This window comes from Scaptodrosophila lebanonensis, unplaced genomic scaffold (genome assembly GCF_003285725.1).
Source record: "Scaptodrosophila lebanonensis strain 11010-0011.00,11010-0021.00 unplaced genomic scaffold, SlebRS2 tig00000053-arrow-pilon, whole genome shotgun sequence".
NCBI classification, from domain to species: domain Eukaryota; kingdom Metazoa; phylum Arthropoda; class Insecta; order Diptera; family Drosophilidae; genus Scaptodrosophila; species Scaptodrosophila lebanonensis.
Window position 1 is genome coordinate 2045517 of NW_022060548.1, and position 144179 is coordinate 2189695.

At 35.9% G+C, this 144179-nt stretch overlaps 4 protein-coding genes across 5 annotated transcripts; 2 read left to right on the forward strand and 2 right to left on the reverse strand.

The window, feature by feature from the left end:
• Positions 1–10706: 10706 nt before the first annotated feature.
• LOC115623487 lies at positions 10707–13925 on the reverse strand. Of its 2 annotated transcripts, XM_030517858.1 has the most exons (6): positions 13776–13925; positions 12904–13076; positions 11541–12811; positions 11360–11365; positions 11112–11270; positions 10707–11048 (listed from the first exon to the last, which is right to left on the reverse strand). In XM_030517858.1, the coding sequence occupies exons 2-6, from the start codon at positions 13060–13062 to the stop codon at positions 10967–10969; spliced, it is 1677 nt and encodes a 558-aa protein (XP_030373718.1). In that variant the 5' UTR covers positions 13063–13076; positions 13776–13925; the 3' UTR covers positions 10707–10966. The 2 variants fall into 2 exon arrangements, with proteins under 2 accessions (XP_030373718.1, XP_030373719.1); XM_030517859.1 differs by lacking the exon at positions 11360–11365 and having other exon boundaries at positions 13776–13924.
• A 2249-nt stretch (positions 13926–16174) lies between these two features.
• On the forward strand, positions 16175–16844 carry LOC115624189 (antennal-specific protein OS-C). Its single transcript, XM_030518787.1, has 2 exons — positions 16175–16278; positions 16365–16844. The coding sequence occupies exons 1-2, from the start codon at positions 16192–16194 to the stop codon at positions 16737–16739; spliced, it is 462 nt and encodes a 153-aa protein (XP_030374647.1). The 5' UTR covers positions 16175–16191; the 3' UTR covers positions 16740–16844.
• Positions 16845–33895: 17051 nt separating this feature from the next.
• LOC115623778 (nuclear RNA export factor 1-like) lies at positions 33896–38600 on the forward strand. Its single transcript, XM_030518317.1, has 3 exons — positions 33896–34983; positions 35197–35420; positions 38527–38600. The coding sequence occupies exons 1-3, from the start codon at positions 33896–33898 to the stop codon at positions 38598–38600; spliced, it is 1386 nt and encodes a 461-aa protein (XP_030374177.1).
• Positions 38601–42995: 4395 nt separating this feature from the next.
• Positions 42996–74390, reverse strand: LOC115624039 (protein Mpv17). The gene is made up of 4 exons (XM_030518617.1): positions 74259–74390; positions 46880–47107; positions 45839–46046; positions 42996–43292 (listed from the first exon to the last, which is right to left on the reverse strand). The coding sequence occupies exons 2-4, from the start codon at positions 47029–47031 to the stop codon at positions 43071–43073; spliced, it is 582 nt and encodes a 193-aa protein (XP_030374477.1). The 5' UTR covers positions 47032–47107; positions 74259–74390; the 3' UTR covers positions 42996–43070.
• Between the last annotated feature and the right edge of the window lie 69789 nt (positions 74391–144179).

The window sequence follows — 144179 nt, forward strand, 5'->3', positions numbered from 1 at the left end:
GTGGAGTGGGTGTTGCCGCCTCTATGGAGGCCGCAAACAATTGTCGGGCACTGTATCTCAAACAATTTCTCGCCTCTACTGCTCGCAAGTGGCAAACCACATGCGGTGGCAGCTCGCATTTAAACAAATTGACGTTTAGCTGTCAACATTGTCACCTCCTAAGGGCAACAACAAAAGTTGCACGCCTGTGTTTTTGTAATTCGAGCGGTAAACCGCAGACTGAACAGACATCGGTGATATTTAATAATTAGGTATGTGTGTGTGTATTTTGTTGTTTATATGCAGTGGTGGTACGGTAGTTAATAAAAAATTGTTTCTGGACTCAAGTCTAGAAGTTAGATCGGACATTAGAATAGACAGAATATGAATAATATATTTGGAAACAAACTGTTTATTTAAAACTATGTTGTGCATTAAAAATGTCAATTAAAAGTTTGCAAATACTGTAAAAACTCTCTTGTGTCTGCTTAAATGGATACTTAAATACTTAACATACCAAAAGTTTGCTCTAGAAAAACTGTGTTCGATTAAAAGAGTTGTCCATTAAGAGGTTTTCACTGTACACAAATATTGTGTATATGTTAAGGCTTTACATTACAAACAACTAGCAGTTACTGGTATGTTTTTTGATGATGGTAACAAAAGGAAGTGTGCTATTTTCATTCATAGTTCATTGAGTAATGAATTCCATGGTTCTACTGGAGGTTCCACAACCTTTTTGAATCAGTTTAAAATTCTGCCAACATTCATGAAACTGTTTCATCTTCGCATCTATAGAGTTTGCCATGTGAGAAAACTGGATTTTCAAAATTTATACATACGTGGCTTGGCATACCTCAACGAGCTAACAGGAATCCCAAAAGGCGCTACCACCATCGCATAAGCTTAATTTCAAATTACTTGCAGTCTTAAAATTTAAATTTAAGAGTGGTCACTTATATAAAAATGTCGAACTGTTCTGTTATGGCCAACCGATTCGCAATATAATAATAATAACAAAAATATAATAATAAGAGAAATTGTATGCACATTTCAAAAGATTGTCCTTGCTAATTGATGGTAATGGCGAAAGAAATGCGAACTAAAGACTTTTAAATTCAAAGATCACATCAAATGGAGTCATTGGAAAGCGAGGAATCCAAACGTCTTCTCAATTATTTTTTTACATTTTACATGTCTTGTACAGAGTATAAGAACCTGGCTACGACCCTGTATTTATTTATAATAATGGGTAGCTTGGCATCTCGCAAAGAGTCGCATAAATTCACGCTTTGATGGCGCTCAATTGATTCCGTGGAAGCTCAAGTTATCTAAGAAATGCGAAGCTATAAGCCAGCTAGCATGCAAGAGTTATTATAGCCGTCATCTTTATTCATACTTTTTATAGTTAAATGATATATTTTGCACTTGGCCACACATTTCAATGCATTTAAAACAATTATTCTTCGTCATTTCACTTTCACTTTGTTGAATTGAAATTCCCATTTAGCGTTTTTCAATGCATACTTAAACATTGCTTATGTTTGGTTAAGTTTTTGTCAATTTATAAAAGAGGACTACTTTATTTATAACAACAAAGCAACAAAAATCCGATTTATGTCCCTTACTTCCCCATTAGAAATTGAAATACTTCAGTGTATTGTAATACTTACATTCGAGAAAAATTATTAAAATGAAAACATTAAACATATTTATTTCTACAAATTGACGGGCAAAATCACTGAGAATATGATCGCAATTTGCAAATTGCAAAAACTTTGCATATAACTATAATTAAGTGTATGTATGTATATTACAGTTCTCTAGTACGACCAGTGCTAGAATACTGCTCATGTGTTTGGTGTCCTCAGTATAAACTGCATCAGGATCGCATTGAGTCAGTCCAGAAACAATTTCTTCTTTTTGCTCTTCGTGGTCTTAACTGGGATCCTAATCTGCGATTACCTTCCTACTCCAGTAGGCTTCTCCTTATTAACCTGCCCTCTTTGGCTCACCGTATGATAGTTCTTGGTGTTCTGTTCCTCCACAAATTGATTGTTGGAGATGTTGATTCCTCTATGCTTTTAGGTCGTATTAATTTTTCTGTTCCTTCCAGGCCAACAAGGAATTTTCTGCCTCTTCTACTTAACAGATGCAGTAGTGATTACGCCATGCACAACCCTTTTCGAGTATTATGCTCTAATTATAATTCTTTTTACTTTTTAATCTCAAGTGAGCTCTCTCTCCCCTCACTAAAAGCTTCTATTTTCAGCTACCTCCGGCAGAATCACTGATCACCACTGCTGTGAGTAGGGGCATAGCTTGCCGGACTGGCTAATAAATTTTCCCCCAACGGGTCAGTGATTCTTCACCTTTAGCTTTTAATTATATTTTATCTCTTATTATTTAAGTTTCTTTTATCTTCTATTGCTATTTTTTCATCTCCATTTCTTTTTTTGTTAGGTCTAATAACTTATCTGACTACCCTCTGCTGTGAATCGGGGCATAGCTGGCCGTTTGGCAAATAAAATTCCCCCACCGTGTCGGATTCGTTATTAGATATTTGTGTCATTTTTATAGGCTTTTTATTCCTATAGCTTTATTTTAGTTTAACTTCTCTTTTGAATTGATTTTTTGTTTTCTTTTTCTTTTGCATCGACTGCATTGTTTGTCGATGAAATAAATAAATAAATAAATAAAAATAAATAAATAAAAATTATTTTGTGCGATTGTGTATTGCCTTTTAAGGTAAGCGTTAAAAGGAATTTTCTAATTCCAATTGCTAGAACTGCCCCAGCCTCTTTGATGAAATTTTAAAGCGTGTGACATTAATCACATATTAATTATTTTTAAGCACAATTACACTAAAGGATTTGGCAAAATTGTTGTTGTGAAGCAAATTATTAATTTAATAAATATGTACAGCTAGTTTCAGTATGTTCCCACTTACATATTTTTTTTTTTTTTTTAAATGTATATAAATTATTAAACTAGTTTTCTACTACCAATCAATATGGCAGCTTAAGCTAGTTGAAAATTAGGGAATACAAAAGTTGTGTATAGTAAGCATCTATAGGACGCACTTACATCTATGTGTATACAATATTTACAATGTTTTACATTAAAAATGAAATTATATTTTATGATATATATTATATAATTTATACAAGGGATCTTGTGGGGAAATCCTTTGGATGGACTTCTCATCATGACATTTCAAAAAAAAAAAAAAAAAAATGTTCGCAACATTGGAAATTAAACAAAATTGAATTTAAATGCAGCATACTTTTGGGGTTGCCAAAGCTACTGTTAAATAAATAAATAATTTTAGAAGTAAATAAGTAAATATATAAGTAATTAAAAAATAAAATAAATATATATCTTTAAAAAAGCTTCGGAATATAATAATTTAATATCACGTATAATTGTTCATAAAAAAAGAAGTAGAATATTTATTATTCTTTCATATTCAATGAAAAAATTGTTGAAAAACCTCCAGGCTCGATAGCTTAAATGTATTCAACATTCTAAAATCACAACAATGTTCGATAATAAATGGATCATTTTTTAAATATTTAATACCTATCTTAGAATCACATATGAAGTGCAGTTTGTCTTCGATTCTCAATCGTTCATTCTACACGACTTGTTATTCATTTTTAAATAAGTTGTATGCGAACAAAGTAGAATATACTGTTTAATGTGTTAAATGTTGTGACTAGTTGTTATTAATTAGCTACACGCGTTACTGAGTTGCTATAGGCGCAGTGTTACATTTAATCAACGTGTCATAATACATAATTAAGATACGTGAATTATGAACGCTCAGGTATTTAAATTAAGCGCCACTTTACATAAGTGACTTGACTTTTATAGCCGTAATTACGCTGATAAGGCATATATAGTCAAAATTTAATTGCTACTTATACTAGGAACTTAAACGCGTCGCTAAAGTGATTAGCAGTTTTATTCAGCTTAAATGCGTTTTATACATAGTTTAAGAACAAGTCAATTATAATCAAAAGTCTATATTTCTATACCCTGTACTAGAGTTGGACACGGGCCGTGTCCACGACACGTGGTCGTGCGCGTTGGTGTTGAGCTAAAAAGGCACGACAAAACACGCACGAGCAAGTACGAATATAACACGAACAAAAATGAACATCTAAAGTAATAAAAAAAATTGTCAACGCCACTTTTCTTAATTTTTGGACACCAATAATGCAATAAAATTTTTCTGGGCAGCTTAAGAATAGATTTTGAAATATTTAGCAATATATGTAGTGCTGTTGATCCAGGAATTTGTGTGGTAAAGTACTGGAAAAAAGACAAAAAAAAAATTTTCGAATTGCTAAGGCAAATATCAAGATAATGGCATGTCTACGTTTTTCTTTTTTTTAAAAACTAAGGGACAAATAAAACTAAGGGAATTACTATAGACCTACATAAGTGCGCGGATGCTTTCGTTTTAAACTTAAACTAACCTAACAAATAGATAATGCTTTACACTAAAAGGATAATTCTTCCCAATGCGTCCCGGTTTCTGTAAGTGCTTGTTTTGAGTCAAAAAAGCGCCGTAAAACACGCACGAGCAAATACGAAAAACAGGAACATGCTGAAATAAATGAAGGCATAAAATGGTAATTTAATATTTGAATCACAAAATCAAGCACCTCTCAAAAAATGTATACTGGACAGGTCAAGAATAGACACTGTAATAAATGACTATAAGTAGTGCCATTGATTCAGGAATTTGTGTGTTAACGTACTGGAAAGAAGCAACAATTTGTACATGGGTGAGGCAAATATCAAGACAAATACTCAATATCCTTGTCATCTCTGCAAAGTAGTAAGCTAGTTTTTTCAACTTTAGCTCAAATATAGATAAGATAATCTTTCTAAATAAAAATGTGTAATGCTTTATATGGGTATATATTTAACTTTTACAGTTAATGGTTATAACAGGTTCCTGTTGGACCGTGTTCAGAAAAATTATGGTCTAAAAAGTCTAAGCCCTGAGCCTATTAACTGCTGGTCAATAACAGAGAAATTGCTTTCCTTTTCTTCCTCATCAGCTTCGGCTTCTGCGGATATCATTAAATGGAATGCCCAGTGTGGCGGCGTGTCTGCCCAATGGTCTGGACAGTGGTCTATAAGTATTCCCAGCGCTGTGCAAAATTCGCTTCTCTTCAGTACTCTTAACAGCCGGCCTTGCTCGAACAGGTTTGTTCTTTTAAAATCGCGCATGGGATGTTAATCAAATATTTAGAATGTGATCGAACTGATTATGGCTTTTCAATTTAACGCTCGGCTAAGCGAAGTGCCCTTAACTGTTGCAAGTGTAGGTTGGTAAGGAAAAGAACATCTTTCAAAAGCCGGCCCAAAGGCTTTGAAATTCCACAGCAGGTTGTAAAATGCTGCAACAATTGTGTCTGCCTGTCTGTCTGTCTGCCTGTCTTCTGTCTGTCGATTGTGGTTTTTGGGTTTTTGGCTAAGCCTGTTTTCGTTTGCCACCATGGCGTGGCGTGGCGTGGCGAACCAGAAATATGAGAAGTTTGAGATTTAATTCGATCTAATCGTGGTTAATGACAAATGGAGTGCCAAAAAACGTGTTTCAAGACAGCCCCAGACCCGGGCAGGTTGGTAATTTAAAACAAAGGAGTTGTAGTACAAAGCGTGCGGCCAAAACCATTTTTTGGACAGAGTGTCCGAAGAAGGCCAAGGCAAGGACAGAGGCAGCAACAAGCAAAGGAGAGGTAATCTGCATATAAAACGCAGCAAAGGACACAAAACCTTTTAACTTGCCACAATTGGCATATGGAGGGGCGTTGTGTGTGTGTGTGGGGAAGGATTGTGAGTGTAATTTGCGCTTGCATGCAAATTGAAAAACAGTCAGAGCCGGGAAGTGAGTTGAAGACCCAAAGCCAATGCTGTTGCCCAACAGACCATGGAAAGTGAATGGCCAGAGAAGGGAGGGCGGAGTGTGGAAAGGATGAACGATTGGTGGATGGTGATGAAGCGATGTGCTCCATGCTGCAATTTAAAACAAATTGGCACAGTTTGTGAGGTGCTATTGTAGTTGTTATTGCTGTTGTTGTCCTTTTTGTCACTCAATTAGATGCAACTCATTTAGCGAGGCATTTGTGCGCAAAATGTTAATCAAAGCCTGATGGCTTTTGGGCGCAGTTTAGGCCAACTAATGAGATGGCTCTTCTGTTTTCGCACAACCAACAATCTGGCACACATATGGGTGAGTGTGTGTGTGTTTGTGAGTTTCGTCACTTTGGTGCTGCAATCTCAATTAATATGCAAAATTTATGCATGGGAAAAATCAAAACAAACAACGCGACAAAGACGAAAAGCATAACACAAAAATGAAATATGCCAGCGTCAAAAAAATCAATACAAATTAGCCAGACGCTGTTGTTGTTATTGGTGTTGTTGTTGTTGGGGCATCTATTGAGCGACAGATAAAACACAAGCTGCACAAAAAATTGTCATGTGTTCAAAACTAATTATGCATATGGGGCCAATAGGAGATTTCTTTATTTCTGCTTTAAGCCACATTTCACATTGCAAGCTTTTTGGCCCAATAGACCAGCCCTCCCTCGCCCCCCTCCCACCCCCTGCACCCCTGATGGAATGTTACAATTAAATTACTTAGTACAAATGCATTCGTTGCGGGTTGTAGCTGTCATGAAGGGTTCTTCTATATACATACTACTATATGTTTCAAAAACAACTGTTCAACAGTAGCTGCCAGTAATATTTGGATAAGGGCTGAAAAGCTTGTTGATTAATTGATTTGACATATTTTACATCTAAATATTTATAAAAAAAAAAAACTACTGAAGAACAAAATACCCAGAACTAAGAATATATAAATACTCAAATCGAAAAACTACATATAAGCAGTGATCGTCGGAAACTAACAGAGATATTGTTGTCGCGAACAGACCTGCTTCTTTTGATTTCATATATAAATATTTAAAATAAAGTGTAGTGCACTCCATATTTTAAATGAGCGTGTGAATATTTGTAAAAACTACCTGGTCTTACGAGCCGAACTAAAAAAAAGGATAGTTCGTTTAGCAAATGCATTTAGCAACCGAATCATATTCTACTTAGCGTACTCATGTGTTCCATTTGATTTGTACACTTTTTTAAATGATTAAACCAAGAACGGATTTAGCTTATTCAAAGATTAATCTATTCAATTCAAAATTTGTCTGAGGAATTCCAGCATTATGAGAAACAGAGCTATTCATGGGAAATTTTAATAATATTTTAAAATAAAACGTCTTTATATATGCTTTTTATAAAATGGGTTAACACAATTGTCCCAATTTCGAGTCAAAATGCCAAGTAATGTGAAAAAGATGCAGTTCAAAATCTGTAAGCTGTAGAAGTGCTGCTTTCAAAGAATGCCAATCATGGTGATATCACAAAAAATGATTATATATATTCATTGTAGTTGACTTTTAGAGTTGCATTATAAAAAGACTTATTGTATAAGTAATTAAGCTTATAAGTAGGGATTAATGTAGGTATAATTTATTCCTTAATAGAGAATTTTGAGATTGAGATCCATATTGGTCTTTTAAAGTAGATTTCGGTCTTCACGTTTTTAAGTACGATTCGAGGCGAAGTTAAGACTGTCTTTCAGTTTAATAACAGCAAAAATTGAGAAGAGCATGCAAACTTAATATGTAAATCGTTTTGGAACTGAATTAAATTACTCAATTATTTATGAACTCTTCTCTTTAAAACAAAACAAATTTAAAATTCCTTAAGTAAAGCAAATACGTTTATTACCATTTGCTTTTTCAAATAAAGACCAACTTTTAAAAGTTAAAACAGAATTAAAGGATTTCTAGTTTAAGATCTTAAAGTAGAGCAATAAATGCTGTATTTTAAATTGCGAGAACTGCATGAACTGCTTAAATATTACATTATTATTACAGTGACTTCAACCAATTTATAAAATGTTTCAAAAAAAGATATTAAAATTATTTATGAATGCCCTTTCTGGAATATAATTAGTAAATTTTTATGCTTCCGCCAGGATGTTTAAATTGTTGATTAAATTGATGTACTTTTATAGTATAGTGTAAGGACTTGGCGGCCAAACATGTTACAGTTGCTGCATTTGATGACTTGCTGATGAAAAAGTTGTGCCAGCTAGCAAATAATTGCAATGCGCTGCATGTTGTGGCTCAAAGGACATGGCTAAGGACAGCGGGTGGCCCAAAGTTGGCAACTTAGGCAGGCTGCCAAAAACAAAATGCTTATCCAGCGACAGGACAAGGGATGTTCACGAGCACTATGATGATGATGACTGCGATGACCTGCGCAACAATAGTTTGCATCTCACAGATACATGGCTAAGTAGAAAAAGGCGCGTAGTTGCCATTGTTGTTGAACTCGTTGTTGTTGTTGTTGTGGCTGGTCCGCCGCAATCAACTGCACTACATGTTGCGGTTTCTTCAACAACTCGTGTGTGCCGAGCTTGTACCTAATCACATTAGCACGTGCACATCCTTTGGCCTCCACACACACGAACCACAACCTCTATGCTCGTATGCACTCAAAAAAATTAGTGTTTACATTTTATGAATTCAAGCGGTTGAAGAAATTAGCTGCTTATGTCATCGTAATAGCTGGCTTTAACTTAGTAAATCAGTTTAAAGCCATTGTAAGCACTAAGTCGTAACGGTTTTATCTTTTTATTTAAGCTTTAAATACAAAATGTAGTTACGATCATTTACCTCCTATATATGCTTTATAGATATAATAATAGTCGATTAAATATGCGCTTGAAATACACTTCAAATACAGTTTCTTCCAAAGGATAAATGATAAAATGATAAATGAAATGTATATGTCGAGTTTAGTATGTCTAGCTCTTAAAGTAAAAAAGATATTTAGGTTCATACAGACAGACAAACGAAGGAATATATATTGTATGTATATTGCTTGGGGTCTTTCTATATAAATACTGATGGCCATTTCCTTTTAAATGTCTGTTTATTTATAATAAATCTCACCAATTAGATAACAAAGTTAACTTTGGAGCTAATATTTAATATTGAACTACATTTTCGCTGAGTGTAGCTACTGTTCCCCAGACTGCCGTTACCAGCTACATAAGAACATGCAGAAGGAGTAGAGCAACAACAACTGGTAGCTTGAAACTTGCCACAGCCACAGCCACATTCACTGTCAAAACTAAAAACATTTTGGACGCTTTGTTTTGTCGAATTGTGCGCGCCTCAGTTTCGAGCCATTTTGTTTGTCGATTTTGATTATTTGTCTGGCGCTGCCTGCCTTTGACTGTTCAGAATTTTCATTTGCTTCAATTGTTTTAGCTGGTCATGTGTGTGTGTTTGGCTCTGTGGCTGCTTTTGCATTTGAGTTGTTGGCCCAACAACCAAGGCAAGCAAATAGTTTTGTATTTCAAAGTTGAACACTTCATGAGCGCTGGCTGCGTAAGTTTTGCATTTCGTTTTTCTTGTGTGCGGTTTTTATTTTTTGTGAAGCGCAAACTTTTGTCCCAAAGGCAAACAATTTTATTGCGGTCCATGTGTGCTTATTTGGTGAGAGTTACCTTTTCTGGGCTGCATAATTCCATATGTGGAGCGATTTGCCAATTCTGCGCATTCAAATCACGCGCACAACGTACAATTGGTTTGGTGTCATGGCTAAATGGCAACTGTTTTCCAACACTGGCAATAAATTGTACTGCCACTAGTATCGAGTACCGTTTGCCGCTAAAAACCATTCAAAATAAGAAAGCTTGCATTCGCACTAAACTAATATAAAACGGAAATAGGCATCTATTAAAAAGTTGGCAGGCGTTGGAAATTTATGTATAATATAGATATGTCTTGTAAGTTAGCTCAGCAACAAACTTTTCTAGAAAAGTTGTAGAAAAAAAAAGCCAAAATGATATGGAAGAAGTATTTTTGAAAGAATTACATATGTTCCTTAAACATTTACTGGCAAATGATTTGGTTATTTTGTTGAGTTGGGTTCTCAATTTAAAGTACCTTCTATGGCGAACTAAAACATCAAAACCTAACTATGTATATACAAACTCCATTTCAGTAAACCTAACCTTACTTAGACTCTACACTTACATGTGAAGCCTACCCTATTGCCCTTTCCTTCTCCAGTAACGATACGCTATGACGACAGTCTGTACTAGAAATGATTGTTCTTGATATGTAAAACCAAATTGTAGATCATTGTATTCTAAAATGGGTAAGTGATTTTTCAAAATAATTGTGGCGTTGAGATATTATAATGGCTTCTATATGGATCTCTCCAGACAAGTACTATAGTCCACAGTGAAAAGTAAGCAATATGCCCAAAAAACACTACGAATCCGTTTTAAAAGATAACTTTTTGGAGGCAATTCCAGAACTGCGCGGGAATAAATGACTTAGTTTGCAACGACCTTTTCGAATAATTTCAAACTATAATTGATATGGTACGATTTCGAATAAAAAATCGTTTGGTTCCTAAAGACAATGAATAGAAATCACGTTTTATGATAGAAGATTTGTCAGTAGACACAATAAAGAATATTATATTATATTATAAAAGAAAGGAATGAATAAATAACGCTCTTAGCTCACCAAATTTCGTACAACTGTTTAATTTGATACTGCCACTTGCAGACCCAGTTTCTGGATGCCACAGCCAACAAATAGAACACAACATTGTTTAAATGCAAGCAATTTTTATATATTTTAAGCAAATGGTCTGCAAACGGAAGTGTTTTTCGAAATAATATTTTCAACAACTTCTTGAGTTTTTTTTCGTATTGTTCCACAAACCTTGTAACATGCGGCATAAAATGTCAGTGTTACATATAATTTATAATGATCGGTATATAATATTTTTTGAACAGCATTACAAACGCGTTTAGTTATATTATTGTTGTGTATTGTCATGTGCGTCTGGCAGCTAAAGGGCCTTGCGCTTATTCAGCCTTGACAGGCACATAAGTTAAGATAACCGTGGAATACGGCTCCAGTTCCAATTCGGCAATGCCAAATTTGGCTCTGAAAGTAGAATATATACGTTTAAAGAGAAATGTTGATCATATGAAGACATGCTTGGCTTACTTGACTTGCACTTTGGTGGCGTTATTGTTGAGATAATCATCACTAACATGCAGGACAGTCATTTTATCCGGCAGATCGTGAACATCGACGAAATTGCCCTTCACAGGCTGATCGGTGGGATTGAGGAGCACAAAGTAGCCGGGATTGCCAGACTTTATTCTATAGGGAAAAAAATTTGGCGAAACAATTCAGTAGAATTAAAAAATCTGGTGAATATTTGGAAGAATTCGAGGTTTGTTAGAGTTTACCTTTGCCTTATAAGAGCAAGCATGAGTTAAAGGAGTGGAAAAGTAGTAAGTATAATGAAGCTTTAAATGTAGCCAACATTGTTGTCAGAACATTAAATGTCTTGTGTTTATTAATAATTAATTAATTAATTCTGACAACAAATATGGCATGAAGGGTCCTAGCTATAGGCTTGCAGCTTACCTGGAATAGGCCACCAACGGATCAGCGCTATACATCTTGATTTCGCCATGCATATACGAAGGAGACTTGCGCAACAGTTCGATGTTGGTGTAAGTCTGTGCCGACACTTCATTATACATGAAAGAGTTCGCCGGTACCACTGGTACGCCCGGCAGCAAGGACATGAAGAGCGCAATTGCCGAATGATGTATTTTGGGCTTTGCTTCCACAACTCCGAAGTCCCATTGCAACCAGCCTTTGCCCATTTCCAATGTTTGGTTCAGAGACAGTTGCACATTCTCATTAGGCAATGGAGAGCTTAATGTGTGCACGAATCGGCCATATATGGGCAAATCAATGCCTAGAGGGCCGGCATTGCTTATTTCATAGGCACTGGGTCGAATAATGTCCTCGGCCACTGATAGGAAGGCATCGGCGGAGGCGTTCTTCACAATACTGAGGTAGTCGTAGAGCACATCGCCCAGACCTTCTTGGAAGGCGGTGCGCTTGTGATTGTAGAAACCGTAGCTGCTCACATCGGAGTTCAAGTCCTTCGGGAAGGTAGAAACATCTTCATCGGCCAGATTTGGAGTTAGCATAAAGAATTTAGTGTTCTTGAGACGGAATCCATGCACGCCTAGTCCAATAAGATGTTGCAGTACATCTCCAAACTCCTGACGCACCAGCGAGTTATTCATTTTCAGATCATAGAAGCCATCATCGAATTGCGACAGCACATAGCTATCGCCAACTTTCTCCCAGGCCGTGCGATTGCCGCCCACTTTGAGCCAATTCGTTGGCTCGGCGGCTCCAGCACCGTTGACCCAAACGAAGGCATCGCGTTTGGTCACATCGGTGAGTGCCTCCTTAACCAAACGTGAATCTTTGCTCATGATGTTGGGTGTCAAATCCAAAATGACACGCACATCACTGTTCTTGTAATGATCCACCAGTTCCTTGATTTGTGCCTCCACATTACGCTCCTTGACCTGATAGGTGAGTGCGGCCGGCAATTCATAAATGGCACCAGCTGCTTGCAATTTCTCCACAACATTTATATCTTTGGGCGAGGCGTCATCCAAGCTACCGAACTTGGCGTGCACGCCACGCTTATACCAGGGCAGCGGTTGCGGAGCAGCGCACTTGGGTGCGCCCACAATAATGAGTATAGCGCCCACCAGCATGCCCACCCAAATGGCCCAGAAACAAACGAAGAATATCCAACGCAAGCGCACCCAGAACGGATCGTTGGCGTACTTCATGAGCTCCTCCTTGGACATGCCAGTAAAGGCCTGCAAAATAAATTTGTTTGAGATTTGGGTAAAGAAAAAATGTGCACGTTGCACGATTTCAAGGCCTCATTTAGTGGTTTGTTATTACATACCTGCTTGCCATTAGGATTTCCAATATCTATCTTGGCGTCACCATTCTGCTGATCACCTTTGATGAACTTAACCTCATCCCGACGCTCGGCCAATTTCTCATCCGCGCCGAGCATTTGCTCATCGGCGCCATCGGCGGCTACTTTTTCATCCTGCACCATGTTGCTGAGTGCGACTGTAGGGAAAGAAATAAAATACTTTCTTAGAATGTACAGTCAGTGGGAAATCATAAATTGAATCAATTTAGCTTTAATTAAGCGACAGCTGAGAACGCACGTAAGCTGATTCTCGACTTTTGTCAAAGCTACAGCAATAAAGCTCCGTATTCAGAGTCTCATGTGATTTAAAGCGGTGCAATTTTGAGGTTATCTGTATGTGTGTGTGTCTTCTTATCATTGGCATAATCAAATAATCCTCATTTTTCTTATAACTGACCTTAAGAGCAATGGCTGCATAGTCCTACATTTATTCTTGGTACAAACGCCCAACATACACACATACATACAGTTACATACATACATATGTACATACACAGAGTCAAACAATGGAACTTTACATTTGTCTGACGTCACAGAGTGCGTTCATTGTCGAAAATTTGCACTGTGCTATAAAAAATGCCTGGATTTAACGCATCTTTGCGTTATCTCTACGCAGATTGTTTAGTTCTATGAACTGATAAGGAACACAACCACATATGCACACATAAATTGCTTTTTCCCATTGTTCACAAAATCGCACACTCACACATATACATACATACATATGTAAATGCTGTGTAATGATTGCTGTTTGTTACGTCAGCTAATAAATGGGGGCTCATATGCCACATTTTGTTGTATTTTTAGTAGTACTTCTATGATTTAGTTTAAATTACCTGTGGATTCCTTTGCGCTGCCTGCTAGCAATTTATCTTCAGTTATAATTTTATAAACTTCTCTACACGCTGCCTTTTCAATCTCTTTTACTGCCACTTCTGTCACTGACGCCTCTTTTTTCTCAACTGGCACAGTCGTGATGTTGGTGGTGGCAGTGAAACGTTTAAGGCGCGCAAATAATTTCATCGTGCACGAAAGCGTAAGGTTGTCGTGAGCGGCGCGTGAGAGCTGTCACACAGTGATGAGACCGAGAGAAGGTTTTAAGGAAATTTCTAGGGAAATTTATGTGGCGCGGCAATTTTGAAATGCAAAGAAAGTACAATTTTGTTTAGTATGATTGCAAAATAATAAAGTTAGTGAAATTAAAAGCGATTATAAAGATACTTAAAAGAATAATCAAATATAACAATTTTATTTATTTTATTATTCACAAAATAATTGTATATTGGTTATATAGAATCGAAACTATTTAATTTGTTGAACTTTGTTAATATGTAGTTTGAGGGAATTTCATTCAAACGTAAATGCAGCCCCCCAAACGAATCACATAATTATATTTCAATATTTTATTTCAAAACAATAAAATTCCCTCAGCGGGCAATTATATTAGTGAGATTTATTATTCTTCATGTGTTTTGTAAAACTGTTCTTATATCATCAGCTTGTCTTGTTGACCCAAATAAATAAATTGCTTAAACTATCAATGTCACTTTCACTGAAGGCTAAAAGCCAATAATAATTTCACACTTTGGTTTGCTATAAAAATGTACGTTTTGTTTCTTTTTGTAATATTTCTTTATGCCAGCAAAACAATATAAACAATCGTTGACAGTGCTTAAGAACTTTATTTTATTGATTTAAAATTCACTTTGCAATCTGGTTTTCGTTAATGTTGACATGCATTCATGCAAATAGTTTCATTTTTAAATCAGTTTATGTAAGCAATAACATGAATGATTTATTTAATCAAAAAATCAATGGACTACCACATTTAATTATCACCCTTCAATTTGCACTTGCTTATAGGGGGTATATGGATATGGATAGATCGTCTCGCCTGCCAATTTCTGCGTCTCTCTTCGGTCACTGACCAGACAGACTGAAACTGCAACTTTGTGTATAGAAGCGCTAAAGGTGCGTACTGCTGCCACTCCACAACCAATCTCGAATAACGTTGGCGTCATAGCCACATTTGGTTTAATAATACACCATGAACATACACACATACATACATATACATACATATGTATGTGCAAAAGTACATATGTATTGTCGGTCTCAGCGCATAACGCTTAAGTTGCAATTTACGCGAATTGGCAGTCAGAGGCAGGCCTCAACAACTACCTGTCTGCCAGCAATATTGGGTACCTGTGCGACCTGAAGTTGCACGTTGTTTGTTTAGTTTTTTTATTTTTCGAGCTGGGCATTGAACGCTTTATGCTTGTTGCAAAAAAAAGAAAACAGAGCAGCCGAGAAAACTGCAGTAGTCGACGCATTCCATGTCCAAATCTGCAACATTACTCGATTCGGTCAATTGGAAGATTTTGGTATGTAAGAATAAGAACTGAACAGATCGAAATGTTAATGTATGGCTAGATGTTGTAAATGGAATGTTGAAACTGAATTGTTAATCAAATTTTGAATGCAATTCAAATTATTTAAAGTTCAATTTAAAATAAAAAAAGTGCTTTGAATTTAATTGGTTTGCATAATCCGACCACCCCTTTCAGTTTTAAGTTTCTAAAGAAAAGTAAAGTTTAATTTATTATTTTCAAAATATAACTGCCAACATACAGAGCCATACAGAGGACTGGTGAGTGATGGTCTTAACAGCTGAGCCTCAACAGCGAGTCTTAACAGCTGCTCGCTTTGCTTGCCATTAACTCAACTTATTCCCCACACTACAAAAAGCCCACCACAGCCAAGAGGTGAATATCTGAATATGAATTTTGTGAGCTGCGTAAGAAATCATGAGAGGTGTCTTATTTTGAAAAATGTCTTTGTGCTTTAACAACAAGTATTTTTTATTGATTTTAATATAATTTTAAATAAAATTGGTTAAAATGCTACTTTTTTAACTAATCTCGCTTTACCACACTCAAGCCAACTTATACTTTACTTTTAATGCGATGTACGATTCCGTTAGTCCTTAACTATTCAGCGTTTTAAGAAAGTACATTATGGGTTCTCTTGTGAAAAGCTTTCCAAACGTAATACTCAAATGTAGGGCCAGCCTCGATCGGCGGCGGTAGGAACCAATTAGATAAAACTAAATTGTTCAAATTGTGTTCAAATTGGTTATAATTTACTTAACATGCAATGCCCATTGCAATAATGGGTTAAGCTCGTGGCAATAAATGCGAGTTCGAGCCATGTAGTGCGACTAGTGTATTAGAAGATCAGCCCACAGAAGCAATGGCTTTTTGTATTGAACGTCAACTGATGCTGTGTGGCATTATAATGCTGCTATATCTGACAAAGTCCAGTTTGGCCAGACCGCAGGTGAGTTAAAGACCACCACAAATAATGAATGTTAGCTCGGACAAAAGAAGAAAAAGTTGATCTCGCGAGTGCCTCTGTTTTGGCAGATCCTCGCAGTGAACTTGGAAGAGGGCTATGACAATGGCGACACTGGTAATGGGGAGAACAAAAGTGAGGAAGATGATTCGTCCTCTGAGGAAACGGTTGAGGACTCAGACGAGCCACCATCCCGTCGACGTCGATCTGCAGAAACAAGCACATCAAGTCGAGCTGGAATACCAGGACTGCCAGATCCGTCAACAATTATAAAAATTGCGGAGCTCTTTCAAAGCGTTGGCGAAAAAATTGTTCCCATTATTCTCGAAGCTGTTCTCCCAGCCAACGATTTAGCGGGCGAGCGAATTTCCCGAGATCTCATGATCCTCAAGAACTACAAGCAAAATCTACAATCTACAATCTCGAATGAGTTGCAAGCCAATTGAGTTTAAAACAGTCTTTAAAAGCGGTCCCTCAGAGGGTACATTTTTTAATTCTGTATAAATGTATGTGCATATACATATCAAATAAATACATACATGCTCCAGAAATCATTATAGTGCGGGCACTCCCGCTTCATATTCTTGAATAATAAGTTCAACAGCATACCTACAGTTTCGATGACACTGACACCACACCATAGGTTCGAAGATATTATAATAGAAATCACTGGATCTGCGGAGCCTCCTTGGCATAGTTGTTCTATACGCGTTAGAAGGCTCTCTCGTATGCCCTTAATGATGTACGCAGCTAAGTAATTCTCTTCAAATATATCTCTGCATTTATTGAAGAAATCTTGGCCTGGTTTTGCCAATGCGGAACTTTTAGCACCCTTCACCTGTGGCACCAATACTAGACACAGACAGCAACAAATTGCAATTGTAGAACGCTAAAAAAAAATGAAAACCATTTAAAGTTACTATTTAAGTTGTTTTAAAGCCGATTCTAAAAACTCTTACCATCTCTGACGTTGAACAAACACGTTTTGAATCTAAAATTCGTACCACTCGCTGCTTTAACCGAGTCATTTGATAAACAAGAATGTAATGCCTATTAGTTACGCAACCATTGCATCTGAGAATACGTTGGGAGCTTGACAAGCCAATAGTCTTTAATATGCGATAAATATATTGGAAAATTTCTGAAACACTTACTTATATGACGTTATAGATGTATATAGTTTCTTGGCTAAGAGCACGAAGCTTTACTTTTGTTTAGATGGCCATGTCGCTGATGGCATACATTTTCAGATGAAAAATAATAGACAAAATAATTTCTAAAATATCCTTAACTTATATGGTTTTTTGAAATTACAAGTATATATAACATTGCCTCATCTTGATTTTGTGGCAAATATGTTAGGGTATTTTAAAATTCACTTTTTAGGGAAAGCGAGAGTCACAAGTTTCATAAAGTGTCAAAGGACTCACCTGACCTACACACACACACACACACACACTCATACAAACGCCCATACGGCTGGACAATATCGAGGACATAGGGGCGTTAGCTCTTTATCAGACAGCTATCAAAATACAATTTGTACGACCTTGTACAAATGGCTTTGGCAACGTGCAAGAGAGCTGTGTTATTTAATCATAAATTATTAAGTCATAACAATTGGCTTGTACATATAATTTAAGTTTATTAAGTAATTAAAGCACGGAAAAGAGCCTTGTTTTATTTAATCGTAATAATTACTTTACATATTGGTGCTTAAAGTGGTTTTGGTAAGGAGTCTATTATTTTTTCATTTATAAGTTATTTCAAATTAAAGTTTCTCTTTACACAATTTTAGTGATTTCCGTTATAAGCAACTGATTTCTTTAACATTCTTCCCGAACATTTTCTTTTCCAGCGCTTTACCGAAAATTTTCAATTGAAGCAAATATTTGTTGCATACTTCTAGGCTGCGTCAATAATTTGTTTGCTGATGAATTACAAAAAGTTCAAAAATGCATTAAGTTATCTTTTTAGCTGCAAGTTTTAACTTTCGGTTGGTATTAAAAAAATAAACTTAAATAAATGTTGATGTTAAAAATAAAATTTTAAATTTTATAGATTTTTTTAAAAGGACTTTTGTCTTAAAATCGTGAGAAACATTTCAATGGATTATTTGTATTTTCTTTTCAAATAAAAAGAAGCATGAAAGTCATGTCAAAATGTTAAAAATCAGTATTGATGGATGCAACTATATGATATGAATTGTCATAATATCAACTTGTAAAAAAATCGTTGAGTTTATAAAATGATATGCTTTGATGTGTCAGGTAAATAAATTTACTTTTACCCTAAAACCTTGTCGTTTTTCGCGGGTTTTATTTTCGTTTTTTTCTTTGATTTTCGCATTTTAAATGGAATTCCCGCCTGGTCGTTTAAATCGCATAATTTAATGTGATGACTAGCTTATATTGAAGTATTGGTATATAGCTAACAAACAAAGTCTTACCTTTTTGAAAAAGTTCCTTTGTTTTATGAGTATAAAGGTTTGTAAACATAAAATAAATAGTCCGATAAGGCAGATAAAACGTATTTCGCTTTCAGATTGTAATGTTTTCAGAATTTTCATTTTTACAGTCCAGATGAATACAATTATTTATTTGCTGAGAATGGAACCATTTTAATCAACACTTTTCTCTGGTTTAAAATGTAAATTTTATGCTGTTTGATTAACTAATGAAAAGAAATCTTTAAAAATATTATTATTTTCCAAGTAAATGAAAAGAGTTTAATGCTTTTATTAATTTCTATTATACTTAATGCCATTTAATAGATGAAATAACAGCATCTTTCTTCATTAACATTTCAATCGGAGTGAGCGACTTTTCACATTCCAGTTACATATTTGAAGAGTTTTTAAAATACTTGTATGATATAAAATATAGCAAGCATAAATATGCAGTTGGTTCATCTGCTTTGTGGAAAGTAGCAAATAATAATCACAACAACAATAGCAACAACAAGAGCGTCTAAGTGAATTGTCGTGTTGACAATGCGAGGGTCGCACCGTAAAGTAAAAGTTAATAGGCTCGTGCAGCACTCAAGTATTTAAACATTGGCCCGTTTGTAATCTGAGCTGCATGCCACGGCATTATGCAGCCATGAGTGGCGAGTATGTGTACGTGTGTGAACATCCTTCTTTGTGAGACAGACAGACAAACAGACAGACAGGCAGACAGACAGACAGGCAGACAGACTGTCTGTAAGCAACTTAAAGTTACTTTTGCTGTTCGTGCGATGCTTGTTATGCTCTTTTGTTGTTGTTGCTAACACAGACAGTCTTTTATTTATTGTATAAACAATTTCATGAGTTTTTTGTTTATTTGCTTTCTTCCACATTTTGTTGCGCCCCTCCACATGTTGCCTGAAGTATGAAGTTCGACATAATTGATGCCTTGGCCCTGCACTTGGGCCCCCCGCCCGAGAACTCGTTGGCAAATGGAAATGGCTCCGCAAATATGCAAGAAGAGAAACTTCAGTTTTTGCGCTAATTTGTGTTTAACACATTATGCAAAACTTTGCAGTAGGCTCTACTCTTTTTCTTTCTTTTTATTTTCACGCTTATTGGACCCTTGCATTGAACAGGCCTGAGGAGGAAAAAAAAAACAAGAAAAAAAGTGAAACACAAACAACTTACATCTTCAGTTTGTGTAAATAAAGTGAGGAGAGTACAACAAAAAAAAAAAAAAAAAAATGATGAACAAGTGAGAACAAGTGAGGAGGGCAACAAAAACGCACTAAAGACTGAACGAGCGCCAATGCTCGAGTGTTTTCTTTATAAACAGAAAACTTAATGATGTTGATTTAGTACAACAGGCCGAGCCAAGCCAGGCCAGGCCAGGCCAGCACAGGCCAGGCCAGTTCAGCAAAGATCCCAACGCACTGATCCAGCAGCAGTCAAGCAAGCAGCTCGCTTCCTTCCACAATCGCACTCACAGATACACACACACACACACACACATGCATAATCATAATGTGGCACAATATGCATGTTTGTTTGTTTGTTCGCCTGCTGCGCTGAACACTTTTTCAGATTTGCCCGCACCCGCACAGTGGTCACAAATTGCAAGTTACCTGCACAACTATTCTCTGCTCAGCTGCATTAAATGCTTAAAATGGTGTTAGCCTTGATGCAGAAAGCATATTATAGGGAGAGATATTCAAATTGGAGTCATCAAGTGCTTAGCATCGTTATAAATAAATTGAATGATAAGAGCTTGTAATTAATTTATAAATATATTATTCTAATTCAGAAATTGCAGAGAAAAGTTTTTATTAATAGTTTCGAAACCACAATATTGCTTTGTGGTTCGGGTTCATTCATTAAGCAATTACTTGGAAACTTATATGTTGTTTTCATACAAGTATATCAAATATTGAAATAACAATAGTGTTTAGTTTTTGGTGTTCACCCGAAGTTTTTTTAAATTATTTGTTTTTGATAAATAATTTCGTTTTCCATATCGGAAATATAGTCGAATTTTACATGTGAATGCATTTTTAGTAAAAATAAACTTTCTTAAATTAAGTTTCAGAGCGTCTCTTTGAGCATGTGCTTGTGTCTGCTTCTTCTTTACAATCAATCTCTTAATTTGTATCGACTTATTCTATCTCTTATATCGACTAGTCTTATTTTCGATAACTTACTGATTACATTTTATACACAACAAAATTAAAACAATTTAAGTTATTCCTAATCTCAATAGGAATTACGTTTTCAAAACAGCAAAATATATTCAGAAAATAAAACCTACAAATGTAAAGGACTGTTACTTTTGAGGTACACATTCATATCCATATACAAGTAAATAAATGATTTCTATAGATTGGTTGATTTGTTAAAAAGTGCCCTTAAAGTCACAGTCTTTTCGATAGCGATAAGAGAAGAGCAGCCCATCTAGCATTACAAAAATTAAAAGGAATATAATAGATAACGGGACTCCAGGCACTTACGAAGGCCGATCAGTTTTGTGTCCATTTTAATTTTATTTCAATTTTATAAACTGGCTATATAAATAAAAGCTTCAAATATTATTTTGGAGTTTTAAAACTTGAACTTAAACACAGAAACTAACTGGCTTACCTCAATTACTTAACAATCCCGTATTTGTTTTATTTAGTTAATTGTACCTATGTTTTTTTTATAATTTAGAAATATGTATTCTTAAATGTACACTTCTTTCCTAATACGTTCTTTTCTTAATTCTATTGATCTTGAAACCTTTTATCTGAATTTTGTAATTATGTAAATAGAATAGAATAAATTGAATTTGTTGCACCCTTTATTAGATTAAATAGCAACATGTTGGCATTCAGAAAGATGAACAATTTCAAATTTATTTTACTATAGTTTGGAATGACTTGATTGAGAGTTGCAACCACTGTGCCTCGGTTGGGGACGGCTCGTCAACATGATTTGCAATTTACACAAATTCATTCAGCGCTGGCGTTGATGGCAACGACAACTTAGGCCAACTTCGCTGGCCCGCATGCCTGCTTCATTAACACGTCTTTAATGCCGGGGCAGAGCTACGCATGTTTTACAATGTCTTGTGAATTTACCAACCAGAGTTGTGAACCATGTGTGCGAGATGGATGGGGTGCCTGGGGAGTACTTGTAGTTTAGGCCAAAACATTCCATTTATTGCAATATACAAGTATGTGGGATTTTTATGTAAAGTGCAGCTTAAGCTTATACACATATTTATTGAAATCAATTATAGTTTAATTCGAAAGCTGAACTTTTACGGAATAACCTCAAGTTGTTGATTGGTTAATTAAGTCCATTTATGCCAGCGACTTCCACATTATAAATATAATATAAATAAAATTCAAGCGATATTTAAACCAATTTATGTACAAACAGTGTAAACAGTTCTAATCAAATCTGCTGACAAGTTCCACGAATGTCATTTATTTATTATTTATTCTTCAGACTTGTGTGGATGTTGATTTGTTTTATTATTTTCTAAAGATTTATTCATTCATAACGTATTTCTTAATTATCATTGCTATTCATTTCTAAAAGTAAATTAAGTTTCAAATTTGATTTTTAAGCAAAACGGTTTTGAAAATTATGTTTTTGCTCATATATTTCAATTATCTGTAGTGCAGTTTATTTAAAAATCGTTTTTTTATATAAGATTAGGTCCAAAATACCAAATATATGGTAAAAATTAAAACATTTATAAGCTTTTTAATCAATACATTTATTTATCATTATTTTCAATTTTAAATTTTAGATACAAAATGTATTTGAAGGAAATATTTTATACTAACAAAAAAATAGGAGAACTAGATTAAATGTTTGATCGAAGTAGAGGCTTACCTATGTTTACCTAATTTCTCTAACAGCTGTAGTTTTCTCTAGCTAAATCGATCAAGATTACATTTATTTAACTTTTTTAATGGCTTTTTACTCTTTTTGTGAAGTTTTCTATTGATTTTGTTTTACATCGACATATTTGTTTATTGATGAAATAAATACAAAAAGGAAAAATTTAATGTATGTATATTTGTTTTAGATTTCATTTACATTTAATTTATATTTCATTTGCATTTGATTTACTTTTCATTTGCATTTAATTTATATTTCATTTGCATTTGATTTACATTTGATTTACGTTTTATTTCATTCATATATATTTGACAGTTATTTACACTTTTTTATAAATTAAATGTAAAATTTAAATTTGCTTCACTTTTCTTTTACATTTTGTTTACATTTAGTTTACATTGCATTTACATTTAAGCGCTCCTTATCAGTCATTAATTTTAACTCATCAGTGTGAATATCCGATTTATAACTCAAATTGCATAACTATGATGATTCAGACATTTTTAAAACTTGGGAAAGAAACAATTAGTTCTTATTTATTTGGCAATATTATCTTATTAATCTGATTTTTTTTAATATTCTGTGCCAAGCCAATAAATGTTATTATGAAATTGAATTTAAAAGAGCCATTCCTTCTCCTTCTTTGTAAAGTACTTCAGACAAACACATAATCACAGCCAGGCAACCAACCAATGAGAAGTTTTGGTCGAGCTCGATAGCCTGCATTGAAAAGTAAAATTTTAACAAAAAAATAAACCGACTTCAGGTGTAGTGCATTGAATGTCTCGAATTGATTTTGAAGTAACAGCATCTTGTTCAGGAATAGAATTTTTTGGTATTTGGACTAAATGGGGTATGTTTAAGCGATTTTTGAAATGGGACCATTCGGGAACCACCAGCTTACAAATGGTAAAGGAATCATCAAAAGCGGTTCACCCAGTCGAGTGTTTTTTGAAGTCGGCTAAAAACCAATCTCAAGGCATCTCAACTCCTCGAACAACCCTAGCTGTTTATATCTTGGCCTGTCTGCCAAGCACTTGGCGCTGTACAATTAGTCGAACCGCACTAAAATATGATTATAGCATCAAAGTCTGTAAGTGTTCAGATAAGAAAAAAATAAAAATAAGTATGAAAAGAATTGCTCTGTAGCTTAAGATTTGTTGTACTTCTTGTTGTTGTGCAAAGACAAATAGCGCTAATTAAGCATTGGCATTCTTAAAGATATGCGTACAAAAACAACAATAGCGACATAAACTGGGCGCTCTTTGAGAAAATTGCAATATTATGCAGACTGTTGGTTGGATGTTATTCTCATTGTTATTGTTATTATAGTTGTTGTTGTTGTCGGTGGTCTCATTTGGTTGCAGCTGCCAGAGAAGATGGAAATTGTGGAATGCAGAATTTTTGGCGTAAGATCCTTGCCAAATGAATGAGCATGAACCCATTCAAAATGCCTTCGACACGAAGCACACGGGGTGGAACGAAGCGGACCAAGTTGAAAAACAACTTGGGCCAAAGTCGTCCTTGCTGCCTGGCTCGTCCTTCACCCAGTCACCAGTCAGTGTTCTCAGCGTCAGCGAGTTGGAAGTAATTTGTGCTTGAATGGCATACAACCGCATGCCAACGCCTGACAAAAGGCTCTCTGTAAATAGATGTATATATGTATATGTATATATGAGTATGTATATATAGAACTTATGTGTATATGCTCTCCGACAGAATCTTAAGAATTGCACTTTAAAAGAAAAGTTTCTTGTGTTTGTCGCATTTGGCCGCAGGATACGGGCTCAGGAACTTTTCGCTTTACGCTTTTCGCTACCTTAGCCTGCAACTGACATTAGTCGTGCAATAAGTAGACAGACCCAGTGGCACATGTTGGCTATATACTATGCAAGTATATACCTATACTGGTACTATATAGTTGCTGCATGTCTGTGTGGGAGTCGACCAGCACGTTTGCGGGCCATGGCATGTCAGACTGCATTTTACTTAAAAACTTTTGTGCCAGGCTGCTGTTCCGCTCCTGCTGCTGGTGATGTGACTGCTTTGCATGCACGACATGTTGACAAAAGACGCCGCGGATGCACAGTGGTGCCAATATGCATAAAAACTTTTAGTTATATAGAGAACATATTCAAAAAAAAAATATATAGTTAGCAGAAGACAAAAAAATATAATAAAAATAAGTATATTTAGGAACTATTTAAAGTATTTAAGATATTCACAAAGCACTAATTGATTGCTTAACTGCTTAAAGATGAAATTCTCAAAGTGCAAGTCTGGTTTTTCATCAAGCTTTGTTACGCTTTTTTAATCTAAGTTGGCACAGAACCAAAAGTTTAACATTTAACATTTAAAATATTTTAAATAGTTACAAAGCGATCATTAGTTGCTTAACTGCTTAAAGATGAAAATCCCAAAATGCAAGTCTGGTTTTTCATCAAGTTTTGTTACGCTTTTTTAACCTAATTTCGCATTGAACAAAAAGTTTAGCATTTAGAAACAGCATACACTAGTTGCTTAACTGCTTATAGATGAAATTCCCAAAATGCAAGTTTTTCATCAAGTTTTGTTAAGCTTTTCTAGTCTAAGTTGGCACAGAACAAAAAGTTTTACATTTAGAAACAACATAAAATATTTTAAATAGTTATAAAGCGCAAATTAGTTGCTTAACTGCTTAAAGATGAAATTCCCAAAATGCAAGTCTGGTTTTTCATCAAGTTTTGTTAAGCTTTTTTAGTCTAATTTGGCTCATAAAAACAGTTTAATAAAATAAACAATAATTCTCCATTAAGAAACAACTTTAAACATTTAGAATATTCACAAAGCGCTGATAAGTTGCTTAACTGCTTAAATATGAAGTTCTCAAAACGTTTTTTTTTATCGAGTTTTGTGGAGCTTTTGAATAATAACTCTTAATTCATGATATAGCTACTGATAACTTTTGATAAAACTCTAAGTCTCGATGATGACATTAATGGCCCATAACTAGCAATCAAAAGTCTTAGTAAACATTTGAGTCAAATTTGTGTTAATATTTATTTCTTTGATTTTGTCTTAAATCAAATTATTGCAAGCGAATCGGAACCAAACTTTATAATATGTTTAAAATTATCTACAGATGCATAATTTCAGATTAACAGACATTAACATTAAATTCCGTTGACGAACAATTATCACAGACATAATGATCTTAGCAGGCGATGCTTGAACAAAGAACTGCCAGTGTTATACAATCACAAAACGAGTTCAACACAATAAACGTGATAGACAATGTAATTTCTTTGTTTTAAGTTGAATGAGTTGACTATATTTTGTAATAATTTAACACTATTTGAAAACAAGATGTGTCCATTGACTGTATTTTGTCTTGTTTTTTTAAGGGCATGTTGTTTTTATTGCGGGGCTATATCGAAGCTTTACAGCACTATTAATGGCTTAAATACATATGTATTAACAAAAATAACGATAATAAAGTTGGAGTTCATGACAATATTCAGGGTATAGTGAAGCTTAACAGATAACTAATAGAAGTCTGATAGTTGTATAAAAAATAACAGCCTTTAAAAGAATATCAGTAATAGCGAAAGAGTTAACTTAATCCCCAAGAAGATGCATAATATATAGATGAGTTTAGAATTGAAATAGCCATTTTTTAAGGATGTGTGCAAATTATTTGCCTGTCTGAACGTAGTTTAGTTTTGCCCCCAATTTCAATTGAAGTTTCACATCACACCACTGTTAGAGACCGGATGGAAGTGGCGGCCCAAAGACGTGGACGAATTTATGCTAATCAAGTTAGATGTTGGCGCGATGTAGTGGTGTAGTGGTGTTGTTGTTGTTGTTGCCCAATTTCGGTTGTAGTTGTAGTTGTTTCCGGCGTCGCTATGCATTATGCTAAGGGATTGCTGCAAATTATAATGATGCCCAGGTGCATGGCTGTGCGAATAATGAAGTACTGCGAGCGCAAGTGTGCTAAGTACATTTTTTGCTTGACTAATTTTAGTTCGTAATTGTTGGGATTAGTTGCCAGGCAGCTAGACGAATTCTCTACCCTAGCCAAGCAATGCCAGAGCGCCTGAGAAATCTGCAAGGACACGCACACGCACACTTCATGCACCAATTAAGTCAATTTCGATAGAATAACAAAATTGCGCGCGCTGAGCATTTTTCAAATTTGTGTGAAGGGGAGAGATTGAGATTGTTGTTGTTGATCTTCTGCAGGGTGGCACTAAAATTGACATCATTTGCCGTTAAAGACCAATGCGTGTGTGCGTGTGTGCGAGGGGTGCGATAACAATTACGCGCGTACGTGACGCCCACCCGAACCAAAGCCAAATCGCAGACACCCTCGATTCACACACGCATACAAACAGACGGACAGACAGACAGACAGGCAGGCACACACACATCAGTTCCGTTCTCAAGTCAAGAGCCAGCAGGCGGCATTATAAGCACATTAAATTCTAAAGGCGAACCGAAGCATATCTGAACTGTTGACGCAAGTGGTTTTTATGCGAAGCACACACAAATATAACGCATATCCCAACTAGAGGTGGTCCTGGGCCGTGTTTTTATCGTGCTCCATCTCCGTTCTGTATTCGTTGAAATAATAATGCATATACACGTAGAGTATGTAGTGCATACAAAATATTATTAATGGTTTATACAAAATTATTGCATTTATGGCTAAGATCATTTCTCAGTTTTTAGTGCACATGGCTTTGAAAGCGTGGTTTTGAACATACAATAATCTTTTTAGCTCGAATAACATTTCTATTTCCCTTAACACGTACTATAAATGGTCTTGAAATACCGGGAATTCCTTGAAGCACTAAATACTCACTTAATACATATGTATTCCCATATGTTGGATATTAATTAATTAATAGTAATTCATCCATTTACTCTAAAACATAATCAGGCAAGAGTTAATATTGAATTACTGGGAAAATATGTGTAGAAAAATAATCCTATACGATTATTTAATAAAATCAACAAGCTCTTAATTCTTCCAATCAAGAGATTTTAGCTCAGAGTTGATATTTTTCGCTGCCACATCGGTGAGAAATCGGAAATAGTATGAATCCATACGTATTCATCACCCCACTCTTTCAAAACGAAAGACTTTGTCTTAAAATAATGTGTTGTGTGCAATTTTGGATTGCATTTGAATATTTCAAATACATATGTATTTAACCCTTTCTTCTAGAGTTATACATACTTGTATATTGTAATGGATAACCCCGAGGTTGCTAATAAATATATTATTCGATTAGAAATTCGTGTTAAAATCGTGTTAAAAAATGAATTGAATATTTAATTCATTTTCTTAAGAATTCGTTTCTTATCGCTCACAGTTATAATTTTATTTAGCCCTTGGTATTATCCCCACCTTATGGTACCCTGGTTCAGCCACCTAAGTAAGCAATATTGAAAAATTGTGAAAAGAAATTGTGTAAAAGAAATTTAACATCTAAAATTATATTATTTTCAGCATAAGTAATGCTGTGCAACAGCTTCTCTGTAATTTTTTAATATTTGTTTGAATGGCGACAAATCAGTTTCTGAAATAAAGAAATATATATTCTCTGAAACTTATTTAAAAGTATCAACAATGAAGCTCAATTTCCAGATCGAAATAAAGAAAAAAGGAATACTTTTAAACGTTAGGTATTGTTTGCTAACAACTCAAGAAGAATATATTGAATGCAAATCATTGATTAGTTTTAACAGTTTGTTAATGCATTTGATGGTTATATTTTACAAATCATATAATAATTATATGATATAAATATAAAAGTTAGGTTTTTTTTTTTTTTGCTAAGAACTCAAGAAGAATAAAATAGTAATATAATTTAATAATTAACTGATATGGAAAATGCAAATCATTCATCAGTTTTAACTGTTTGTTAATCCATTTAATGGTTTTATTTTACAAATATTGAAAAAAATGCATTTTAACAAGCAATTCATAATACCATTGATTTAAAAATTACTTCAATTAATCTATTAATCGACTAACTTATTAGTTTTTAAGCACAAATCTCTAAATCACATTTAATAATATTCTTGAATTTTGTTTAAACATTTTCTATTTTGTGCATTAAAAACATGTTTTGCTATCAAAAAGGTCGGCTGTTTTACTTTTATGCAAAGCCACAACTAATTATGGAATTCTCATAAATATTTACCAACTTTTCCGTGTTGCGTCATTTCGTGGCATCTCTAGTGGGAACATATACAGACATGTACTATGTCTGTGTGTTGTCTTTATTATTGAATATCATCAAGCGCCCCAACTTCTAATCTAATAAGCGCACGTGAATGTTTTTTTATATATGCGCTTTTTTTTCTGGAACTCTCTTTTTTACTGACATTTGCATGACCGGAAAGTTTAAATGACATTGACAAGAACTTTTTGTTATTTTTTTTTGTTTTTCTGTGGGGTTGTTGGGGGCAGAGGCGATCTGTTTTATGAACTCCATTGTGGCATGAAAAACTTGTTTGCATTACTTGCTGGTTAGAATGGATGGCGCATTATGAAAACCTCATCATTAAGATAGGGGCTGAGGGGTGAGGGGGTGCGGGCAAGACAACATTTTGCTGCGTTTAGTGGTTTAATTTTTATGTTAGCAAAAATTTTATGACATTTTTGTTGGCGGGACTTTTGCTTCAACGACTTCATGGAACGTTCGTGCTCCCATATGGGACGGATTCATGGCTTGTGTCTTGACGATGGGCTGTTGCGAGTGGGACAGGGAGTGGGAGTGGGAGAGGGTGTGGGGCACACTTTTAATGTGTGCTGCATGGACGGTGTCTGCTCTTTTAAGTGCGCCCAGCGCAATGTGTTTTTTGTGTTGCTTCAAGTCTGGGTTTTATATTACGTTTTATGATCCCATCTTTTGAGTGCTGCTACTGTCGATTTTAAAGCAACTGTTGCTGTTTTATTATATTTTCAGCTCTTTGTTTTAACTTCCCCTGTTCTCTTTTATATTTGAACATTTTTTTATGTTATGTTTAGAGCTATGAAGATTATGTAATTTAACTGTAGATAAGAATCATGTTTAGTTTGGGCGATGGTTTAGGAATATATAAGAATGTGAAACTGCTACATACATAACATACATATCTACAGATGAAGAAATATTTTTTCTTAGTCTGCCTCTGTCTCTAAACCTGTAAGCCTGTTTTCTTTACAGTATAAAGTAGATATCACTTTTTTAATAGAGTTCGCAGCTAAAATTCGTTTTAGTTTCTTCTCACATTTTGCCAATCCATTTGTACAACGACTCTGACTACCTCTACTTACAGCTTCTCCTGCATTTCCGCTGACATGTCCTGCGGCCAACATAATCGTGCAAACACTCGTACTGCCATAATTTCACATGCACAGACAAAAGAGCCCAGCACTTTCGGAGCCAGTCACTGAGTCAGAGAGTCGCAGAGTCTTTTAGTCCAGTCCCAGCCCCGACTGCCTTCATTTTGTCCATATGTTACACACATTATGCTTACTTAACAATTAGAGACGCTCTGCTCTTGTAATTCCAGTAAATTGCTTTGTTCTGTTCCCCTTTATTATTTTTTCTTTTCTTGTTTTTTCTACTTTAGTGCTTTTGTCTTTTGTGGCCGTTACTTGGGGGGACGACAAAATTGTTTTTACCAAGCAAGTGGCTTTAGCATTTTATGTTATTGAGGTCTTTTGAAGGGGCTGCACAGCTTACAACAGACTGTTCACACTATTTCATACATCCAAGTGCACTGCTTAAGAAAATAATAATGCAGTCTAGATATAAAGAGTAACAATTTTTAGAAAAAAGTATTGAATTCAGAAGACCTCTTTTTTTATATTTATTTTTAATATTTTACAACAATTTTCAATGAAAAAAATAATCTATTGGCCATTATATTTAGATACTTGTAGATATAAAGCAGCAGATGCCAAATGGGAGTCCTCCGAGGCAGAATACAATATTTCTTCTTTTATTTCTCATAGCCTAACCATGATCATGGGACGCCTATTATTCTATTTTGGATTTGGTATCTTTTGACAAGCATTTGACAAATTTGGCATCCAGGTGTACTTCAAATTCAGATTAATCACAAGTATATAGAGTAGGTGAGTTCTCAATACAGTATTCTATTATTGATTCATAAATATAATTTCAATATAAATATATCTAAGTTGCAACATGTCACTTATTGCACTTATTGCCATATTGATGCATCTACTGCTCTTTAAAGAACATCTTACTATGGACAACAAATAATTAAAGTTATTAAGGATAGAAGTTAACATAAGGTCGAATTCGAATGAGTGTTCATATACTTTATGGGGTCGAATATGTTATATATCTTTTTTTAAAAAACATAATATGGTATACTCTTTCTACACGTCAGGTATAGGGTATGAAAATAAAGTTGTATTTCGTGAAGTTTGAAGTTTTCTTAAAGCTGCTTTTACTACGAATTGTCATCATTTCGTTTATAATGTTTGTCCACTGAAGATATGCATTTACATTTACTATTCTTCAATTGAATTATACAGAATATCTTATGACATAAGCAAATGCTATTCACGAGAAGTGGCTTGTGTTTTCTTTAGTTCCAAACATAGCATTAAAAGGTCTACTTGTGATTGCAGGTGGACTGTCGAAGACCACAGAATGCGTTGCTATCGTTATCGTTCACTGAACAGCTGCCCAATCACTCATGGGCTAACTGATCGATACATCTCTAGACATACGAGTGCTTTTCTTTAATTGAATTATACAGAATATCATATCACATAAGCAAATGCTATTCACGAGAAGCGGCTTGTGTTTTCTTTAGTTCCAAACATAGCGTTAAAAGGTCTACTTGTGATTGCAGGTGGACTGTCGAAGACCACAGAATGCGTTGCTATCGTTATCGTTCACTGAACAGCTGACCAATCACTCATGGGCTAACTGATCGATACATGTCTGGACATACAAGTGCTTTGATGTGTGCTCATGTGTGTGTGTATGTGTGTGTGTCTTTGTTATTGTTATTGTAATTCATGCACAGTCAGGTCGCTATAGAGATACAGATAGAATGTGGAAACGTGCGCCATGGCTCAGTTGGCGTGTGGTATTTCATACTTATACCTCAGATTCAGATTGCATGCCCATATGCCCATTTTTCCCGTCGCCGTTGTCGTTACACTCGTATGTATGTCGTGTCCCCAGTCCCCAGTCCCATGTTTCGTGCTGCGCTGAGCTGCGATTGATATTAATGATTACTGCAATGGCATTAAATTATTTTTTCTTCTTTTTTTCCACACATAAATTTCTTTATGCATGATAACTCAGCGGGAAAAAATGCTCATGTTTCTGTGTGTGTGTGTGTGTGTGTGTGTGTGTGTGTATGTCATAGGTATAGGAAAACGATGGCTGATTATATGGCATGAGTGGAGGCGTTGCTTTCTACCCCGGACCCTGACCCGGACCCAGACTGTTGCCGTTCCCATTTCTCTCTCTCTTTCTCTCTAGAACCTTTGTGCAATGAAATCAAAGACCCTTTTACCCATTTACTGATAACGGGCGCAACAACAGCTATAACGAACGAGCGAACGAACGAAGCATTTGTTTAATGGATTAAAAATAATATAGAATAAAGACGAAGATAAAAATCATCATAGCACGGTTTGTGGCAAATGGAGAAATTGGGCGAATGTGCCTAGCTGCGCGTCATAAATTAATTTTTATAAAATTCTGCAGAGCCGATGTTGATGACCTGAATCTTATAAATAATGTGAGCAGGGCCGGCTTTGTGATGAACCGACAGGCAGACAAACAGACAGGCAGACGGACAGACAGACAGCCAGCTGAACAGGGTGGGTAGCTTTTCCTTCATACTAAGGTATGGGGGGAGCCGAAAGTTGAAAGCATTTCCTTTTGTGGGGGGTTGGAAAGGCTTCATGTTCATAATCATAAGAGCAGTGGGTTGGGTGAGAGCTTTTTCTAAAAAATTAGTTGCAAAAATAATGATTAGGCACTTTTCCCTTTTGTTGGAATAATTTGACAGGCCTTGTCTAGGGGTAGTTGGCTAATTAGCCATTCATTGTGGTCAAGGGTAGCTGAAAAGGTACCAGATCACTCAAGGCATATGACTGGACATGAAATTAGTGGCGGGAGAAAGGAGAGCTGACGCTGAAATGTTGTTAAGCAACTTTATGTGCAAGTAAAAGTATATTCTCGAAATTATATAGAAAGACCCTGGGAGCAGAATGAAATGGTCTGCAGTAGAGAATCGATTCAGAAATGATTTAGTCAACATTTAACTTGTTTCCTTAAAATCAATTTGTTTTTAGGGAATCAATTGGTCGTAGAGAGTCAAATGCATACTTGAAAAATACACCATTATTGAAAACTGGTGCTGAAAATGTATGAAAAATACTTCTTTTTAAATTAATGATTAATCGATTTTATTTTAGAGAAAACCGCGATAAAATCGACAAAGAACGATGTAGTCTACATCGAGGTTATTCCAACTTCTGTTCTTTCGGATGGAAACTAATTGGAACTCATTTGTGATAGCAGAGTGGCAGGGAAACAAATTTAAGGAACGAAATATCTTTCATTTCATTTATTCACAAAAATTGGCTCATAAATTGGTGTGTACCTATAATTAGTTAATAATAAAGAGTACGGGTTATAAAACCTTATCAACTTAATTATATATAAAGGGAGTTTTTACAGTTTATGAGTAAGCGGTCAGTTTCTAAAAAGCAGGGGAAAAATTTAATCAAAAACCCATGAATAGTTTATAGAATGATATCTCTTAGAAAAATATCTCAAATTTGTACTTGCAAATAGGGAATCGCTTATATGCTATACAAGTAATATTTCATTCTTTCTTACACCAAGATCATCTGACTACAATTCGTATTGATATATATTAGTCTCCATATTATTCTTACAAAAATTTAATAGAAAAGTGATTAGTGTCTTATTGAGCAAATTTTCTTTTTCTTTCAATTGTGAACTGTCGTCTTCTGTTATAGGTTTCGGCGATAAACAAAAACTCCTTGACTGGATAGTAATTCAGCAAAATTCCTATAACATTCGTGTTTAAAGCTGTTGTTAACAGTCCTATTTTGTAATTACTTGTTGCTCATCAGGACTTAAATTTAAAATGTACGCCAACTTGAATATTTCTCTCAGTTGCCTTTGGTGTATCTGTCGGGCGTCAGAGTGCCAAGCCGTTGGAAAAAGTTAGTCCTGTTCTAAAAGCAGAGCAATAATGCTTAAAACTAATCGCGGTGCAAAGGAGTCATCGGATAAGTCGACGCGACGAACGTCGTTTACTCCGCCTCTAGATGATGGAGTGTTGAGCGGATCGCTGGAGAAATCCCGAACGCGTCCTGCCGAGTTTTGTTGCAGAAACCGATGGATAAAAGTCAGTAAATTCGGGTGGTACCGCGTCCTGGTGCGCAGCAACAGTTACCAAACCTCACAAATGCTGCAGGAGCTGCGTCGGGCGGTAGCCCCGCTATCCTTTATGCCCTACTATCTGCACCGAGGCGGTGAAAGAGATGCGCCCGAGGACAGACACGCCAACTTCACCTTCTATGTGAATAGCTATACCGTGGCCTGTGAGTTATTGAATTGCTCGGGGCGTTGGCTGTTACCCAATGGCAAGGAGTTGTTTCTGCGTGTGAATTCAAGGGCACCTCTGGTGCGCCTCAATGCCGACTACAGGGCGCGCATGCGCATAGCCATAAAGAGGCGCTTCGATCCGACGAATGGGGTTTTAAATATGTGTGGCTTCCATACGGACTCCCAATGGGTTCACGAATTCTGCTCTCTTTCGCAATACAAGATTTTGAAGGCGGCCATCGGCATAATGGGCGAGCTGAGGCCTGAAGTCTCTGGCTTGCTTCTGGATAGCAACTATTTGAAAAGCTTACATCCTTTTCGAGGTGTGGAGCGAGAATTGCCACGTCTTAGTTCCATCTCCCTAAAGGACAACGAATTGTCAGAATTGCATTTCTTGTTGGTCTTTAAGAAATTGAACCTGACACACATTAAGTTGCAACGCAATCCCTGGACTGTGACAGATCGGCAGGAGTTTAAGCGTCGGCTCTTAGAAGTGCTGCCGCAACTAACCCATCTGAATGATCGACCCATACGGCAGACATTCAGGCTGGGAGTGGATAGGTGTAGATTGCTGAAATCAAAAGAATTCTATATGGTGAACATGTCTGCGTTCGAGGATATGCGCACATATATCTATACATATCTCACCGCCTTCGATTCAGCCTCCAGACGCAGTCAACTGGCTCCATTCTATCATGAACACGCTATGGTTTCGGTTACGGTGTCTGACAAGTAAGTATTGAGAAAATAAGGATAGAAGATGAATTAAGGTTTAAGAACACTCAAAAATGCGACAAGAAACTACTATCAGACAATTTATTATTCATTTCATTAAATACTTCGCAACTAACGATTACAGTTTTCGATAAAACCGATTCATGAATTGCGACGCTGGGAGAAGACTTATGACTTTTCTTGCTTATATTTTATTGCTATTCCACACAGCATGATGCCCTACAAGGCCTACGATCACAATATACTCAACGAATGCCCACATCGTCGGATGCTATGTAAACGTTATGCCATCCTTGATATGTTTGCAGACTGGCCGCGAACTGAACATTTGCGTGATGAGAACTTTACTTTTGATCTGACTGTACAGTCGGAAAAGATGTTGTGCTTCAGCATTACTGGATATTTTAATGATCATGGCATGGAACTGGAACGCCGTATGGCTCCGCCATTCATGTTCCATTTCATGCGTTGCTTTGTCATCACGCCAAATAGAAACGGACGGTTTTGCATTAGAAATGAGATTATACATCTGAACAGACTTGGTACATCCCAGCAATGTATAGGCAACAAAGATATAAATGGTAGCTTTTTATAGAAACAAGTATTCGCAACGCAAATTGTGATTAATAACTCTGTGAAGAATAAAATACACTTACGATTATGTAGCTCAACATTTCTATTGTATTTTAAATAGTGAGAACTTGGCTTGGAATAATGCCAAGCAATCATTGGGAAGTTCGTCAAACTGAACTTTATTATATTTATAGGCAGACTAAATTTTCTCATACGCATCAATATCTAAGTATCTAATGCTAATGGTAACTAAATGCATCAGATCACATTAATTCAAGGGGGTTTTCTTTTTAAAAAGGTTCATTGGTTCTCCTCCAAAAATTAAGAAAACATTTATTTTTTACATGATTTCTAATTACTTCTACTATATAGAATAGTCAATTGGCTTTCACAAAAAAAGAGTACTCTTAGTTTTTACCAAAAATCTTTTTTTTAACCCTGGTATTGGCCAAAACAAAAATATTTAACGATTGAAAGAAATACCAAATTTAACAAATAAAACAAAATTTAAGATTTAAAAACAAGGGAGAACGCTACAGTCGAGCAAGCCCGACAGTGTAATACCCTGTACCCATGTAAACTTCCGTCACTGAGTTATATGCGCCCATAGCAGCAGCAAAAAGAGGAAGAAGAAGAGCGAACTTGTTGCTGCAGTTTGGGGAGGTTGTACTGGCGAGAATTTGTTTTGCTAATAACTTTTCTTAGAATTGACCGAATTGAATAAAATTTTATACAACAGTAGACAATTATATATTAATTATGTGTGCAAGTTTGGTTTAGGTAGCATTTGAAATGTGGACGGTATTGACGAAATTCTGTAGCGGGGGAAGGGGGGAAAAATTCCAAAAAATAAAATAAACTCGTCCTTACTCGGACCTAGGAGAATCTGGATGCCAACTTTGGTTATTCTAGCTTTTATAGTTTCTGAGATCCTCGCGTTCATCCAGACGGACAGACGGACAGACGGACGGACAGACGGACGGACATGTCTAGATCGATTTCTCTCGTCATGCTGATCAAGAATATATATACTTTATGGGGTCGGAGATGCTTCCTTCTGTATGTTACATACTTTGCACAAACCTAATATACCCTTTTTACCCTACGGGTACAGGGTATAAAAACGGTTATTATCAGTAATGTTAGCAGCTTATTCTTATATCTGTTACTGACGTTTTCTGAGCGTTCTTGTTTATGAGAATTTACTGCGATTGCATTTTATAAACGTTATGCTTAAAGAGCTGCGACTACTACTATGTTCTCAGATTCTTTACCATCTAGTCCAAAGTTGGGGCGATATCAGCCGTTTATTTTTGGTTTTTATAGAGAGTTGTTAAAATGTATACGAGTAACTAAGATTAGAGCTGGAAACGTTCGATTTTAATAAATATGTTGCATGTGGCGTCTGCCTCCGGTCCCCTTTTCCAATAAAGGCCGGCAATGTGTCCGCGGGGAAATTGAAAATTCCACTGATTATGCTGATTACATTTTATTTTAATTTCTGTGCCTGAGTCGCACACACCCTTGCCTGCCGTAGCATTTAAATTGTCGTTAGGGTGAATTCATCGAGTCGAGACGAACTGAGCGGCCGTGCCACGCTTTATTATCTGCTTGATTTTGTTTGGGTCTGGATATGGGTCTGGGATCGGGTTCGGGTTCGGCTTCGGGGCGAGTTCGGGGCGAGTTCCCCCTGTTTTTTCTGTCTGTTTGCCCAGAAACTGTTAGCTACGACGTCGACTGCATTTCATTGAGCGTAATTCCGTCGCTAATGATTTTTGGCACACGTAGTGGTACTTTTGAAATTAATGTGCTATAAAACAACAACAACACAGCCAGCCAAGCAACCAAGCAACCAACCAACCAAGCAAGCAGGCAGTGGCATTCAGAAAGAAAGCTAAATGGCTCTCTGTGGCATTTGTTGCGATAGGAAATTGCCTTGCCAGGCCAGGCCAGAGCAGACGACGGGCTCTCGTGCTCATTGCCGCCTCCTCAACCGCAGGCCAGAGGGCGCACAGTTGAAAATTTAATGAAACTTTTTCCTTAGCTTTGACTTACAACAGCAACAACAACAACAACAACCTATACGAACGAATCGCTTTTCACAGCTTGATTTCGGCCGGCTTCCGGGCATGAGCCCATTCCCGGACCTTCCATTGTTTGCATTTGTCATGCGGAAGTGCGCCACGTTTTTCTTATTCGCTGATAAGAGAGCGCAACATGCGTTTGCGGTTCGGGGTTTCCATGGTGTGGTGCTGCAGTGGTGCGGTGGTTCGCTGTTTTGGGTTGCTCTGCATAAATTGTCATATTAATTTATATTCGTCGTAACGTTGTGTACTTACTGTTGGCCCATGATGATGGTGTTGCGGTTTATTTCGATCTCCACATCGCTGCCGTTGTCTGTCTTAGTTTAGTTTCGAAATATGTATGTAATTCTAACGCAAACCATCATTACTTATGCATTCAGCTCACAGAATGGGAACGAGTGTGGTTACGCGTTTGGGGCACAAATATTTTCAATTTGGCAGACATTTGCATTCGCAGGCCCAGCACCCAAAATCAATTACCCAGTACACACGAGGGTTAATTAATTAGTACCCGTGTTTGAAATAATAACGTACTTTTCATTACAATTTCATTAATACATATTTATTATAGATTTAACATTTCAAAAATAAAAGATTTGTCAAACGCTTCCAAATACGTTTCTTCATTAGCCAGCCATGCTTTCAAGTTGAAGGGAACAGGAAAAGGTTTTGGATGGCAGGTCGCGTAAATTAATTGTAGCGCCTCGATGTGACGCTTTGTTCTTGTGATGGAATCTGGAATCTTTGCAGAAAGTCTAATTCCAAGTATAATTCCTGTGGAAAACAGTGGCTTTACTCTTTCTGGCTGCTGAAAAAGAATTTACCAGAAAAAATGCATTGTTTTGGATATCTTTTAGTCTTTGGCATATAATAATATATTCAGGTTTTATCAACGCTGTCAACTTAAATCGCTTAAATCGGTTCAACCACACCACACTGACAATGACGGTTGTTTAAGCGACACTTACGGCCTCCGTGATCAGCTTGAATCATGTCATGGACCTTTTCACGGATGTCCTCAGTAGTCCACACATGTGATTGGCGTCCTGACCACTCTTTAATGAATACAGTTGTACGATTAATAATTATCTCACCGTTGTCTTATATGGTGAAGGGTCTCTATAGACAGTTTTCAATTTTACTTCACGCAATTAAAACAATTCTCGGCAAAGTCTCCTGTCGTCAAAGACAGCTATTTGTTGGTCGACCCCCGTACATATGTACTATATACTTATAATAAATATGTATGTATTTGAATGTCACAAAATAGAGAGCAAATAGGGTCAATGGTTCGATCGCTTTTGGCGTTAGAAATAGCAATTGCAATACTTAGAGCAAAGAAGAGCATTGAACAATGACACAATTCGCAAAATAAATTAAATGTAGCTTTTATTTATTCAATTGTATTTATTTAGAACAAGTCCACAAACATAGCATATTAATTTTAAAGGAATATCATAAAAAATATATAATTCTAGATGCACATTCAAACTTCCATTCAACTACAAAAAGAAACCCATCATCGCGATGAATCGGGCAGGAGCTCTGGTATTGCCAATTCATTTCTTTGGAAATTGAAATTTTAAAAAAATATATTTTCCATGCAAATATCTTGTTCTTTAAAATTGTTTCTTCAAAACGCATAGGAAAATAAGTTCCTCGGGCCATCTAGTTTGAAAATACAAATTCAAATTTGGATATGTAATTATTAACAATTTACAAAATTTGTATTACTGTTTTGCACTTAAATTTGAACCTCACTAATTTAAATGGAGGAGGTGGCTTAGTAAATGTTTCTTATACTTTATATGTGTAAAGGTATTTGGGAATGACAGTTTCAGCGCGCGAAAGGGGAATTTACTCTCAAATATCTTCTATTTTCGAAGAGAGTAAGTCACGCTCAAGGTGTGTGTATAAGTGTATTTATTTTACATACAGAAGGCATGCAGTATTAATTGAATTGAACTTGACGCCGGGTGTTGTTGCAGTTGCCGAAAATTATTAAAAATAGTTTAATGTATACCTGCATTTGTAAATGTACAAACATACACACACGCATATCTAAAGGTTGTTGCAATGTAAAATGTGCATAATATTTGCTTAATAATGTGAAATTTCTGCGTGTTACAAAAGTAAATATCTACATACATACATAAGTACATACATACATACATGTGTGTATGGATGTATGCCACAATTGGTTTTTTTTTTTGTTTTTTTTTTAAGTGATTGTGAATGTGTTCTATTTGGTGTCTAGTGGTAAAAATTGCGAAAATAAAGAGGATCAAAACTGATGTAAGTACATAGATAATTACATATGCATGTATATTTTGAACACCATTAAATTTCTTTTTACGCATTAATTGCTGCTTCACTGCGTCGATATAACTGTTCATCTCTCTCTTTTTCTCTTTCTGCAAAATTGTCACAGTTGTGCTTGATGAGCAAATTATTCTTATTGTGAAAAAGAAAGAGACACAAAATATAATATGAGGAACACGAAATTTGCTTTGCTTGCTTTACTATGCCGCGTGTTTTGTAGAGATCCGTTTTGTTTGTATAAGAGTTTTCCAACATGCATAAATGTTGTATAAGTGAAGTGAGTTGTATGTATAAGGGTTTATTATTATTAGTCAGTTTTTGCAGATTGATAGAATTTGTGAATTTAAAGGAAAAACTTTGTGAAAATGTGGTTGGCAAAGAAAAAACATGTGTCTTATAAATACTTTAAATTATTAAAAATACATATGTTAAATTTACGCTTTTCTTTAGCTTGGCCCGGCTTTCTATGATCATGAAATGAACTTTTAAAACCAGGATTGTGTGTCACTCCATAGGGAAATGTACCCTTTTCGAAGTGCTTAATTTCTTTTAAATTATAGTTTCCAACCAAAATTACATTTATATTTCTAATCTAGAGAAATACATTTTTAGTTTTCTATTTCCTTAAGAGATGAAGATTACGTTTGCTTTACTTAAAATGATATCAAAAGTATTCACAGTTATCAGTCGAAAGCAATCAGATTGTTTTTCAATTTAAAACGTAACCACATAATTAAAACGTGACAGTATCATTGATTCGCATCCGAGTCGACGAAATGGTTTTTTATTTTTATAAATATACATAAGCTTGGCATGGATAGCGCTTCTCATAGATTGGCATTAAGGTATCATAAAAACACTTGGGGCTTTCTAAATTACTCTGATTCTTTTATGTCAGAAATTAATTTAAATGTTTGAATTGATTACCCCATTTATCGTAATTTATTGTAGCGCTACATAAATTTGTTTATTATGCGAAAATTTATGGGTAAACCGCGCTGATAACGACCCGCATTTAAGATTGAAAATACAAAAAAAAAAAAATCAATGGCACCATCATTAAATTTATGCCCAATGCAATGATCTGCCGCCCATTTCCCAAAGCACCACCACCAACATCATCAACCTATTCCTAACCATTCCCACGAGTGCCATAAAACACAACACAATATATTTTTTTGTATTTCTTGTTATTGCTGTTGTTGTTTCTGTTGTTCTAATGTGGCAACACAGAACACGCCGTCAATTAGTTACTTTAATTTCATGATAAAAACACCCAATGGCTCCGCATGTCGACATTGTAGGTATGCATGTTGCCCTGTACTCTATACTTATTAACGGACTGCGCAGTGCAAACAATTAAATTTTATACCACTGCCAGCAACAATAGCAACAACAACAACAACAATAGTGAGGCGAAAGAGCACCAAAATTACGAGCAACATGAAATTTTCTACATACACTTGAACTAAACTAAAAATTATCACAACTCATTTATCAGCAACAATTAATGGGTGTTATTTTTTTTATTGCCTATGCCAGCGCCAGTGCCATAGTCAACAGTAACACCAACAACGACCAACAACAAAAACAATAGTAAACACAACAACAACCACACGAACAACCCACCTAAAATGACATGTCATTAAGAGAGTCGTCGACGTCGTCATCATCATTGAGTACGAAGTGCACCCCGAAAACAATTCGGGAGATATGGACAGACTATCTATATGGTATATACATATACATATGTACATGCGTACATATATACATAGCTATTGGGCGCACATATGGCCTCAGGGCGTGCATAATTAAATCAATGGATGCATGGGCATAAATAAATTGGCAATACCCCCGGGTATTGCGCCCCCAATATATTTAGTCTTCAGCTAATAATGACTTCGATAGAATTTTGGTGAGCGCGAAATTCAATCACTGACATTTTCACGATTTGGTGATTTTATGAAAATTAAAACGTATCCAATTCTACAGTGAAATATAACGGGTGTGCCAGATTTTTGTGAATAATTTTCATAACAATTTTGCATTTAATGGAAATGATATAAAATTCACTCTTTGATTAAAAGAATATGTATATATGATTAAATTATTGTATGAATATGGGGAAATCACAACTTGTATGCACTTTTATAATTAATTTTCCTTCCACTGCACTAAGGGCACAATTGAAAATAACCGGAACGGAAATAACATTTGGAATTTCGATTCCGACATATGCAACCAAAATTGAAAACAAACAGAATTGCACATCATTCAAAAACTAGATGTGTAGAAGAAGACATTCTACATATCAATATTTTATAATTTATTTTAATAACACAATGTTTTTTTGTGCCAATCATATATTCAGGTATTGATTACCTCGCATACTATAACGAATTTAAAAATGTTTGTCCTTAACACTGGGATACTTTAAGTTTGATATTAATCGCATCACTTGGAAAGGAAAACTTTAAATTCCGATTTTTAACCAGCAATGTTAAAATACTGTTCTTGAAAAAATGCTTCATGAATTCGATTTAAAGTTGAAGCTATTTATATATACAAGTATACGTAGTGGAAATTAAATGTAAAGGTGCGTACAAGCAGATTTCTCTTAAAATATATAATGTTGACCGAACAAGTTATAGAAAATTGTGGTTTGCAAAGGTCTAGAAGAAGGCTTACTAACAATCGGATATGAATAGTGAAATTATAGTTGAACAGCAACTGTCATAGCTCTTGCTGTTTATTTGACTACTTTCTAAAAGTAAAAAAAGTAGTTGTTTATAATTTTTGAGAACACTACTTACCTACACATTTAATAAATATATTTTCTCAAATTAGCGTTCCAGAGAAGCTAATAAAATTCTATGAATCTTCATATGGTTTAAATTTTCGATATGTATATGGTGCCGAAACAAAATATTATTTTGACTTTATTTAATTTAAAAGAAACAACCTATTGAAATCAAAAGTAATGAAATGATTTATACACTCTTCAAGGAGCTACCGATAAGAAAAATTAAATACATTTTAATTAAAATTTATTAATTAACTATACAGAGGGATTTGTTCAGGTACAGAGTATGTATATGCGTGAGATTACATTTCAAGAAAGTGAATATCGACTGCGTGGTGATCGACATCGACGTTCGGATGGAGCTGCAAGAATTTCACATATGCCAGAAACGTTGTCCAGCACATGCTGAAGAATGAGGTAAAGACCACCTGATTACGGGCCGGGACGAAGGCAAAGTTCACCGTTTGCACGCAGGGCCAATAAATAACGCCAACTTTATAGGCATCGAAGAATTTATTGCTAACCTGTGGGGAGACAAAAAGAAACGTTGAATGAAATACAAAAAGCACAGAAAGGAAAAAAAAACAGCCGAGAACTGTGAAAATTACTTGGTGCAAGAAGTGGGCGTGGCTCAAGTCTCCAGTGCATGAGTGTGTGTGTTTGTGTGTGTGCATGCGACATGATTTAAATGCCAGGCGTCGCTCGACTGGGCCAGGAAAATGCCAGCGCGGAAAATTGTAATTAAGTGAGACTGAGCTGACTGCGAGCCTTTAAAATTTTATTTATTGCGAGCGCCGTCGCGTCGTTGCCGATGCCGATGCCGCTGCCATTGCCATCGAGTGTGTGAAAATTGTTATGCTCACCATTTTGCAGCTGCCACGCCTTGCAACATTTGTAAATGTTGTTAATTAAAAGGCGAGCACGCTCAACACCATTGTGGGCATGGAAAATTTTCACATTTCGGCCATGTTGCCGCAATACTTAAATAATACCCGTACTCTCCTCTACTACTTGTACATATGGCACACACTCGTAGTCGTGCATAGTCATGTGTGATATGGAGCGGCATGGCCTCTGGATACTTTAAAATCAACAGCAAAGTTGGGGGTTAGACTTTGTTTTTATTGCTAATTAAGTTTTAATTGGCTTTTACACACACATGTGCATGCGTTATGAGTGTTATTTTTCTGTTTTTTAAATCTAGGGCTGAAGCTATGGCTATTAAACAATAAATGTTGTTGTCATGAATGGAAAATAAATGTACGGGTTTTTTTTATGTCATTACTTTTATGGCAGTCAACCATCAGTATATAATAACAACCTATGACTTTAAACCGTTTGAGTGATAAGCAACACGATATTGAAGTCAATTTTGAGTTAATTTATAGATATAAATATACTGAATATGTAATATGTATATGAAAAAAGCCAACAGGCACCTTTTATTTTATTGTAAATTTAGATAATTAAATCCTTAACAATGTAAAGCAAATTTAAACAAGAGTTTAATTGGCATTAACTGAAATATATATGTATATGTTACATGAACACATATGTTTCGATAAATTATCCAATTAAGAACTACAAGTATTGCAATGCGCTGTAGCGCAGTGTTGATCAATCCCGCCTTTTCAGAACAAATTCTGACTTAACAGCAGAGCCTTAACAGGCGTGAAAGAGTTTAACAGACAATTATTATTAACATTTATGTAACGATTAACATTCCCAGGGACATTTTAAATGTCATACTGATTTATTTTAACAATGTTAGGCTTTTGAGCGGCGTGAAAGTTTCATTTGACATAAGTATTACGTATGTGTTATATTAATTAAATGATTTGTGTTTGTAGTGAGGGAATGTTAATTACTAGCGTGCTATTTGAATTGAATAAATTCTAGCGCGATCAATTCTATTTGCAGTCTGTCAAAATGTTCTCTCTTTATTAGTTTGTAAATTTAAATCCCTTTCAAAAGAAGCCCACATTCTTAAAGCTTCACAACTTCTGCCAACTTCTGTTGCGACAATTTATTTCTATCGAACTAAATATTCCATTAAGGCATTCCATTTTCCCACATAACTCTCTAAGGCATGCCTGTTATCTAAAATTCTTGCCAATTAAGTGCAGCCATAGATCTTAGAGTGCATTCAGGCCAACGTGAAATACGCACCGTTCTAGCATAAATCGATGGTGAAGCATTTACATACATACATATGTATACAAAGATGAATGGTTTCTAATAATATAGAAGTGAGACGACGCGTCGTCTCAGACGCGCATTTCTCAGACTATGGCCGCATAGGTAACAAATCAACGTTGACAACTTTTAGAGTGCACACACACACACACACACACGCACACACACACACACACACACACATACATACACATGCACACTGGTGATATTTATGCATGCATTACGTTAACTTACATTACAGCCACAAAGATGCAGATACAGATACTGCTCTTGATACACGAGATGCACGAGCATAAATAAGTATAAAGAGGGGCAGATGTGATGGTGACTGGTGACTGGCGACTGTCGTGAGAAAATGTGTTTCCGAAAACCCACACAGAAGACAACGACGACGACGACGACAACGATATGTGAAATATGAAACCAAAATAACTTGAAAACCACATGCAATGCGATAACAAATTGAGAACTGACCAAGAAACACCATTTTTTCAGATGCGCTAAAAAGCGACAGCAACAAAAATAATAATAATAAATAAGAAGAACAAAAAGGCAACCAACCACAAAGATGAAAGATGAAAGGAGATTTAGACGGCAACGAATAAAATCAAAGAAAAAAACGGCAAAGTCGGAGACGGACACAGAAATGAATCAACTTGAATGACTTAATGTGCGCGGCAATTGGGGCAACTGCAACAAAAGCAACAGCAACAACAACAATTACAGCAACAGCAGCAACAAATGGCGACGACAACGACATAATCGGCAAGCAGTCGACATCGTCAATGGACTTTGGAGTCTGCGTCTCAGTCTACGGGTTTATGTGTCTCTTAACTTTTTTTTGTTGTTGCTTTTTTTTGTTTTGTCGCCTTACCTCCTTCTTGGCCATCTCATATGTGTTGCCCTCCATCAGCGTCATAAAGAAGAGAAAGGAACTTATGGCCATTGGGTCGTATGCGGTCTGCTCGGTAATAGCTTTGCAAAGCGATGACTTAATATCGGTGCGTGGCCACATAATGCCGGCCAGTCTTATCCAAACATAAATCGTGGGGCCCATAAAGAAAAAGCCAAATAAACTGAATCTGTAAGAAGTGCCAATTACACATTGCAGTGAAAATTAACAACTACTTAGCCAATGTCAAGACACAGTGGTAACTGCTTAAGATAAACAGCAATGAGTTCCCATCAATTATTGGTGTACTACTGTTATTTAAATATGTATAAAAAGGGTTTATTTTTTTCAAATTCTTCGCAAATTTATACGCTGATTTCTAAATGAAACCAAAATTATTGCCATTACTTTAATTACACCTAATTCTGTTTTTACACGATAGATTGGTTCCATAAACAAACATAAAAATCGTGTAAGAAAAGGCCGTGTAAAAACAGAATTAGGTGTATTAATCACACCTGTGTTCTCTAAAGCTATTTTAGATGTAAAGATAGACTCACTAATACCTGACTCATAGCTCTAACTTAATTAAAGACAATTGCACTCAGCTGTCAAAACATATCCATACTGTAAAATGTTTTAAATTTTGGATTTATACGAATAAGATTCTTGAAATTTCACGCTAGCTTTGTTCTTGATTTCTGGAACGGATTTCTCTACACACTATTAGATTCTCATTTGTTTTGTATTATATTCATGATTTTAAAAGGATTTGCAAATTTATTTCAAGTTTCTTTAATCTCTTCGTCGTATCGCTTAGCTATCACCCACTTAATGGGTATGTATTTTGTTCAACGGCCCTAATGTTTAGGAAGTATTACAAAAAATTTTCTACAGCAATGTTTAATCTTAAAAAAACAACAAATATTGTAACTGATGCAATATTTCATGCTGTTGATCTTATGATTACTCTTCTGTAAAAGTATATAGATACTTTTCATATATATTTATCGCTCTACTCACTTGACGCACTTCATCCAGTCGTATGTTTGGAATGTACGTTTCTCGATCAGCGTCTGCTCGATGAGGGAACCGCAGGGCCAGAGGGTGCCATATGATATCATGCCTCGAATGATTTTATATTTGTTTGTAAAGTTTACAAAATTGCGCCACATTTTCGCAGTTGAGATTTGTTGATTTTGTTTTATTGTTAACAATATATCTTGAGGTTATCGTTTATGGTTGATACGGCTTTGGAGCAGAAAGAGAAATTGTTTCAAGTCAAAAAGTTGTTTAGTTAGCTTATTTGGATTGCTTTAGTCATCTATATAACTACACGATGATGCTGTGAGTCATGTGCGTAGCATTGTGATAAGTATATACTTAAAAATAGGTAGTTGCGTGTCTTTAGCAAATTTCACAATTTTCAGATATTTGCATAAGGCTGGAAAGTGCTAAAAAAAAGTCATGAACATAACTCGTGGGAAGGTGATCATGGCTCTAACGTTTGTTTATTAAGAATATGGAAATTGTTTTGCAATGATTTGACAAGCTTAGAATTTTTTGAAAATATGTCTTCTTTAACAAAAATGTGTAATACGTTTTGTGCAATATTCTGAATATTAAGAAATATGCTTGTTTCCTCGAAGTAATTGATGACATCATTTGTTAGTTTTGTGAAAAATATTTCAATTTGTTGTTGTTTAAATTTGTGGCTGTTCAGCAAGAAAAATAAATTTATGGTTTGGATTAAGTTGGAAAATTTTTAAAAATTTGTAAAGATCATGCTTGAATCTAGAAAGGTATAAACGGAATTAAAAACAATCTATATGCTGGAAGTATTTCAAAATTTTTACAAATATATTACGTGTTTTAAAAATACGTCATTTCTATATTTTTAAATCCAATGCATTTTTCTTAAAGAAACTTTTTTTTTAAAACTATGTACAAAACAGGGAGTAGTGACAGCTAAAGATTGCGTATAAATGGCATATAAATATATATATATGGTATATAAATATTTCGTATTTAACAAAACATGACCTAAAGGCCAGTAAGGCAGAGTTGAATTAATAAAGATCGGTTTTGTATTATCATGATTGTCTTAGCGCTATACAAGCCCACATATGTACATAGTTGGGACCATTTTTTTGTAAGTTTAAGTTTGGGTTTGGGACTTGGAGTTGTTATCTGATTCGCTTTTTATGTAATTGATTTGCTTCTTTAGTCATTCTGCTGCGAGTTTCATTGCTTTCGAATCATTTATCTATGCAATGCAAAGTAGTTGCGCAACATAGTAGAGACTTTGTCCCGCCATTAGCTTATTTAAATTTCAAATTAAACTGCCAACAAGCAACATCAACAAAAAAAAGAAAATAAAAAAGGAAAAATGGAAAGAAATGCAAATGAATGCTGAGGAAACATTTTGTTTTATGCTGATAAGCAAAAGACAACAAAGGCAACAACAATAAAACCTAACAACGCATGTTTGGACAATCGTTCAATTCTATACGGATATACTACGAGTATATACGCATTGGGTGGACAGGCCATATAACACAGAAACACTAAACTTACATACATATGTACATACAAACAGACTGACACGCACCTTGCACTACATGCTGCGGGTTGAGAGGAAACTTGGGATCGTGACCATGGCCGGGCCGGGCCGGGCCGGGACTGGGCTGGGCAGGACAGGGCAGCATGTACATGTTAATTACTTGTGAAAATATGCAACAGACGGTCAGAAACAACAAAAGCGCAAATAGCGTGCCTGCCATTTGCCATGAGCTACAGTTTTTCACACTAACTGAAATTACCAGGCACTGGGAAGGCGTACAAGGACGGACAGAACAGCAGGCAGGAAGGCAGGCGGGCAGCCTATTGTGTACATGTGTGTGTGTGCTAGAGATGGTAGCAATAGGACAATTGAAAGTCACGCGAATTTGTCTAAAGGATATGCAATGAATCGCAACAGAAAGTGTTTGGCAGTTTTCAAACGTTCCTACAAAATCAAGAAACTAATGTTTCAATTTTTGTTCCAAAAGTGTGTAACATTTTTTAATGATTAATTTTTAATGCCCATCTTGTCAAACATCAACTAGAGACAAACAAATCTTCTAAAGTTTCCAAAGAACATCTATTCAAATATTCCAGAATACGCTATTTGGTTTGAGAAAAACATATCGATATAACAATAATATCTATGTGAACATTTTTCTGTTTTTTTTTTTAAAAAGAATAAACATTTTGTTACCTAAATAAAAGTGTAAAAAAAATCGTTGCATTTTAATATGAAGAGCCTCTCTAGCGTGTCTTGTGTCTTTATTATCATTTAAGTAATTCAGGAGTACAATCACGCACCCATCCCTATTGTGAACCTGCTGCTGCCTTTGTGCCTGGCCAAGTATTGGGCTGTGGCTACGCGTGTGTGCGGGCATACTAATTACAACAGCAATGGCAGGAACACCGAACAACCGAAACAACAACAGCTACAACAACAACTGCAATAAGTGGTGGACTACAGTTTTGGGAATGGGGGTGTGGTATACAGCAAGTGGATGTGGATGTGGCTGTGGCTCTATAATCGCCTCAACTGCCGCTGACTTGGCCGCTGCTTGTTCGCCGCTCATTAAGCGGCAGCCAAAAACTTCAAATCACACGTCACCTCCACTTCTGTTCTGTTCCAACTATTTCTTCTGCTTCTGTGTTCTTTCTCTTCCGTTTGGCATGGCCCTTCCCCCGTTGCCCGCCCCCCTCCTGGCTTATTATTACAATGTACAATTCATTTCTGTTGGTTTTTCGGTTTTGGTTTCAGTTCGAGCTGCCGTGTTTCGGTATCTTTTGCTCAAAGCCTAATTACTTTTTATGACAGTCGAGTGAATATGATAAATCTTTTTGCCCTCCTCTGTTCAAATTGCCGTTGCTGCTGGCAGCTACAGAACATTATTTCAACATTTGTTCCGTGTGTTTTCCGAAACGCTCAGAATATACGAGTACTTGCAATTAAATTTATGTGTATTTCAGTAGCGGTAGCGGTACTGGAAGTGGAAGTGGCAGCGCGCTCTACTCTGGCTGACATGCTTCGAATGGCATCTTACGAGCATAATACTTGACATGTGTTGCGTTTCATCCACAATTATTATTTTTTCTTTTTTACGATTAGGACTGTCGCCGCCGTCGCTTTCATAATGAGCCAAAAGTGTCAGCTGTGCAAGTGTCTGAAATATGGCATTTATTTGCAATGGGTATTCAGAGTGCGACAATTTTGAGTTCACACACGATAATGTGCAGCATTACGACACTGTTTCTTGATGCATATGGTGGCCATGAATGGTTGACTCTAAATTGAACTGCTCATACTACTATTATAATTGTATTACTATATGTTTGTTACATACATAGATACATAGATATTTAAAGCAGATGACAAAACGTGACAAAAGATTACAATGTCGTGTTTCTCGTATGTGTATCCCCTATCCTACTAACAATATTTTGGACAGTCTTTCAACCGTTCTAGCTGATGCTGATGATCCTCATCGGCTCCTCTTGTCGGCACTGAGCCCACCATGAGGTGACTCGTGTGGTTTTCAGAATACTTCACGACAAGATCTACCTACTAGCTATATCCTAACTGCTGTTATCTTTCTAGTCTGCAGTCTCCGTTGTTAGCAAGGGTCCTGTTTGTTTTACTGTGGTTTCTCGTTTGCTTCGCTGTCGTTTGTTCCTTAATAATAGGCCCATAAATAAACCAAAAGTAGCTTCAGGTATAAGTCGAAAAGTCAGCACACAAGTCAGCCCTGAGGGCAGTACACCTACTCTTCATGCTATATAGGCCTCTACTGCGCACCAAAAGTTGACATCCACAGGACAATCCAACAACCACGTTAAATGCAGTCCTCATATTAATTCATGATTAATTATTTTGTAATATGCAAAAAAGTTATATTAATTACATATATTAAATTTGTTGTTTTAGCCTTGTAAGCTATTTGTAATTGAACAACTTTAATTGTCACCAAGGTTTTGGAAAACTGGGATGCGCTATTGCTAAGCTAGCCGCAAGTATGAAATCGTGTCCCTTAAAAAATGTAACTGCTCTCTATGAAAAATTATAGCAAAAAAGATTGACCTTTCTTAGTTAGTTTTTATTTTTAAGGATAACGCACTAAACTGCTGCCACAACTTTTTTTAATGCATGTATAAGGAATAATTTTTTTGACTGGCATTACATTCGATTTGAAATTTCCATTCAATGAGTTTTATAAATTCAAACCAAGTAAACATTTTTAATACATTTTCATTTAGTTTCCATTACAAAACATAAAACTAAAGAATTTTAAATACAAGTATTTGCAAAGCATTTTATGCATTTAATAGGCAGCCAGTAATTTATATTTGAAGTCGGCAATTAATTTTTGCTATTTTTGCCGAAAGTTATTTCATTCAAAGTACCAAATTGTTTTGACTATTTGTAGGCCCCTTTTTACAATCCCGCCCCACCTTATCGTTAACTTTCCGCATTTATGGGCCATTTTAAACAGCAATTTCACAGCAAAATATTTGGAATAGCCCGAAAAACTTGCCGCACCCTCTCCCCCGGCCACCCCTTACTTTTGCCATGATAAATTTTTAATGCGCCCCCAGCGGCAAATGTGCAACAAAATCATTTTCACGCTCTCAGCAACAACAAGAGCGGAGCGTTGCACATAAATTAAAAGCAAAATGTTTATTTACGCCTTGGTGCGGGCAGTGGCAGTGGAGAGAGGAGTGTGGAGCAGGGGCGGGGCGGGGCGGTGGCAGCGGTACCGTCAGCTGCGGAGGTGGGGCCGGGGGCCAGTGGATGATCAGCGAGTTTCCTGCGCAACATTTGCATTTTGACGCTGTTTTTACGCATTATGATGTGAGGCAGAAAAGTCTGTTGGCTGACTGGTTGGATGGTTGGATGGTTGGAAGGCTGGATGGCTAGATGGCTGACTGACTGGCTTATCAGGCAGGCAAAATCAAATAGAGGAGGGAAGACAGCCCGCAGCATCTACAGCCAGTATTTTGTTTAATTTCGCACTCTTGAAAAGTGGCAGGCAACGCGCCACTTGGCCGGCCTTTTGATGTTGCAAGGCTCTGTTGCTGCCGCCACTGCTGCTGATGCTTTGATGGTCGACAGAGGCCGCGGCAGCTGTTGTTTGGCTTCTTGCAGCCAAACTCCACGGGCAGCGTGTGAGTGTGAGTGGCAAGCAGACGGATAGACGGAGAGACGGGCAGGCAGGAAGGCAGGCAGGCAGGCACGCTGGTTTCATTTTATTATTTTATTGCACTGCGCCTTTGGCCACAACCCGCGTATTTCCTGTCTGCCAACTACTTCAACAATGAAGCACAGTGGCTAGCAGCTGACAAAAATCGAGTAAAATATTACTTATTATAATTTTTGAAACCATATCTTTCAGCACCAATTTGGTTATTATGGTTCGTTGAGTTAATAGAAATATAAATTGTATAATATTGATTATTTGAATATTACTTCTCAAGCAACTGTTGAATAATTCCCATTTTACTCTTACTTCACATGTTGTTCCTTTAAAATTCATCCCCAACTGAAATTAATATTTGATTCAAGCCCGTAACTAAACCTGCAAGTACAAATTTATTTCCACAATTGGATAAACATCACGATTTTTAAAGCGCGAACAAATTACTATTGCACTTTTCATCAAAGGAAGAGTATTTGAAACACAACAATAGACTTTATTTAGAATTATGATCCCAAATAAGTTCATATGTTCTCTTTATATGACGTTACCCATTTACTTTGTAAAAAAAGCATATTAAAAATTCATAACTCAGGAGAGACCGATTTAAATGATTGCTTTCGCCTCTGCTTAAAAACTCTTAATTTTTAACTTAAAAGATGACTAAGGATAACATAACATCCTTATCCTTATGTTATGCTTGGGATAAGAATTTTCACTTCAATGGCACTTATGGGTACAATTCGATTTTTTAAGTATAAAAAAAATGTCATGATAATACATACAAGTGGTTTTCAGACAAATATAGTAATTATTATTAAGAGGATTTGGCATACAAAAGTTTATAAAATATTAAGACAATTATAGTAATTATTATTAATTAAGGGGACTTGGTATAAAAAACTATAAAATTCTTTAAAAGCATTCATTGTCGTTGGGAATAGAGCAAATAAAAATATTTGCATTTTCAGAGTTGTGAATTTATAAAAGCGAATGTTGAGATCTAAAATATAAAATTGTAATTCTTACTAATATTATGTGCGCTTTAATTTAAAAACGTTTTTAAAAACCTCGTAAAATGAACTAAAAAGAATTAAATTGCTACTTTTCCCAAGGGTTTGTTAAAATATTAAACGAATTTAGTTTGACATTTAGTCGCTGGTATATTTAATAATATATATTTGTTTCTAAACATTTATCTTAAAAAGAACAAAGCACTCTGGCAAGTTTCAGTTTTGTCTTCTAAATTTAAATTTATCATTTAAGTTGATGGCTTAATTTAGGTAATACGAGTGCTTAAGAGTTTGTCCGAAGTTGTTGGCTGTTGTTCCACCGTGCCGCACGACGTTGCCATTGCTGATGGCGGCGGCACTTGCAACATTTCATTTAATTTAATTCTTTACAGTTTGGATTTTTTTTCGGTTTTTGATTAAATTTACTGTCTATTTTCATGCGCTGGTTGGCGGTGATGATAAAAAACAAGCATTACAGAAAGAAATATCGAATGAACGAATGCTTTATTAAATATGATTATTGACTTTTCTCCCCCTGCCATGTTTCCTTTCAAATTTATTTTCAATTGAATCTTTTTTCAACAATTTTAGCGATGCATTGCCGGCAACTTCATACACGCGCGTCGTACACAACATTTTGTGGTTATTGTTGTTGTTGTTCTTGTTGTTGTTATCACAAGTGCCACATCAAAGGGCGTTTGTTAAATTGCGGCATTGTTGGGCTTTGATATTTTTTGGCTTGTTCAAATTTTCACAAGCGGCAAGCGGCAGCGCTAATTGTAACCATCTATCTGAAATGTGTGTGTGTGTGTGCCAGTATCACAAAAATACACACACACACATATGCATATATATCTTTATATGTATATAACAATTTTTGTCCAACATTTTTTGGTTTGTGTGCGGCGGGCAAAGGTGTGATTTCGATTGCCATATCTGGTGCGCTGCCAAACAATTTAGCTTCGGTTTTTGTTGTTTATTTCATTTTTTTAATAACATTTTACTCTTCATTTATGAAGCTTTAGTTTTATGTATGGGGGGCGGGTCGCGGTAGTTTTGAACATATTGGAACATGTGTATAACATATATATAGACATACCGATAAATATGCAAGTTGATTTTTATGATTTGGATGCGGGCTGTTTGCTCTCTCATGTATCTATACATTTGTGTGTGTATGTGTGTGTTTGTAACAAACGGCAATCGATTTGATTTATTTGTACACAACTTTATGATATTTACATGAACGGGGCCTCCTGCAATCTGTGTGTTATAACTGTAAATAAATATCGAGTTCAGATAAATGAAGGTCCCCACAATTGTGTGTCTGGGAGCATTGCCCAAAGCGGCAGTACGGGGTCGGACCTTACATACTTGTATGTACATACATATGTATGTGTATTGCCTAAAGCTGTTGCTAATTTACAATGCGAAAAATAACAAGTAAATCAATTTTATAGCCAAAGTCGCTGGCATTGTTCAATTTAAAATGCATTGCCCCGGCAGTGTAAGTCAACAGAAAATACTAAAAATTCTGTCATGCGTAGTATTTCAACAAAAATATTGCTCACAAACATTCAAATTGGTCGCCTTTTTCATATTCATTTATATTTTTGCATAAATTTATTGTCCCCTGCAGCATCCAAACAATTCTATATTAAATGAGGAAAACCAATCGAGAGTTCTCTTAAACGAAAACAAACATTCTTTACCAATCATGGCTATATATTATATATTGCCCTGATTTTTAAAAAATGTTCAGCTTATGGCAAAACGTTAATTAAAAGCCTGAAATGCCAGATTTGTTTAACAGCGAGAGAGTTCTGCAACCTAATTGGAAAAATGAATCTATCAGATTACTTCTGCTTTAACTAACTATAATAAGTCGGATTATGACGAAAAGATATGCAAGTCAAAGACATCTAGATTTAAATACTGCTGTTGAATTGGTTTTCAGAATTGTGCCAACAAAAAAAAAACCATTCATGTCTAAAATTCCTTTTAAAGCTGGCTTTGCTGCTTCTGTTTGCTTTTGATTTTTTTGTAATATTTTTTTTTTTTACCAATTTTAGGGCTTATCTGTGGCTGCGCATTTGCAGGCAGTTCCGCTGCACTTATTCATTATCCGTAACGCCGGGCAGCCCTCGCTTCATTTTTGTGTGTGTGTTATTTTCTTTATCATGGCATGTATGGTCATAATTAATTAGCCTCGCCCCCTAAAAAACACACGCAAGACAGCAATCAGGGGCCTTTGTGCCGGCAGGCAGGCAGACGGGTAGACAGGAAGGCAGGCAGTCAGGCAGTCGGTTTATCGACAAACTCTGGCAAGCAGCTGGCGCCCCCGTCGCTATTGCTATAAACCGATCTATAAACCCCTTTTTAGCATTTGGCGCTGTTTACTTTGCTGCAGCTCTTCGGCCAATTACAGCTTCCTGTTGTGCGAATTTCCTCTGCACTGTTTTTTATTGTTTACTCGTAACCCCTCACTATTCAGAGTTGGGTCGTTTTTTTTTTTTAACACAAATTTATTTTCGTCTGTTCGGCTGAAAGGAGAAACGTTAACCGCCGGCCAGGCTACACCTACTCCCATTTATTTGTGAGCATAAAAGGGTGTCCTTTTTGAGCAGGACGTGCACTGAGTGGCAGACTAAATGAAAACATCTCTCGCACACACTCACGCTCGATTTCAAGTGTCGAAACGCCTGACAGCTGTAATAATATACTCGAAATGGGAGCGAGTTTCGCCAGTCAGGTCGAGGACATTTCAAATGTCTTTGCCAGCAACTAAAAAAAATATACATAGAAAAGGATCGAAAGCAAAGGCAGTTCTGGAAAACTGAAACCTTAACACAAGCGTTGCTTTTTCGAAATGATTTTTATGAAATCATTTTCGCATTAAGAACCAACAAAAAGTAATGACAACACATGTTACCAAAAAGTTGCCAGAAGCAACACCAGCAACAACAACAACAACAAGAACATTTACAACAGCAACATGCAATTGCAGCCAATTTAGTTGATTTTCATTTTTTCAGCTCTGCCTCTGCTTTTTTCTAGTTCTAGTTGTTTTGAATGTTTTTAATGGCAGGCAGTCAGCAAGCGGCAGAGCGTACAAAAACAAGAGAATCCAATTTCGTTAGAATTTGATTGTCAACAAAAATAACGAGCCAACAACAATAACAACAGCAACGACAAGAATGTATGTAGAGACGGGCAGAAGACAGACAGGCAGACAAACAGACAGACAGACAGACAGACAGACAGGCCGACGAATTGTCAGGGACACACACACATTTACGACTGCAGACAATGAGCGAAAGCATTGAAATTAGAAACAAAGAAATGTATATATATAGTATATATCTGGCATAAATATATTGTTTGGAATGCGACAAAGTACGCACAAGTGTCAAAAACAGCAGCACATGACAGTTGTTGCGGGTCAGCGAGCAGCAAATCTACGTGGCACTGGAAAGTGGAATGAGGTTGTGGGTAGAGGTAGGGGTGGGGGTAGCAGCAGGGGGTGGCAAATTGGTATTGGCCTGGTCTTATAGCCATCCATCCATCCATCTATATATTGCACATAAGTATGTAGATAAGCGTCCACAGTGAGTTAGTTTTTCCACTCAGACTGTGTGGAATGCAGAGTTGACATTTTCTTGTGGTCCCCAAGGTGGCCAGAGAGTTTAGGCAGACGTGTAGTTTTGCCTGGCATTGACATTAGCCATTAGGGAAGGGGAAAAGCTCGCTTGGTGTGGGAATAGGAGTAGAGTATTTGAACTATATATAAAAAGTATATAAATGTTTGCCAAAATGGTAGGTTCTAGTTATGGATTCCGTTGAAAACTTGCTAAACAAACTACAAGTATATTCCCACATTTTTATTAAAATTATTTATTTAAATATTGCAAGTTTTGTGCTAGCTTTGGAAAACGAAGGTATTCGATGGAATGTTAACGTTTCTTTAAACAGTACTATACAGCATCATATCCATAATTAATTAATTAATTAGTAACAAAACTAATTCTTTTTCACTTCTAGCAAACCAGCATAGTCTACTCTTAGTAATAATGTTCAAAGAAGTATATTTTTTAAAATAACACAATTACACACTCAGATCTCTAGTAGAAGCCAAATACTTCGGCACTTCGTAAATCGTAATTCCTGAATTGTCCAACAATATGTTAATCAAGCAGAAAAATGTCATTACACAAGGGCATACATTAAACTAAGTTTATAAAAAACGTAAATTGAATTCATTTAATTTGAAAACGTACTTGAGTTAAACACCATTTCTCAAGCGGTTCACAATTTTATCAATACTTTCTAAAGGGGTGTGCAGTATGGGAATGGTCCTATCATTAAGATCCCACACTAAGTGGAGTAAAATTATATAGAGTCTTATAACAGCTCTGAAAAGTCTCTATTATTGTACGCATGTTGAATTATATGATATAATTTATATCAGAGCTTTGCTTCTACATACGTATGTAGGTAGATAGGACTGCTTAGGTTTATAAGAGCAATTTTAGTTGAGGTAGTTAAACAAAAGCTTCCATAAAATTATCTAATCTGTAACATTGCATCATAGACAACTGAATTATTTTATTGTTTTCAGTAAGTGTTAAGAACAATACAGTGATTCGGATAAAATCTCATTAGACTTTAGTTTATGACAGAAAGGAAATGTTCTCCCAATGAGTAAGCAGTTATTTGTGTGTAAACTACACTTGAAAAAAGAACAAGGTATAAAATAAAGAACGATAGTTGTCAATAGTTTAAACTGAAATCACATTTTTAAATACGCAACAATAGAGAGTGCTAAGTTCCTTTTATATCTGAGAAGCTATTCAGTAATATTGAAGCAAATATTTTAAAAACTATTTTTCGTAAGTAAAATTGCGAAATATAAGAGGGTTTTTTTTTACATTTTTGAGAATTTGCAGACTGTTTTAAGAATTGTCACTTTAAATTTTTAAATCAATTTATCATATTTTTGAATATTTGTCTTGCTCGTTTTATGGAGCAACTTTTTTCAATGCTTAATAAAGCACATTCTAAGTGAAGTGAAGTTCAAGAAAAGTGCTTGAATATGTTAAGGTAAAATCCGCTTAAATTCAAGCTCAATTGGCGTCATTTTTTTCTATCCCAGGGTGTACTTCAAACGAGTAGACATTTTCCAGCAAAAAATGTTTAAGTTCGCAGTTGTCTTTGTTGGAAATAGCTTTCACGTCTTACGTCTTTAACTGCGAGTATTTGGCAAATCTCTTGGCACACACACCTCCACCCACCCAAAAAGTATAGTTTGCAACTTGGCAATTATTTGTTGGCCATCTAGTTGAACGCCACTGTATCTGTCCCTGTCCCTGTCCGATTCTGTCAGCTGACATGTGCAGAGACTACATTAGTCTTAAGCCCGGTGGGAGTTACATTGAACCCACGGAAAAAAAAAATTTTAAAAAAATAGCAAAATGTACATATATCGAAAAGCTGTGCCCAAATTTAGATCAACGCCCAATGTGCGGTTCAGTGCACTGTGTATTTTATAAAAACGAAAACAAAAACAAAAATAAAAACAAAGAATATACAGACCGACACAACTGTCAATTATAGCATAGTGCTGGGGCCACATGCATGCATCAACATACGAGCATATACTACAGATATGAATGTAGGTATGTCTGCATGTCCGTATGTCCGTATGTATATTTGATATAAACAGCAGCGGTTCAATTTGTTGATTCGCCGCTTGGATGGATTGATGGAAACGTAGGACGCACATTGACACATACTACTACGAAATGCACGTCAAAGTCATTTGTCACGCGCCTCGAATTGGAACGCTAGAAGCATTGGCGAAGGGAGTGGAGTGGAGTGGCGTCGATGGGGGGCAGGGAAGGGGAAGAGAGCCGAGTTAGCGGATGGTATCAATGAACCGCCTCTGAACGAACAATGAACCAGGCGAATAAACAAATCCCCCCCATGGTTCGTCCCACAGGCAGTGCATTGTGTGGCCGTTCGTCCATATACTATGTACTACAAAAATAAAAATTGAGTACACACTAAATCAACAATTACAAGATAAGAGGGCCACCACACAGAGCCACCAACAAGGCGACCGGCGAACGAACACATTGCAGGGCCAAAAAACCCAAACTAACAGATACTATACATTTTTATTATTGTATTTCAAATGTCAGGCAGCAGGCAGTAGGCAGCAGGCTGGCTGGGAGACGATTGCGACAGCGACAGGAACGACGGCTGCCCGACTGAAGTGAACCTCAAACGAACTTCCGCAATTATTTACAATATACCATTAAATAAAACAGGCAACGACGGCAACAGCAACAGCGGACAACATTTTCTATGGTCGGGCAAGCAAACGACCAAAACGACCCCTTTTGCCACCACTGTTACGAAAAAAATATTTTCAGTTATCAGTTGACAGCCCCTTACCCTCGAGCCGCTGGTGCTGGTGCCCTTCATAGCTTATTGCAGCCGTTGCCGCTGCCGCTGCAACAACAACAATTGACTAACTAACATAACGTCGTTTGGCAGACCGCCTGAAATTAGTTGCCAGTAGCCACAAAACACCCAACGAGCTACAGTCCGGACTGGCTGTAATAAATTTCGAATTTGAAATTCATTTCAATTTATTTGCTTCTAATATCGGAAATTAAAATTAGATTGTATTGAATAATGTGGCATTAACTAATAAATGCTTCTGACAATCCTTCGGACGTATAAATCTAATAAAATCACGTGTGTTTGTTATCAGCATTTCCCTATATGTGTTCATTTAATTGTATGACTGTATATAAAAATATAGATATTTTGAGAACTATGCTTATTCTTCTTGGTCCTATAACTAATTATTGCGGAGAAATACTTTGCTTTGTATTATGTTTTCTATGATGAATTTTGATCAAATATATTCTAAATTCAAGGACGCTGCAAGATTCGACAAATTTTAGATCGTACCTTTGTGTGTACTTATATCTATTTAGTATAGATATTATGAAGGGGAAAGATTTGATTGTTTGTTTATTTGGATTGAATAGGCTCCGAACCTAGTGGACCGATTTAAGGCATTCCTTCATTAAATATAATATCTTTGATATGGGATCATACCAAAGCAATGTGTAATATATTTTTGTATATAAAGTTAAAAATTTGTTTCGAAAATAATATTATATTTCTTGCTGACATTTTTCCTTTTTATTGGGTAAAGGAAATTTTATTTTTAGTCTTGAATTGTTCAACTTATCCTGAGTTCTTTGAAAATAGAAACAAAACGAGAAACAATTTTCTTTGTAAGGAATTTGCCGATTTTTGAGTGCTAAGCTTTCTTATAATAAAGCGTTCATTCGAAAAGTAGGGGAACTTTGATTAAAAGAACATTTTTGGTTATCATTAGTTGATATAAATAACAAATAAATTTAAATATCTTTTAAAGTCTCTGACTTGTTGTTAGATGTTTTGTTAATATATTTTTTGTAGTAGTTTCATGACACTAGTTTAAAATTTGTTGAAGTTTTTTGTCATATTTATTTATAATTTTATTTCGACTTCTAACTTCACCAGCCTCAGTAATTGATGACGAGTTCCCTTGAAAAAAAAAAAAAATAAATAAACAAAGTTGTCCTTAAAATTTTAAATTATACTTGTATTAAGTATTCTAATGAATATTGTTTTGAATCATATTACCATTTAACCTCATCATAAATAAAATCAATCAACTTTAATAACCAATTTAATAATTGTATACAATGGACAGTTTTAAATAAATACACTCTGCTAACACAAAAAAAAAAATTAATTAAAATTAAATTAAACGATTAAGGTATTAAATTGCCTTTTAATAAGCCCAATAATTTGCTTAAAACAGGAAATAACTGTTGGAAGTTTGAGATCGAAAGTGCTGGTATGTCTGACATACTTATTGGAAACCTTAAATATCTTCAGTTAAATATTTATCTTATTTATTTGTTGTTGAGTTATTGCAGATCCTTTTTAGTACATATTTCCAATTTGAGGTTTGTAAATGCATTATTTCTTTGCTGTATCGATGTTTGACTGTGGCAAGGAAAAAGGGCGCAGCCTGTGCTTGTTTTGCCGCGTGCCTTTGTTGGCCATAACCGAAATGCAGGGCAGCAGTCCATAATCTACTCGTACTGCCAAATGCAATGCACACACATGCTGCTGCCACTTGAGCAGAGGCTTAGCCAATTCTCTGAACCTTCCCTCCCCTCCCTCCTTGCCGGCCATGTGTAGTTTGTAATTTCATGCACTTAAACTCGCATTATTCTCTACGTTTTTTGTCTCGTCGTCATCAGCATCATCATCATCATCATCATCATCATCATCATCATCACCGTCGTCGTCGTCGGCGTCATTATGATGATCATCAACTACATTATTGTTATCGGCTGCTGCGTTCTGTTAATTTTGTTGTTTGTCTGATTTTTTTTCGGTACGTCATCGTTTCCTTATTTTGTTTGGGTCTCTGGCATTGTCTCTCTGTCTCCCGTCTCCCGTCGTCGCGTCCTCTTCGTCATCGTCGTCGTCATCGTCGCCCTCGTCGTGGTCGTCCCTCTGACAACCTTAGGCGCTCTTTTGTGCAATTTGAGGTGTAGTCATTATCATTGGGCCGTTGCCGTTGCCGTGTCTGTAATTACATTTATGGCTTGGAGTTGCTTTTGGGCTGGGTTGGGTCTGGGTTTGGGTTTGGGTTTCTGTTGAGCCTCTGCGTGCTGTACGTGTGCGTGTGTGAGTGTGTGTGTGTTAAATTATATGGCCAGTCATTCATTTACGAGAGTTACATGAGCTTGTTTTTGTTATCGTATTTAGTTGAGGTCGCTCATTATTATTAACTGCTTATCAATCAAGCTTATGGCGCACTCATAAGTCTTGCCCCTCTCCTCACCCCTGGTTGGGGTGGCCATTTAATGGGCTTAAGTTCGGGCAGTAGGGAGCAAGAAGACCAGCTTATTAGCGGGAACTTAAATGAGGCGGCGCTTCCAGCTGCAATAATAAAACTTCGATGGCGTAATCAACATGTAGGAGCCTCAAAATTGCTAGGAAGCGATCAAATAATATTAAGGCTTTATTGGATCAGTTATTGAAGCGAAATGCAATCAAGTGAGCTGAGCTTTTGAGTGCAATTAGCCCGCTAATTTCTCCAATAACAGATTTCTTCCTAACACCGTGGGTGCATAGTATAGCTAATTACTTTTCTAGTTAATACTTAGCTTGTTAGCTACAAAGACTACACAGCTATTAACCTTGTTCATAGCCATGAATTCATTATTTGCTCTCCATAATACGTTTTTATTGCATAGCAAAAATGCTGTTAACACTAAGGTTTAATTGCTTGATCGGTCAATCATGACAAACGAAAATTACTTATTTATTTTTAATGCTTTTAAAAGTTGAATGTCAACATTTCAAGTTATAATAACTTGCCTTGGGATGAAAAAAGTTAAATAGAATGCGAAGTCGAAACTTTAAGGACGAACCACTTTCATGTAAGCTAATAATTATTAATTAATTAATTAATAATTAAAATTATTATTAAAGTTTCGCCCTTTAATTAAATGATTTAAATGCTACAGTTGTGGAAGCAAAAACACAAGACCACCTCTTCACAACAGTACATGAAAAAATTGCTTAGAAATCTAAAAACAAATGAAAAAATGCAAAAATTGTCAAATCAAATTCTTATACAGAAAACCCTTTAAAGAAATTTTTAAAACAGATGGTTGAATAGTGAGAGTTAAAATCAATAACAAGTTTTTGCAAACTCAAAATAAATTGTATGTCCGGAAAGAGTTACAAATTACCAACAGATTTAGGAGTACAAATCAGTCTAAGAACAAAAGTTGTTAAAAAATGTTTCTAAATTTAAAGGCATTTCTTTTCAACACCGCACACTCTACTTTTGTTAACTGCTGTTCAATTTGTGATAGTTTGAGTAATATGTTTACCATTTAGCTCTAATATAGTCCGCAAAGTCTAAAGTTTATAAGATGTGTGCAAAACATGTGACAGGCAGAAGAAAGCATCTCCGACTCCATTAAGTACCGATCTAAACGACTCCATCCATCCTTCTAGATGAACTCCTGGATTTCGGAAATGGCTGAGGCTATATTGATCATACTCAGTGTGTAGACTCTCTTAGGCCCCAGACATCATGAATGTCTTTTGCTTTTCATTATGATTTCTTTGTCGGGTTTGCTCGACTGTAACGTTCTTTCTTGTTTGTTATTTAGTGAAAGACACTTACGTGTAAATGCTTGAAATTCAATTCACATTTATCATCAAATACCTATTGATGATACATATTTTACTAAAATGAAAGAGTTGTGCAACGAAATGTTCACGCACAAAATCTCGTAAGTATTCAAAAATAAATAACAAACGGAAAATGTTAAAGGTACTAAGCAAGTTTGTAGCATCATTATAAAATGTTGCTAAACAGTTTTCCTTTGCTTGCGAATGCTTCAAGTTCTATTCAAATTCGTCATCACTTATTTCAATAACATGTGCCTTCATTCATGCTATGTACTTGTATATGCTCGTATCTAGTATCTGTAGCTATGCAGATGAGTCCCATTCAGTTCTTTGAAATTTTGGCATGGCCAGCGGTGTGTCAGCTTAGCCTCAATTTGAGAAATGCCAAGTTGCAAGAAGAATTACAGCGAAGGGAGGCTCTTGCCACATCAGGCCAAATGAGAAATCAAAGAAAATTAACATGAAGCGCATTTCGAGAAAGGAATGGAAGAGAAGGTGGAGGAGGAGGAGGAGAAGGAGGGGGAGGAGGAGAAGTAGGAATTGGGGAACGAATGTAAAATTTGGCAAACATTTCCGTCGAGCACGTGCCTTCAGCACATGTACATAGTTATGTGGAAACTTTTATTTCCTCCGAGACAGACCAAGTGGGGGCCAAGTGAGAGACAGGCAGACAGAAGGACAGACAGAGGCAGACAGTTAGACGACGTCCACGACGACGAAGGTATGTCAGAGGAGATGTTGACGACTATGACGTAATCATGAGGCAATTTCTTCTACTACTTAGCCACGTTTGCTGTTGGCTTTGGCGGCATTTGCTATTTCCAGTCTGTTTTCCTTCTTATTATTATTATTGTTATTTTTTTTTTGCTGCCAAAATACTGTTTAGTGCACAACGGGCACATCTGATGCGAGTGACTTGAGTTTTCTGAAGCCGTGCGGTTCCATTTTGGTTGGCTCTGTTGGTTCTGTTTCTTGACCCACTCAGAGACCCACTCCCAACTCAAGCGAAAATCTGTATGGTAACAAATCATGTTGCGCATTCATTTCCGTTACTTTTGCTTTTCACCTTTTTTATTTCGACGTTTTTTTTATAAACAAATTCACGACACGGCCGTCACTCGTGCTGTTTGCCAATTTAAATAAAAAATTAGCGCATATTTCGCATTTCCAGCGGCGAGAAGAAAATAAGCAATAAAATTTATTACTTGGCATATTTTCCACCGCTTGCACTGCAAATAAATAATGTTTAAGCAGCAGAGGCAACAACAACAGCAACAACAGCAACAGCCCCCGATTAATATAAATCAACGACCAGCGGTGTCATCCTGCTGACGTCGCGTCTGGGGTCTTACGGGTAATGCTCCAGCTTTGGATAGCAAGTAGGAGTTCTTTTGTACTCGACGGCGACTGCAATAATTTATTAAGTAATTTCTAAGCTTTTAATCGTGACGCGCTTGTTGAGCGCTTAATTAATTATTTTCTTATTAAAAGGCCGTCTGTAAATGAATTATTTATGAGCTCCTACTTATATAGTATATGAAAAGGTAAGTAGTCTCGGGCATTGTATAAATAGTGCCTGGGTTCAGTTCATTGCTGGTTTTGTTGCTCTTTCACTCGCAATTTGCAATTGTGTGAGAATTACAAGTTTATACAAACAGTTAGTTCGTGGGCATGTGTCATAATGAGTGGCGTAGTCGTGATGCAAATAGATTTGTGTAAGAGTCTAGTTGTCTAATTGATATTTACCAGTACCTGCACCTACATATAGAAGGTGTTTGATTTAAATCAATACGACTGCTGATCAAATGGCTTAGTCATTTTTTGTAATACCAGCTAGTGAGGGGCACTTAATCGGCTGTTTAACTCATAAAAATGCAAATGAATCATTTAAATGTTTGCCATTTTCCCTGGAAAGTGAACACGCAGTAGAATATTAATGAAGGGTTATTTCATTGGCAATGGAATAATAAATCCGATTAAATTACTTCACAGCTTGTACTAATTGTTAATATTGTTTGCAATTATACTGCTGACATAACTAAACGGTTTGTACTTCTGGCGGGTGTGTGATACATTAAAATAAATTGATCTTTGCATTTAAAAGTAACGATTTGATATTGAACGTTTTTCAAAATGCTGATCAATTTAGCATTTATTTTACCTTAATCATAAATTCAACGTTTAAGTGAGCTACGCGTATTCACTTGGTTGGTTGAGAGTTTATTTACATTTCCTCAGTTGTTTTAATTATTTCTTTAAAGTCATAGCTAAACTTAAGCTGTAGTGACTCCAGCTAATGAAATAAAGATATTTTCAGAATAGAACTGATACAATCTGATAAAAGATAGATACTTAAAATACATGATATACTTGTTGGGAAGAGAGAGACTGAGAAGAGAGGTGAAAGGTTTCTTCCTATGACTGTTAAAATATTGAGAGAATCATCAAATGTGCTTTATTGAAGTAGGAGTTAACCAATTGGTAGATTTTCGTGATTGTGGAAATATCAAAAAGGTGCTTGTGGGTAGGCTTAGTGTGACTTAAGCGAAGGCGAGTCAGTTTTGAAAACTTATGGCGATTTAGTCACAAATCTAGCTGGAACTCTTCATACTCATAAATGGTTGTTTTGGGAATCTTTTTATTAATTCCTTAAGTTGCATGATTATTGAAGAATATCAATGGCAAATTCTCGTAGATGATATTATATTCGGAGTATTTCTGAGTTCAAAAATTCATTTTTAAATGAAACCTTTCTTTCTTTTTCTTTATTAAATATTGAAGGTAAGCTATTTTATAAGTTTTTGGCTTATTTTAAGAACTTTTCATTTATTCAGACTTGAATGTAAGCAAAAATACTATTTTTTTTAGTTAAAAATTAAATAAATCGATAACTAAATCATGCCTATTGACTATTCGTAGCCCTTTTTTTTGTTTCACAAATTAATAACAATCAACCATTAAATAATTTTGAAATAGTTTTTAGAATGTTTGTCTAAATTCTACAAAAAGCTATGTCTTTTTAATATTAAGAATCGAAAGAGTTTCCGATAAATCACATTGAAGAAAAGTATTCTTGAACAGCAATGAATTGAAAGGAAATATAAATTATCATTTAGACCATTAAAGAATTTAGTAACTGGGTTAAACATATTTGGTCAACACACTCTGCTGAGCTTGATAGTTATGTATATATGTTCACTGTTTGCCATTATCTTTTCAATATGTAGTGTAGAGTAGCCTTAATGCAATTTTCTAATCTTTCCCGACTCAGCAAACAAACTTAAGGCATTCAATGGAAAGATGCACAAACAGTGTTTTCAAAGGCCAAAGTAATGGCTATCTAAGCTTACTTTCTGGTGCCATTAGGGCCGCTAGATACATAGATGGTAAAAGGCAAAAGCAGACAGGCCAAGCACATGAGCATAGACACAGATGTTAGAGGCTATATATGTATGTATTTATGTGTGTGGAATGAGCATTCTATTACATATTACAATTAAACGTGCTCTTTTTACAATTTCGACAACGTCAGTTGTTCAGCAACATAAAATAAAATAAAATAAAAGAAAACTTTCAAAACATTTGGACATGCTCTTCCATTGCAACAAAAATAGTCGGCGACTTTTTCAGTGTCGATGCTGTTGCCATAGTCGTTACAGTTGCCTAAAAGTAACTGGCATGTTTGCGAAGGCAGCGGCGCTGCGCTTTGAAAGACGCCAGATTCACATGCGTGCAAACTTCCAGATGCATATGTATCTTTTACGAATACGAGTATCTGTGTCTGTGTGGCAATGGTGGCATAAAATTTACGGCTAGCAGCCAGTCAAGTCATGCCAACAACGGATATAAGAAACGTGCTTTCCCAATAACGTCAGCAAAAAGTGCAGACAATGAAAAATAAAGCCAAATATATGCGAAAATGCTAGCTGGCTACAACCACTGCTGTTGTTGTTATAAGTGTTGTTGCTGTTGCTTGCACTAAAAAGTGCAGGCAAAATAAACAAAAACAAAATGTCAAAGAAAACTGTCAAGATTTGCATTTATTGTTGCACACGAAAAAAGAAACCTTTGGACGATTTCATTTCATTTAAGATGCTCATCCTCTAATGAACAGTGCAAATATGTATTTAAAAGTGTTTAATTTTCACAAAAAAACCTAACTTTGGCATTTTTAACTGTGCTTTAATCATTTAAAGATGAGGATGAGCCATGAATTCTAATGATATTCAAAACGAATATTGCCATATCCTGTGTCCTCAACAAGTATATTATTTGAAAGCTCACATATTTCAATGATTTACAAACCATTAAAAATCTATTGCTTGTTCTCTCTATTTCAATTTAATACTTTAAGTTCAATCGGTAATTATTTATAGATGTTTATTATCCTTTTATGTTGCACAAGCAGCAGATTCCCTTCTGGTTGTGCAGTCACGTTTTGACAATATTTTTGTTATCTATTCAAAGCTTTTGGTTGTTCAATAATATTAGGTAAGTATAAAGCGAATAAGTCGTTACATACTTATTTCATATTTGCATTTTTGATGGATTATAAAAGCCGAGCGTAGCAATGCATAACATTTAGAGATATTTGTAAGCAAAACCTATATTTGGATGATGAGATAGAACCAATGGCGCTCGATAGAAAAAAATTGTCATTCAGCGTTGCGTTTCCTTTTTCGAAAAAAAAATAATAATTTAAAAGAACAACAAATACATGTTTTTTTAAAATTCGAATGGCAAGTGTGGTTTTGAGTGTTAACTGCATTTTTTACATTCACGAACATGTTTCATAAAAGATGTGCCTAAGACTTAGCTTTTAGAAGAAGTCGAATGGCCTAGATTTGTGCTCAGTGTAATTGACGGACTTTGTTGCAAATGCTGTTGGGTTTTTTTTTGAGGTTTTGTTTATCTGCTCGTATCTTGCAGATACTCGGGCTTTATTGTAGCACTTAGTTTGCACATCGTTTGTATGTATTGTGTGTATAATTTGTGCACATTTGTGCAAATATACGTGTGTGTAGAGAAGCTAAATTTGCCGGATGACAAAATCATTTGAAATTTTAACACTTGTATAAATAGAAATTGCATATAAATTATTATGTACTTAGCATATTTAATTGAGTTACCGCACACAACGGGCACACGTACACACACACTCTCTTATAGTGTGCAGATAGGCTTTTTTGCCTAATTTTTTTTTTATTTTGGATAAAACCAATGAAGTTGATTGTGTTTTGTGCCTACAGCTCAGCTGCGCAAATGTATTCATTTATATTTGTTTTATTTGTTGCGTATTAATTTAATTAGTTGGCATTTGAGGTTTTGAAAGCCCACACTTGTATCCCCCCTTTGGAGTAAATGGTCGTACACAACAATGAGATTAAATAGAAATGGCAGTTGTTTTCATGTTTTATTTGATGTTTTTTTCCCTCATTTATTTTACTTCTGCAGATTGTAAAAATGTTGAAATAAATGCGGGTTTTTTGCGCATTTCAGTTTTTGTCGGTTGTGTGGAATTTTTCCATATGCTAAATAAATTAAAATTTTAATTTTATAGTAGATATACATAGGCTTTTATGTGTATTTTGTGTGTTTGCGAGGCAATGATAAATACATTTGCCCGCCCGTTGTAAAGTGAAAAAACAGGAAAAAGAGTTAAATATAAATGTAAATACCATTTAAATTGTTATTTATGTGTACAGCTTCGAAGCTGGGTTGGGTCGGGCGATTACACAGCCGATTATCATGGGAAAGTTCATTAGACTTTGGGTAATAAATGTAATGTTTTAGCTAATGAGTGGCGGGATGTTTGGCTGGCTTGGGTGTGCACAGATAAATGACTATTTAAAGGCAGAGAAACGGATAGCATATAACAAATATTTAGCATAACTAAATTAATTAAATCCTTTTCATTTGCAAAAGTCATAGAAATTAGTGAAAGAATTAAAGATTTTTTATGTTTGTATATCTTTAATGGCGTACTTATCAGTTGAAATTTCTATAAATAAAATTTGTCAATTACTTAATTAATTAATAATTATTTTACAGCACACATTACATTACAAGTTATTCCCAAAAGTCACCTTAAGCATTTAAGGCATTGATTTATGCCATAAAAAAAACGTAAAACTACTGCCAATTTAGTTTCTTACTGCTTAATTAACAAAAAGATACTTTTTTTATTTTTTCTCAACCAGTTTTCTCCAGCAACGATATTTTTCAAATTTCTCAAACACAATCCATTTGATGCAATATTATTAAAAATCTTAACACTTAAAACTTGGTTTATATAAGAATTTTTCCTTAACGTTGTTTGTTGTAACTTTTTTGTGCAACTTCTTCTTTCCTAAAACATATTTTAGTAATTTTTCAACACAATCCAATTGATATTATTTTTCCAATTGCTTTCAATTACAATTTTTACGTTACCTTTGATTGCATCACAAAATCTTTGACAGATATAGAGAGTTTGGCAAACTATTGGCACTTTGTTATGCAATATTTATTTGGTTGATTGATAAGCGACTTCCTAGCGTCCCAAATACCAAAGCTAACATAACATAGCCTGGTATGGGAATAAGTGTGTGTGAGTGGATTGCATGCCATGCAACATTTCATTAGCACATCATGCCACAAAGTGCCTAACCCCATTCACACTCACACAAATTGCTGCGACGTCTGTCATAAAATAGCAAATCTACATACAAACACACACTCGCACGGACATACTCGTATATACAAGTACAAGTATAGTGTTTGCATTAGAGAGAGGAATGTCGCGAATACATAAAATTTGCGTTTATTTTAGGTTTACAATTCAATTTAAATGTAATTTCCCTTTTGCGAAATTGTAAATGCCAGCATACTGTACTATACGTACCAATAGATAGACATGCTCTCGCATAGTCATGCATATGTACGAAGGTATATGCTTTAACCCCAAAGCACGCATGTCGACGTTTGCGGCACAAATCACCCAACATTTTTCCTCCCACTTTCACTTCCCATCCGACCCGTCGCCCCACGAACATCTCGTCGAAAACACATGTAAATGATAGTGTACGTCATAATATTTCATTTCGCACGGTAGAAAATCGTTTTACACTTTTGGCATAAATTGACGAAATAAATCATGTTTGCGACACGTGATTGCCGCTTCACGTCCGACTGCATACATATAGGTTTATGTATATATAACGAGCTGGCAACAACAACTACAACAACCTGCTGCTGTGACGATGAAAGGAAAAACGTGTAATGAAAAACTCGAGCCGAAAATTACAGCGAATTACAGTGTGTTGTGCTGAGCATTGCTGACAAATGCACTTCAAGAAAAATCGATTTGAAAAACATTGAATTAGAAGTGTATTTTAATTAATTAGTCCAATTAAGTCTATTGCAAATTCAATTAGCGGGATGAGACGAATGTAGTGCTGCTTGTAAGGTGTTATGGAATGCCTAGGGACGTACACAAATTTGTTCAAAGTAACTTAACTTTATCACATTGTCGAAAAAGTGTGATTTCCCTTTACGTTACATGTTATTATGTCAAACAAGCAATTTTAAACTTAAGGTATAAGGAAGTATCTGCATATCTGCATTTGTTAAGGTGTAATCATCCGCTTCAAAATAGACAAATAGACAAAAATAGACGATTTCTCTCCTCATGCTGATCAAGAATATATAAACTATATGAGGTCGAACATACCTCCCTCTGCCTGATACATACTTTGCACGAACCTAATATACCCTTTTTAACAAAACAAAACATTTTTTTAGAGTTTACACAAAAAAGCAGAGATAATAAAACAGAACCAATGAGAGTACACACTACTTAAACAAATTGAATAATATTTAAATTATGCAGAACCATAGCTTTAATTAAAGAGTCTGCATGTTGATATTAAAATAATAAACCGCTGAGTGCACAAAGTTTATGGTCGATTGGAAATGCAAGTGTACACAGCCGTTTCTCCCTTCTTTTTTTTGAAAAAGTAAAATATGCATTGTGACAGAATCATGTGCAAAAAATATATTTAAATCCAAGTGTAAATGCCTGGTACACTGTATTTTCTCTGAATACACGAATGTACTTATACATGTGCATATATATATTTGGGTGTGTGTGTGTGTGTGTGTTTGTATGTGAACTGTGTGCATGCGCATTTATTTGCCTTTCATTGCATTTTAATTTTACTTTCATTATTTACTCAAGAGGCGAAGAGCGCGGAATTGCGCACGCTGCGTATGCGTAATATTTTAACCTCTTTTGTGAATTCTGTTTTCAGTTGTTTTCCCAGTTTTGTTGCTGCTGTTGTTGTTGTTGCAAAATGCGTCTGCTGCGCCAATAAGCAGTTATTTATTTTTGTAAAACATTATTTATAATTTAATTATGGCATTCTACTTTGACAGTTGCATTTGGCCGATGTGGGAGGGGAAGGCAGAGCGGTAACACATCAGCTCAGCATTTAAGTGCAGTGCCAACATTTTCATAAAAGGCCAGCGGCGGCAACAAAAGCAACAACAACAACATCAACAACAGCAACGATGACGGCGACGTTGTCTGATTGAATTGTAGACTCTGAGCAGCAGCGATGTCTGTGAACAAAATTACTATTGATTTTTATGGTTGACGTCGTTTGTGTTGCTGCCGATAAATGTGATTTTTGTGCCGTTTATATTTCCAATTACAAAATTGCATTTTAATTGTAATTCGTTTTTGATGTATTTGTATCGCATAAATGAAATTTGTACGTTCGCATTTATAGACACACGCAACTACGTATTTCCGGCTACATACTTAGGTGCCTGTGTCGGTGTGTGCCGCCAATGCCATATCAAATGATTTTTAATTGATTTTCTAATGGCCACAAAAAAATTGATTACATGCATGTATAATTAGGCAAACAAATTACCCAGGGACTTTGAGCATTGCATGGATTCTATACAAAAAAATTTAAGCAATCAACTTCACTTGAACTTGAGGCTGTTTTAATTTTTTTGTTCGCTTTGTGTGGCTGTCAACACTGCCCGTCAACGAACCACATTAGTCTAATGATTTCGTTAAATTTCCCTAAGCAAATAGCACTTAAATGCAAGCTTCATTTGCTTAATTGCATGGCAAATGTTGCCCGTGATTAATGTGCGGCTTTGTAGGCAGAGACACTCTGCCTTCATATGTACATTTAGGGTTGACAGCCGCAGCCAAAAAAAAAACCTGTTCACATTCGATCGGATTTGTGGCTGCTAAGTATTTAGCTTTTATCGAGCGTTTGATTTGGTTTGCATTAGGCATTAACGACCACTTTTTTGTTGGCCAAGCTTTGTTAATTGAAATACAATTTCTGGAAACTAATTTAGTCAAGGCGGCTAGTTTACCATTTTTGGTGGCGGTTGGAAGAAATAGAAATTAAATAGAATTAGTAATGTATTTACTTGATAAATTAGTTTTAATGTGTATTGAATATAGAGGGATTGAAGCTTTCTTTATTTATTTTGAAGCCTAAATGTTGAAAAAATGCTGAGTACCCTATACCTACCGTTCTCTCTCCTACAACTAATAAACTAAAAAACTTTGATGCATCAATCATATCGATTTCGATAAAACTTCAGGCTATAAAGAGGCACATTAAAAAACTTACCAGTTATTATTATTATACATAATACAATAAAGTAATGTTTTTGGTACGAAAATAGATTTTGCACTGATCGTTCCTATATGATATATGTATGTAGAGCACTCACTGAGTGAAATGAAAGTCCAGATCCAATAAGTTAATATGTCGTAGATCGAAGGACAGACGGACATATCTATATCGATTCATATCGTTCAGCTGTTCATATATACATATGTAACTAAAAAGTGTGGTAAGCGAAGCGTCCTACTGTCTGTTATTTCTAGTATACCCTTTAACTTTTGAGAGTAGCTATAGACATGGGTTAGAATGAACAATTCACAGCCAGTATCAAAATTATTTTCTTTATCAAAAATAAAATTGTATAAGTTCAGTCCCAGCTTTGAAAATCAAGTGCCCTACTTTATGATTATTGTTTCAGTCTTTCCAGATCTCATAATAACAGTACTTTTAATAAAATATTACAATATGGTATGTTCGCACTGAAAGGACCAGCACTCGTATGTAATTTCACAAATGGGCCTCAGGTGGTCCCTCAGTTAATGCCAGAACATGCGTGATGTGAAACTATTATAGCCGACAACCTTTTGATCAAATTTGCATAAGCATAGGCGTGTGTGCATAGGCCCGCTGTTTGCTACAGGTTGTAAAGCTTTCTCTGGGCGGTCGGTAGCGGCTCTTTATGCCATTAGCTTTCCACTTTCACAATTTGCACACTATATACATACTTATATATGAGGCATTCTTTGCACACTCACTGACCCACTTAAAGCGAGAATTATTGGCTGTGGGGGCATTAAGTGCACCACCATACAAGTATATGCATAGTACGTATGTTATGTCGCATATAGTGTATCGCACAAGCACTATCGGACATTACGTATACGCCGCCCTGTTCATATACCACGCCATTGCCGTCTTTGTTGTCGTCATCTATTTATAGAGCTGTGCGTTTAATGTGCAAATTGCTTCCGACAGACAACTCGAAACGCACATTTTGAACTTTATACAAAAGTTATAAATAATTGCGAATAACGCAAATTGTTTCGCAATTAGCGACAAACGATTGCCAGGCATTTCACGTGCCATCTCCATTGGAAAATAATTACATACAAAAACATTTCGCCTGAATTATGTAAGCACTTTTTTTTCATTATTAAATAAAGCGCGCGCGTGTTCTCTTAATATACAATTTAAGTGCAATTACCAAATTAATTTCTTTTCAACATATAGCCAGCTTTTCAACTGAAATTATTGTATTTACTCGTATTTTGAATTTGATACTTTTACAGAGCTGTTCGAAAATTTCACGACGTGCCCGTTGCGCGTTTCGGGCAACGAGAACCAAACAAAACTGATTACAAAAATTGCCACGCAAATTTCAATGTCAATGGCAACGGCGATGAAATGCATTTAATTTTCGGCCAAGAACATTCACAATGCAGATGAGAGAGAGGGTGTTAAGCGTGTTTTGCTCAGTTAGAGAAAGCGTGGCAGTTCTCGTGCCTATAACAATCTTTTCAGATAAATGCAGGTGCAAAGTTTACTTAGTTATTGCACTGTACGTCTTTAAAAGTTTTCTTAAATATACAAAAATGAAATCTTTAGTGAACATTCTGGTTCTTGTTGTGTACTCAGTTCCTTCCTAGTTTATTTGATAATGATTCATTAATTGCATTCTTTTGAGCCGAAGCTGAGAGATTTGAGTGGAACATTGTCGGGCCATTTCACTTTGAAAAATTAAATCGGATGACACACTGGTGTTTAGTATTTAACAGGGAAGTTGTAAAACAAAGGACAGCACTTGGGATCCAAATAGGTATATTATATGCTGTTGAATAAGAACTGGATTGTTTTAAAATTATTTTTTTAACAAGTTGTAGTTCAAATGTAGTTGAAATATTATTGTTTCCATGGATATGGTTAAATATTTCCATAAATGAATCCTACATCTTAAATGAATCTAAAATAATATAATTTTTGGCTAAAAGAGAAAGGGAGATAGAGATCAGTCCTTTGCTGCGATTGTCTGTCTACTCTATATAGTAGATTACTGTAGTGGAGAACAGGCTCATGAAAATCTGTAAGCTACCTGCATTGCTGAATTGGTGGCTGGTGGAATTAAGAAACATTTTCTGCAATCTTGATCATTGTATTAAGAGAATTACTTTCATAGTTATGGAAGATTTCAGAATTTATTTTTTAAAATATTCGATAAACCAATTTATAATTGAGCCTACAAATAATCAAATTAATAAGATGTAGAAATTGTATTGAACAAATCAATAAATTTCACAAAATATAATACCCTTAGGAATATCGTGGATTTTTTAATTATTTGTATAAAAATAAATGAATCGAAAAATCTTCTTATATTTGACAAATTTAATGTGTTGAAAAATTTATATTTTTCATACAAACATTGCAGTTGTGTTTTCCGTCTATGTATTGCAAGTTAACTTGTCTCCACCTTCCTAACTACTTCTGTTTGGCTGTCAAGATCAACTATTCTATATATTAGACTAAAAAACGTTACCTTTGCATTGAATTTCGAAGAAAACCTTCCCTCTCTTATATATCCTTTACGCGTGAAATGGTTTGTATTACAAATATTTTACAAGCACCATTAAGCTGAAAAAATGTTTCAAAAATATTGAAATTAAAGCTGACACATATACAACCCTATCTATATTTTATTTTAAATAAATATCGGAATTTATTATTAGTTTTTCCTCTGCCTTCCGCTCAGTGATATATTTTGTCTGTTTTGTAACCAAACAATAGTTGCAATTTTCTCAATTAATTTTGCATTGTTGTTGTGGCTGTGGCTGTACGTGCTTTTTTCCCGCTCTTGGCAGCATCCATTTTTTTAGTGGGTAGTACAAATAGTACCTAAAGCTATCTAGCGGCTACCTACACTTTAAGAGCATGTTTTTGGGCATAGCATGAAATAAGCGAAGGCAAAATTGCTGTGGTTTTGTAGTCGCGTTTATTATTGTTTTTGTTGTAGTTGTTGTTGTTGTTGACTCTCAGCCTTAAGCGTGAACTTCTCGCCATGTCTATATTATAATGCCTTGGCAATGTTTATGTCTGTTAATTTGCTGTTGCTGTTTGCTGTTTGCTGCTTGCTTGCCTGACCTTTCCTCTTAATGTTGTTTGCCCTTTTTGCTGCTATTTAAGTGTTCACACTGCTGTGTTTTCTCTTCACTATATGTTCACGCTTAATTTTGCTAGAAAAAAAGCAACAACAACAAAACTGTGCCTGTGCTGGTGCTGGTGCCTGGCCCAGAGTGTTTTGGCCCTGCCTGACTGCCTGCATATATTTCAAAATGCTAATTAGTTGGCAAGAGCTTTTGCGTTTATTTCCCATGTGCCATTATGTGTAATAATTTTGGTTTTGTGCGTCTGTTTTTTCACCAACTTTAATTAATGATTTCGCTTAGCTCCCTAGGTTAATTACAAATCGGGAATGTTATGCCCCCCGCCCCCGGCAATTTGTTTCCACACTCTCTACATGTAACATCATTTTTTGCCCATAAACCATGACATGAATGTCAGGAGCAGCAGCAAATGAACTGGCGCTGCAGCTGATGCCATAATTTGAATGCTGGTTGCTGCCACTGTTCGGGGCACACATATGTTGACAACACGTGGCGTATTTATGCCACCAACAGTAGCAACAACAACATTGCCTCACATTGTTGGCACTGCCGTCGACTACCAGAGTTAACGTTTTGCAATCCATTTGAAGACCCAACCCTCCAGCGAAACGCCCCAATCCAATGCTAACCCCATTTATTAGCGACGGACACAGTTATGTGACTTTACTTTTAAAATGAATTATTGAGGTGAACAAACAATTTCTCAATTTCTAGAACGGGATAAATTGTCTTTGAAAGTAAGAAAAATGTGTAAAAATTGTTAACAAAATCTATAATTTATGATAAAAACACAAATATCTTTAGGTTTGCAAATATTAAAACAAAAATGTTATACAAAAAGCCTAATTCCATATCCGTATGCCTAATGTTCAATCTCGTTGGTTTGTTTTAGATTTTGGTTTTAACATTCAAAAGTAATCCAGCCCAAAGGTCTTGAGAATATAATGCGTATTATATGATATGTGTGATTATGTGTTTTAAATCAGATTCGCCCATTAAACCAAAATTTGATCTCACCTCTGTAAAAACTCTACTTGCATATTTCATGAAAATTAAATAATTTAAAACGTTTTGAACACATACAATATAGTTTTTGGGTGCTTTTATATCAGCTTTTTTGTACCGTTATCTTTTAAATCTATTCTTTTTATTGTAAAGTTGGAAGTTAATTTTAAATTTCTCACGTGCCCATCTCTAAAGCCCATCAGCTTACAATTCTCCGCTTTTGAGTGCCACGATTTCAGTTGGTTGTGAATACTCAAATGTATGTGTGTGTGTTTGTTGCATGTCTCGTTGCCTCAAAGCTTGCCACACATTTTTATTGTTGCGCACGCATTTGCAATATTTATTACATTTTCTATGCGTGGCTGTAGCGCAGCATTGTTGGTTTTGTAATTGTTGTTGCTGTTGTTGTTCTTGTTGTTGTGATTGCTGAGATTGTTATTGCCGCTTTTGTTGTTGCTGCTGGCATTTCCATGTGCATTTGCATGTGACCGATTGAGGTTTATGAATATAAATTGTTTGTTAATTAAATGCAGCAGCAACAACAACAACTGCTACTTGGGGCTGGCCTCACATTAATGCCATGAACTGAACTTGTTGTTGTGGTTGCTGCCGCCATTGGTTGCGCTTTAATACCGGAAATTGATTAAAAGCTCATTTCATTTGCTCGTTTATGTTGCCGTTCCATCATCTGCACGCCCCACTGCCACGCCCATGGCTATAGCCATGCATATGTGTATAAATATATTTATAAATGTGCCATAATTTTTGTGCTGTTTGGAATGATTATGGGCCAAGCAACGCAATTGTAATTGCGTTATTGTTGTTGTTGCTGTTGTGTAAAGGAAATACACACACACACACACACTCATACACACTCATACACACTCATACACACTCATACACACTCATACACACACACACTCTCTCTAGCTGGGCCAGCCAGCTAGCTTGTTAACATTAAGGCTTACGCTATAGATTCCATTATACGAGTATGGCAATCATAATTGTGCTTCACTGCTCATAATGTAATTCACATGAAATTGCTGATTTAAAGCGATTTTCCGGCGCTATATGCACAAACAAATGTATACAAGTACAGCTCTTGATATGTACATATATTTATATATGTACATATGACCAACAAAAGCTGCACGTGTTATATGGCTCTTTTGTTTTGCGCAAATAATTAGCAGCCCGGCAAAGTCTGGAAAATGGCATTAATTGAGTTTCCATAGAAATTCAACAATTGATCTCAAAGTTCGTCTGCAGGCACGACAGACATGTGTATCATGAAGAATTACTCGGAATCAGCAGCTCGAAAAGTGGATTAATCGGTAGAAGAGCTACCTTTGGTTTTATTTTCATTTGCTACAAATGCGGCTATCAATGTTTTCTTGGTAAAAAATGGGATAAACATTATTTCAGCTGTAATAACATAAGAGCTCATTAAATTCCTCTTTCTTAAGTAGCGATGGTTGGTTGAGTTTGTGGGCATATTTTGCATGAAATTAGCATCGCATTTAATTATTCACACGTATTTTCTATTCATCACAAATCCGTGAGCTGCTCGGTATTTGAACAAAAGTTCCCTATATCTGTTAAAACGCTTTTAAATGCTTAGATCATCATCGACTTATTGTTTTTGTCGCCCTGTGCATTCTAAAACCCTTAAAAGGCAGCACCTACTAAGGTATTTAAAATGGCAATCAATTACGAAAATAAATTAACAATAAATTAATAGCTAAAGCCAAATACCGAATAAAAATAAATGTGACAATTTGAAAAATAAACATCGAGAATAACTTATAATCAGAAATCGGCAATCGAAATCAGCTGATGAATGCGCCCATTAGTTTGATTGATTTCGGTTCCACATTTTTCGATTTCTGACCAATTAGCAGTTTTCAAAAATCGATATCAGCAAAGCTTTTGGAGCAGCCAATATATTGTGTCTGGCAAATAAAAGCAATATCTGAAATGCGATTAGCCTTGTGGCTTAAAATTCTTGCTACGTTTCCCAACGAGCTGATATTTGTAAACATAACAGTATGAATAACCTCCACTAAATAATTGTAAATCTATCTAGTAAATATTATTTTCCATCTGCAGTTTGCTTTTATTTGATCCCTGCCGGGGGCATTTTAATTAATTGCGGCTACTTATGTTTACATATATGAAACGCCAATTCCAAAACATATCTGACTTGTGTTTTAAGGCCACAACAGACACACAGCCCCAAAACCCAAATCACATTAAAAGCAAAGTGCATAGTCACCAAAACAAATAAAAACTCCAAAGCCGAAAATCCATTTCGAAATGCCTCACAACCCTTAGAACAAGAGCAATATTCGTATAATTCATACATTTGTGAGCCTTCAAATAATTTATTTCCAAAACATTTGCCCAATGGCTTTAACTTTGATATGACTCTGTGAGGATTTCCACAGGACTCCCTATCCCCCATTCCCCATTCCCCTTAATCACTGCCATGAAAATGTTCATCGGACTCCCCCTTTGGAACATTTTGAACGTTCGTTCGCACGACTTTTACAATTTCTTGCCATAATTTTACTGCCAATTTCAACGTCGTCAACGAAAGTTTGCCGACGACTCTTTGCACACTTATTTATGTTACGATTTTTATTTCCTGTAATTTTTACGATATTACTTATTTTTATGCATCGCACGCCGTGCCACGCCAAGCGCCGTGCCATGGATGGGGTCTGGGCTGTGGCTCTGTGAGGGAGAGGGTTGGGGGATGGGGGATGGCCGGGAGCTGCCAAGCTGCGTTTAGCTTTCATTTTGAAATTTTATGCCGTTTTTATTGCATGTTGTGTTGGCTGCTCTTGTCGCTGTTGTTGTTGTAGCTGCTGTCTGGTAGCCGCATTATTGGTTTTTGAAATTCGAGTTGGCCATAAAACAAATTAAATAAAGACGAGTGCCCGCAGTACGAGTAGAAGCAGCAAATGTCCAGAACGGGTGTTGGTTACATCAGCATATTGGACATGGCCAGCACCTTTTAAGCATCCATTGCATTAGAATTGCTTCAGGCAGCAACAAACTGACGCCACATAACAACAACAGCAACAGCAACAACACAAACAATTGAATTTTCCATTTTCCACAATTTTCCATGTGCCCCCAAGTTGTGTGTCGTCTATAAAAAGCTCCCGCTCCCGCTCCAGCTAGCTGGCATAAATGAAAAATACAGAAACATTCAATTGGAATTTATCGCATGTTGATTTTTATTTCACTTTATTTATGCATCATATTTATTATGTATTATTTTTACAGTTGCTTGATTGTTTTCCATTTACATGTACGTACGAGTACATTGTGTTTGCTTCTAGCATTTGTTATTATTTAATTTAAATATTTATGCAGCGTGTCTGCGTGACTATGGCGCATTATAATTGCGGTCCGATCGCTTTACGCTGCCTCCATTTTTTTCATTTTTTATTTAAGTGATAATTCAGGCTTTACATACATAGTTTACAACAATAGTAATTCATTGTTATGGTATGCAGTCTGTTTGCGGTTATTGGTAATCATTGAATGGGCTGTTACGTGCCGCTATGAGTCGACCTCATTGCGATAGGCCTCGGGCATTCAATTTTATGCTCTACAGCCAATAGTCGTAGGGCCCAGTAATTTCGGGGCTATATAGAGGTAGAAATTAGCCATAGCATTGAAACTGTCTGACTGTTCGACTGTATGAACTCCTAGTTCTTAGTGGCTATACAAATATGTCTGATTAAATTTTTTGTCAGCATTTCATTATTGTGAAGGCAAATGAAGCTAAGTTATAGAAACATTCAATAGGTTTTTTAAGGTCTAATATGATCTAGTTCTGCATTACTTACTGTTCTACTATATGAACACCTTCTTAGAGTATAAAATAGGCTGATTAACCTGTTTAATATGGAAATTAATGCATCTATAATAAATAAAAGTTCACTAAAAAGCTTCATTTCAAGATCTCGGACTAACCGTTCGACTGTTTGAACACCTTTATATGAAGCTATAGACATTAATTTTTTTATCAGTATTAGTTTAAGTTAACATCAAGTGATTTTTTTATTATTATAGAATTATAGATGAACAAATATTTTATTTTAATCAAAATTAGTAAGCCATGCGTGCCAGCATTTCTTTGAAACCACATGTAATCTCGCTTTAATAAATATTAATAATATAGTAATCTTGCGTTAATAAATATTAATAATATAGTAATTAAAGTATTAATAAATATTAATAAAATAGTATGTGTACTATATCATGTTTCTGTCAAAGAGCAGTGGTAATATCCAATTGTCAGTTCGAATGCATTGAACATGAAGATCCTAGATAGCAGCTGTAGAAAATACACTTTATACAATTTTTATTATTTATGTGAAGGCAAACAAACTTTATTTTACTTTATTTCATTTCATACTAAGTAACTCTTTTGTATCAATTTATGTTTGGTTGCTGTGTTTTTAACATTTCCATTCAGGTCCCTTTCTATGCATATTATTTTTAAATTCCACTTTTATACCATATGACTGGCACGGAAGCATGTCTTTTTAATACAAAATATGATTAGCTTCGATAATATGAGACTGCGGTTTCTAAATATGGTTAGCCATAGCTTGACCTTCTTCTCATATCATAGTATGATATCATACTTGTATGTACAGAATAATATGATGTAATAATATATGTTTGCATCTATGCTCTAATTGTCTCCCTTCAATTTAAAAATTAATTTTAAAAACTTTTCAGAAATATATTTGTAGTAGCAGGAAAGTTTCTAATTGCAGTAAACTGCTTTTAATTGACATTTTTGTCAATTTCTTGACATAATTCTCGAAAAATGCAAAATATAGTGCAGTTAAGTAGTTGCAGTGTGGCAGCCACATTTAGTTGTTAAGTTCGTTGTTTACAACAATGCCTCTTAATGTGAGGTACTGGCAGAAACTTTGCCTTTTATGTTTAAATTCGTTTCTCTACTTGTGCCACTTCTTTTGGCCTTCTCAAGCCCCCCTCCCCCTTAGCTAGTTGTGTCTTAGTTTTGCGGCAGCTGCAGCTTTCATGCATCTCAGCCAGCAATTATAAGCATAATTTATTCTACTACCTACTTGGGCACTCCATTAATGCTCAATTAAATACACATTGTACGGCCTGCTTTCTTCAACTCATCCCAATCCAGTTCCTCCACCACTATTTATGATGGCTAAGCAATTGTTCCATTTATTTTCTTGTTTGTTAATGTCTGCACATTATTTGATTTATATATTTTGTTGCTGCATATAAAAAATACGGTGGCGGCTGTTGGCAAAGCTGTTTAGCCATCCATTCACACAAATCTGAATCCAAATCCAAATCCGAACCAGTTCTGTCCACTTTGTGGACGGTGCGGGGCACTTCGTCATCTAGTCGTCAGCCCCAGCCATCGATCAAGCGACGTCGCTTGACGGCCGTCCGCCAAATGTTTTTCCAATTTAGTTTTTGTTGTTTCCCCTCAGACATGCATTTATTTATTTATTTGTTGTTGTTGTTGTTGATGCAGTTGTTCAATGGCGCAACTAAATCGGCACTGTATTTAGTTTAGTTTAGTTATTTATTTTAGCCGCAGCTTTCATTCAATTAAGCTGAGTTATTTGCAAATTTATTCGACTGAATGCTTGAATGTTTTAAATGTCCGTCCCTGCACAGTTCTTGCTCTGACTTTGGTGCGTTTTAAATTGAATTTGTATGTAGAATAATGTAGCTGTATATAAAATCCAATTGCGTCAGTGATGCGTACTGAATACATAATAATCAAATATGTTGCTGGTCGAGCTCCTCTTCTTTCTCCATTGATTGGGTTTTTTAGCCGAAAAATACCCAATTTCCGATTTCAAATTCCAATTATATTGCTCTACACATTTTATTATTTTTATCAGTATTAGTATTATTATTACTATTATTGTTATTGCTATTGCTACAGTGACTGGCAACGTTTTCTCCTTCCCATATACATTTTGCAATGAAAAATCAATATTGACATGGGAGCCACAAAAATTCAAGTCACACGACTCAATAAGCGGCGACCCGCCCCTTACCAAACCTCTCCGCCCTGATGGCTGCTGTAGATGCATATTTTATACATATGTATATATACTAGTTATATATATGTAGCCATGTACATAATATGCAGCCCATATGTATGCAATGCTGCTATCGTTGTTGCCGCTCAGCATGCACAAAAGTTTGTAAGGAAAGGCAAAAAGCACACAAAGTTTCCCTTCCCAGGCGTCACTTCAGTCTCACGCCCCTAACAAACACAATCATACAAATGTGCATAAAAAGATATGTACTTTATAAGTGTGCACTCGATGTACGTGTGTGTGTGTGTGTGTGTGTGTGTGTAGCAACATCTATAAGTAAAATGAAATGTTACAGCAAGTGTGCAGCAAAGATTTGCGAAGGCAAGCAGCATCTTATATAACTAAGCAGCAGGGTCGGTCATAAGTATGTACGGAGGGTCGCCTCTAGTTGGGGCAGGACATTGCGCATACGCCATGTTTGCCATTTCGGTGCCATATGCAAAGTTCCCTACCTCACAGTACGACCCCTCTCCCCTTACAAAACTTTGTAATTTAAGTTGCATTTATGTGAAGCGGCATTTCGGTCTCAAGAATTGCAATTGAAGATCGTAAGTAATGTAAAAAAAAAACGTTGAACCTGGCGCAGAATAAGTGGAAATGTGGAGTGTGTGTCAGACTAGTAGGGGAGCTTAGGGTTCGGCTAGTAGGATGCAGTTAAAGACTGACACTTTTCAAATCAAATTTCTACAAACAAAGGTAAAGCTATTTAGCTAAAATAGGTAAACGAACTAGAATCTGAGATATTTGTTAACGAATGTTAATGTACAAAAGAACCCGAAAATAAGAAATATCTGCATTAGTACACATTTTTGTAATAACATTGTTTGTTTATAAACATATGTCTATCGAATATTTTGAACTTTAATTAAATTAGATCTGGACTCCAGTTGTGGTTTAAAATTGCCAATAGTTCTAAAATGCTTCTCTATAAAAAACTTTTGGAATGATTTGAAGGCATATTGATTGACACATACTATACTTGAAAAAACAATTGTAATTGTACATTGAAGCTTTAGAATTGAGGAAAGTAATATCCTTTAAGCACGTTATAAAAATACAATGTCTATTTTATGCTACATACAAATATGTTCTTATATTAATTCTTATTCTATAAACAGTTTTGCCGCTAGAAAAACAATCAAAAAAATATCCATTTAATGAAGGTTAATTTTTATTAAAATGCTTTAAGTAACATCTATGATCGTAATATATTTGCTTTTTTATTTTCAACTTTTGAATGAGGTCTTAAATAAATTTCGTTCAAAACTTACTAACTACTTAGTAACTAATAAATTGTATTAGTAATAAACTTAGTAATAAATCTTTGTGCCAGGTTTGATCTTCCAAGCTCCAAGCCAGTCGTCTCTGCCTGCAGTTTACAATAATAGAGCCTTCCATGTTTCATATTAGAAAGTGGAGCCAATTCAGCTGCCTCTTGCATTGAATGTTCCGTAACGAATTGTAATAGAGAATCAAAACTGGGCGCCATTAATGTTTGTATTTTCTGCACCGCTTTATTCAGTTATCGCCTCATCGAATTCAAATCAATGTTGTCAAAGCCAACACCCAACAGAAATGTTCACCAAAGGGAGGGGCACGTTGGCAAGCAAAATTCGGTTTGTTTCGAATGTCTGAGAGAATAAACTAAACTTGGCACATCAATCACAAGTGAGGCTATTTTTATTGATTCTATGATTTTATAAATAACAACTTTTATCACTTCATTAACTTCAAACATTTCTCTAAATGCACCGTCACCACGTGAATACACAAACACTATGCACACGATTAATTTTTAGAGCGGAACACGGAGTAGAGATTGGAATAGAGAAAAATACTTCCTGACTGTTTGTAGACATGCTCCCGCAGTTTCCCATTTCCTCACTACTACTACTTGTAGTTGGCTCATGCGGCCCACATAAATCACTTTTATGCGCCACTAATTGCCAAGCCATACATCAAGCGGCATGCAATCAATGCTTTCTTTGCACACACCACCCTAAAATGGCCACATCCGACGACGACAACAATAATAGCAACAACAACTGCCACACAATTGCAAGCGACTTGTGGCATGATGACAAATCTTACGCAATCATTGGATATACGCTGGTGTTGTCCCTTTCAATCAATTAAAAATCATCGTCATTATGCGATTTTTCTCTCTAATTATTTTCTGAATATGTTGGGCCTTTTTACAAGCCAGCGGAAATGTTGCCAACACACAAATTGCTTAATTACAAAGTTGAGGCATAAAGCAGCCTCCGACATTTCCTCATTTGGCTCAGCAGCTAATGCAGATGAAAAGGAAGTTCTAGGAAACGATTTCGAAGTCGCTGCGACTTCAATGCAAATTAGCAAGAAAAATTGCAAAAGGCAGCTCGACTCATGCCAAATGTTGTTTGTTTCTCTCACATACCGCAATAGTAGAGCATTGCATGACTAGAGCTCAGAATTCAAATCTTCCCGTCTGTTCATTTTGGATTAAATCTTGAGATACACTCATTTTTAAGAAAACAAATTACAAATTGCTGTTTATATAATTAAGAAGAGAAAAAGAGACTGTGAATAAAGCTTAAAAGCACGATATTGTAATTAGATCATTTTTTAAACTTTCTTATCTTTTTCTATACTTTTTGATCCATGACGACAGCTCATATGAGTAGATATACACGTATATATGTAGTAGTTAATAAAAGAGTAAAATAGTTTGAACATTAAGTGACTCCATTCCTTTTCTAATGCCATGTTTGGTGATCAAAACTAGTTTTCTATAAATGCGGTTCTGCGGATATTGAAGTAATTTTTGACTCCAATATTTACTGCACTATGTGGAGTACATTGAACTTGTTCAATCCTATGGTAAAGTTAGGGGTTTCTTTATATAATAAATTCCAAATTCATTTACACTCATGGCTTACCTCTTAAATCTAACAACTATACACTTAAATTGCAATTACTTGTATGAACATTTTGTTCTTTCTACTTACCGGGAACTCACAAATAACTGATATATGTTAAACCAACTCATAGCTCTTCGTACGAACCATCTGAGATCTAAAGGAAAGTAATTCTTAATTTTTATAGTTCTTTGATTTTTTAATCTCGTTTGAAGATTTCTTTCAAAGTATTTTTGCTTTTATGGGAGTTTGTGATTTACATTAATACTTCATTAGATCCAATTACTCAATGTTGATCATAAAATAGTCGAATCATATTTTGCAATACAATACTTTATGCCAGATTAAGTAAATTTTATATCTAACATTTGCAAATTTAACACTACTGAAAATGAAGGACATACTATAGACATGGAACTGACAATAAACAAATTTTTGGATCGATATACACCTAATTCTGTATTTACACGGTAGATTGGTTCCATAAAAAGTCGTGTAAAAAAAAACTCGTCTAAAAAAAAAAAAACTTAGATAATATATTTTTTTGAATCGTGCGAAATGGAATAAAGTCGTGCAACCAAATATAAAATTTTTCATTTTCAAACCGTGTTAAATCAAAACCGTGTCAAAGAGACCTTGTAAAAACAGAATTATTATAGTATATATTTTTGATTTTCAATCATACATTTTATGCACTTGTAGGAAAATCATTGAAAAAACAGATCAGTATTTTTTCCTAATTTTTTCAATAAATATGACTACATTTTGAACAATGATTCACATGATTCAAAATGTACATATATTAACGTTATAACTTGCATGTTCGGGACTCGTAACACTTACGTAATCTTAATCTTTCTCTCTCCCTGTCTGTCTCTCTCCCTCTCTCTCGCTCTCTCTCTCTTTCTCTCTCTCTCTCTATTCTTCTGAAACAATTTCCGGAGTGATGTTTTGAACAACCTTCCAGCATCATTAGCCATGCAAGGCTCTTATGCTAATCATAAGTAGCTGGGTACGTACTATAATATCCATGCACAAGTCAAATGTCTATAATTTAAGCAAAAACAAGCGACAGTTACAAACAGCAACAACAATCCCAACAACTACAACGACAATAACAACAACAACAACAACTGCACAGCACAGCGCACAGCATGCAAATGTTATTCGCATGAAGTTTGTTTTCCATTTTACTTGCAGTCGGCGCGTTGGTGTTGTTGTTGTTGTTATTGTTGCATATTTATGCTTCGCTGCCACAAAATGTTGTTGCAGTTGTTGCTGTCGTTGTCAAATGTTGCAGCGTGCGGCAAATTAGCCTAGACAACAACAGCAACAACAATAACACTAACAACAAGCAACCGCAAAAAGGAAAGGAAATTGTTGATGTGAAAAATTATTTACAAAAATAACTAAAATTGTTTGTCTGTTATTTCTGTTGCTTATTTTGAGTGTGTTTGGTGTATGTGTGTGTGTTTGTGTGTGTGTGGTGTGCGTGTGTGTTGTTGTCGCTTGTAAGTGCCATAAATTAGTTTATGTCGACAGCAAGCGGAATTAAAATTATATTTTGAGTTTTTTCCCGACACATGCGCAAACATTTTTGCAGACAATTTTATTTTATTTTGTTTTCCCATTTATTATTTATTTCTTCTTTTAATTCAATTTATTATGTTACTACATTTTGTGTGTGTTTTCGTCGTCTGTTGTCTGATAAGGCGCAGGCGCGTTTTGTTTTTGTTGCAGTTGCAATTGTTGTTGCATTTGCATATTTGGCATTGGCATGCACAAAATTATTGGTCATATATTTTCGTTTATGGCTGCAAAATGTTGCCTCTGCGAAGGTCGCGTGTGTGCGCCATTTGAGTGGGCGGCAGAAAGAGGACGGTGGGGTGGGGTCGTGTGGGGTGGTATGGGCTGAGGTGAGGCTACTGGGCGCGTTGCGTTGTGTGTCTGCAATGCAATTGCCATTGCCAAATGGTATAAAATATGCACAACGCTGCAATCAATGCGCATTTTGTTGCAGTAAAAGTTTCTTTTGGGGGGGGATATGATAAATGCCATTGGTAAATGTTTTATAATACGCATGCACAACATAATAAATTGAATTATATGAACAGGAAAATGTTGCCATGAAATGCTGAATACATATTTCTACATAATACATATGCCGCATAGCTTCACAGTCAGGAAGTTGGCAGCCCAATACTTATGACAACTTGTTTTGGGTGTGGCATTGTACTTACGAGTATGTCTAAAAAATGGACTCAAATTTATCCAAAAATGTATCAAAAAGACTGCCAATTAAAATTTTCAAAAAATTTAATGATTTCAGAAAATGAACAATAAATTAATAATGCATTAATTATGTTTCGAAAGTGTTTGACTATTTAGGACACATCTTAGCTTTTTCATATCAGATTATTTTTGGTACTTTTATTCTAAATTAAATACCTTTACCTTTACCTTTATTATATATCTTTTGCTGTACTGCTGATTGAATCCTTTAATGAAGCGCGTCAAATTTGTTTTGACTTGACCTTTGTTTGAAACCTCCCGTGAACTTGTTAATAGCGTTGTCTCTTGTATGCGGAAGACCTTCCCATTGAAATCGTGTGTGAAACCTAACTGTCCACAACTACGTAGTATTTTTCAAAGGTAATTACAGGTATTCGATAATAATAATAGTAGGTGTGAGTCGGGGACTAATTATCTTTTCGTGCTCCTTATGCATTGGTGTCTCCTAGCCAGATTGACAGATTTGTTGTTTTGGTTTTTGATGTCGCTGTTGCTCAGGATGGAAACATTTTCAAGTTTGTGTAATAACATTTATTATTTGTAAAACATTTAAAAGCTGCATGAAATATATTATACACATATACCTTTTTTAACAAATTTATTTCCAGTTATTTATAAAAATATTTTAAAAATGTTAGCTTGCAATTTATAAGTGTATTTATGTTCACTTATTTTAATCCCTATAATTTAATATTAAGTTTCTCACCGCCATAAAGAAACCAAAATATTGCCATACATTTTTACATATATTTCACATTTAAATTAAACTCTCACATTTCACTCTAGTTTTTTTTTTAAAACACATCTCTTATCTAGATTAATGAATAAACTAATTTAATGATGTCAAGTCAGTTATCTATCTATTTATTTCTTTTTCATTTTGAATTCTATTATCATGCTAGTTGAACGGTCAAGGTTCAATCTCTGAAAACCGAAACTAATAAATTGCCATTCAGACATACAAACACACACACATTGAATCCACCTTAAGGAAATATAAATAAAACGCCAGATTCCTAATTGTAAAAGTTTTCATTTTTATGACAAAATTATAACAATATATTAGGTCGACCCACAGAAGTTGAAAGACGAATGCAGCTAAGGCTTGGCCAGAGGGGGAGCGAGGTATGCGGATGGGGAAGAGCAGTGGCTCGTTAGGGCAACAAAAACGTAATCAATGGCAGGGCAATTGCCGAACCAGTAGCAACAACAAAGCAGCTACAGTAGCAGCAGAAACAACAACAACAACAACAACGGCAATCAGTGCAATGCTGTGAAGATTTTGAGCCAACAATGGCAAACATAGAAAAAAAGGCAGCAGCAAAGCAAAAGGAAATCCCACAATTTTCAAACAACAATGGCAAATAAATTAAATTAGTCACAAACATATTTCAAAATATAAAAACGTTTATATTCAGCTTGTAATTGTGTGTACTACGAGTGTGTATGTATGTATGCGAAAAGGATGGCAAAGTTCGGCCAAGGATATGGCAGTTATACAAACAACGACAACGAGCAACATCAACCATTCAGCTGGCGTACAGCAAACGCAACAATAAAACATACAAAACAGACATACATTTTATGTATGTGTTTGTATACATACATGGATATTGTATATATATTATTATATATGCGCTCTGTCCTGCCGGTTACATAAAACTCGTTTATGGCCCCGTGGGCGTTGGCAGAAGGGGTCCTTGCGGGGCATGGAGACTTTTTACGACAACAATTCTCAAGTGTTGCTGTAACTATTTGCAACGAGTGGGCGTTTCTACATTTTAACTTTAATGTTTTTCCTTTTTTTTGTTGGCTGTCGCACCTTAACCCTTGCTCCATAAACCGCCAAATTGCCTAAAACCCCTAAAAAGAGAGATAGATGTAAGATAAGCACAAAGTACCCATGGGAAAGCAGCGGTAGCAGAATGAATGGAGCAGCAGGGTGACTAGAGGGTTATGGGATTTTCGGAAGAGCCAAAAAAAGAGTCAGTCATCTTGAGGTATTAATGGTCCATAAATAAATCTATTTTTTAGCACACAGTCCGTTTGTTGGCTATGCGTACAAGTCAACTAAGTTGTTAGCTTTCATGTAGGATTTAAATGATGTTGTTGAAGGAAAGTTTTCTAATACTGTTATACAAAAATTATAAGCTATATTACATATCCAATGTGAGTATGCTCGTATTTGTAGAATATCTGTTTCCAGGTCTCAGTTCTAAAAAAAATGTATTTAAAATTAAACTTAAAATATAGTAACGATTGAAATTTGCAAATTTTCCTTTCTAATTTTTAGAGACCTTTTTTGGGTTTCTTTTATAGATTGTATAAACATTTGTTGTTTTCTTTAACCTACTTCTCCACTTATTTTACAAAAGAAAGAAAGGGATTCAATTTATAGCCAATTCATCCGCCAATATTTTCTTTTTCTTCCCTCAACTTTTTATTTTTAAAAGTCAAAAGGAAATATTGTGCTTTAGAAACTTTCTGTTTTTAATTCAAAAAGTTAATATGCTGCAAGTGATCCAATAAGTGATTACAAGAAATACTTTAATTGAAAAACAACTGTAGGAAATAATTTTAGTTAAAAAAAAAGAAAGTTGTTGGAAAATATATTGGTGAAAAAACAAACATAGTTTTCATATTTTAACATAAATGAAATATTAATTTAGTTCAAAAGAGTGTTCCTAACCATAAAGTATAGGTTTTTATTTTCTTCGCTATTTAAAATGCATTTGATAGTTATTTTTTTGAAATTCTTCTTCATATTTAATGTTGTCTTTATTTTAGCTTTTAACATGCAATGAAGTGGTGGTATTTAATATCCTTAATACACTTCACAGAATTTGCGATTTCTTGCTGCTTTTATTAGTCGAAAAAGTAATAATATTCGAATTTGTTGTTAAGTAGTAAAAAGTGCCGATGAAGCTTTAAAAGGCGTCTCTGAGTTTTCTTGCTAGTTTCCTGCCGTATCAGCATTGTTGGTTTTTATGCGCAGTAAAACGCTGCCACCCAACAGTCGCACCACCCAGCAGCCAGACAGTCGAAGGACACACACAAAGCAACACAAGGACATACATACCTACACCCACACACTCACACACACCACATAAACGAGGCTCTGAGAACGACATAATAAAACCGGCATTTTTATGCATGTCTGAGTAACTATATGCGGGCGGCAGCATCCAAAGTCCTGACACACCCACCCACACCCCTGCTCCCGTCTCTGGAGCGCATTCCCTTCCAGTGCAGCGTCTGTTTTCAGGTTCATTGGAATAATCAACAGACACGACGAGCGTTTGATGGCTGCACAGAGTTCCCCGAGGGCGAGATTGGCAAGCGCATCCGGCGCTCTCTCTCTCTCTCTCTCTCTCTCTCTCTCTCTCTCTCTCTGTCCGTCTCTTTTTCTCGGTGGGTATTCAGCAAAGTCAGGAGCTATTTACAGGAACCTGCGCACTAAACGGGCGTGTCACAGGAGCAGGCAATGCAAACAACAACAACATCAACTATATATGCGGATTTTCGGAAGGTCGTTGCGAACAGTTGTAACGAGACGCACAGCTGGACCTCACACACATACATACTATATGTGTTTGAGTATGTTTGTGTGTGTGTGTGTGTGTGTGAATAGAGAAACACTGACACAACAAGGCGTCGACCGGCATCGGCATGTAATTAACTTAAGCCGGGTAACACATGCCAACACAAACGGCTCAGACATCAGGACGAAAGACAACACACCACCCCCACCCATCCCATCCCATCCCATCCCATTCCGTTCCATTCCAATCCAACACCATCCAACACCACTTCAGTCAACTTCACTGAACTGAACAGAGCTGTTATTATTGCTGTTGTTGTTGTTTATGCGAGTGATGTTATTGCTGGCTTTTATGTTGTTTCATTTGAAAATTGTAGGTATACTTAAGCATATAGAACACATATACATCCGTATACTACTATATAGCGAGGTCGTTTGCCGGCACTTGCGCGGATACACACACACGCACACACACACACACATTCATTCATGCCCAGGACAATGCACAGGGACAGGAATATAGGGACATAAGCGTGAAGTGCACTTTTTTATTGTTCAGTCACTATGGCTTTTATGACACTTTCTGCTCATATGCAAATATCGTTTGCATAGCCTTACTCCAGCATTTTAGGGCAGTGTCTTTAAAAAGATGAAATCGAAACTGATAGCAAGTAGCACGCAAACTTTTTATAATTGAAAAATGCGGAACATTAGACTACAATTGATTGATTAAAAGCATAAATTAAGATAACATATCATTTTTCTAAATGATGTGAAAAAAATTACGTTTAGAAGAAGTATGGCTTTAAATGAATTTTTCTTTAGCACACACATCAATAAATGTAATCCAATCCGCGAATCTTATTTCAAGAACGATCTTTGTAGAAATAATTTGTTTATATGAAACAATGGCGGCCTATGCCTATATACAAGTATATACCAATATCATAAAAACTGAAGTAATAATTTTTTTTAAAACATTTAATAATTTTCTGCATAAAATTAATGAAGCTTACGCATTTTCCATACGAGCTGCCTTTACTGTATTTACTATAACAACATACCTACTTTGTATATACATAAAAATGCTAGCCGAGCACTGAGTAACTGAGTTGGGCTGAACATATACATACTATATACTTGTAGCATCATAAATATGTGTGCGAGCAACTGTGAGTTGACAAAAGTGCCAGCACATTTACACATTGTTGTTACTATTTCTATTGTTGTTGCTGGTGCTGTTGCTGCCTCAGTTGAGTAACATATGCTACAGACATTGTTTGTGCATAGGATTGTGCAAGCTAAACACTTGCGACAACAATGCCCCCAGGCATTTAGAGGTATGTCCAAAGTGTGGGTGTTCAGTTCAGGTGGGCAGGTGGCAAGCGAACGCTTTTTTGTTGCCTAACAGAGACATCTTGAAAGCTTTGTTGTAAAAATGCTTTTGTACAACTTCTATGATGTTGCAACACAGCTCAAGAATTGCTTATACTTAGCTTGAAGTTGCACGTCTAATATGTAAAGCGGCAAGTTTATCTCCAAAGTATAACAAACAATGCAGTGGTTGTTTAGAAAATGTAAAAAATGTCCTTTTTTTATTATAAATGTAAATTTCTATACAAAGTTGAAAACTGAATTGAATCTTCTTGAAATACCACTCTGTGATTTCTGAAATTCAAAATTTTTTTAAAGTAATTTTGTAATAATTTGAATTCAAACAAAAACGAGTTATTAAAAATTTTTCGCAAAACTCTATCATTCATTTTTAAACTGCACCCATATTCAACTTTTTTCTATAAAGTTTCTAGAATCTTTTCAAATTAATTTATTTTTATATTTATTTAAAATATTCCAATTTTGTAAACTTTGTAAATTTTTGTTATTACTTGTAAAGTTACTAAGCATCTTTCAAATAAAATACACTTTGTTCTTGCCAAATCAAAAAGAGCTTAAACTTGCTATAGCTTCAACTCTATTTACCTATCATTTTTGTGGGATTTCTGTATGCTATTTATACTCTGTACATGAAATGTACAAGAGTATATTAGGTTTGCGGGAGCTGAAAAATGTAACAGGCAGAAGGAGGCGTGGCAGACCCCACAAAGTATATATATTATTGATCAGCGTGACAAGACGAGTCGATCTAGCCCTGTCTGTCTGTCTGTCCGTCTGTCCGTCTGTCCGTCTGTCCGTCTGTCCGTCCGTATGAACACCTGGATCTCAGAGACTATAAGAGATAGAGACACCAAATTTTGCACGAAGATGCGTTATGTGTATATTCTATACGAGTTTGTTTTATTTTTTTGATTTTCCCCCCCACTTCCCCCCTATGGGGGTTTTCCCGATTTTCCATTCGTATAATCGCCTATATCTCGGAGACTATAAGACCTAGGCACACCAAATTTTAGTCCAAGATGCCTTGTGTGAATACGCAGAAAATGTATATTTTGGAATTTCCCTCCCTCCCCCCTCTCCCATGCAAATGCGATTTTCTCTAACTCCCGTAATTCTTGGAATTTCGAACTAAAATTTTGCAAATACCCCCAGTTAGTAATTATGTGTCCGTATGCCAAGTTTCACTATGATAGACCGATTTACCAAGAAGTTATAGCCATAAATATATTTGCTGCTGCAGCGCTGCTGCAGCGCTGCCCGCGGCTGTTGTTGATGTTGCTGTTTGGTTGACTGCGAAAATGCTTACACAGACACGAATTGATGCGCATAGGCATACATACACTCACACAGACGCAATTGCTATGTAAATGTGCAATTATACACCCTTTACGTGAGTTCGAATACCGAGAGAGGTAAAATCGATCCAATTTTTTTTTTATTTATTTTTTTTTTTTATTTTTTATAATTATTGTAAACATATGTACAGAGTATTTCAAAGTCGGGACACCCGACTTTAGCTTTTTTACTTGTTTTAAATTGGCCGACTGTAACCTATATTTAAAATATTAATATAGTACTTACATATATATTTGATATTAAAAGCATCAAAACAATAGAAAAGTTGGCAAATGTTAAGAATCAAGACGAAATGTAAAAACTGCAGAATTCCTATTTATATATTTTTCTAGTCCATGCATATATCAGGCCTAAATATCTTGAGTTTTGTCTCCAGAAACAATAAAAAAATCACAATTGCGAATGGTAAATGAAACCACTTACGACCTTTGTGTCTCAACAATCGGATTGTGCTTCGTATAATTACAAAACTTACAGTAGTTATTCAAAACAGAAAGTTTCCCAGCACAAGTCGTTACATTCTAGGTAATTTAAACATTCGCTATCAGTTTATGGTAATAAATGTGTCATTGCATTGGCGAGCTGGCCGGTTTCGAATATCCAAAATGAAGCCAGCTTTTGTGTAAATGCTTTTTGTTATACTCATTATAAACCCATATACAATTTCCAGTTCCCCACGTATTCATTAGCGAGCATTCGCATCAATCACCTCAGCTGCTCAGCTCTGAAATTTCCAACTCATGGCACACACACACACATACACACACACATGACACCTTGGCAGGCTACTCACATACTCAGTTACTTGCTTACTCACTTACTCATTCAGTCACCTCTCCGGTTCTTTAATTGAAAATTGCTGTCATGAAAATACGAAATAAATTATAATTCTAAGAAATAGCTCAGCGAACAATCAAAAGTATTGTATGTATATAAATTTCACATGACAATTGTACAATATGCATAACAATGACGAGCAACGAAACGATACCGGGCCTTCGAACCCTCGATTACCCCGATTCCCTCGATTCCCTCGATTCCCGCTCAAATTGAAGCTAACAAAGACAAGTGTTCCGGTGAGGCATTGTCCCAAGAACTTGGAACTTGGAATTTGGAACTATGGAGGGCGGCAAAGGGGCGAGCAAACTATTGTCTAGGGTGTCGAGCACACATAAATCACAAATTTATGAATTTTTTATGCATGTAAGTAGCAGAATTTAGAGTTTGAGTAACCGGCTGGCTGGCTGGTACTTCAATCCAGTAACTCGCCGACGGTCTGCGTTCTTTGGTCTTTGGCGCATTCAAGTAAAACAAACAATATAAACATCAAAAAATGCTTCGTTGCATATCAAATTAATTACACCGAAGTCTGCGAAGAACAAAACACGACTGCGACATACACTGAGAAAATTAGGGCGCACTACTAACCAAATGTTCAGGCAGAATTGAGACAATTATGCAAGATTTAAATTAAATGTTATAGCAGCTGTAAACTGAATTGCGGAACTCGATACGAATTTAAAATAAAGTGCTAACTGGAATCCCTAAATTGGTATTTATTTGGAGAATTTACAAGAAAATGAATGCCATTTTATTCTGATTGATTCATCAACGTCGTAAATTGTTTGAGTTATTTATGGAAATACTTTCTTTATTAAGTTTGTTTTAATTGCAAATAAAATAAGCGGCGTTCGTTTAAAATCGGCCGCCAAAATCTACTTGTATAGTTCATTAGCAGCTGTTTATAGAAATATTCTAGAAAACGTCTCATTCATGCATTCATTATAAATTTACTTTACTTTTCTTATTAAGTTATTTTTGGAATTATCTCGATTTAATGCCTAAAATCTTTGCTTGAGCACGTATTTTTTGCGACTGCAGACACGACTGTGAGAGAGGGAGCCAGCAAGGAGGACCAGAAATAGAGTCCCAGTCAGTCAGTCAGTCAGTGAGTCAGTGATTCAGTTAGTCAGTCAGTCATGTACTAAGGAAGCAGTCTGACAGACAAACCCTTGAAGTATGTTTTCTTATGCGGAGAGGGGCGGCATAAAACTTTTTGCACAAAAAGCGAGTTAAGCTTTTGTGATGATGTGGCGGACGGAAAGAGACAGAGTGAGAGAGAGAGGGCGGGAGGGCGGTAGGGCGAGAAAAAGACGAGAGGTAACAAATCATACACAGAGCACACAACTGAAGGCATAATTTATGCCTTCAAAGTGGAATTGTTGTTCAAAGAAAAGTTTAACATTTTCCCCCTGCACACCAAACGAATAACGAGGCGACTTCAATGTCATTCTCCAGACCCAGGACCCATTCTTGTCAACGGGCAATAAGAACAATAAGACCCTGCCCGATCCGGCCATACATAAACACGTACATAACAAAAACAGAAACAGAAAAGTAAAAAAAATCATGCCAATTTTTTGTTTGTTTTTTTTTTTTTTGGTCATGACTGTAAAAACTGTAGAACGAGAGAAGGGGCTGAACTCATTCATTCATTTCTCAGTTGGCGGCGTCAAACGAAATGGCAACATAAATGCGCACGACCAAAGAATTCTTGGGAAAGAGGGGCAGCCATGAATTGGCAAAACACACGCAGCAGCAACAAAAACTGTAATGGCAATACAACAAAATTGTTCTAGTAAGGAGCAGCCACAAAAGTAACTCAAAGGTTGCCTCCAAAATGCTCTTTTAACTACAGTTTTCCAGCGAGTTATTTTCTTTTTGGTTCTATTTTCTTATTCTTTTCATGACAGCCTTATTTTATATTCTCTTGCAAAAGCGGGGATACGCACACATTTATTTATTAATATTTTTTTGCGGCAGCCAAAGTAGACGCACAGTGATTCGAATATGATATCCAGAAATACTTAATACCTCCAGAATTTCATCTCCATGTCGCTATATTAACTTCAAAGGAACAGATTGGTCAGGATGTGATAACGGTTTTTTCCATCAACATTTAAATTTTTATATTTCTGGACACTGCAATACATAGTTCATGAAAAATTTGTTAGCCACAAATTGAGGTGCAAGCTGTAAATATTTGTAAGGTTGGTTCTGTTCTGTTCAGTTTAAAGATCATTCCAATTAGTTTATCCTTTATTTAGTATGTTGGTATTACAGTCTTTGGCTTTCTTTAAGAGTTGACTTACACATTCTCGTACTTTTCGAGTTTTATGCTTAAACTATGTCGACCCGAAATTTAAAATTAACGCTCTTAAGTCAGTCATTACGAAAGGGATTGTAGCTTACCGGGCCTTGAATCTATCTTTAAGTAACTTTTTGTTTCAGAAAACTACACTGAAGTATAGAAATGTTAAGAGTTTTAATTAAAATAACAACATTTTTCAACGTTCGACCGCCTTATTTGTTTGTCTGACCGAGCATAGGTTTCTTATAATGTTTTAACATAATTTCACTTCATCATAGTAAAGAAACAATCGGTGAATAAATCCCACTTATCCCCAAAAGCTTTATTGTTTATTGCGATATCGATGTGTTTCTTGTAATGCATCAACTTTTTCTATTTAATGGAAATATTTATATTACTTAACTCCATTACTCTCCATGTTGTGTATTGTGGTTTGTTTAAAATAACTTAATATTCCAAGCATAACTAAAATATTTTTTCTTTGTTTTTTTATTTCCTATTAATTTGTCCTTTTAATATTTTTCTGCTTTTGTTGAGTATTTTGGTGACCTTCCTCATAGTTATTTTTATTGTTTGGCCGGCTCGAGGTCAGAGTAAGAAAAACCAATTTATTTAATTTTCTTTTCTTTTTCCGATATATTTCGGTTACGCCACGGTAACCGTCTTCAGGGCAACTACAAAACATATAACATAATTAACATATTAAAACTATTAAAACTATAACACAAAAATTTTTTTATATAATTACTTATTTAAGCAAGTCTGCTCTGTTTGACTTGGAGTTACTAACTAACAGGTGTCTGTAAATATGCGCGCAATTTTCGGTGTCTGCTTTGTAGTTAATTCTGTATTTGTTAGGTGTGTTGATAATGTGTAGCGTTTCGAGAGTGAATCGCTTACTGTAGTGTCGTTCTTGTTGAAGTACTTTCGTTTCTTCAAAGTTGGGGGTGTGTCCAGTCTCTATGCAGTGGGTTGTTAGAGCAGTTTTTTGTGTCAATGTTTGATGCCTTAGTTTGTAGTCTGACTTGTGTTGTGATATCCGTGTTTTTAGTTTCGACTTAGTGGTTCCAATGTAAAATCTCCTACATGGGTTGTCGCTGTCTCCGTCACATGGAATTTTATAGACTACGTTATTCAGGTCCATTTCTGCAATTTTTGCCTTAGTCCTATTAAAAATGTTCCTAAGTGTATTCTCCGGTCTGTGCGCAATTTGTATATCCTCTTTTTGATAGCAGTCTGACTGGGTGAAGCGTTCTGAGAACCCAGATACGTATGTCAGAGATTTGTAGATTTTTGGTGCTCTTGGTTCTTTTTTCTTTGGGTTCTTATGGTTCTTGATTAGGGAATACGTCAATTTGATAGGGAAGTCGTTTTGTGTCAGTATCCGTTTAATTTCTTCCTCTATTTGTTTATGGTAAAATTTGTCACTTGTCTCGAACATCCGTCTTATACAGTTCTTGGCTGTATTTATTATCATATTTTTCGGATGTTTCGAGTGATAGTTAATCAGCCTACCCGATGCCGTCGGTTTCTGGTACCATTTTGTTTTTAGCGTATTCCCACATCTATTTATAGTCAAATCCAAATAATTAAGTTTCTCGTCATTTTCTGTCTCTAATGTAAATTGGATGTCTTTGTGGTATATGTTGAGGGCGTCTAATGTCTTTTGCACCTGCTTTTTCTGCTTTTTGATGCGTTTAAGAAACTCTAAAACAATTACTAAATATTTTCGGGTATATAAGTATAAGAGAACTGAAATTTTACCTTTAGGTATTAGGAGGTATTGTTTTTAAAAAGGCCTAAATAAAGAAAGGGTGTATCGTTTGTAATTATACATTTTTGAAAATGAGCAAAATTGGTTCTAAGAACTACATATTTTAATTAAAAATACATAATACTTGAGTAAAATGAAAGGTAAATATATAAATAAATATATTATGGAATAAGAGATTAATACAAGTATTTATTCATTATGCTTATAAAACTTGGTTGTCCTTCTACGATAAAACTAAACTAAAGTTTTCATACAGATTGGTGTAGGTGCAGACGCAGATGAAAAAGTTTTTTTTTTCTGTTGTGATTGAAAATCCAGACAACTGTGCAATTTTGAGTTCAACTTTTTTTTGGCTTTCCGCCTATCATTGGAGCATTGAAAATAAAGCAGTAAAATTGTTATAGATATGACTAAACGAGACACATACACAGACAAACACACACAAACATAGAAACTCTGCAACATCTCGTTGTTGCTGTTGTGTGCTGTGCTCTTTGGGCGCAATTCTGGGAAATCTAACCTAGTTAGTAAATTTGAGCTGACTGGCCCCGAAAAATGTTCTCGCTTTATTTTCTTTTTTATATACATATATTTTTTGTGTGTCTATAGCTGTCTGCTTAGTTGTGCAGAAAGGCAGATTAGATTTTGTTATTGTCTACGAATATGGCAAGCAAAGTTGTTTTGCAGCCTTTTGTGTGTAAGGTTGCTTGTCTTAGAGTTGTGCGAAAAGGTGATCTATTATGAGCATGTTTTGATACCCAAACATTTCATGCGAATGCATTAACAATGGGTTCCCGCACTAGGTGGTGACTGAGCAGAACTTTCATTGACTCTAATGATAAGGTAAAGACTGAGAAGCATCATTAGCTGAGCGCTTCATTGAATAACCTAAGAGGGATTAGTGGCTTATTTTTAGCCCGAAACTTAATCTAACAAGGATGTCTATAAGGAGATAATGATTCAAGAGAGTTGGAAGGCATAACTTTATTAGGTAATTAGTTAGCTCATCATTCGTATATTGAAAGCTATTTGCTAATAATTTTGATTGATTTTTGCAGAAAACACCTTTGTAGTTGTGTAGTAGAGAATAGCTATTTGAGAATAAATTAATTATGTATAGCATACCAAAGAATTATTTATATTGAGAGAAATTAAAAGATATTGAAAATTAATTATAATATAATTAATTATTATTACTATGGATATATGGAAGAAAACAGAGCAAATCTGTAAAACGAACGCCAATTCAAATGAAATGTAAAGATTGTCTAGCGTATTCCTATATAAGAAGCTTACACATAAAACACTTTAAGCATTTTTAATACAAACAAGCAAGTATCAAAAAGTATATCTATTTTGGAAAACCACCTTTATTGAAACAAACAAAACAAGCTGATGTTAAATGGAGAATGTGCATAATAAGTTCAAGAGTTTTTAAGTCAAATTAATGATTTTCAGATTTTATATACAGCAAGAATAGTTTTTAAATGTAGGGAGGTGAAAGGGGTAATAAATAATTAAGATATTTAATTGCTAGCTTTTTTAAAAAATACAATCCATCAAAAAGACGCAATATTTTGCAAATGAATGCAAACAATTGGCTTAGGTTTTCTGCTTTGTAGTCCACACTTACAATAAATAATTAATTCAATGCACGAAACATTCTTATATGTTAAATTGATAAACCTCAACTTTAACTTTTATTCTAAGAAGAGCCTAATACTAACATAAATAGATTCGAAGCTATAGCTGTTAAGTCTATTCAGTCGAGCCATTAGTGAACTCTCCCCTTATTTTTATCGAAAATTGTGAAATAAAAAATGATAAATGCTAGAGCACTGGGACATTGTTGTTGTTTAAAGTCTTGAACCGATTTATCACACAACTAACACAATACAACCATTCATTCATCAATGCATCAAAAGAAGTTCTGTGACAATTCTCTAGTACACTGTGTCTAATAGGCCCTCATATCCAACTCGTTACTTTAATCTATTGTTGAAACTGGTTATTTATGGGATGAAGAAAGAAGGGTAACTAGCTGTGGCAGTTCCTTTTCTGGTTGTGGAATGCTCAGTACAAAGGTTAAATAATTACCGATTGCAACGCAAATAGCTTTTCTGTCGCTTCCTCATTATGCAAAGCTTTATAAGCCATGTCTTGTTCGTTTTCGTTGCATAAAATCCCTCACTATGACCAAAAATAGACGGAAAAATGTTAATGAACTCTGAAACTGTCCTCATTGTCCGTTGGATGAATGAAAACTAGACACGAAAACAAATGGCAACAACAACATCGAGGACACTGAAGCTGATGTTGATGGTGACGCACATTTGAATTGAAACTGGACCGCGTGGACGATTCGCAGCGGACAGTTTGTGCTTGTGGGCAAAAGGAAATGGCCAAGAAGCCTGGGCCGGCTACCTTTCAAATTGATGAACAACAACAAAAGGCAGCAGCCAAACAAAAGAAAACGAGCGCTCTGTGAAAAGACTTTCAAAGTTTCCACTGCGACAATTTGTATGTGTGCCCGAGTGTGCGAGTGTGTCTGAGTGTGTGTATTATATATTTTTCTTTCTTTTGCGAAATTAATGAACTATTCAAATGTCAAAGGATCTGGGAAACGCTGCTGTAGATAAAGAGACGACGAACAGTTGGTGACAACAACAACAAAATGCGCGACGACGGGGCCTCAAAGAAAAGAAAACCATAAAAGATTTTTCTGCTGCAGCGCGGCATTTTATGAGCCCCTATAAGTGTGTGTGTGTGAGTGTGAGTGTGCATGTGTGTGTATGCGCTTTTACAAAATTCAAAAAGCAATTTACAAAAGGGAACGGCAACGTGAAAGGCGATACACACACACACACACACACACACACTTAAATTCATGCTCGATTCTCGAGTTCTAAGTGGCACTGAAGGACGATGACGGCTATGAAGGCGGTGAAGCGCAACGAATGCCTCCTCAGCAGGAATACAAAAAAAATAAGAAGAGACGAGCACACGAGCACGCACACTTCACCATAATCAGTCCGCCGGGATCTGTCGAGAACAGGCAGAGAGCGAACATTCGGGGCAGTCTGGAAAGTCTGGGCAGTCAGAGCAGCGGGCAGACCCGGGCCCGATACATAAATGAATCGGACGGCCGACCAATTTCTTATGCCAAGACTTTTCGTGCGGACTGTCCAACTGTCCGACTGTCCAACTGTCCGTCTGTTCAACTGTCTACTTGTTTTTTCGTTTTTGTTTTTATTATCATTGCATTTTATAGGCAGTTTTACGAGCTAACGAAAGTGGTTCTACGATGTACATGCGTGCATAAAAATATACATAAATACACGCACACACACACACACATACACCCAAACGTATACGAGTATACTGAGAAAAAATATGTTTATCAAAATATTAAAATCAAGTCCTCAATATTTCTGAAAGCAAATGACAACTAACAAATAATTGCAGTTCAAAAGAACAAGAATTCATTTAAAGGATTGAAGTAGGTCCAAGAGTTCAACATTACCGAAGGGAAATAAGATACTAAACCCATTAAAGTAAAACGGTTCCTAAACTTAGTGAAGTAGTCATTCAAAATATAATGTAGACTCCGACGTCTGTAAGAAAAGAAATTCTAAAACAACTTGTTTTTATAAATAACTGAGATAATAAACGGTTTTTTTTTATTAAAAATGAAGGATGCATCAAAAATAAACGGAATGATGTGAAAAATGAGGACAAACTGTAAATATTATTATTCAGATTCATTAATCTGAATATACGGACGGACTATCCGGACACTCACGATCGGCTAACTTTTGTCCGCCCAAGGGGAGTGTCCACTTAAGAGGATACTTAAATACTTTATACATCGGTCGAATGTTTTAGAAAAAGTGACCGCCGAAGAGAATCTCCGAATAAAAGAGAGAGAGTCTCGTTAAGGGAGTTTTCACTGTATATAGCATCTTAGATTGATATGAAAAAAGATTTATATAAACAACATTTAATTAAATCAAGTTGTTTGTAGTTTTTTTACAAATTCCAATATTTCCAAAAAAGTGATTAACGTTTTTTAAATCCTAATAACATTTCCAATTATCTGAAAACTTTAAAAAAAAAACAAATTTTTGTTCAGGAACCATTCCCTTTTAGCTTCCCTTATATTATTCCTTTTACTTCCATTATGAAATACATATTATAAAATCGGTTATTACCATGACAAATTTTTTCTGCGAGTGTAGGCATATATTGCCGCGTTATAGCTGCTGCAGATAATGCCGACATATTACGATTTTATGATCCCTCGCAGCATATACATTGAGTAAACGTAAATCACACTTGGTTATGACCATGACAAGAGAGTACAACAAAGCCTGATGAGTTGTTCCATCAAAGGCCTCTCTGTGCTTGTTTCCCCGACCAGTCGACAGACATATAAAATTTACCATTTTAGATATAATAGCGAGGCTGTTAAATTGTTTTTAGTTGCCGACACGTCTGCTAATGGAGCCATTGTTACTTGAGTCATCACTTCTGAAAACAATTGTAAATTCTTTAAAATTTCCACTCACAAGCAAGAAGACAAGTACAGCTACCGCACACATATATGTACATTTAAGATGTAATTTTCCTTTAAAATGGCCTTCACTTTTCAAAAGGGTTAATAGGCAAATAAAAGTTAAACTAAACCCAAAATAACTTGTTGATTTAAATCTGTTCTTATTCTGCACCCAAAAAGGAATAAGATGAGTCGTTAAATTCATGTTCGTCTGTGCATCTGTAATAGCTAGAATAATTCCTACTAAAATTTGACGATTTTATTAGTTTAATTAATTTTAAACTTTTTTATTCCCTTTCATTTGCGATAAAATCCGTAGGTTAAAGCTTCAAAATCATCAGTCCATCGACCAACAATCAATTAAAAGCCTAATGCAACACTTTTCATTTAAAGGTTAATTAGCTTCCCTTCTTAAAGTCATTTATTTAAATAAATGGGAATTTATTTATCTTCCATTCAAAGTCGCGTCTTAATACCAGCTTTCACCCATTTGGGGTTGAATTTTCTAAAAACCTTCATTGAATTACTGCACTTGTGTGTAACAAATACTGTCGTTACGACTTTTGTTCTAACTAATAAGCTATGCGAATAGCATTCATAAATGAATAATGATAATAAATGTTCAAATTTGTAGAAAGGAGAATTAAATGCAAATTACTTTAAAACCTTCACGTATCAACCTTCATTTAGAATAGCTTTTAATTTACTAAAAGCTACGTGAAATTTCTCACGCTCTTTTAGTTGGTAGCGAGGTGGTGCAGAGGTGATTAAATTTTTTAAGTGCCTGCCAACAATTTTTAATTGAATCATCATTTATCAGTGGGTATTTTTTGGGTGTAAAAAAACCACCTGCCATTACCTACTGACTGCAAAATGCTTTTCACATAAGTCGCAGACTTTAGACAAAGAGCGCGTTCATAAATCACGGGCAGCCCTGACAGCGCACATAGACAGCAAACAGATACAAATAAATAAAACCTGTGCCGATTTTAATCTTGAATAAGCTACAACTTAGCGTTTACTATAGTCGTATTTGTATGTGTGTGTGCATTACATTAACTTAATTAGTATTTAAAAACTGACAGAGTCGGGCTTTTGTCTTTAGATAGCTCGCCACTGATTAATGAAAGCGTTCGGTTCAACATTTTTCGCATAAATTGTGCCACATAAAATAAATGATGCAAAATAATAAATTGTAAATTATATGCATACATACATATGTATATATGTATAGTACAAACAAACAAAATGAAAAGTTTCAAATAATGAACGGGCTGTTCCCCCAGCTTGGTTATTCAAAACATTGCGACATCGAACAGAAACGACAATAACATCGACAACGACTTCGACATCGACATGGACGACGACTCTTTGGGAATTTGAATTTATGGTCATTGATTTTCTCATTCATATGAAAGAAATTTGCAAACTTGATCCACTTGAACTGACTTCAATGGCAGAGTCGAAATGAAATTCAATGACTGGACGACTCACAAAAACAATTGCACAAACTTGTTTCCATTTAAACATACTTACAAGCAATATATTACAAATAACATATACATACTCGTTCGTGTATATAAATATATTTTGCTTAATTACATTTAAATGCCTGCAGCCAGATACTGCATATCGTATGTACAGAATCGTACAGAATATGCCGAGCAATTCAAATTAAAATTACGCTGCTTTTCTAATGAAAAACGAATTTGCATGCCGCACTCAACTGACTAACGAAGCGATTTTTAATTGAAAGAACTTGCGCAAAATTTCGTTTAAATTATTGCACCGACTTTCTCGCTGATGGTAATGAGAGTGGTCTTTTTATTTTTAATTTTATGCGATTTTTTTATTTTCAAATTCTTTACCGGGCGAACGTGGAGCGGACTGCTGCGAAATACGAGCAGGGAGCAGCAAATGGCTGAGTAAGTGAAGTATATAGTGAGTAAGTCTGTAATTAATTTTCAAAACGCCCATCGCTTTGATGAGGTTGAAAGTTCCTGATGATGAAGTTGCTGTGTAACAGCATCATGACGTTGTGAATGATGCTTCAGGCCCTTCATGATGTTGATGTGGATCATGATGATGATGATGATGATGATGATGATGATGATGATGATGATGATGATGATGATGATGATGATGGTGCTTGACATTGATGTGCATTTTAATAAGAAACGGAACTGTAGCCGGAAAATGAAATTAAAAATGTCCAAATGCCGCAATTAGCAAAAGCTTTACAGCCTGTTTAATTCCAACTTTGATGTAAATTAAACGCTTCACACAACATTTCTCTAATTGTGAATTGAGTTCTGCAGAAAACAATTCGGCTGGCAACCAACCTGCTTGAAAAGCAAATTAAAATTTAATCAATTTATTTAAGTATGCGGAAATAAAGTACATTTTAAGCAGAGTCTTGTGGTGGTGGTGTAGAGACAGCCCATATTAATATATAATATATTAATTTAATTGAAATTGCGTATTGAGAGCATTATAGTCATATCGGATAGGTGCTGAATTCAACAGCTGCTTGCAAAAGTGATATATCTCACATTTTTCAAGACTAACTTTATACATTTCTTAATCAAACTTCAGTCTTTTATTAAATATATGATATTTTATATTACCATATTGACACTATTGGATAAAAATCACTTAAGCATATGGCTTAATCATTTAAGAAGAAAATTATATATTTTCAAAAAAGACAACAATTCAATCAAATATTGTTTGGTGAAAAAACAAAGCTGGATGTGAATGTTGTCTCATTCTAAAAGGTGTTATTTTCCAAGCTTTTTACATAACTGTCACAACTAAGTGAGTCTTAAATAAGAATCAGCCTCCCCATTCTGCCAAAGCGAACATATTTTGTTCCTTAACTACCTCTAAGAATTCCATTCTATCATATTAAACGTTTTTTATACTGGTTAGTGACGGAATATTTTCAAGCTTTTCCAGTTTGCTTGTGCTCTGATAGTAATCAAATATTGATCACGATTTGACATCTGCACACATTTTATAGTCTTTCTGGAAAACTGTAGTGGGAAACCTTTTGAAAATAAACCCATTGTGTGTTTAATGCTGTCTTTGTCTGCTTTGTCAGTTCTTTGGACTTTCCTTATCTATAGTAGCAGTCCCTTGTTGGCCGATTATGTTGTCTTGGGCTCCGCAGCTGCTTTCAGCTGAATGCCATATCTGAATGTTGTTTGATTGATTTGATGCCTTGATGGCTAATACACATTGATAGATAGAACCAATTCTCAGCCGTCTGTGTACAGTATGAAGATTTTTAAATATCGATGTTTTGTTTTTGTACACTAAATTAAACAAAAATGTAAACTAGCTTGTTTAAATAAAATAGTTCAGCCCTAAGCTTCCATCATTCTTGCCTTGAACAGGCCTTTAATCAATAAAAAGTTCAATGAAACTACCAATATTTGATATGCTAGTCAGCCAGTTTCGTTTGCAAACCTTAAATTAATTTAGTATTTGTTTATCTTTCGATATTTAAACTATGTGGGCTTAAAACAGATGAGCCTATTTATGCGCAGAAATCGAAATGTCTGTTGTCATCATTATATTTAAAGAATCCCCTATTTGTCAGTTGCTCGTTGGATATGCTTTGTGCGTTCATTCATATGTAAGCCTTCCTTTTCATAACCCTTGTCATATCTTTGCCTTTTCAGTTCATTTTTATGCTAAGCATATTTGTTTTCAAAATAAAGACAACTTTGTATGCCAACGCCATGTGTACGATCAAATGTCATGCTTAACATTTTTATTTTTTCTTTTCTTCATTTGTGTGTGTGTGTGTTTTTTTTTTTATCAAATCACCAAATAAACATTGAAAATGCAAGGCATGGGGTATCGAGTCCGACTAAATGGGCCGAACGTTATGTGCTGAAATATTTATGGGAGTCTTCTCTGAAATTATTGTATACAAAGCTTCCTTGTTTGTCAAGCGATTGAACGAGAGCGAAACAAGTCGCAAATTTTAATTCAATTAAATGTTGAACATTTGCCGAGCATGAGGCGCGCACACAATATTTTGCTTTCATTTGCTTGCCAGTCAGAAACGAATAGACAGACAGACGGACGGACGGACGTACGGACGGACAAAGAGTCGGGCCAAAGCCGCAGCACAAGTTCCATTCCCAGCCAAGAAATGGGACCCCACCGAGTGACTGACTGACTAACGCTCTGACTTTTATCTATTAAAATAAACAAATTGCTTCACTGCTCGAGGCTTCTTGATCTTCGGCAGCAGCGTCATCGCAGTCATCGCCTCACACGGCCTGTTGCACGCCCCAAAAAGCTGCAAAACCATCCACCCACACGTCGTTGTCAATTTCCTACACCTCCGACACCTCCTCCACCTCTTCCACCTGCCATTCATCGTTCTGTTAGTTGTCATGCCCCCACTTCTTTGACAGTTTTAAATTGATTTTTTTATTCTCTTCCATATCTCTATTTGCTTTCTGTTTTCTTTGACAGTTCCCGTGCCCGTGTGCTCGACATAAGTCACAAAGATGCAGGTGTAGTCGTTCACACGGCATCTAATTAGTTTATCCCTGCCAAATTGGCTTAATCAAAGCGCTTTTTTTCAATTGTTGTCATCTGCCAATAGGTCTGCATATTGTTGGCTATATAGAGATGGGCGCGTGATGCGTGAGTGGCAATAACAGGATTTGAAATTATACAAAAATAGTTTTCTACATGCTAATTTTCGTTAGACGGAAATACTTTACACCAAATTACTGCTGTAGAGATGGATTTAGATAAAGCTTTCTTTTGATTATATGTATTAATAAGATATAGTATGTCTAGATTCAAATAAATCAAATATATTTAGTATCAATAGCGGCTCATAAATGGATATTACTGCTAATAGAATAGTCCTTAGAACTATTGTACTCATAACAATAATAACGGGTACATATTTAATTTAATACTCAACAATTTTAACAACTTTTAATCATTATCACAAACTAAACTAAGCTATAGAAGGAGCAGAAGTGAATAATAATTATGAGATATGTTTATATGTCGATAGCTTTAAGAAAAGAAACGGAAAACTTAATATCAAATATCGACAAAAGGTATACCTTGGGTGGACATGGACATTTATAAAAGCCTACATTTGGGGGCGAGAGTCCGTTTTGTTTCCACTCTTTGTTTCCGGAACCTAAAAAGACAACAAAAAATTTTAAATAAAGCAACAAAATCCAGCTAGAAAAATATTTAAATAATAAGGAATTAATGATAAGTAAAAAGGATGACATTTGTAAACTTATTTTAGTTTCTTGACTGGAAAACTACAAGTTACAACTTTCATTTTAGAGACACGGAACGAGCTCTTCTCATTTTGAACTATTGGGGAATTGAAAACTCCCATATTGAACTATTCGGAATTAAAAACTGTAGCACATATAAAGGTTAGAATTTAGAATATCTTTAGATCACAAAATCTTTCCAAAATCATTCTTTTAGGCATATGGCCAGCTGTTTAAAGAAAGTATAACATAAGGCATAAAGTGTTCCAAAATTGAAACTCATTTTATTGAACGTACTTTTCGATATCAGTTTCTGTTCAACGCCCATCTCTGGCAGCGTACACCCCACTCTATATTCATTGGTATAGATATGTATATAGGAGTATGTTTGTGTATATACTCTACATACTCGTATGTATTTATAATTGAGACTAATTTGTGGCGCGTAATTAAAAGTCAACTGTCCATGTTTCCATGTCAATGGACATGGGTATAGGCATGGGTATGGGTATGGGTGTGTGTACAAGTGTTGTATCTCAGGGGTGTGTGTGTGTGTGGGCATGGCGGCCTACAAATTGCAAATTGATTTTTATCGATCTCGCATAATCAGAATTATAGGTAAAAAACAAAAATGGAAAAATATAAACAATAACAACAACAACACGCATGCGAACACAACATTAAGACAACAACACGGCACAACACACAAAATATCATTTGCTTGTTCAGTTATTTGCGCACGTTTCTTGTTTTCCATCTACAAGAGAATTGAAAGTTGATTTTGCAATTTGATAAGCACGCGCGCAAATTACAAGAGAGGTCTGGGACCGGGCCTGTCCCAGAGCGTAGACTTTGATGTTGCATTCATTGGTATACGCCTATAAATTTTATTATCAGTTTTTAATGAATTTCTGTATGTTGCCGCGCCCCAAACATACTATGCAAGTTTTTTGGCTATACAATTTATTGTATATATTTATGTATGTAGATATGGATTTATGTTTGAATGAAGGTGGCGCAGCCTGTAATTTTTTTTCAGATTGTATTTACAGTCAAATTGAATGGCATTTTGTAGGAGTATTGAAAAGCAATTAAATTCCAATCTTATTAAGTATGTGAACAATTCAAAAGCAGTTGAAAGTGTGCCAATTATTCTACTCTCATGCAAAATGTATTTTCAAGAGTTGTTGAAAACTTGGAAATTCTTTAAATTTCGACAAATTGAATTGTTGCTCACAAAATATGCGTTTATGAGTAGAGATGAGTTTAAATTGCATTTTCATATTTTTATACCCTGTACCCAAAGGGTACAAGGGTATATTAGTTTTGTGCGAGTGCACATGGAACACACAGAAGGAGGCTTGGTAGACCCCACAAAGTATATATATTCTTGATCAGCATGACAAGCCGAGTCGATATAGCCATGTCCGTCTGTCCGTCTGTCTGTCCGTCTGTCTGTCTGTATGAACGCAAGGATCTCCGAAAGTATAAGAGCTAGAATAACCAAACTTGGTATACAGATTCTCCTGAGACCGAGAAAGGACGAGTTTGTTCATTTTTTCTGATCCACCCCCCCACTCCCCCCCTATTAACGATTTTCTATAACTCCCGTAATTCTTGGAATTTTGGTAGTCACATTAGGTTAGTAATTATATATCCGTATACCAAGTTTCATTATGATAGAATGATCGGAAAGAAAGTTATAGCCATATAACCAGGCCCAATGCACACATACATACATATGTACAAGTACACAAACACGCATAAGGCACGATTTTGATGTAAATGTAAATGTATGTATGCATGCATGGAATATTTTATATTCAATTAGTTAATATTTAGTTAATTAATTAAATTAATTAAGTTAATTAATTTAATTTAATTAATTAATTAATTAAATTACTTTTTTGTGGGGTGGTACAGGGTATTTAAGAGTTGAGCCTGCTCGACTTTAGCATTGCTTTCTTGTTCTATAATTCAATTAAATCGATTTATTACTGAAAGAGCAAAGCAAGATATTTTTGAGAATGTCCAGTTGGAAAATTTGAAAGAAATAAGATAGCAATTAAATACATTTAATTCAGATATTATTTGTAAATACGTAAGTTTATTATTATGAATGAGAAAGCGGCCTGCTTAGTTTGTTGAGCATTTGGCATTCGGAAGGAACTTTGCTGTGGATACTCCGATGACCCCTAGTGTTAACAGGCTGTCAATCTCGTGCGCTTAACCAGCTCGATTCTATGCGTGGTCTTCTCTAGACATTCCATTTATAGGCTATGTTCTATCGTGAGGTCCATTTTCTTTTTAAGGAACAACATTTACTCAATTTTTTGCTTTGTTTTGGTCAAGCAAGTATACATAGTTGTTAATATTCTTGCATTCGTAAATATTTTTATAAAGAAACTGCCAATGTTGGGATACACAGACCCGTGGAGCGCACAGTAATTTGTTTCCCTAAAATTGAATTAAGTGTTTTGATTTAGTAGCAATGCGATAATATTTTTGCATTACAATTTTCAATTCTTCTACTCTGATATGCTGCCCCCTCTCTGGCTGAGATATCAGCTCCATTTATGACGCCCAAGGAATTATAATAGCACCAAAGCCTCTGGGTGGTCGGCGCCTGATCAAAAAAAAACCTAAGCAAAGGGATTCTAGAGGCTGCGCCTAATGCGCTCATATTCCTTTCTAAGTCGAATATATGTATGTGTGGATATGCCAACAATATGTCAGAGGCTCCCGCATTCACAGTTTTCTTCTAATTGCTTATGTAACTGGAGACCCCTACAGCGCCTAAAGCTTTTGACAAATGCATATTTAACAAGAAAGGAATGCTAAAGTCGAGCAGGCTCAACTCTTAAATACCCTGTACCACCCCACAAAAAAGTAATTTAATTAATTAATTAATTTAATTTAATTAATTAACTAAATTAATTTAATTAATTAACTAAATATTAACTAATTAAATATAAAATATTCCATGCATGCATACATACATTTACATTTACATCAGAATCGTGCCTTATGCGTGTTTGTGTACTTGTACATATGTATGTATGTGTGCATTGGGCCTTGTTATATGGCTATAACTTTCTTTTTGATCATTCTATCATAATGAAACTTGGTATACGGATATATAATTACTAACCTAATGTGACTACCAAATTTAAGTTTAAAATTCCAAGAATTATGGGAGTTATAGAAAATTGGTAATAGGGGGGGAGTGGGGGGTTGGATCAGAAAAAATGAACAAACTTGTCCTTTCTCGGTCTCAGGAGAATCTGTATACCAGGTTTGGTTATTCTAGCTCTTATACTTTCGGAGATCCTTGCGTTCATACAGACAGACAGACGGACAGACAGACGGACAGACAGACGGACAGACGGTCAGACGGACAGACGGACAGACGGACATGGCTATATCGACTCGGCTTGTCATGCTGATCAAGAATATATATACTTTGTGGGGTCTACCAAGCCTCCTTCTGTGTGTTCCATGTGCACTCGCACAAAACTAATATACCCTTGTACCCTTTGGGTACAGGGTATAAAAATCGTGCTCAATAAATATTTGCTGATGTGACGGCAATTTTTAGGGTCTTTTGTGCGGTGATGAGGACACTGAAAGAAGAAGAAGCAGAAGCAGCAGAGGAAGAAGGCACAAAAACGTGCTCCATGTTCCCAAAGAGATTTGAAAAAACAACAACAACAACAACAGCGATGCCAGCGACAACTGAAAAAGCAGCAGCACATCAATTCATGTGCGAATCGAATGGGAATGGAAATGGAATTGAAAAAAGCATGGCCTCTGCCGCTTCTTGGACTGACATGCCACATGCCACACGGCGGTATTTGGAAGAAGGCAAGGCATCGAGAGCATTGAGTACAGAGTGTCGCCGCAGCAATTGTTGTCGTGCTAAAATGCTCGAAAATGAATGCATGCCACTTATGCCACATTTCATTTCATTTTTGCGAGCAGGAAACGTTACCAAAGAGGCGCCACGATGCATGATTGAGCATGATTGAGGGTCTTTGACGATGTGGCGATGGCGATGGTGAAGGCGATGGCGACGACGACGGCGACGGCTCCGAGACGACAACGACAGCGACAATGACGGCTACAATGAATGGCACCAGAAAGACTACAGCCCAGGGCTTTGAGCTTGGGCTTGGAAATTGCACAACCAACACACACACACAGACACATACACACACACCCTCAAACATAGTACATGCGTTTGGTTTTGTTTGAATTGTGACTATGAATGGCTTCGTTTATTTTCAACACGTTACTCAAACAATGTTTTTGGTTTATTTAAATTTCTTTCTTGTAATAACAACAACAGCAGCAACAACTTCAACGCCATCTGGTTGCTAGGCAAATACATACAAAAACAAAAACAACAACAACAACAACTAAAACAGGCAAGTCGCACAAATGCAAATTCTGCCTTGTATAAGTTTTAGCCTCCCATGAGGAGGAAGCCACCAACCAACCAACCAACCAGCTAGCCAGCTATCCAACTTGGCGACTGTATGGGTGTGTGCGGGTTTATGGGTGTGTGTGTGTGTGTGTGCGTAAACATTTAAATTTTACATTAAAGTCTGCTGGTGGCTGACTGTTTTGGGCTTCCAACTGGCGGCAGCCGCTAGTAATATTTAAAAAATAAATTCGCATTCGCATTTCTCTCCTCTTCTGCTGCTGATGGTGCTGCTGCTGTCTTTTTATTTTCTTTCCTTTTATTTAAACAAAACGGCGGCACTGTGCACAACAAACAATTCGCGGGCGCTGTTGATGTTGATGTTTATTTTATTTTTCCTTCTTTCTTGCATTTAAAGCGCCGCACGCCAATTCCACCAAAGGCCCAACGATGCCGCCAACGCCACACACAGTTCAGTTTACCGACTAACCAGTTAACCAGACAGTCAGCCAACCAGCCAGCCCATCCAGAGTCAAAGATAAAGATACAAAAACGCAATGAAGTCGACGCTTGACGTCGCAAATTGTTGCCTCACACAGTGGTTTATACTCGTATACTATGTATTTAGCAAAAACTGCAGATCGATTTGATAATAAAATATATTTTCTTTTGGATACCACATTTAATTGAACTTAAAGCGCCCGCAAAGTTGTGGGTTCATGCATTTATTTCCCCAACATTTTAATATGTTTTGCAATTAAGGTTTAGATAAAATAGGCAATCGTTTTAACAATTGGAAGAAAATCATGGGAAATTATTGTGGACCCAAACATTTTTTCAGTTCAATAAAGAGGGCATTATTAAATATTTAAGCTATTTAAGTTTTTAACACATTACCATGTGGTTAGTGTTTGGTGATCTTTCCCTTACATTATGGTTTTTTTTTGCCATTTTGGTAGAAGAAAAAAAAGTACAAGCTGGTTATTTTACTATATCCATTATATAGCCGTTATGGAAGATTAGTACCAAATATTTTCTTTATAAAGCTCTTGGCTTGTAACATAATTTAAAAGCGAATTTTAGGGCACTTAAATAGGTGAGAAATTGATTATTTTCGCATAAAGCCACCCACCCAAAAACTGATGCAGAATTTGATAGCAACATCAATCTTAGGGTAAAGATGCATTCTAAATAACCATAAAGTATTTGTTAAAGTACTTACAAGGAAAGTAAGCCCTATTTTGAATAAAATACATACCTATATGTATGTATATATTCTTCATCGGAACAAATAACATCAAATCCAGATTTATCGTCATCGTCTTCATCTTCATCATTTCTTCCTCATCTTCTTTCAACTTTGGCTATCCAAAATTCTAGTGCGATAACGTCTTCTGGTATACATTTTTAGTTTTATATTGAATTTTTCTATCTTTCAAAAAAATACAAGACAATAAAGAATCAGAACTATCTACTATATAGCTGTATTGAAGACTTCTATCATCAAGGCCTTGATAACTGTTGCTTGGCTAGCTTTAGGACGTGGTGTGGTTCCGCCTTCAGGGCGACTACAACAATTAATTAACAAATTCGTACGGCATATATTTTTCGAATCGACCTATGGCTCATGTTTTCGATTCACTGTGCGCTGCTGGCGTCCGCGATTTTTCGAGTCCGTCGTCGCTGCTGTTGCCGTCGCTGTCGCGGTCGGTTGTCGCTTTGGGATTTTGGGGTTTGGCATGCATTGAGTTCAAACTGTATGCCAAATGCAAACAGAAATTGGAAATTTAAAACATTCTTTTTGTTGTTGCTGTTGCTGTTGTTGTTTGCCTTTGCCTTTTGCTTTTGCATTTTTGTGTTAAGCAAAGAAGAACTTTAACTTTACCGTTATTGTGCAAAACGTATGGCGTTTTATTTGCGACGCGAACAAAAAGTACACAAAACGCCAGCAACTGTTGGTAAACAAAATGCACCCCACAAACAAACATACATATGCATATACTACATACATATATACTCACTGATAGATAGGGAATGAAGTTCATGATGATGGCGATGGCGATGATGATGATGAAAACGCCACTCCTATTGAAAATCAAAAAATAACAAAGACGTAAGAATTGTAACAAGATTTCACGCAACTACTACGCCAGCCATCTGAAACTTTGTATGTAGATTTTTACATGCAGATACACACACACACACACCAACATATATAGATGTATTTCCATACGAGTATGTGTGTGTGTGTGATGTTGTGAACGTTGTGTGCGTTGCTAAAAGTTCTGCCCTTTTCTTGTCTTGTCAAAACGTTTGACAAACGATAAGCGGGCCCAGAACGCAGAGCCCGCCTTTGGCTCCAGCTGCCAAAGTTGCCGCCCTTCAGGTTCTGGAAACGGGAAACGGGAATCGGGAATCGAAGCTGAGGAGGCAGCCGCAGCTGATTTGAATCTAATTGTATGCAAACAACGTGACAGGCGGCGTTCACACACACACAGATACTCGTATGTACATAGGTTCATACACATCGATGGATTTTGTGTTCAATGCGGGCCATTTGTTCGATTTTTGCCTTTCAATTTTATGCATGAAGTTGATAAATTACTTATATATTTGTGAATACTTTTTGCCATTTTATTGTGTTTGCTTAGCCAGGGGTAACTGCGATGCCCGATTCCCTGTTAGTTGCCAGATATGTGGCAAGCTTTCAGGGTATGAGGGTTTTGTTAAGGGAAACAAAATATATATACTCGTACCAACTCGTTGTGTCGAAAAGGAGTGCCATAATGGGAAATCGACTCGAGAGCATGTTCCATATAAATCACCCCATTCTAGATAAGGATTGCGTTGACTGAATGTATTGATAAATTTAAGGAGGTAACCGTTTCTTTCTGGACTCAGCGTCCAGCACAAGTACGCCTATTAAGTAATCTACAGTCGATTGCATTTCATGGTGATGAGTGCGAAAGTATTTATTAATGACTTATGATTATCAATTGCGATAAGAAATAAGTGATGGCATATTTTTCATTTAGCTTTCAAATGTCATATCATGGGAAAATAATGTAACTATTTGCTACACTGTAATCGACTTAATTTACAAAAAATCGTGTTTTCGGAGATTTATTTCCAAAAAACTTTTTGTTTAAAAAATTTGCTCCTACTGGGATAGAGATTGCGAACTACAGTGTGAACCTTGGATTTGTGTTAATAACAAAATTGATTTACACAGAACTATAGTACATAATTGAAAAGCTCTACTCGCATTATCATTTATCAATAAATCATTATGGGAAAATTTCCATTTAGTCCAGCCCAGTCCTGTTCAGTTTCAATCGCCGCCCACCCATGGCTTTTAACTGATTCATTTATAATAAGCGTATAATACCGGCTATTACACATTCAATAATTATAAAACCGCTAATACTAATGCCATTCAATTATTGTTAGCTATTTTAGTGTGCAATTTTTGCATTATTTATTAACATACTCCACATGCAAAGCCCTCCCATTCCCTTCCCACACACAAACACACTATCTCTGCACCTGCCTCTCTGCATTCATTTTAGAAATTCGTTTTACTAGGTACGTGTGGCAAAGTTACGATTTCAGAAAAGCGTAATTAGAGGCTTGAGACTAACCTAAAAACAATCGCACGTTTGCTTTATTAGTAGTTGTAGAACTTTCGAAGGCGCATAAAAGTAAAATGAGTTTCCACATTTAACGGCGCATGAAAATTACAGAGCTGACTAGGCTGTGTCATGTCATGAACTTGTAATTAAAGTCCAGTAGTGGTAGAAGCCAAGTACCAAGCACCAGCTACCAAGTGAGACACGTCAGCCAAATAGCGGGGAAAACAGCAGCCGTCGTAGTTCCCACCAAAGTCACAAAGGCGGACCCAACAACCCCTGATGGAGGGTTTCAATATTCATAGTGCACTTGGAAAAAATATTCATACAGGATATGGACGGTTAGAAAAAAAGATAAACAAAGGCAACTGATAGCTGTTGCTTAATAGCATTTTGTAGCAACATATTTTTTTGCTTTTATGCGCAATACATTTCATTTTTTGCCACTTGTAAGCACGTTTTTGTGCCTGGGTTGTCCACAGAAGCGATTTGCGAATCAGTAGCCACTTATATTGCCAAATAATCATTGGCTAACTTTTCTAAGCCTCGTGAAGAAAGGCCCTTCAAAATAGGTAGTCCATTTCAATCATTTCCACTCATATGTGACTCAAAGTCGTGATTGATATGAATGTCCGGTCAGTCCGGTTTCTTTGCCTATTGTTCTCTCTTCGCAACAAGCTGCCTATACTCCTATGCTCCGAAAAACTTAACAAAAGAAGGCATAGCTAGATGAATGGCAAACAAGATTCCCCTATCAAGAAGGAGGGGCCCAATTGATATTATTGCAAAATGCAATTCATTTTTTCCTATTTACTCAAAATAAAATAAAAATGAAGACGTAAATAACATTGTTTAGTCTTAAGTCTCACATATCAAATAATTTGCTTACAAATTTGGGTTACTTTGCAAATAAGTTTCTGCTACAATAGAAAATAACATTTTAGTATAGAATTTAGTAGTGGCTTACATTTAAGTAGATCTCGACAAAATTGCATGAAAATTTTTGCTGTCTTACTGTAGTTTACCTTTAAAAATTATTTGTTTTCATCAAGAGATATAGAAAATAAAATATTCCACGATTAAAGTAAACTATGTATTCATAGCTTTATTATTCACGGAATTTAGAAAAATAACACAATCATATTTATTCACAGTTCTTGAAGAACAATACAATTTTATTAAAATATTTAGTCAGAAACATGTTGATTTCATTTGATTAACATTTTATTTTATTTATAAATTCATTGAACTTCTTACAATTACTGCCTAAATTATTAAATTCAACAATTAAATTAATTAATCAATTAATTTCATTTATTTCTAAGTACAGCATTTCTCGCCAGAAAGTTGTCTTTCATAGTATTTTTTCAGACTATCAAGTTGCTTTTGAATGATTATTATTGTAAATTTCATATTCTAATATTTTCAAAGTAGGTCATCGTGTTTTCTAAGAGTGTATTATGTTCCACCTAGGTCGGGCATGTCGGGGTGGTTCGTTTGCTTAGCGCTTACGTGTCCATTTGGCAGGCCATAAATACGCAAACGAGGTCATTAAGCAATTTAATATTTTGAGCAAACCGATAATAATCGAATTGAACCGAGCCGAACTCAAACCAATTGAACCGTATTGAGCTCAGTCCCAGGTCCGAGCCCTATAAGCCGTTGAGCCGATGCGGTACTCATTGGCCCGTCCGGCAGTCAGACAGACAGATAGGCAGACAGACAGGTAAAACAGATAGGCTTTCATGTCTCGTCTTTTTGGGGTTTTGCGGTTGCCATGCGCCCATTTGTCGGCTCGTCTGTCGTCTTAAGTTACATGTAAGAGCAGCAGCAGCAGCAGCAGCAAATACTACAGATACTCTTACTGTGGAAGCGCACTTAAATTACCACGACAAGGCGCTCAACTTAAAGTGAATTTTTTATGACATTTGCACGAAATATTAAGGTGTAATGGGTATTAAGCTTCAAACATTCGAGTAGAAAGCAACGGCAACGGAAAATGTTGTTGCTGTTGTCTGCCAACCGCAAGGCCTGCTCGTTGGTTGTCTCGAGGGCTATGCTGGGTAGCTACTTCACTACATACTATACGGTCTATATACATATATATATTAGACGCTACAGACGTACAAGTGCGGCATCGGCTTAGTGACACGTTTGACGATGCACGCAGCTGGTGCTGGGGAGAGGAGGGGAGGAGGGCTCTGAGGCACCAGAAAGTAGTGTCAGTTCATCAGTCGACGTAATCTTACACGCACCAAATAGCAAAGTCATACACACTTATGTAGGCAGGCTTACATATAATACATACGTTTGTGTGTGTTCGTATCTTGTGTGTGTAGTTGTGTGGTTTCTGCTGGTGTACTTAGTCTTGTACTTGTGGCACACAGTGGTTGGAGAGGCAGGGAAATGCGCATAAAGGGTGTGCCAAAGACTAACGCATACATACATATGTGGGGCAGATATCGGAAATGCATTCAATATATGTACAAAGTGCTTTCAAAATGTGGAAATGCCAGCCTGCCAAATGTTATACTGTCTGGTTTTTAAAAACACATTTAATTACCGATTAGACATTTCACATTTATCTTCTTCATATTTCTTTTTGATACGAATATGCTGCATGATTATTATCTATTATCTGAATTTAAAAACGCCCTTAAATGTTGACTTATTTTTTAGATTTCAAAAAGGATTTTCTTAAAATTTAGAATTAGCATTGCAATCCCTTAATTGAAGTAAAATATTTCAGATAATCTATACACATACATAAATATATATTTTTTACAGTAGTATGCCTTTTACATTTTTGGGCGATTTTCTAAAAGCAAGGACTTTATTTTCTGAGTATAATTAAATAAATAAAAAAATAAATAAAAATTTGCATGCATTTAGTTGATTTTTCAATAAGAAGTTGTTGATAAACTCGAACTTATAATACTTAAATAATTAATATAGGCTTTTTCTGTTCGCCTTTTTCCAAATTGTTTATATCTTTGTAAACCTTGCTCTATTCATAAAAATTAAATAATAATAATAAACAATATTAATTTTTTGTTATATGGCTTTAACAATCAATTCACTGCTATATTCACACTATATTCTTGATAATCTTTTGTAATTGTATTTGCAATCTGATATGTCGTGAGTCACAGGTGGATCGAAACCATAACTATTCCGAATGCGAATACATAACTGTTGATTCACTGATTGATTGCTTGTGTTTCTACATTTATCGCAGCCCTCATGAGCCGCAGCTGTTGCTGTTTCCGATCCTCTATCTACTTAGGTTGATCTGACATGTTAAAATCTATTGTCTCTTGGTTGTAGAGATCTATTGAAGCTATCTACTAAAGCAGAAATAAGAAACCCCTTGAATCCTTAAAATATTCAACATAGTTAAGGCGAAGCTTAAATTTCAGCTGCCAAGCCAAAAATACATACATACTTGTAGTCTGCTATCTTAGATCTTGGGCAAATCTCTTTACACACATTATTCACACAAATACACACACACACACACACATACACAGAGAACCGTCTTTGGATTTGTCCATACGAGTATACTACAATAGTATGCCACACAGGTACAAGAGTTTTCTCAAATTGTGCCTTTTCTTTGTTTTTGGGTTTTGTTGGTTTGTTAGCTATGCCATTTTTATTTGCTTGCTTGCGGACATTTCCATGACGGCAACAACAAGAGCAACACCAACACCAACACCAACACCACCAACAACAACAACAAAAGCAATGACAATGTCACACTGTGACCTCAAAATGTTAGCCAGGGGGTTGACAGGAAGGCGAGGAGGGCGAGCAAGAGAGACCCGCAGACAGAGACGTGCAAACAACAAATGGTAATAGCGCAAACGGTATGTCCGTACATGCTTGTGTGAGTGTGTGTATGTGTGTGTGTAAGTGTGTACGCTGGTAATTAAAACCAACAACAACGACAACAACAAGAACAACAGCGCAAAAGCGGCAACAATCAACCTGTATTTTTATTTTTATATGCCGGCCGAACAAGCGAGCACATAAAATACAACGGGGGGCGTAATGGCGGAAAGTCCATACCGACACACCAACACACTCATATACACACACACAGACAAACACCCGCTTACAAGTGTACATAAGTGCCAATACATGTATGTACTTATGTATGCAGTGTGTGTGTGTGTGTGTGTCTCTCTCTCCTTGGACTTAATTACACGGATTAAATATTATACGGCTTTAATACACGGCTTGTCTTTGTTGCCTTGGCTGGTAGTTGGCCAGGTAGATATACATATCTATATACATATGTATGTATATGGGGGTTCAAGTAGTTCAGTTGTTCATTCTCAGCCTTATCGCTTAAGCCATAGGCGCAAAATTGCATTCGCTTTGCCATTGGCAACGCCTACGAGTGGTCCAAAAAAAACGGCTAGCTTAACCCATTAAAAGCGAGACACTGTTATAGCCCACTCAGAAGAGATCTAAAGTGATTAATTAGATAATTTAGATACTACCTTAAAAATTCGCAAGCAATTATATAATTCATAAGTTAAGAGGCAACTAAATAAATGAAACAGTTCTCAAAAATCCCAAATGGATTTTCATATCTGCAAAAAAAATAGTATTAAATATGTACATATGTATATCCAAAGCTTACAATTTTAAAATACAAAACTTTCTGATCCGCATTACAAATTTATGCAGCTCTGCTGGACATTAAAATGGATGATATAATGCCAAGACAATAAATGGGTTAAAATATTGCTTTAAAGTTTTTCATCTTATTTGGTTGTGTCGGCGACAGCGCCAATATTTGTGCTATTGTTGTTGTTGTTGTTGTTGTTGTCGACATTTCCAGCGCTTTTTGTGTTAATTGCAAGTTTTTATAGTTTTGTCTCTCTTATTTTTTGGAGATTACAGGTTTTATCGTAAGGAAATAGCCCGCCTATACGGTCATGCGGCATTAAAAACGACACTAAAACAGTAAGAAGAAAAAATCGCACTGCCTGCTTTAATGCACATTAAATTGGCGATGCCAAAAATGTATGCGGATAATTGTTTCTTTATGTGGAGAGAAAATTGCTTGTTGGCATGCCTGCGGTTTTCTGCTGCTGCTGCCTCAGCTTCGTCTTCGTCATCGTCATCGTCACCGACATCGTCTTTTTGCCTTCTTCATGTTCATGTTTTGTTTTCGCATCGACAGTCCCATTCACCTTGTTTTTGCTTTCAGATAACGCGCCAAATTCGTATAATTAGCTTCGTCATATGTCGCCACAAATGTGCATTAATAATAATAATAAAAACGATTATTATATACATAGCTAGGTAGGTAGGTAAGTAGGTGGGTACAAAAACACACACTCACACACTCGCACAACAGCACACAAAACTAATGCGCGCTGTGATTATTTATGGCCGTAATTAAGCAAACACATATCACGTATACGCCCCCTTGGTGTCCCAAAAAGCAAACAAAAACCCAACAGTGGAATCGTTATTGCATGCGGCGGCCGTGTCGTTCCCATTGTTAATCGTATTTTGTTCGTATTCGTATTTAATTGAAGTTCATTAATCAAAACTATAAATACGGTCGTGATTTGATTACATTCCTTATCATCCCTATCATCCTTATCATCCTTGTGACTGTTTGCCTTCTTCTATCAAAAGAAAGCTCAAATGACTTTATGCATCATTTATAAGCAATCACGAAATTCAATTACTTGTGTTTTCCCTAATTGCTTTAAAGAAATGCCACTTCTGACTTTGGCTTAATTTGCTTTTTAGAAAACACATTTTAAGAATATTTGATTTGTGTTTTGAAATTTATATTTACATTTATTTAGGCTCTTTGCTAAAATTGAAGCAAATTGTTTTATGTAATAGAAACTCTTGTTAATTTCAGTGTGAGTTTATTAAATTATAAAATGTTTATATTAATACAAGTATTGAAATCTTTCTGTTGAATCTAGAAAGAGGTGTGGTCAGATTTTTTCAAAAGTTCTATCGATTTGTAGTTATGTTTAAAAGTGAGTTTTTCTTCAACTCATGTGTATATTTATGTTTAAAATATCTATAATTGAAGCGAACGTTCTTTAAACAACAATTTATTTTTTCATTTATTTGTAATCTAAGCAAAACAGATTTCTAGAAATAATTTCTATAATTGAAGGAAGGTTTTTAGAACCAGGAAATATACTTCAATTTTAGGAAAATTTAACATAAAGGAAGTTTTTTTAATAGCTTATTATTTTTGCGATATCTAATATTTAAAGAGGTGTTTGGCCGTCTGTCTTAACGACACATAAATTTCGAAATGTATGAAGTCTGGGAACATTGCAATTTGTATCTATAAGTAGGCGCAGTTGTTGTTTCCATGCAGCTTATCATTATTATTATTATCATTCTTTGAAAATATCACCACTCCGAATAGGTATTTTTCGTTATAGATAATATTTGGAAAATGTTGTTTTCTATAGCTTTTTAATTAAAGCTTTATAATTATTGGCAAATTTATTAGAGGATGTTTAAGAAAGTATACAACTTATAAAAGAGTCGACCATTTAGGTTGTTTTCATTTAACTGTTTTGCTTTGTTTCTTTCTTTAGTTCTTTTATTATAACTTTATAATTATTGGGCAATTTTTTATGATGATTAGAAAAGTATATAGCGTAAAAAAGAGTCGGTCATTTCGGTTGTTTCCATTTAACTGAGTTGTCAATCATTTTTGTGGCACTTTAGTTGGTTCTCTTTAAATATGACATTATTTGTGGCCTGTTTGTTGTATCGTCACTGCCTGGGCTTTTTCACATTTCGAGCTTTATCAAATCGTTATAATCATTTGCTTTATTTATGTCATTATTATGGGCAACTTATTTCGCTGAAAATATCCAAGTCATTTACTCTGTCCTTGTGTCTTCGGCAAAGTGCCTCCCCAGACCCAAGCACCCAGCCCCAGACCCCAGACCCCAGGCCCCAGATCCCAACCCCACTTCATGACACACAACATTGCCACAGAGTATGTGTTGCGCCTCATTTATTTTTGTTGCCGCTTTTATCTCACCAGCACTCACACTATAAGTTATCGAGCGTCAAGTCACAGCACATTATAATTATTATTATTACTATATTTCTGTATTTTTTGCTCTTGTCGTCTTATTTGAAAACACACATCAAGAACTTATGGCATGTACGCATAAATGTACACGTACACAGATGCATAAATTTAATGTTTATTAATTTTTACAGGCATCGTTAATTTGTTTAGTTTGCTAATGTGTTAAACATTTTGAATGTTGTACGATTTCCGCATCTGAAATAGTATTACCATAGAAATGCAATGGCAAAAACTTTTAATAGCGCCGACCGATGTTTATCTGTTCGCCCATTAAACATTTGTTGTTTGTTTATTATTACTATTATTGTTGTTCGTTTGTGTGGATCTATCAATGGAAATTTGTTGTTTTAATTGATCGTAAAAGAGCGCACCTCTGACTGCTGCCGCAAATATGCAAATGAAACCAGGGGCCTCGATACGAGCAGTTTGTGCTCTTCTTGAATGAATTTGAAAGTCAGCCTCTAATGTGATGATAATTTGAGATTTTATCTCATTGGCTATAGTTGTAATGTGATCTTAACTATTGTATTGTGTTTATTTTTAGAGTGGTATCCACCTCTTTGATTTACAAATGACTGCTGCTGGCTCTTATACATATATTTACAATTGTATCTAGATCAGTCTTTTTTGGCCAACTTGCATATCAAATAACAGTTTGGTTTATTATAGATACAACATGGCTATATCTCAACAGTTTATGTGCTATAAAAACTATGAACAAAGAATTTAGTGAAGCTGCTCAGACGTGAGAAATATTTATGCACAAAATATATATGTATTTACAAAAATTGAAATGGAAATTATTAAACAAAGAAATAATTTCATTGTTTAAATTTATTGAAACTGAAAGGTATTGCATGAAATGAATTCCAATTTGTTTACAAAGCTAAAAGCTATTTTCCGATCAAGCAGAATTTAAAATACATTGAACTCTTCATTCACATACTCGTATACTTGTAAATAAATAAACAAAATTCTGAAAGATATGATAATTAATGTGGCAATGAGACTAATGCGATCTTATGCATGCGTGTACGTTATCAAATTTTTATATATTTTTTACATTTTTTTATATTTTTAAAATGTTGTGTACATTATTCAATATCTAAATCTATGGTAAATCTTATTTTATTTGTAATTCAAAATATTATTTTATAACTACTATATCTTTTTGTCTGGTTTTTAGATATTTTAAAATAAACTATACAAGTATAAGGTGCAGAAATAGCTATTTTATATTAATATTCTTTTTAGTGATATTCATCGAGCTTCGAGAAACAAACTACTTATAAGAGATTCTGAATGTCTAAAAAATATAAATACAATCAAATTTTAAATTTTTTTAAAGAGCACGTTTATAGAAAAAGTCCGGAGAATTTTAAGAGTGTGCGCGACTCACAATGATTTTTTGTCTTTTTTTTTGGCCTTTCTGTCTTAATTAACTATTCACACACCATTTGCCACCAACTCTTATGGCTTAGAAACATCAGCATTTCAGCGTTAACTCGTATATAAAATACTATATCCCCCACTCCTTCACAGACACACACAGAGCCACCCTCAATATGTCATGCCAAGTTTTCATCAATTTAAAATCCTCTCTGCTTCACACAAAACAGAGTCATCAGTCGGCCCCCACCCCCCATCCCCCCAGATTCTCCATCACTCTTTGTGTGCTGTTCACTTTTGACATTAAGTTCAGCTGATGTCTGCGGCAGGCGTTGCCCGGCATATTGCCATTAATGTTGCATGGCAAAACGGCACAAAAACACATTTTTTTTGGGGCGGGGAGCAGCAACGTCAACATCATCGTCGTCGTCGTCGTCATCGTCATCGTAATCATCATCATCATCATCCATTGAATGACTGCGCCGCCATTCAATGCACTCGCTTGATTATCGCTGTATATAATCAAACCAGCAAGCGGACAAACAAGCAAACGAACGAGCGAGCGGACGAACAAACAAACAAACAAATAACATCATCAGTGGCAGTGTGCCCGTATACGTAATGCATTGTGGCCACCAGCAGTTGCCCCAACACCCACCCTCCCCACTGGCCGACATCGTGGAAAACTAAACCCCATTAGGCAACCAACTAGTTGTCTGTTTCAAGTACGCGCAGCTCGATGCGTTCTTCGAAACATGTTTTTGCACTTATATGTATTTCTCGGTCGCATTCACAGCCACATTTTCACATTCATATCACAGCGTTTCAATTTCACTTTAGTCAGCGACTGGCCACACTTGACGGACGCGACGGACGCGACGGCCCAGACGGCCTACACGGCCTACACGGCCTAGAGGTTTGTTTTCGGTCGACTTTCCCCCTCTGCTCTCGTGTCTCCTGACTTTATGACTCAGCGATTGTGAAATGAAATTAGGTGGATATTTCGAAGTATTCGTTAGAGTATCTCTGCGACAAGCGCACTGAATGGGAGCGGTATATAAAGAAGCCAAGGCCAGCCATTGACAGTGTCTTAGCAGCTGTTACACTTCCACATTTCTAGGTACCTACAAGTATAAACACATAATACGAGTTCTCATTGTAGTTGTTGCTCTTGTTGTTGTTGTTGTTCTTGGTGGTTTAATGCTTGGTACATGTGCCTGTGGCTTATGACTTTCCTGCCTTCCTGCCTGCCTCTATCTTCGGTTTATTGTTTATTTTTATGGGAAAATGTGAATTGGTTTCGGGATGCGCAGAAGTGCTTTTTACAAGTGCTGGAAAACAAGCAGTAGATCTGTAGCTAGAATTTCAGGCTCACTCATTATTAAATCGGAGCTTATTTAAATTTTTTTTAGATTTACTTTTTAGTTTAACATGTGAGTCTCTTAAATATCTGGGGATTCATTTGAAAAGGAGGTTTACGGAAACGGAAACAGCTCCAACTGAAAACCAATAAGACATAATAATAAAGCCTATCTAATTGTGAATAAAGATAGGCTTTACAAGGCAGTTCTCAAGCTGGGGTGGATGCGAATATATCGAACGTTGACATGATCTAAAGATAGCAATCGATGATTTCAAAAAATATTGCAATTACTGCTTGGTTTGTAACCACAAAGTCCTAGATAGAAATGAAATTAGCGCAGTATATCGAAAATACTTAAATAGTTGGTCTGGTCATGAACATTAAACGCCTGAAGAGATGACTAATTTGGAACTCCCATAAATATTTTAATAGTCCGTGTTGAACTAAACTGCTGGTCAATAAGACATGTGTATGTGTTGGTTTGTATTCCGCCATGGTTTTCGTATTTTTTGTACAATTTATTGAACTGAAAAACAAAAACTTTTTAGTCAAAAAAAAGTTAAAAGAGATTTTAAAGTCGACATAGACTTACTAATACTAATCAAATAAGAAGTCGAGCATGTGGCATAGTGGCTCAGTCTGGTTCTATCGAAACGACTTGCACTGTATTGCTAGTTTTTATCACCCGCTCGCTTTTCGCTTGCACTGATACTAGTTTCTCCATCGGAAACATATGCGGGTTATGGTCAAAAGCTGGGGCTCTGTGTGGTCAGCAGGCGGCACGTGTCGATGTGGGTTTTCGCGCATGGCATGGGATTTTATGCAGCGCAGATAAAATTAATTGGAATTCGTTTCTCTCTTTCACTCCCGATGTCCTTGTTGCTGGATGCACATGTGAGAAAACAGTTTAACGCGCCTTGAGGACGAAAACGAGCAGAGAGCTTAAGTGTTTGGAATAAAAATTGAGGCATGTCTGGACATATTATTGGGTGTCTGGATTGACGGACAGTCCAATGGCAAGCTTGAACTGTTTCCTCAACTGAAAATTGCTTGACATCACATTAGAGGTTGGCTGGGCAGGGCAGGGCAAGGCAGGGGCTTGATGCAGTCGTTCAGATAACAAGCCACCGTTCAAACAACTTCAAACATGCAAACGGCTCATAAGATAGACAAATAAAAACCACACACCCTTACACACATACAAACCGACACATATGTACATACTATATTGTACGGACATACAAACAAACAAACAAACAAACACACATACATTTGGCCGCTTGAACCAGCTATCATTTATTTGAAGCGTCAAACTCGTTTGTCTTATCAGATTATTTATATGCGGATTTTTTTTCTACAGTTGCGACGACGACACGAAAATGTTGATGATGTTGTTGTAGTTGTAGCGCGCCAACGGCCTTAGTCATGCGCCAGGGCAGCGCTTAACTTGGGTCTTAACTTGGCCAAACACACGGCAGACAAATGGATGGCTGGACAGAATGACATACGAATGGACGGATGGATGGATGGATGGATGGCAAGCAGGCAAGCAGGCCAGTAAGCGAGTAAGCGAGTAAGCGAGTAAGCGTGCGAGTGTTGGAGTAACGGAGTTGTACCAGTTTGAAATTATCAAAAGAACTAGTTCGAGATAACTGGTTTATTTAGTTGAAGTTATAAATATATCTTATTATTAAATATATTCAAAAACAGTTTGAAATACTGCTTTGAATAATTATAAATCATCAAAACTAATAAAAATCTAATAAACAAGCAAGCCAAATTATAATCAGTGAATACAGTGGTTCATAATATTGAAGTGATAAATACATTTCTAACACATGAATAGAGTGTACATATATGTAGCTTAAAATGTTTAGGGCGTGACAAGTTCCCTTCAGAAGTAGTTCTGTAACTAAACAGGGCTGCTTTACTTACTCCACAAATATAAATAAAAAGCATATCCTAGTATTTTCTATAGCTCTTATGTATTAGTTTCTATAAACTAGTTCCTTAGTTTACTTGACTAGTTCACTAGTGCTTTAAACATACTAATTTCGTTCCTTACGGATTATTTATTTGAACATTTTCTAATAAAGCAGCCACAACTGCTGATGAACTAGTTCCACAGTTGAAGAAATGTGCACATCTCTCTTACACACTCTCGGCCATTCATTGCATGCTGTTTCGAGTAGCAGCTCAGCCCATTCATACAGGTAGCGTTGTAGTTGCCGTATACGATTTTTGTTGTTGTTGTTGTTGTCGTCGTCTGCCTCGTCGTCATTATCATTTTGTCGTCATCAACGGCAGCAGCAGCAGCGGCAGCGGCGACAACGGCGTCCGTTGCCGGCTCTGCGCGCAAATGAAACATAAAATGAAACGCCCCTTAATAGCCGGTCGGTCGGTCGGTCGGTCGCCGCCAGACAGCCTTATGCGTATCTTTGAGATACACGATGCCGGGTCGAGCGGTGCTGAGCTAAGCTGCGCCGCACAAAACTGTCAGAGCGGATTGCCGTCGTTGTCGTGCTGTTTACTTTTTTAGCACAATTTTTTGTGTGCCTTCGCCGTATTTTATTTCACTTTTTAGCCCGCTGCCGTCGTCGCCAACCGCAATTGTGCTAACGTAATCTTCTAGATACCATAAAATGCGCCATATGCGTAGTAGTTATGCCGTACTCGTATCTGCATCTGCATCTGCATCGGTAGCCGTCGCTGCGACTGAGCCTGCAACTGAGACTCCGACACCGACCGCGACTGCGACTGCGGCCTGTCAGCCATCTGAGCCATTTGAACCACCGAGCCATCTGAGATGGTGGTACGTGAGTGCGACGGCTCTGCGTGACTTTTGTGCTAGTTAGTTAGGCTTGCATAACTCGACGCTGGGCCCCAAACACACATCTGTTGTGTGTGTGTGTGTGTGTGTACAGAATGTGCGTATGCATCGGCTGCAGATACAGATACAGCCATAAGATACAGATACAGATATGCGCATGCCTAAATTTGTTTGCCTGCATGTCTAAGCCATGCCAAGCCAAGTGGCCTTACAGAGCAGCTGCTTTTAAGCGCTTAGCTATTTGCATTTTAGCTTTGACTTTTGACTGCGCTAGTCCTTATATGTATACGCATAAACGTGTATGTATAGTACATATATTGTATATACCAGTTACTTAAGAGTATAATTTATACGAATGATATCAAAGCTCTCAAAGTCAAATGGGGGGCTCGTTTGGCATCGTTAGCATCGGTTCGACGGTGCTGCCACTTGAGTTTTATAAAACTCTATCAAATCAAGCAAAAGATTTAAAATTGAACCAAAAGAACAGTTAAACTTAACCAAAAAAGGCTCCATCTGGGCGCAATAAGTTTTTCTCTTTAAATTAATTCATATTACTCTTCAAAGACTAAGGTTTTTGTTAAGATTATGGTTTCTAAAAACAAAGCTGAAACATACAAATAAAAATTTACACCCAAAAGAAACCAAGTTTTAAGTAATATTAAATAATATAAAGAAAAATATAAAATTGTTGAATTGTAAAATTTTGTGTAAAATTCAAAATTCATTCTGAAAATTAAATAAGCCAAATCTTTTTCAAAAAAATCAATAAAAAGTATTAATATTCATGAAGGTTAGCTCGAAAATATCATTTTGTTTACTTCGATTTTATTAATTTGATTAAGGTATTAAGTATTGTCGAAAAATATAAAAGCATACATTTGAAATATCAACATTTCGACGGTTGTTGAATGATTTTGCATTTTTAATGCAGTGGGGAAGACTTAATTGAAGGAGAGATTCCATTTGTGTTGTTCATATTTCAAATTATTTAAAAGATTTGTGCGAACCGAGCCCGTCAAGGCTTTGGGGTGAACTTTTGGAAAAAACGAACCAGCAACTATTAAAGATTAACGATTAACAAAAACATATATTTGAAAAAATGAATCTTTTAATTTTCAAATATTTGAAGTTTAAATGATCTTATTTTAAGGTATACAATAATTATTTCAAAATTGTTACTTTTATTTAAAACCACAGCATTCAAATTATTTCCACTTAGATTTACAAAAATAAATAGTAAGGATCATCAACTTAACAGTGTTTAAACTAAACTCATATATGGATTATCAGACAACTTTCGAATAGCCTTAGTTTTGTATTGTTTTCTCCCACAAATCTTTAAAGAGTTGACGTACTTCCAGCATTGTTGGGTTTTAAGATGCAATATTGAGACAAATACATTTCTTTGTACAATTTTTCAATAGCGTTCCATTCAAAAAATCTTTACATTTTAAAGCAAGCGAGTTGAGTCAATTGTGCCATTTAGTTTATTTCCCTTTTTTTATAAACTATAAATTGCAAATTTAAACACACTATTATCAATTCATTGCTTCAAGTCCTCCACAACTCCGGAATTCCTTAAATATTATCTCATTATAATGGCCACAGGACGCTGACAACACTTGGCACTTAGGCAACTCATATAACTTGTCAGCTAACAAGATCAAGTGTTAACCTCTCTAATGTCACTCAATGCCATCAAAGGCTCAGTCGTTAATTAATATTCGCTGCAATCCATCCTATCCTCTCTCTGCCCAGCGAAAATTGGAGGAAAACAAGAAATTAATATGCCGCCAATATTAATCAATTAGGATGGACAGCAAACATCACTTTATTGCAGTTGATTGGAAACATTGCGAGCCGTATTCCATGGATGGGAGAAAGGAGGGGCGCCAACAGCTGCTTGCGCAACACCCACAAAGGCGGGAGAGAGAGAGAGAGAGAGAGAGAAGAGAAAGGGCGGTCAGTCTGCCTTTCCGTTGGCCAGTCTGTCTAGCAACTGCCAATGCCAAATGTCGCCAACGAGAAAAACGGCAAAACCAAATCCAATAATACAATTTATTATCAATGGCAGCCACCCTTAAAGGCAGTCGACGTCGTCGTGAAAGGCAGGCGCAGGCAATAAATAACGCCACAAAAACGACATCGACGACGACCTGAACCTGGACGTGGACGTAGACGTGGATGTGGATGTGGCTGTGAATGTGGACGTAGATGTTGATATGGATATGGATATGGGACGTGGCATTAGCTGCGAGTACAAGGATCGAATGTAGCGCAACATATTTTCATATCAAATTAAAACGCTGCCAGGACGACCCTTGCGCCGGAGGTAGAGGATGTGGAGGAGGGGTCGGGGTTAGAAGCGAAATGTGTGCCGCACATGCAACGCCGTCCATGTGGAAGTGGCACGCACAAACAAAGCAGAGCTGAGTGCCATACAATACAATTAAAACCTAATTAGGTTTTAATTAAAGCTTATTAATTAAATTATAATGCCAGGCGTAAATAATATGAAATTTTGTTTTAATTAAAGCGCACGAAAAACGCAACGCCATGAAAGTGATGAGAAAAATGTGAGACGAAAGAGCGAACAAAGAAGTAACCAAGTTATGGAACAAGACGGTGGGGTGAGGATGAGGCTGAGGGTTGAACGTGTGCGGGGGCGACTAAGCATGAGTGGCATGTGTCCAATTAAAAATTTAGCTCAAAAATTGAAAGTAATGCTTTACGCTATCTGCCAGTTGGTTCGCAATTTCTTAATATAAATGGGAAGCACGGAATTACAGATAAGAGTCATCTTCTTAAGCTTCGAATGTTAAGATCAGACTTTGAAAGAATTAACTAAATTCCATTTTATTCGATCTATTCTATTTCTTTTCTTGTCTTCTGCAGAAGTGTAGAAAAGTAGCTTTGTTAACACCCCGCAGCCAGAACAACTAATCCTGCCTCCATTAAACTGAATCCGCAACACTGTCCATCCCCATTTCTGTATCCGTACTGCCCCCATTCTGCAAGAGGTTGGCCAACAACCGAGATATTTGACTCTGTTCGCACGTCTCCAAGTGTTTGTCTCACAAGTTAAGAGATTACTGGTGCTTTCAATAGCACAAAAATATTGTATGTGCAGCCCCTCGCTATGCCATTTCCCCATTATACAGCTAATTTATGGCCTGGCGTTAATCGTATTTGGAAGCGAACAAATAGTTTAATGAAAACAATTGTGGCCAAATTTCCCATAAAGCACCACTTGCAACCCACTTAGAAATTGGGTTTTCTAAACCACAGCTGCTCTATAAATCAGTTTGGCCCAATAAGCGTGTGATTTTTATTGTTAGTTTTAACAACCGTGTTGGGTTTGTTATTACTGTGCCTGCTTACGAAACCCTTTGGGGCCCTAGTTTCTAGACAAATAAATCCAAAACAGACTAACGGCTTCAAGTTGTGCCGCTGCTGCCGACCCAACAACAACTTAGTAATATATATACTATTTTAAATCGTTTGTCGTTTTGCTCTTATTTGGGCAACAAACGCCGGCAGCATGACAACGCACAAGTGGCGCAACGGTTGCAGTTACAAGTGTATTGTTTATGTACAAGTATGTATGTATGTAGCATGAACTGTTGAAGCCACCAGACAATGATGCCAATTTTTGTAGCCACTTTCCTGCTCCCAATCTCCCAGTCCCTCTGCCTCCCGCTCCCGCACACATATGTACTGCAATGCATTAATTAGTTAAGCCTTCACAGTCCGGGGCGGCCCAGTGCTCGGCAATTCAATCCAAAGCGCGTTAAAACGTTGCGCATTTTGCGCTCAGTGAGCGTTAAGAGCGGCACATCCAATGCCATGCACTGTAACGTAAAGCTCTACACTGGACAAATAAGTGCTAAACTGTTTGTTCCTTAATAGTGAATGCAAAAGCAACAAAAATATTTGTCCGACAGAAACTTACATTTTCAAAATATCGTTATTGCTGTGAAGTTTTTTTTCTATGTTTATTTATATTATTTTCATTTTACAGCAACTACATAAAAAATATTAAATACAATATTTAAAATATAATGTAAATTATAGAATAAATGTATGCATCAATTAATAAGAAAAAATCTATTAATAAAGTGAAAATATAATAATATCAAAAAAATATAATAATAAAAAAAAATATTCCTGAGAAACTGAATATTTCTTGAAAAATATGTGGTTTTTTATTTTGATTAAATCAAAATAAAGAAAAACCTGGTTGCAAATATTTATCGGTAATTACCTTTAAATTAATAATTTTTCTGAAATTGTATTAATTTTCGGTTGATTCCATAAATTAAACGTATTCATTTATTTGTTTTCCCGATATCCTTGAAAGGCTAAGCGCATCTCTGAGAATATGCAAAATTTCAGAATAATAGTATATTTTATTTTGCAATTATTTCCTTTCTTTAATTTCTTTAGTAATCGATTGAGTAATCCATCAAGACAATATACATACGTTTATATATTTTTAAACCTGGCGTATGCTTGAAGTGACTATCAATTTTAAATCTGAGAAAACATAAAACTTTAGTTTGTATTTTTTTGAGTGTTATCTGGTCTCACCATATTCGTACACGCTGCGCAGCTCTTTCTGGCCGTGGCTTGTTGCGACCTCAAACAATGTAATTCCATCATTTATACCAATTTCGCCATTTATCCGCAAACAATACGCAAAAAAACCGACAACAGTCACAACAACAACAACAACGATGAAGGCAACTAGCGCCTTGTGAGCGTGCGACGAGCTTTCGTCGTCATCGCACCCATTGCACCCATCGTATCCATCGCACCCATCGCACCCATCGTATTCATCGCACCCATCGTCATCATCTTGAATTCGGTTGCTCGGTTGGTTGCTCCCTGGTTGTGTATCGGAACATTGTTGGCTGCATTGTGTGCCGCACGTTTCCGTTGCTTTTTCTGCCCCAGACTCAACAGTAATTGTTGTTGTTATTATTGCTGTTGCTGTTGCTGTTTCTGTTGTTGTTGTTGCATTTTATGCGAACGTGCGTTACGTTCTGCTTACAAAACGGATTAAAAGGTTACACAAGCGCGTGCATCGGCCAGTAGTCGGCAGTCGGCAGTCGGGGAACTGGGCACATGGACGTGGACATGGACATGGATGCGACTGTGACTTCAATTTTTTGCATATGCCACTGCCCCAGCACATGGCATTGCAGATGGACAGTCTCTCTGGCTCTGTAAACGCCATCGGCTTCACTTTGTTTGCAGCATGAAGACTTCAGTGGTGCTGTTGGTGATGATGTGCGGAAAATCACAGACAGTGATTAAGCCTTGATGGTTGAAGATAAAGCGACCAGTGTGATTTGAGAAAACCCACTCATTTGTGATTTTGCAAAACCTACACAACATTTATTTTACTTTTTTATCAGAATCTTGTGAGTAAGAATAACTCAACGTTAGTAAGCAACATTATTGCGGTTTAACAATGTCTGTTAATTCAAAAGTTCCACCTTAGTTTCTCGCTTCGAAACCCCAAATATCAATGCCAACTGCTCAAGATCTGTGAATCTGCGTTGCATTAAATTTGTGCATAATCATTATTTAATTTTTTTTTGTAAAAGTAGTACGTCTAACATTTGTACAGATTCGTCACATTTTCAACGTATAGGTACATTTTACATTTATAATGTAATTTTTTGCTATAATTATATATTTTTCATTTGTTTTATCGAGCGCAAGTCTTTTACATTTCATTTTGATTTCCCTTTCGTCGAAAACTTTTCAAAGTTTTCACTTATTAATTTAATTTTAAAGGCTTTATTATTTTATATAAATTAATATACGAGTATGTTGCCGGGCATTATTTTTTTATGAGAAATAATTGTTTAAATTTTTTTAATTTTGAATACTAATCTGTTCTATTATTGGAATTGCTTCATGTCCTTAATTATTTTAATTAAAAAACGATCAGTATGATTGAAAAATTTGCTTTAAACATAAATGAATTCATGATTATTTCTTTAACAATCATTGCTATTTGAATAGTCATTCTCCGAGTAATTCCTTAAATAAACAAAATCCCATTCACTGCTCTTGCACATGCAGCTATAAATCACAGTTCCCTCCATTTTCCCCAATTCGCCCCACAGTACCTGTACATGTATATGTGGAGTTGCAAGCAAAAACACTTTATAGAATGCACGCACACTTTAGCGCGTCGGGTCACGTTATGGCCAGAAAGAATGAGTGTCTGTTGCATTTGTCTTTGGGTTAGTTGGTTCGTGCAACTTGTAACTTGCAACTTCTTTTAGTCAGCTTACAAGATGATCGCGCTGTGCTCAGCTTGCGGTTTCTTATCGCGCCCACAGCAGCATCAGAAACAAAGCCAAAAACAACATCACACAGCCACAGCAACAGCAACAACAACCAGTACACGACATTGCTCCACTTGCAACGAATATCAAACGACATCGGACACAGTCACAGACACAGACTCAGACTCAGATTCATCGCATCGCATCGCTTCGCATAACATTCCATCCATAATGATATTTCTGTACAGCTTTGCTCATTTTTCTTGCAATTCTCCGCTCTGCTCTGTTTTTGCTGCCGTCTTTAATGTCAACTTTTATTTAAGCGCAAAAGTTGCCAGTGGCAAGAGGCAAGACTAAAAGGGGGGAAGAGAGGGGAAGGCAGAAAAAACGTACCAAATTGCGAGAAGGCAACGAATTATGCCACGCAGCGAAAATCCATTAAGGAATTATTGCACTTTTGTACAGTTAAGCGCAAAAATAATTTATTATACAGCTGCCACATTTTTATAGCATACCGCAAGGCGTCGCCAGACAGCGGCCAAAGTTCAATTAAACGAATGCTTTATGCTCCAATTAGTCCCACAATAGCCAGAGACCTTGATGACTTTTCTTAATGTTGCAGATAGATAGTTGAAAGTACTCGAGATGTGGAGGGGAACTGAACGGCTTTAGTGCTCGCTTTAGAAAGGCACAGAAAAAAATTGAAAAACATATTTTATGATATATATAATCTCTTATATTTCATTTAAAACCATGTTAGCTGTAGGGAATCTATTAATGGAAAATTTGTCTGCACTTGTACTCTTAATGAAGCTCAAAATGAGTTGCTGGCTGTGCGATAAAATGGTGCATGATTCATTATGTTATGAATCTAAATAGTCTCCTCCATTGGTTTGATATTTTCTTTTTACATTTTTTCGAGTTTGCGTCTAACGATTTTTAAGATACTATGTACTACAAGTATTTTCCACTAGCTTCGCAATTTCTTCCTCACTCAAGCATCCAAATGGCGTCTGTAGACTGCATTTTTGAATGTTCTATCTCTGACTCGGCTCACAGTATCTCTTCAAAATGAAAGCAAGGCCCACGAATGTTGTCTCATTGGTTTCCAATCGATGCTTTAGTATGGAAATTGAGTTAAACCTAAAATCAATTGAAGAATAGTTTATTAGTTTTGGGTATTCAAAGAAGATGTTCTAAGTGGTAGTTATACATATCGACATGCAGCGGATCCGCGCCAATCTTGGAAACTGCGAAGAATGCACACTGGTCAGGTTCTTTGGTTTTTCAGTGCGGATCGGACACTATGTATGTTTTAAATTGCGTAACTAATGTTCCACTATCTTCAAAGTGTGTCCGTTGACTCCATTATTCTCCCATATAGTCCAGAATTTTACGTCTCAATGTACACTCATTATTTTTCCTTTTTGTCCAGATATACCAGCCGTCATTTTCATTCATTGCAATTGTTTGTTTTCATACATAAACGACAATAACATTAATTTTATATTTTTGGTTCATTGTCTTAAACAGATTAAAGTTGATTTTTTTCTCAGCAAATGCTAAAGCCACAATATTTTTACGCATCAGCGATCATGACTCTTCACCAGAGACGAAGCTTCAAACGAAAATCATTAACTACTAGTCGCTAATCAATATTTTCTGGTGAATGCGCACAACATCTCGATTCACAATTGCTAAAAAAAACAAAATTAAACTTTTTCTGGTATATAAATAAATGGCATAAGCCGGTTGTTTGATTAGATTTTTGTAAGTGTATGTTTAAAGTTTTATTTATTTACTGCCTATGCTTTTTCATGTTTTTCTTTTTCCTCACGTCATATTGACATTGCACTCTGGTTTTTATTTTATTTTCCTCAATTTAATTGATAATTCTTGTTAAGTATGTCGGCGTCGAAGTCGATGTCGCTGTCGTCGATGTTGTCGTCAAGGCACTGAATGCGATAAAAAAAAAAAAAAAGAAAAAGAAATAGGCTCGCCAGTGCGTCTCAAGGCGGTTTGTCTTTCATACATCATGTGCCCCCCACCCCACGCCCCCTCTCTCTCCTTATAAATAGTTTAGTTTATGAAGAGCTTTGGGCGCTGTGATAGATTCAGCAACAAAATACAAAATATTGTTTTCGTTTCTGCTTGTGTTTGTTGTTGTTGTTATTGTTGTGGTTGCCTCCTTATCGGGCGCGTCATATATTTTCATGCGAAGAGGAGGATTATGGTCTTGGAGCATGCAATCTAGAGCTATAGTTACGAGCGACGCGTCGGTCGAACGGGGGCTGGGTTCGCTGTCAGGGGTCTGAGGTTTCGAAGGCACCTTAATTTGTGGCATCTTTATTTTTTTTTTTTTAATTTTGTAGCAAGCTTTGTGCCATTTTTCATTCTCAGTGCTAAGCTCTTTGGCTAGCAGCTATCAATTGTGATGAGTGTGTGTGTTCGTGCATGTGTCTGTGTGTGCGTGTGTGTGTGTGTGTGGAAGGAAGTGTGTGGTTTTCTTGCTGTGGCTTAACAACTGTTTCGTTGCATGCGAATGGTTTTTGAAGTTGTTGGCCGCCAAGAAGCGTGGAATGATTATTTACTTTTTTTAATGAGTTTCGGATGCCCAAAATTTTATGGCAGTGGGAAATGAAACTGCACCTTTTCTCAAAATAACTGACAATTAGAACATAAAATGTTATTCATTGTACGCAAACGTCATAAAAATAAAGTTACCAGCCAGTCTATCAAAATTACTGCGAAATACTTGTGTTTATTTACAAGCATTTATAATGCTTTCTCTGGAAAGCATTTTTGTGCCCACTTAAGGCTGGTGATTGTTTAATTTCTCTAGAATACAAATATCAATCATATTTGAGGCATTGCGAAAATAAAACTTGCGTTTTTGCGTTCGAGTAGAATAATTAATTAATCATGTCATTATAAAAGTAAAAGTTAGCGACATGGAATAGTGGTGAGCTTATTTAGTTTAATGGTAGTCAATTTTTTCCTATCAGTAATTATTAAAGATTTCACTATTTTTGATATCTATATATTATTTATATATAAAACCGTTTGTCCTAACTATCTGATTGGCAATCAGTGCACAACCCAATCGCCAAGTGCTGAAAAGTTGAAATTTAGATTTGTACGTTGTTTTGGAAAACTTGAGCTCTAAAGAATCTTCAAACGTTTGTATGGAAGTCTGCATTTTTATGAGATTACATACAAACGAAATACTATAATAAAGAATACAAAACAATATCTATATATATAGTGTACATTCTATATCAAAATGGACTGTGGAGTAAACCTAAAGAAAATATCAATCTAGTAGTTCCTTTTCAAAATTTTGTGGAATTTCTTTCTTCTCTTAAAATCAGTCTCATCAACTATTATACCAATATCTTGATCATTTCAATATTCATGTTTAATATGTGGAGTGTAAACAACTATACAAGTACACTACTAGATATTTTAATAGAGGCTTAGACAGGACGATAGATAATAAGTTTAATGTTCTGAATATTTGGTTTCCTCTTTTTAAATTACATGTTGTTTGAGAAAGTAAGTAATCGAATTTAAATATAATAGTTAATTATGCTATTAACATAAATAAAATTGAACAATTTTCTTCAAGTCCAAAATATGCTTTTAAACCCACTTATTGCGCCAAATGGTCTTATAAAAATGTATAGCATTTTTAATTATTTGTTCAATTGTGGTTTTTGACTTTGCAATTATTTATTAATATTTTACAATTTAAGTGTTCGTTTTTTCTTCTTCATATTTGCAATAAATAAATGTATTTACATTTTTCTCCAAACAACTGTTGCCACGCTTCTTAGCCTTGAAAGCCCACGCGCACTTAAACAAATAACCGTATTTATATGTGTATATTTGAACATCTCTATATAAGTTAAGCATTTGAACAGGCTTTGCATTGTTAATAATTTATGTGCTACTTTATTTTGATGAAATAATTCATATTGTGGATATAACAACACTTAATTTCGCACATTAAGTATGCCATAATACGGCCAACAGTCGCCTGCCATTTCCATACAGCCATTCATCCAGCCATCCAACCAACCATTCAGCCGTCCCACACCAACAACCCCACTACCCACCCACACACCCACCACACCCCCCGCACTCTTGTCTATCTCAGGCACTCACTCAATGGCTTGTCATTCATCAGCGAAATGGAAATGAGGAACAAAAATAAAAAAAAAGCGAAAACAAAATTTAATGGTTCATGCGAAAATGCTTAACGCACATGGGGCGTGCATTTTTTTTAGGAAAAACGAAAAACGTACTATATACATATATTTATATATATAATACGATATTCAGAATAGCTGACCATAATTTGATTTAGCTGGTGTCGATGTTCGATGTCTGTGGCTCCACTATTATAATGAATGCGAGTTAAGCAAAATGATGCGTGGAACTATAATGCGCCTTTTACACAACACAATACTACATACATATATCATATATCATATGTATGTGTGTGTGTGCGTATCAGCTGCTCTTTTTTAATATCTTTATTGTGTACGCGCGTAACAAATGCGACCGACATTTCGCCTGGGCCTTGGCTTAAGTGAGCTTATAAACTGCAGATGACGCACACAGCCCATAAAAGCAAGGGTGTGGACGCGGGGGGCGGGAGGGGCAGTCATATATGTATCGTGCCGTGTGGAGGCATTGGAGGCAGGCGTTAAACTTAATGTATATGCCCAGGAAAAATAAGTGGAAATAAAGTAATTTAAATATGATTGAAGCAGTGCCTTTGAATTGCAGACAAGCAGCACAGAGAAAAGAGAGAAGAAGAAAGAGAAATCATAAAAAAAGATTTTCTGCACAATGGGGCAACAATTGTAAAAGAATCCCGCGCAATTTCCATGCAAATGTCAGCCAAAGATACCCGCCACTTACACCAAGCATCGTCAGTATTTTGATCAAACAAATAATTCCAATCAGAAAGAATGAGATGAAGTGCAAAGAAGCTGGCATTCCTTACACCACTACAACAATAGGAATGATCAGTATTTAGATCAGAAAAATAATAATCAAAAAGAATGTGATGAAGTGCAGAAAGCGGGCATTTCTTGTCAGACATCTATCCCATAAATAGTTGTCCATTCCGGTTTGAAGATATCGCAGATAATCCAAGACAATTTAAGTGAGGCAGAAGTTACACACCTCTTAATGCTGATTGAACAAATATGTTCGCAAATATGGGATCATATTACTTAGAAATAGGATAAGGAAGGCAAACATAACAAAAATAACAGCAAAAATAACAGCAGGTACTATATGCCAACTATTTTAATTACTACTACTAGTACTACTAGTTTAATTCGTTTTTGTAATCTACTTGTAACATAAAGTCGAACTTCTTATAGTAAATTAGTTGCCTTTGCGAGCTTGTTTATCCTAAGCTGTAGAAGATAATGCCTTCGTATTTATTTTAAATTTGTGAATATCCGCTGAATTCTTCAATTACTTATTGGCTGGCAACCGCTTCTAAAGCAACTTTTTTTAAATTCTTCAAACAAATTTTCGACAAAAAGTATTAATCTAAATTTTAAGTTTTAAAAGTATTAATATCTATACTTTTTATACAGTTATAGAGTCACATTTAAAAACGCCTAGTTGTGCAGCCTTAAATTTTTTATGAAAATGTTCAAATTTACGATGCCACTTCAAAGCGAATTTTTTTTCAAAATTTCCCCAACATGATGTTTGTATGGAAAAATAGCGGCATAATTCCTCTCACACACACACGCATACAAAGGCACACCAGATTGCCAGACATAATTTTAATTAAAAACTGACAATATAAATCATTTTATTGTTCTCTTAATTCTGTGAAGCAGTGTAAGCCAATTGCCGGTGTGGGCGGCTAGCTGCTCATCCACATCATGATTGAATGGCTGGCATTTGGTGGCATTTGCTGTCTGCCTGTTGGTCTACCTTCCTCTTTTTTTATTTCCCTACTGAACAGAGGCATAATGGCAGCTACTTTGAATATTGTCTGCGAGATAATGGCGGCCCAGCTTGATGTGCTGTGCAAATGGCTTAACTTGCAAGTTTTGCCAATGCGCGCCAAATGAGAGCTGGAAAATCAGGTAGTTTTCAAATGAAACAGTTTTCAGTGCAGCAAGCAGTTTTTAGGTAGAAATCATGTCGGCAGCTGGCAGTGAGCCGCGTATCTTACAGATACTGCGAACTGGCAGGCTGGGTGATTACCGCAGTCGCAGCCACAGCCACAGCTCAAATGGCACTGACACTGGCATTGTTGTTGCCGTATAGTTGTTGCATTGTCTCGCACAATTTCCAAGCTTACTTTTGTGCCTCGGCCATGTAGTATACTATATAGCCCATTATGTTTGGGCTAGTCGACCGTACCTCCGTTCGCTTCTCTGTTTGTCGGCATTAGTGCGCGCATTATCAATCACCTGTGAGTTCATTGTTGTCGCTCTTGTTGTTGTTGTTGTTGCTGCTGCTGGCCAGGTAAGTTGTCTGCCTACGGGCCGCATGATGTATGGTATTTTTCTTATTAAATCTCTTTAAATCTGCATTGTTTTTTCCCTCGGTAGTTGGAGTTGTAGTTGCTGTTCCGCTTCCTTTGCGGGCCTACAGCTCCGAGATATCTCGAAATGAAATGAAATGAAATGACTTTGTCTTTGGCATTTTTATGGCATTGAAAATTACACATGAAAAGTTGTTGTTTTCGCTTTTGCCTTTGCTTTTGTTGGGCTGCTGTTTTATTTCAACAATTTCATATATTTCTTCTGCTCTTCCACTTAAAAGACTTTTTTCTTTCAGTTAAAAAATGTTCGAAATTGTTGTTCAACAACAACAGCAAAAAAAACTTCTGACATTTTTCTACCAATACATAAGTACGAGTATGTCTATCTGTCTGCCTCCGTCTCTGTCTGTGTGTATCTTGTAGATGCTTTTTCGAGCTCGATAGCATTTGTCGTTCACTGCACGTGTGATAAATGCATCCGCATTATTAAAATTGCAGCACAAAACCCACATGCAGTCGATAATTATGTAGTATGTATCTGCAAGATACAGCTAGTTGCTAGCTACAAAATGCTCTTAAGTTATAAATTATAATGCAGCAAAAGTTGTAAACGTAAAATATAGCAAAAAAATTGCAAAACTGGCTCGAGATAAAATGCCGAGCAGCGATAAAAGTAGACAACAACAAAAACCTAAAAAATGCAGCACGTAACTGAAGAGTGAAAAATGAGTCGAAAGTCGAGGCTGTTGCCTGTCAGGGTGTGCCGCCCTAGAAAAAAGGCCAAAGACGCGGGCAATAACGGCGCCCCAGGAAGCCAGACAGCAGCAGCAGCAACAGCAACAACAACAACAGCAAATGAAAATCGAACAAAAACGAGAAACAACGCAGAACTTTTGCGCAAAGCGAAATGAGCGAAATAATTTACTTTCCGTAACTAATTGAGTAGCGAACGCTGCTGAAACATAAATCGAACAATGAGCCACAGCCAGAGCCAGACTCTGGAGTCGCAATTTCT

Excerpts from the sequence above, each read along its gene's own strand:
- LOC115624189 (XM_030518787.1), top strand. The coding sequence starts at position 16,192 with ATGGCTTTTTGTATTGAACGTCAACTGATGCTGTGTGGCATTATAATG. Across the intron at positions 16,279-16,364 it reads CCAGTTTGGCCAGACCGCAG|ATCCTCGCAGTGAACTTGGA; the intron begins GTGAGTTAAAGA and ends CTGTTTTGGCAG.
- LOC115623778 (XM_030518317.1), top strand. The coding sequence starts at position 33,896 with ATGCTTAAAACTAATCGCGGTGCAAAGGAGTCATCGGATAAGTCGACG. Across the intron at positions 34,984-35,196 it reads TCGGTTACGGTGTCTGACAA|CATGATGCCCTACAAGGCCT; the intron begins GTAAGTATTGAG and ends TATTCCACACAG. Across the intron at positions 35,421-38,526 it reads TGGCATGGAACTGGAACGCC|GTTTTATCAACGCTGTCAAC; the intron begins GTATGGCTCCGC and ends TAATATATTCAG.
- LOC115623487 (XM_030517858.1), bottom strand. The coding sequence starts at position 13,062 with ATGGTGCAGGATGAAAAAGTAGCCGCCGATGGCGCCGATGAGCAAATG. Across the intron at positions 12,812-12,903 it reads GAAATCCTAATGGCAAGCAG|GCCTTTACTGGCATGTCCAA; the intron begins GTATGTAATAAC and ends TTTATTTTGCAG. Across the intron at positions 11,049-11,111 it reads GCCACCAAAGTGCAAGTCAA|AGCCAAATTTGGCATTGCCG; the intron begins GTAAGCCAAGCA and ends TTCTACTTTCAG.
- LOC115624039 (XM_030518617.1), bottom strand. The coding sequence starts at position 47,031 with ATGTGGCGCAATTTTGTAAACTTTACAAACAAATATAAAATCATTCGA. Across the intron at positions 46,047-46,879 it reads GACTGGATGAAGTGCGTCAA|ATTCAGTTTATTTGGCTTTT; the intron begins GTGAGTAGAGCG and ends CACTTCTTACAG. Across the intron at positions 43,293-45,838 it reads ATGAGATGGCCAAGAAGGAG|GTTAGCAATAAATTCTTCGA; the intron begins GTAAGGCGACAA and ends GTCTCCCCACAG.